This window comes from Arvicola amphibius, chromosome 9 (genome assembly GCF_903992535.2).
Source record: "Arvicola amphibius chromosome 9, mArvAmp1.2, whole genome shotgun sequence".
Taxonomy (NCBI): domain Eukaryota; kingdom Metazoa; phylum Chordata; class Mammalia; order Rodentia; family Cricetidae; genus Arvicola; species Arvicola amphibius.
Genome location: NC_052055.2, coordinates 55,502,174 through 55,646,352, shown reverse-complemented (window position 1 = coordinate 55,646,352; position 144,179 = coordinate 55,502,174). Strand labels below are relative to the sequence as shown.

Below are 144,179 nucleotides of genomic sequence, written 5' to 3'. Positions count from 1 at the left end.
AATTTAAGGTCAATTTTGTTATATGTATATGTATTTCTAATACTGATTAAGGTATTGTGATTGTGTAGTTCATTTAAAAATTAATGTATATTGGTTGTTAATGGATAGTCATCAATAATAGTCAAACTTGTAGTCATGTTAGATTTTCTAGGTGTGCATAGATATATTTTAGATAGACACTCTTCCTATCTTTCAAAGACTACAGAATATGACATTTAATGTTTTAATAACTTAGGGCTTTTCATGACAATGAGACATGTCTGCTCTTGGCAGCACCAATCTACTTCAAAAGGATGATGGGAAGCCAGGCAGTGGTGGTGCATGCCTTTAATCCCAGCACTCGGGAGGCAGAGGCAGGCAGATCTCTGAGTTCGAGGCCAGCCTGGTCTACAAGAGCTAGTTCCAGGACAGGCTCTAGAAACTACAGGGAAACCCTGTCTCGAAAAACCAAAAAAAAAAAAAAAAAAAAAAAAAAGGATGATGGGCATTGAAGAGGCTCCTTATGGAGTTTGATAGCCATTTGGGCAAGAAACTGCTCTTGCCTGGACTATTTCATAAACTGGACACAGAGAACCCTCAGAGAGAGGACTGCTAAACTTGCCTAAAGGTGAGATGAGTCTTTGGGGCCTGACTCATAAAAGAGTCTGCGAGACATTCCTCAGGACACAACAGATAGTGACTGAACTGCCTTTGAGATTTCCTGCTTCATGGAAAAGTCTCCTGAACACTATGGGCCTGAAGGCTTAAGATGGATGCCCCAACGGTACAGAGGAACTTTGGGTAACTGTCTAGGCAGTGAGATGTCTCTGTCATTTCTAGAGTTTGGAAGTTGCTTATTTCTTGTTTGCTTAGGTAATATTATATCCTTCTAGAGTCTTTGATGGAGTTGAAGAATGGTTAGTTATAGTTTTCCTTAGTTGTGATAAAAGATAAAATAGATATAAATATTGTAACTGTAATTCCTGCTTGATAACTGTTTTGTTATATGTAATTTTACTATGTTAAAGTTAAAGCCTTTCTTTTTTTGTTTAAACAGAAAAAGGCGAAATGATGTAGGAGTGCCTTATATCTATCTGTTGTTTCATTGGTTAATTAATAAAGAAACTGCTTGGCCTGATATATCAGAATATAGGTGGGTGGAGTGGACAAAACAGAATGCTGGGAAGAAGGGAAGTGAGGCAACCGCCATGAAGCAGACACCATGCCTCTCTTCTCTGAGACAGATGCCATGGAGCCAGCCGCCAGGTCAGACATGCTGAATCTTTCCCGGTAAGCCACCACCTCATGGTGTTACACAGATTACTAAATATAGGTTAAAGCAAGATGTGAGAGTTAGCCAGTAAGAGGCTGAAACTAATGGGCCAGGCAGTGTTTAAAAGAATACAATTTGTGTGTTGTTATTTCAGGGCATAAGCTAGCCAGGTGGCCGGGAGCTGGGTGGCAGGAACACAGCCCGCTGCTCCTCACTACACAAAGTTCAGGACAAGGGCAAAGGAAGGAATGGTTTGTTATTAGCACAAGAATGGGTCCTGATGACCAAGAAACAATGCTCAGGTTAACAGTAAGGGGAGGAAGGGTTTGTAACAAGCACAATAGCAAACTCTGTTGCAAAGTACTTGGGACTCTTCCATTGGGATGGGTTCTATTGACTGAGAAACAATGCACAAGATAAAGGGGATCCAGGAAAGGGCTGGCTCTGTAGAACAACAAAAGATCACTTGGTTACTAAACAACATCCACTCCAGTCGTCCAGGTGAACAGGTGTTGGTTTCTCCCATTGGAGAAGCAGCCTGCGTATTTAACAATTCTGGATTCTCTAGTACTTTGTATAATTGTGGACCTCATGCCTTCTACAGTCTTTGTCTTTCTGGGTCTGGCTTATTTTGATGAAATAAGTATTTCCAGTTCCATTCACTTTGCTGCAAACGTCATAATTTCATTTCCCTCTAGGCTAACACAATTCCATTGTGTCTATGCACCACATTTTCTTCACCCACCCATCCATCGATGGGCTTGTAAGATGGCCCCATTTCCTGGCTATTGTGAACAGTGCAGCAGTAGATGAGGATATGCAAGTATCTCTGTGGTGAGTGGCCTATAAAAGTCCTCCAGGCATACCCCAGTGCTGCACGGCTGGGCAATGCAGCAGTTCTATTGTAGATGCATACCCCAGTGTTGCATGGCTGGGCCACACAACAGTTCTATTGTAGATGCATACCCAGTGTTTCATGGCTGGGCCACACAGCAGTTCTATTGCAGTGTTTCTAGGAACCCCTCCTGATGTCCCTGATGACTATGTAAGTTTACATCCCCACCCAGGAGTGAGTAGGGTTCCTATTTCCCTACATCTTTACCAGCTTCTGTTACTTGTTTTCTAGATGACAACCATTCTGATTGGGATGAGATGGAATCTCGAAAAATTTAATTTGCATTTCCCATATTGTTAGAGATACTTTCCTAAGTATTATTGGTCAGTTTTATTCTTTACTCAAGAAAAGTCGCCTCAGTTCATTAGCCATTTATTGGTTTGTGTGCGTTTTGTATTTAACTTTTGAAGTTATTCACATATTTTAGATATTAATTCCAAGCCTGGTACATGGTCAGCAAAGATTTTCCCATCTTATAGACTGCAATGAATTTATAAGACTCTCCTGATATCTCCTTTTTTCCTGTCACCATCCTTGCCCCCAACCCAAACAAAAGAAGGAAATGCAATCTTCAGTTGATTGAGCCTTGGTCTGGATTTTTACCAATCACATCGCTAATATTTCATGGAATAATATAATCCCCCTGGGCTCCTCTTTGATTAAAAAGTACTTGGATTCTCTAGTACTTTGTATAATTGTGGACCTCATGCCTTCTACAGTCTTTGTCTTTCTGGGTTTTTTTTTTTTTTTTGATTTGATTCTCCTGAGTAAGGTATTTGATTCTAGAAATGTGAAGCCACTGGATTTTTCAAGCAAGAATACTCTGTGAGAGTTATTGTGCACTTCTTCCAGGAGAGTCTAGACAGCTCTGGTTGAAGAGTTTGCCTCCAGTGAGGATCGTGGTCAAGATACGCTCTTTCGGAGGCTGTACAGGACAATCGATCATCTACTCATTTAGTAGCTTGAATTCTCCACACAGGATCCTGCTCCCTACTTTGCTGAGGTGCACAAGGGCGAAGGATGAATGCTGCCAGCCACTGGACAGGGGTGGGAGGGTGGCAGCGCCAGCATTCTCCAGGGATTCCAGTGGCGGATGTCAGTTGTGACGGTCCTCCGCTTATCCAGTCACTTGGTTGCTGTTTTCTGAGCGAAGATGCTGAAGCCAGCTTGACTGGGACCGGAATTCTGGTTATATCTATTAACCAGTGACCAAGGGACTTTCAACGAGGCCTTTAACATTTTTGAGTCTCACCATGCTCATTTGGGAGTCAGCACTTTTAACGTTTCCTTTATCTGACAGCTTCTCTGAAGAGTAGGTGAAACTGTGTGTTTGTGAAGTTCTTGGTACGCAGTAAGTACAAGTTGGTGAGGAGACAGGACAAAGGGAAGCGGGACTAGTGGATAGCACAGGTTTTGTTCAGGGTAAACCCTGCGGAAGGGGATGCAGTATAAGAACCGGAACCCATCACCTGCCTATAGGATGGGGTAGTTATGGGACAAGAAGGGAGACGAGAAAAGGGGGCTGAAGTTTTGTTATTGTTTTGGCTTGTAGTCAGTCACTGATTGGGGTAACTAGGAAAGTAGGATGTATAGTTGATTCAGCTGGGTGTGGTAAGTCCATGCTACTCAGGGGCAGAGGCAGGCACATTTCCGTGTGTTTGAGGCCTGTCTGTTTCTACATGGTGAGTTCTAAGCCTGAGTTGCATCATGAGACCCTGTCACAAGAAAAGAGAAAAAGAAAGGAAGGAAGAAAAGAAGGGAGTGAGGACGGAGAGAAGGAGGGAGGAAAAAGAGAAGCAAGTAAGCAAGCAAGCCAGGCAACTGGTAGTTACTGGGGTTTGATAGGATGGGTGTGAGGATATCTACAAGTTAGAACCCAGATAATTTAGTTCTTGGAACTGTCATGGCATAACCAAACCAAAGGAGTGTTACAAACGGGCATGTCCAAGGCTAACAACAAGCCCAATGTGTTTGCCATCATTACTGTGTTTTAAAAGTTGACTTGAACGGGTTGTAGATAATGGCATAGTGCAAAAAACTCTCTAAGGAATTCTATCGTGGACCTGGGTGGGGATGCACAAGACTGTTATGACGTTTGAAGAGGTGATGCTTGTGACTGAATTACGCTTTCCTGGGATGGACTGAAGATACAGCTCAATTGGTAGGGGGCTTACTGGCTTGCAAGAAGTCCTGGATTCTAACCATAGCATAAACTGGCCGTGGTAGAGCAAGACTGCAACCTCAGCAATGGAAAGTGAAGGCAAGATGATCGCAAGCTCTGGGTTATCTTCAGCTAGGTCAGCCTGGGCTATACAGGATCCTGTCTCGAGAGAAGAAAAGATGGCCAGGGACCGAGCCCTTTTCCTTCCTCATCAACACTCTGAGCTTTGCCAAGAACACCAGTCTCTTAGGGCTCAGTTTCTCCATCAGAGCTGACTGATTATAGCGCACACTTCAAGCCGCTAGTGAGATCGCTGTTCGGCGCAATGCCTGGCACATAGTAGGTGATCAAATTTTAGTTGCATTGAAAATGACAGCACAGGTCAGTCTCATGTGCCTAACTGATAATCTTCTCTGCCTAGATTTTTCTGTCCTTATAACCAGAACTGTAAACATAGAAACTTGAGAAAACTGTATTTCACGCAAACATCTGTTTTAAAAAAGAAAAAAAGGCATATGTCTGTGTTTAGAGTGATAAACAACTGGGCAGAGGCATGCTCCAATAGTTCCCGATACATTTTAAATGATGTTTGGTGATCAAATAAATAAAAACCATTTGAAGAACTGCACCATGCCAGCACTGAGATGGGTTTTCTGGCCTCTTGCTTGTGTTTGAAACCACTTCTGTTCCATGCTGAGGCTTTTGCTTTTCTTATCTGCACATTATAAATTGGGGGTATTTCATCTAATATGCTGTGTGCTTCGAAGAGGCAGTATTTTGTTTTCCAGACATCCTGATTTGCCATCCATAAAAACAACAGACAAGATAGTCTTTCAAAGACAGATGCTATGGGATGAATTATTGATCAAAAACTATGAACAGGTTAGAAGATGAAATATGGTTACCAAATCTTTTAAAAAACATTTCCCACCTCCAACTCCAGAGATCTGTCAACAGTAGAGAAACGTGTGTACAGGAGAACACTGATAAGTCCCATGGGAATGGCCAAGGACCTTGTATTTTAGGCAGTGTTTCCCAATCTTTCCAATACTGAGTGTCTTAGTTGGGGTTTCTGTTGTTGTGAAGAGACACCATGACCACGGCAATGCTTATAAAGGAAAACATTTAATTGTGGCTAGCTTGGAATTTCTGAGGCTTAATCCATTATCATCATGGTGGGACATGGTGGTGTGCAGGCAGACATGGTGCTGGAGAAAGAGCTGAGAGTCTACATGTTGCACCACAGGCAGCAGGAAAGAGATTGTCACACTGGGCATGACTTGAGCATATACGAGACCTCAGAGCATATAAGTGGTAAAGGTAACTTTGGTCACTCTCAGACAAAGTAAACTGCCTAGGAGATTCTCAGACAAGCTGAGCTGCCTAAAAGAGGTTCAAACCAAGTATCCTGGCAGAACGAGAACCTTGGAAGACTCTCAGAGCAACTGAACTACCTGCGAAGAACATTCTCCAACCTGTTGATCTGCCTGCAGGCCATACAGTATGCTCCAGGCTTCCAAATTTTGTCACCCATGTGGGGGTGGCTTTGGTGATGGCAGCTGCCTGCTTTTGTCATTGTATTAGTGCATTATTTCTGTGAAGAGACATCATGATCAAGGCAATTCTTATAAAAGAATTCTTATAAAAACTCTTATAAAGGAAAGCATTTAATTGGGAGCATGGGCACAGTTTCAGAGGCTTAGTCCATTATCATCATGGCAGGGAGCACGGAAACATAGGCAAGCAGGGTGTTGGAGCAGTAACTGAGAGTTTTGCATCCTGCTCCTTAGACAGCAGACACACACACACACACACACACACACACACACACACAGATTGAGCATAGGTGTTTGAAACCTCACAGCCCATCCCAGCAATGCACCTCTTCCAACAAGGCCACTCCTCTTAATCCTTCCAGATAAGCATGTAATTCAAACTACCACAGTAGCCCTAATAAAACTCACCTGTTCACCAAGTTGGACTTTGATGGTATCGTCACTTTGGTGGGCTGTTGTTTCTCTGTTAGGGATGAGCAGATATCTGTTCAGACCTCCCCAAGAACATACTGGGAAAAGGCTGAGTGAGGCCTGGTGTAGCCAGAAGAAGAAATTTGCCTCCCAGGAAGAGATTTCATACAGCTGACAAAATGTCAGATCACCTGGGAGAGACATTGGTGGGCTAAACCACACCTTGGCCAGTTAGTGGGTCTCTTGCCCTCTATTAGTTTTTTAAATTTTTGCCCATGTATAAGTGCTTTGCATACATACCTGCGCACCAGAAGAGGGCACCAGATCTCATTATAGATGGTTGTGAGCCACCATGTAGTTACTGGGAATTGAACCCAGGACCTCTGGAAGAGCATCAAGTGCTCTTAACTATTGAGCCATCTCTCCAGCCCCTCTTGTTCTCTATTTTAACCTAAATCTTTAAGAGGACTCTGAGGGCAGAACGCCTGTCATGAGTTCATGAGTTCCCCTGGAACCTACAGACTCCTGAAGGGTGTTCTCTGACCTGCCCCCTCCACAAATAAGGAAAAACTTAAATCTCAGGTCAGTGTTCTAAAGGTAACCTTGGGCTGGGAAGGGAGTCACTAGACTTCTTTATTTGTTTATTATCCTCCTAACATGACCATATTAAATACATCTCCTTTCTCTGCTGTTGACTGTTGATTGCATATTTGTTGGACTATTGAGGACAAGTGACGGAGCCTAGCTTGGTAGGGCTGTCAGGGTCCAGGCTTCATGTAACATGAAGGGGCCAGGCCTGCTTGTTTGTTGGGGCTTCTGTCCTGCCCAGTACCCCACAGCCAGCAAGCCCCAAAGAAATAACAGAGATCTTTTTAAGTTATAAAGCTGATTGGCCCATTAGCTCTAACCTCTCACTGGCAACTTTCACATCTTAATTAACCCATTTTTCTGATCTATGTTAGCCATGTGGCTCAGTACCTTTTTTCAGTGGTTGCAGATCACATCCTGCTGCTTTGGTGATCTGGGCAGGAGTGGGAGTAATCAACTTCCTTCTTCCCAGAATTCTCCTGTTCTCATTACATCATTTCCACGTCCTGTCTGGCTTTCCCACCTATACTTTCTGCTTGGCCAATCAGCGTTTTATTTAAAACATGATTGACAGGTTACAGAAAATTCTCCCATACCAGCTTCAGGTCGAAATAGTCTGGTTACAGTATGAAACAGTCAGAGTTACTCCCCTGATGTATTAGAATTCCTGCTAAAACATATTTTAGTTGAAGGGTTTTTTTTTTTTTTTTATGAAACCATCTTTAGTTAGCAAAGATACAGTTGTCTCTATTGATGGAAAGATCGGGGTCTTGTGTGGGGTTCAGTGCCAGTGATGGCTAACTATTTGTGAAATTCTGGGTTTGATGCATAGCATCAAAAATGAATGGGAGTGGTAATTATGATCTTTTAAAACTTAGTTTCAACCCCTGGTTGGCAGAATAATGGCTTTTCAAAAAGATGCCTGTCTCTCCCTCCCTCCATATGTGTGTATGGGTGTTTTGCTTGCATGTATGTGTCTGTGTACTACAAGTGTGCTAGTATATATGAAGGTCAAAAGAAAGCATTGGATCTTCTGAAACTGAAATTACAGACAATTGTGAGCCACTGTGTGGGTGATAAGAACTAAACCCAGGTCTTCTGGTCTAGCAGCCTGTGCTTTTAATCACTAAGCCATCTCTTCAGATCCAAAGACATCTTTCTTAAGACAGAACCTGAGAGTAAAGGTTTCATAGCAAGAGGGGATAAAAATGGCAGGTGAGAGCCAGGTGTAGTGGCGCACGCCTTTAATGTCAGCACTCAGGAGGCAGAAGCAGGCAGATCTCTGTGAGTTTGAGGTCTGTCTGGTCTACACAGTGAGTCCCAGGACTGCTAGAGCTACTTTGTGAGAACTTGTCTTGAATGAATAAATAAATAAACAAATAAATAAATATAAAAATAAAAAATAAAAAGGAACTAGGGCTGCTGTCTGCTAGCTGCAGACTGGGTAGATTATCCAATACCATCAGGCAGCCCCAATGTCATTGCAATGTTCTTAAATGTGGCCATGGGAGGCAGAAGGTGTGGTGCAATGCATTAAAGATCTGCTTTGGCCACTGCTGGCTTAGAAGACAACAGGGTGCTACAAGGCAGGGAGTGGGAGCCGCTTCTAGCTGGAAAAGAAAGGTTGACAGCTTCCAGCTTCCGTAAGGGAGCACAGCCCTGCCAACACCTTGATTTGTGGTCTAGTGAGACTGGTTTCTTCCCACATTTCTGTTCTCTAGGACTGCAGCACAATAAATGTATGTTGTTTTGATCCATCCATCTAAAAGTGTGGGACAGGGGCTCCCAAAGCTAGAAAACTTCTTCACCTCCATGTCCCTTCTTGGGTCTGTACTTTGGTATGAGTGAGCGATCTCTTGGTCCGTGGGGCTATGCTTAAATGTCCCTTCAGGAAAAGTCACCTTGAAATGTGACCTCCACTGGGAGGTACTTTCTGGGAATGGTGGCACTTATTTTTAATGCCAGCACTTGAGAGCCAGAGGCAGGTGCATCTCCTGTAAGTTCGAGGCCTATCTATGCACTGAGTTCCAGGACAGCCAATCAGGGCAACACAATGAGACCATATCTCAGGGATGGATGGTGACAATAATTCATGTATCACACCTAGAAGCAGAGGGTGTTCAGGAGTCCATGAGGTCATCAGGGTGGTGCCTATGATTTAATCCTGTAAGATATGAGTACACACATGATTTAACTTTCCATGTGAAGCCTTGTGTCAGCTAAGGACACTGATAGCAAGAAGGTTATCACTGCATGTGATCCCTTGTCATTAAGCTAGAATCATGAGCCAGAACAAGCCAGTTGTCCTTGTCTGATTTCCAGACCTTGGTTATTCTGTAACATGCTTTTCTTTTCTGTCCTACATTTGAATTCTTGTTTATGTCACCCTGATTAGGAAAAGGCCACCTTCTGGCAGCAGAAGCTAGCCTTGTCTGTCTTTTATAAGGCAGGGCCACCACCGTGTGTGTCCTCCCTGTTCCTGTCCTTTCATGGTAGCTTTCCCTCCCTTCAGTCCCTGCACTTTCAAGGCTGTTTCTCCCAGGAGCACTGTCTTCTGGATTAAAGGTGGTTGAGTGTGCTGAATCTCCTCTACCATGGTGTGCGTGCGCGCGTGTGTGTGTGTGTGTGTGTGTGTGTGTGTGTGTGTGTGTGTGGCGCGCTGGAGACTGGACTTAGGGACTCACACATGTTGGGCAAGTGCCCTACCATGGAGTCATGCCCCGAGACCTCTAAAATATTTGAAAGTCCTGACGAGGATCATCTTCGACTGATCTCTAAATATACGGGGCTGAGACAATACATTTGTCCTATGAACATAACAGAAGGTCTCTTATATGTGTGTACATATATATGTAGATGTGTGTATGAGATATAAGTAACGCAGATATGCAAAGAACACTCTACAATAACCATATGCCTTCATAGGAAGGAATAAGGAAGAGAAAGAACCTGGAGTTGGTCCATCAATATCCCATCATCCTCTGGGAAGAGCCTGAGCATGGGAGCAATGGGTGAGATGACGGGGGAGGTCTCTCAGAACTGTGGAGCGCAGGCATCTCTTGGATCTGAGCAAGGGAACTGTGGAACAGCAGCACATAAGGGCTGACCTGCCATTCCCATTATTGTTTTGTCTGGGTTCTAGTCACCAAACATGGATGCAATATGCTCTTTTTTTCTATGCTGATGTTAGACAAACTCTAGAAACTGAATAAAGTTAGCCACAGCATCCAAATGTCTTTGTGTACACGTGGCTTGTATCCAAATGTCTCCATGTTTACTTCACTTGAATATTTCAATACAAGGCCATACTTTTTTTTAAAAAAAATCATGGGACATTTTGTCTTCAGGGTGAAGAGTTATCTTTGTAACGCTGTCCTTTCTAGGCTATGGAGATAAAGTCCATTAATGCAGCTTGCTATGGCAATTGCTCCAGCTGTCTTCCCTCTTTGTTCTTTCTAAAGTCAACATTTGACCTTAAAATAAACAATCCATAAAGAGTCTTCATAGTCCACCATGCATTTTGGTTGGCCCTTTCTTTTTAGGATCTAGAAATGATAAACCAGGGCTACATCTTAAATTGACTATATTTTAATTGAATGGACTAGTTACTATGTATGCAGACACTGCACTAAGTGCTTTCCAGCGACTGCACCATTTATAAGGCTGTGGGAACTGTTGGCTCAGATAGAGTTCTTTTATTAGTTTTCACATCGTGTGTCCTTGTCTGAGTATGCAGATCTCAGAGGAATCCAGAAGAGGGCACAGGCTCCCTGGAGCTGGAGTTAAAGGCAACTGTGAGGCTCCTGATGTAGGTGCTGGGAATCAAACTTGTCTTTTGCAAGATCAGTACTTGCTCTTATTGGCTGAGCCACCTCTCTAGCCCTGGTACTGTTATTTTGAAGTATAGATGTCTTTTCTGGGTCATTTTATGTGAGCCTGACACAAGCTAGAGTCATTGGAGGGGAGAAAAACCTACTTGAGAAAATGTCTCCAGAAAATCAGGCTGTAGGCAGCCTGTAGGGTATTTTCTTAATTAGTGATTGATATGGGGGGTGGGGCCCGGCCCATTGTGGGTGGAACCATCTCTGAGCTGGTGGTCCTGGGTTCTATAAGAAAGTAGGCTAAGTAGTCAAGGCTGGCTCTGAGCTTGTGATTCTTTCTTCCATCTCTTGAGTGCTATGATTTTTTTTTTTTTTTAAGCAGAGAAAATCTTGCTTGTAATCCAAGCCACCCTGGGAACTTAGCATGTAGTCCAAGTGGGTTCAAACTCACTCTGTACCTGATTCTTCCTCCGAAGTGCTAGGATTACAGGCCTGCAACACCATGCTCAGCTCTGCAGATGGTCACAGTATTGACTGTGTAGCAGTCACGCTCTGAGGGCTGTTATTTGGTCCTTGAAGCCTTTTGCATGCTGAGAAGCCTTGTTCCATGTACTATACCCGAGTCCCCAGAGCTTTACAGTACTGACTCAGAGTCCATACTCCCTGAAGACTGATTTATGAATGGAGACCTTGAATCCAGAAATAATTTAAAAAATATTTTTACTATTATGTTTTTGCACGGATGTGGGTGCGTGTGTGCCACAGTGCATGTGTGAGGTCACATGACCGTCAGTTCTCTACTCCCATGGAGGACCAGGGCTGAACTCATGTCCTCATGCTTTCAAGTCAAGGGCCTCCCCAGAGCCATCTCCCAGGTCCCCACTATATTTATGGAGTACTTACGTCATTCAGCATTTGGAAAGAGCATTATTATCATTATTTATAAAGCAAATGACATTATATGAAGTGAATACAGAATACAGTTAGTATTTTAATGCGGCTTAAATTTAATCCTTTGGTAGACCTTGGAGGTTTAGTATACTACATAGTCATTATATTATGAAAGTTAAGCCTCCCCATAATTTCCATACTAAGGTTTGAGACCCAAGTATTAAGTAATTACTTAGGAGCAGGGTCTGGTGGTTCCTTTTTGGTGGAGGTGGAGGCAGGAGGAACAGTTCAAAGCCATCCCCAGCTACCCAGCTACATGTTGAGCTTCAGGCTTGTCTGACTACATGAGTCTCTGCCTCAAAAACAACCCAAACCCAACCCAACCCAAAAGAAATCAAAAGAAAAATGAAGACATTTCTTAGTAAGGTATTATACTCCTTCCCCTACTAACGATTCCTTAAATACTCTTATATAATGTGGATTTCTTATCTAGACTTTGTAACTATGAGAATTTAATGTTTTTCTTGATACAAAATAATTTCTTTTAAAAATTAACAAATATGCATTTGCCAACAAACTAATAGAAGACGTGTGCACTAGGATAGTGTGTGTTAACTCGCAGACATGCTAATACCTTCAGTTGACTATGCAGATATTTGCTGGCTAGTTAGGAAAGATGCAGTCCCACAGTGAAGATGATGTCACATACAAAGAGATTTTTCCCCCACCCAACATCCATAGTAAGGGCTGGTTTTTATAAAGTCTTATCTAATGGCCAGCCATTGACTCCTTCTGACCCTCAAAACCAAGAGTACTCACCCTTTATTAGTATGTTCGTGTCTGTGGGACCTATATCTTTGCTGGGAGTTCAGTGCTTAGCTTACTTCAACCATGTCTATGTTAGCACTGGGGCCCCTGGGTTGCCTCAAAGCCCTAAATTTTATGGAGAACTCCATTTCATATGACCAGGGTCAGGCCTTTCTTCTGTGCTTGGCTCTTGTTGGTATAGGTCAAGCTAACTGGAATGAGGTGTCTGGCCTAATTCGTTGTCATACTTCAGTGGCAGGCAATTCTGGTTAATGGAGGGAAAATATGTCACCATTTTTCTACCCATAATGCAATCATTTTTTGACACATGAATCACCAGCAGATGAAAACATTGGAATATGAATAGGGCATCATAGTATCACCTCACAGGACCCTAACAGTTCTAGGAGAGGATTCCAGGTAGCATGGAAGATGTGATGATCAGTATTATCACCTAATGCTGAGAGGATGCTGCCATACAATGTGAGCTGTGCTTCCTCATCGATGAGGTATTCCACTTGACTCTGCTCCAGCCTCCCTGGATCTAACTCGGCTTTATAGGAAACACTGGCAAAAGTGAAATCACACAATAAAGAAACCAAGGTCGCTTATGGGGGCCAGGAAGTGGAATATGGTAGTTTGAATGTAATTGGCCCCCATAATCTCAAAGAAAACGGCACTATTATGAGGTGAGCTTTGTTAGAATGGGTATGGCCTTGTTGGAGGAAGCGTGTCACTGTGGGAGCAGGCTTTGAGGTTTCCTATGCTTGAGATACTGTCCAGTGTCTCAGTCAACTTCTTGTTGCCTGAAAGATGTACCATTCTCAGCTCTAGCATTACATCTGCCTACATGCCACCATGTTCTCCATTGTGATGATACTGGACTGAACCTCTGAACTGTAAGCCGCCAGCTTAATTAAATGCTTTCATAGCAGCAGAAACCCTAACTAGGACAATGTCTAGACCTGCATTATATTGGAGGAGTAGGAAAACATGCCATCACAACCCAGATTTAGGAGTTTTATACTTTTCATATTTTAGGGGGAGAAACCTTAATAGCAGTGGTTTTGAGCATGGTCCTCTTCTACGACCTGCCAAGATATTCAAATTCTAGGGTTTCACTCTGGACACACTGAATTGAAACCTCAGTTCCAGGAAAGGCCTTGCAACACACTAAATAACATTGAGAACGTTGTCATTAAACATGGTGCAGATAGGTTTAGAATGGCTGATGAGGCAAAATACATGATCAAAATTTACTTGGCAAAGAGCCGGAGAGATGGCTCAGTGGCTAAGAGCACTTGTTGCTCTTGCAGAGGACCTAGGTTCAATTTCCAGTACCACATGGTTCACAACCATTTGTATCTTCTCTTCCAGGGAGTTCAGTACTCTCCTCTGACCTCCACGGGCACCAAGCACTCAAGTGGTGCCCATATATACAGGCAGGCAAAAATACTCATACTAGCAAAATAAATAAATCTAAAAACAAACACCAACAAAAAACACTTACCCAGACTAGCCCATTTTATTTAGCCACGGGAGTAAGATGGGAAAATAATATGCCAAGTGCAAGAAGTACTATAGCAGCCAACGTACATGTTGATGACACTAGCGTGATGGCACCAGAGCCCAGCCTGGCACCCGAACTACAGGAGTTTGCCAGAGAAGCTCTGGGGTGCTCTTGACTTTTTAAGATGGGCCTTGCCTTGGAACTAGAGTCCCATGTTTAAAGAGGGCACTGCTACTGACAGCTGCTCAGCTTCAGAATATTGCTCCTTGTCACTCCCCAATTACCTTGTGACATTGTGATGCATTTGGGGATATTATGTGGACCTGATAGAGACATCAGATGCCAAGGATGGAATTCTTCCACTGCATGCCAACACTCTGCAGGCTGTTCTAGTACGGGCTGGCGCAAACTTAGTTGTGTTTGGATGGTGTAACATACAGCAAGGATTTTTTATCCTGGTATCATGGTATATTAGTCAGGATTCTCTAGAGGAACAGAACTGATCAAATGGATCTATATATTTAGAAGGGATTTAGTAGATTGGCTTACAGGCTGAGGGTCAGCTAGTTCAACAATGGCTATCTACCAACCAATGGAAGGTCCAAGAATGGGGTAGTTGTTCAGTCCATGAAGCTGGGTGTCTCAGCCGGTCTTCAGTATACATCAGAATCCTGAAGAAGTGGGCTCTAATGCCAGCGAAGGAGTAGACTTGCTATGAGAGTGAGAGCAAGCGGGCAAAGAGAGCAAGCTTCCTTCTTCCTCATATAGGCTGCCAGCAGAAGGTGCGGCCCAGGGTAAAGCAAAGATCTGGATTAAAGATGGGTCTTCCCATGTCCAATAATTTAAGCATGAAAAAATTCCCTCACAAGTGTACCCAGCCTCTTGAGTTGAAAACAATAACCAGGTCATGATTATGCCCAATATGATATAACTACCCCATGTACAATCACAAACACATTTTATATCTTACAATAGGTGGTAATGTCCCTTGAAGTACATTCTTTTAGTATCTCAAACTTTAATATAATACCCACTGATGTTCTCTTAATTGATGTTGCATTTCATGATAAAGAAAACACAAATGGACCAGCCGGGCGGTGGTGGCGCACGCCTTTAATCCCAGCACTCGGGAGGCAGAGGCAGGCGGATCTCTGTGAGTTCGAGACCAGCCTGGTCTACAAGAGATAGTTCCAGGACAGGCTCCAAAGCCACAGAGAAACCCTGTCTCGAAAAACCAAAAAAAAAAAAAGAAAACACAAATGTTTGCTCTTAACAAATATGACAGAAACACTCATATCGATCATAATCCTTGTTTCTGCACTGGTCATGTGACCTTAGCTGGAATTTATAATCACAGGACATAGCGTTATGGGGCAAAGATCCCAAGGACCACCCATCAAAACCAGAGTCTGAGAGTGTTTACTAAAATGGCCAGTGACTGCCATCTTAATATGGAAACCATCTTCACAGAGTCGTGATGCTTTGAAAGGCAAAAAACCATATCGTGGTTGGCAGCTGTGGAGGGAAGTCAAACAAGCAAGCAAAGAGGCAGCAGTTGGCTGGGGCATCTTGATCTCAAGCCCCTGGCACAGGGTTGGGTAATTTTCTAAGAGACTTCCCCACAGCAGTGTAAGTGGTTATGTGCAAGAGTCAGCTCCCAGCAAGACCTTAGATGGCTGCAAAAGGGAGAAGATGGAGGAATCTTGACCCCTTTACAAGGGTAGCACCAAGAGACACCCTGAAGAATCTCCTGCTCTCCACAGATAATGTTTCTTACCTCCAGTGTGGAGAAGCAATCCAATTTTCCCCTTGATAATCTGGATCAATTGCCCCTCCTAACACTGTTATTTCTTTCGTAGTTTGTTGGCTTATGAGCACCAAACTGGCCAGGGGAAAATCTGAGCTTCCAAAATGTATTGTGACTCCTAGCAGGGGCATGGATCACTCTGGAACCAAAACGTCTATGCCAACAGAATTTAAGGCGGCAAGACCTGGAGGCAGATATTTTCCTAGTGGGTCGCTAGGAGTGACAGTGGGTAGAACCAGTCCCTTTGACACCCCCAATGCCTGCACCCATGGATCCTGGAGATTGTATGTTGATTCAAAGTACAGACTGCCTTCTGAAGAACACCACCCTAGCCCTCCAGGTCACTACTACACTAGTCCTAGAACTGTATCTTCAAATGGCTATTCCACCTTTCTATCGGGCCACCTGCTTCAGGATGGTGAGAACAAGGTAAGGCCAGTGGATTCCACGATTGTGAACCCACTGTTACACTTCTCTGGCTGTGAAGTGAGTTCCTTGGTCAGAAGCAATACTGTGTGGACTACTATGATGGTGGATAAGGCATTCTGTAAGTCCACGGATGGTGGTTTTGGCAGAAGCATTACATGCAGGAAGAAACAAATCCATAACAGAGTAAGTATCTACCCCAATAAGAACAAATGTCCTTTCCATGAAGAAGTGGCCCAATGTCGTCAACCTGCCATCAGGTTGCTGTCTGCTGACCCTGGAAAAGGGTGCCATGCCAGCGACCAGTCCTAGCAATGGCCAGGTCCCAGAGAGTAGGTGAGGAGTCAGTGAGGGACGATTTAGTCAGGCAGCAAAGCTGGGAGAATCTCACAGCTCTTACCGACTAGCAGTCAGGTTGCTTCTTTATTAATACAGATTTCATAAGCAAAGACAAACTCAGGATTTTCCAAGAGATACAGATCATATTATTTTGTCCCAGACATGTGTTTGACTTTCTATTGCAAGCCCAGGGTCATAGATTCAGTTACATTTAGCAAGTACACATAGAACAGATTTTGCTTTCAACTATCAGACCCATAATCCAACTTTCAAGACTCTACAGAATATTTCTGCCAAAGCAAGCATCCTGAATATATGGCAGCCTAGTCTCAGGCTGGCATCATTTGAGGTTTCAAAGTGTTAAACAGAAAATAATAGAGTCAGTGCAGGTGAGTAGCCATGCTTTGATCAATGTATTATTAACCCTTGGTGGTCAAAGAGCTACTTACAAGTCAGCAGGAGCCTGAGAACTTCCTCAGACATAAAAGCTGCTGCAGTTGCTATTCAATCTCTGGTATAAATAAAATATTTGCACTTACAAGCTCTATAAAAATCTATACCTTTGTTTAAGAAAATACTTTTGTTCCTAGTTAAATGATATCACCATAGCCTGGTATGAGCCGGTCTTTTTATGAATGGCCAATCCTGATACCTGACCCTATTTTCTTATATCCTTATGTCATCTATACCTGTTATTATGTAGGGAAAAGGATATTTTAGCCAATCTAACTTTGCTACTGAGTTCTTTTCCTCTAGGGGCACACCATGTATGACCCCTATCTTGTAAGCTACTTTCAGGAAACTCTGAGCTCAGTGTGGAAGGAGGACTGTGATCTGCTGCCAATTCTCCTGGCCGGTTGAAGCCTGTCAGCTTCTGCTAAGTTTACACTGTTCTGACTGTTTTGTTCCTGAGTTCACTTAGGGGCAGATGTACCACAAAGATCCTAGAGCCATAGCCTCATAAAGAAATCTCTAGTGTCTTTGTGCTTACCACAATCTCCAGGGCATAAGGAAGAGTTCCAGAGCCAGATAAGGTTGTTTCCCTGCAAGGGGTAAGCTGTTTAGGACTTCCCTAAAGGTATTTAGACATAATTTTCCTGGGAAAAAAACATAAAATTAATCATAATGTGGAAAGTCCCCTGTGAATGCGACACCCAGAGACCAAAACCGAAAGTGAGAGACAGCATGACCACCATTGCAGCATTGGCTCAGCTGTGCTGGAACTGTGTCAAACAGCTGTGCTGGCTTCATGACCTTGCTGCTTCTAGCGGATATGGCTGTGCCCATGCCATATCTGGGGTTCAGTGTGGTCTCTATTGTTGGCAGATCTGGCAGTTGTAACCAGTTCGGCCTTGGTGAGTGAAAATCCATATTGTCTAGACCATGCAAAACCCCCATCGCTGCCACCATGACCATTTTGTCCATGGGCTCACTGAGCAATGACAGGAATGGCTGGGAAAAGAGGTTGACTGTGCACAGAACGGATCACCCCGTCTACTTGATTACTGAACTCCTTCTCAGCTGAGGTCACCTTTTGAGCATTTACATGGGACACAAGTATCTTTACATCCTTTGCCCATTTGGAGAGGTCTATCCACATACTTTCTCCCCAGATGTCTTTCTTACCAATTTTCCAATTACGTTCTCTCCAAGTCCTTGACCACCCAGTCAAAACAATGGCTCTAGCCAATCATGTGATCTAGTGAATAATTGTTCATCTGGCCATTTCTCTCTCCAAACAACATGACCATGTGTACTGCCCCAAGTTCTGCCCACTATGAAGGTTTCCCTTTGCCTGTGTCTTTCAGGGTTGTCCCAGAAAGGGGTTGTAATGCTCCTGTTGTCCGCTTGTGGAGTGGTGCCTGTATGATTTGCAGAGCCATCAGTAAACCAGGTCCTAGTCTTGTCTTACACAGTCAACGGGTCACAGGAACTCATGAGGCTACAGGTGAATGATTGGCAGCAGATGTCAGTGTTGTGGGAGAAGAAGCCATAGGCATTTGGGCAACTTCTTGACGTAACTTGCTTGTTACCATCAGGTCCTGCTTGGGCCCAATCACATAGATACCACTCCCATTTGATAATGATTGCTGCTGTGCACATCTTAGCTCAGGCTGCATGGTAACTTGGTGGCCCATTGTCAAATGTTCAGTTTCCACTGAGGCTCAGTTGTAGGCCAAGAGCCATCTCTCAAAGGGAGATTAGTTGTCTGCAGATGATGGTAGAGCCTTGCTCCAACATTCCAAAGGTCTCTTCTGTAATTCACCTATAAGTGCCTGCCAAGGCTCCAAAGAGCATTCCTATCTGCCACTGACACCTCAAGTACCATCGGGCCTGCATAGTAGTCTGGACCGATTGAAGAGTCTTTTCCTGTTCCAGGCCCCACTCAGACTAGCAGCTTTCTGAGTTACTTGGTATATGGGCTGAAGGAACACACCCAAGTGAGGAAGGTGCTATCTGCAGAATCCAAATAGACCTACTAACAGTTGGGATCTTTCTTGGTGGTGGGAGCAGCCAGGTACAATAACTTATCCTCCACCTTAGAAGTATCTCTTGCATTCCCCACACTACTGGGCCCCGAAAAGTTTCACTGAGGTAGTAGGCCCTTGAATTTCAATTGAATTTATTTCCCATCCTCTGATGTGCATACGTGTTACCAACAAGTCCAAAAGTGGTTGCTACCTCCTGCTCACTTGGTCCAATCAGCATAATGTTGTCAATACAGTGCATCAATGTCATATTTTATGTAAGAAACAGACAACCAAGGCCCCTTTAAACTAAGTTATGACACAGGACTGGAGAGCTAATATATCCTTAAGGTAAAACTATAAAGGTATATTGCTAGACTTGCCAACTGAAAGCAAATAGCTTCTTGTGGACAGGTACCAAGAAAAAGGCATTTGCTAGATCAACAGCTGCATACCATTTACCAGAGGTGTTAATCTGTTCAAGTAATGACACCACATCTGGTCCAGCAGCTGTAATCAGAGTCACTATTTGATTGAGTTTTCGATAGCCAACTGTCCTTCCCCATGACCCATCTGTCTTCTGCACTGGCCAGAAAGGAGAATGACAGGGACAGGCAGTGGGAACCGCCACGCGTGCATCTTTCAAGTCCTTGATGGTGGCGCTGATTTCTGCAGCTCCTCCAGGGATGCCATACTGGTTTGGATTCACTGTTTTCCTTGGCAGAGGCAACTCTAAAGGCTTCCATTTAGCCTTTCCAACCATGACAGCCTTGACTCCACAGGTCAGGGAACCAATGTGAGAATTCTGCCAACTTCTAAGTATATCTATCCCAATTATATTCTGGGACTGGGAAAATACCCCCGGGTGAGTTCAGGGACCCAATGGATCTACTGTAAGTCATACGTAAGCCAAAACTCTATTAAGAACTGACCTCTGTAAGTCCCAACTTTAACTGGAGGGCCACAGTGTTTCTTGGGGGTCTCCTGGAATCAGTGTCAACTCAGAACCAGCATCCAATAGACCCCTGGTTGTTTCCTTTCCCCCCAGTGTACAGATACCCTTGTAAAATGCTGTAAGTCCCTCTTAATTCATCCACCTGAGCAGTAGCATCTCCAACCCCAAGGTCTGGACCAAGGAAAAGGGTGACAACAAAGCTCTTCAAAGGTGCTGGTGCCCCTCACCATTTTGCATCTTACAGGATTAAGTTTTACGCAGCATACCCAATCCAGCGTTGCAATTTCCCCGAGCCTTAAAATCCCTTCATCAACACTAAGCCAAGGGATATTCGGCATCTCCAACTCCTTTTCAGTATGCCAGTTTTTGACAAATGCTTCAGTCAATCAAATAAACTTTTGACACCTTTTAAAAAATGTTTGAGCTTCCATATAGTGGGCCCGTGTAAATCAACTCAGCCCCATCCAGTTTTATATTCCTTCCACCATCATGCCACACCCTTAAAATCCATCCCCACACCTATTCCCCAGACTTCTGCTTGAATGAATTGGCAACTCACCAAGCTCTTTGGCAGTGCAGCACACCTACTCAGGGATTACACATTCTCCCTCCCCTCTAGGAGCCTGCTTAGCCTTGAATCTGGTTACAGGTCTAGAGACAACTATTGGTGAGCCCTGAGGGACATCAGTATTGTCTTGCCTGACATTTCATTCAGAGAAAATCCTGCTGGTTTAGCAGACAATGGAGGATTAATTTCCTCAGTCAGGCAGAAAAGGCGACCTTTCAAAGGGAGGGGGTGATAGTACATCTGCTGAGGGTAGAGAGACTACTTCCTCAGGTGATAACCCCTGAGAATCTGAGGTTCAGAGTTCTCAGCTTCAATAGGGTCCTTCCACACATTTCCATCCCAAGTTACAGGATCCCATTCTTGACTAATTGATGTCCTTACCATAACTGCCAACATTCTCTGAGTCTGGAACTGAATTCAGCCAATTTTTTTCTTTTGTTTCTGTCTTTTTCTTTTTTTTGGGGGGGGGGTGTTTTGTTTTTTGAGACAAGGTTTCTCTATAACTTTGGAGCCTGTCCTGGAACTCACTCTGTAGACCAGACCTTAAACTCATAGAATCTCGCCCGTGATCCATCTAGTCCAACAATGGCTGCCTATCCAGTTAACTGGGTCTTAGTTAATTCCAGACATAGTCAAGTTGACAACTAAGAATAACCATCACACATGGATTTCAGCTTTGTGACTTACCAAGCTGTAAGAGAATACATCTATATACGAAACAGTATCCCTGACCAAACCCTTCTGCTCCATCTCCCTGCAAAACTGTCATTGAATGGCTATCCCTGTTTAATCCATAACCCAGAAATTCATCACCAATTTACCATCTGGTCCTTGGCACTACATCTAAGAACTTGGCTCACCAGGCACAATGAGAGAGATAAAGATTAATGCTTACCAATCTGGGAGAGATAAAAGAATATCAGGCTTACTCCTGAAAGTATAAAAACTCAGTAAGACTCAGACGAGAAGTTGCGTGCTGTTTGGAAAATAAACTCAGAATTAACGTACAATGTGAGGATTGATAGTGCCAGGCCACAGCCAGACATTGCCCCCTCTGATTCTGTTTACATTCTGGCAAATTGTTTGCTTTGTTAAAACCACATTTCTAGGGTCCTCAAAGGTTATCACCATGCTGCTTCAACTATACACCATCAGATTGTTACACAGGTACTGGCCAGTTTACACAACCTCTCTAGGATCGGGGTGGAGCCATACCCATACCTTTGTAAAGAATCATCTCCACATTCAACACTGGGCAAAGAATATTTTCAGTCCCAGGACCTCAGCTTCTGGGATCTCTGAAGGACCTTTTTCTAGGAATATGTTCTCTTTGGTGGGGAGATGACTAAGAGCTGTGTATTTCTTCTGGAACCATCTGGTCTCAATTTTTTGTGATTTCATGAATGTCACTCTTGTAGAATAACGTTATCACCCTTTAGGGATGGACTATGAAGTAGCCCAATCCCTCAGTACAAAACTGCCATCACCCAGATTTAACAGGCATCTTAGTTGAATATTTTATCTGAGGAAGGGTCTAGCACTTAAACACATTTAATGACTTACAGAATACTGGTTGTAGCCATTTCTGAGTTGACCCCCAAAGGGCTGGTGACTGGGTGGTCCCTTCCAAACTGCAGCTTTAGTCTACAATGGTAATTCACATGGCCACCAGGTGTGGTTTATCTCTCCAGTTTCCCCACACCCACAAGCCAGGACTAGTCATGGGGTCACCAAGTCAAAGGTAAGCCTCCCGTCTAACCAACATGCGTAGCCTTTCATTGACCACACAATTCCGAGTGAGTGTCCCACCTCTGCTCTTCCCTTCTGGGGATGACAGCTGCTGCAACCTCAGGCCTGTGCTTGGAAAGCTAATGGAGGCAGGGGACATAGCTCATTTGGTAGTGCTTGCTTAGCATACGTGAAGCCCTGGAGTTTAATTCCCAGGACCCCATAAACCAGACACAGAAGTGTATGTGTGTAATCCCAGCACTCAGGAAGCAGAGGCAGGAGGTTAAGTTCAAAGTCATGTTCACCTTGTCTCTCTCCCTCCCTCCCTCACACACACACACACACACACACACACACACACACGTTAGCGTAAACTGTAACAAGTATAAAGTAGTAGTAAAAGACAGGCTGTCTGCGCGTACAGAAGCAGATGCCTGGTTACAGGGTTGTCATTGGTGGATTCAAATAGGGTGGTGGGTTCACCTTGGAGACATGCAGGGGACTCAGATAATAGCTGACTTGGCCCTATCTAGGGTGTGGAACGGGACCCAGGGACTTTCTTTTTTTTTGGTTTTTCGAGACAGGGTTTCCCTGTAGTTTCTAGAGCCTGTCCTGGAACTAGCTCTTGTAGACCAGGCTGGCCTCGAACTCAGAGATCCGCCTGCCTCTGCCTCCCGAGTGCTAGGATTAAAGGTGTGCACCACCACCACCCGGCTCCCAGGGACTTTCTATTCCCCGTTTGGGGCCAGATGGCTGACCACAGATATCTTTTTGGCGCCTAAGGGCCCTAACCTTTCATCTGCCCTGTTTGTGCAAGCCCTGCGAAATGGCGTTACTGCTGCTAGCTTATTGTCTTTGGGTAGAGGTCTCAGGGGTCTTTCAGTAGGAAAGGCTAGTCATCTTTTGCACTCAGTTTTCCCATTTGTAGATGTTAACTTTTATGTATTTAGCTTTTCTACTACTAAAAGTCACAAATTCTTTGAGAAATTCGAATCACAGAAAGTTCCATTTCTGCTGCTTCCTTGTGAAAACTCCAATCTATTTACTCTTGGAATTCCTTTAAACTGTTTTGAATAGTTTACTAAAGGGCTTTCAAAACTACAGTCCTTGCTTTAAGAGCCAATGGATTAACTGCAAGGAGAGGCAGCCATTAAACCCACACACCCACACACACCCACACGCCAGGCAGAACCACTTTTGGAAACAATTTCTGTATTTCAATTTTATTTTTACAAAAAGGCAACAAGAATAGCGATGGGGGGAGGTAGTAAGAATGCTTGCTTGGTCACTCAGGGAGAAGAGACCTCCTCAGGCAACAGGAGTGGGCCAGTGTGCTATTCCTGGTCTCTAACAGCAGTGAACACAGAGACATCCAAGATGGGACTAGCTGGGCTTAAGTAGCAAGGTCAGTGTGTGGAGACCGAGGCATGAAAGGGAAAGTCAACATCACATAGCCCCACATAGAGGTAAAGGGGTTTAAGTCAGACTACTGAGGCCTTGACTCTAGGCAGGCTGGGGCATGTCTTTGTGGTCGCCTGGGCCTCTCTCTCCAGGGCATATAGGGGCGGCGAGCAAGATGCCTTGGGAAACCCCTATGTACCACAGGGGCCTGGCGCTGGTAACAGGGTGGGCGGAAGTTGGGCACGGGTGGTTGGGGATAAAAACTAAAGTCACCCTCAAAGGTATATCCTGCGTGGGTAGGTGAGGGGTCATCTGAATGAATATAGAATTCATCTGACTGGAAAACATGGTCTGAGGAAAAATAGGAATCTTGTGGATAGTGTGGTAATGGGGGTGTCGCCTGAGGTGGGGGTAGGGAACATGCTAGGAGGGGTGGGGGCCTTACTGGCAAGCCAGGGGGTGGGAACAGTGGGCGTGGCCTGGGAATAGGCATGGGTGGAGACAAGGCAAAGGCCTGGGGACCTCTATTGACCTGGGGCTGCCATTCTTCTACCTGACTTGGACTTTCCCACATCATAGGACCAGGCTCCCATGGGTCTCGGTGGGGCAGATCTACCCCCCAAGCATCAGCCATGTGGGCAAGCAGCAGGTAGGAGAGTCGGCGGTGTGCATGCTCATTCCAGTGCACCCCATCTCCCTGCAGATGCCTCTTGGCCTGACGGAAGTGGAAATTTAAGTCCAGCACATCGAAGCAGCGCTTTGTTGCTTCCGCATGGCTGTAGAAATTGGCTTGGCTCACTCTTTTTTTCAGGGTGGCCACCGAGATCCGGTACTGGCCCTTACACTTTTGAGGGAGGAAGGCCGCCTTGATCTTGTCACCCAAAGGCATGGCAGTGTTCCACACTAGCAGGCATGACTTGGGCAGTACCTGGTCCATGCGCCCAAACAGGTTCTCCAGGTTCTGCTTGTAGCTACTTAAGGAATTACGCCCATACCTGGAGACGTCCCAGAGGCAAGAGTTCATAATGATCACATCAGGGGCATGCGTGCCCGACTGCAACTCCTCTAGGACGCTCTCCATGTACTCAGAATAGACGCGCGTGAGGAAGTAGAAGCGCACTAGATGATGGTCAGAGCAGAACTCGCGCACCTCGCGGTAGTCAGTGCGGTTGTGTAGGGTGTCCAGCTCACCTCCCTTCATCAGCTGATCCTTTTCAAATGTCAGCTCCCCTTTGGTTCTGAGCTGCTTGTGACTGAGCAGGCAATCCTTCTGCAGCAGGAGCACCAGGTCCTTGTACACCGCCCTATGTACAGAGTCCCCAAGGACGACCACATACTTGTTGTGGAGAAGCTGCTGAACTTCTGAGGCCAACAGGCGAACCATGATGCCCTGCGCGGTGCCTCTTAGCTCCCTCTTTTGCACAAGCTGGGTCTGGGAATTGCTAGAACAGAAGAGAGAGCGCTGGGAGGGGCTCACCCTTAGGCAGAACAGCAAGCTTAAGAAAGATAGGGGAAAAGTACAGTTTGGGGAACTGCTGCCTGAGGGTGTGTGCCCCCAAAAACCCCACATCGCTGGCTCCAGAAGGCTGAGCCTGATGTGTGTGTGTGTGTGGCGGAGTGGGGGGGGGCTGGGAAGAGGGAAGGGCGGAAACCCTCCTTGATCTGTTAGGCCTGCAATTTGTTCTCCATCTACCTGTTTACTTCCAACAATTACCGTTTCCTGAAGCTCAAACCATCTTCAATATGCCAAAAAAAAAAAATCCAACCACTGGGTTGGGCAGATGGTTGAGTGGGTAAAAAAAAAAAAAAAAAAAAAAGGCACTAACAGAGGATCTATGCTTAAATCCCAAGCACAGATGAGCAGACCCCAGGCTTTCCCGGCAGCTAGTCTAGCCAAAACAGCAGGCTTTAGGTTCAGTCAGAGAACCGCTCACTAAAAAAGAAGGCGGGCAGCTGTGCCTGGTGATGGCTGCCATTCATCCCAGCATTTGGGAGGCCGAGACGGGAAGAACTCTGGGAGTTCAAAAGGCTAGGTGGGTCTAATGAATTCCATATCAGCCAATACTACATAAGGAAAACCTGTCTCAAATAAATGGGGGGTAGGGGGTGGAAAATGGCAAGAGAGAGGAAGACACCTCTCAGACCCAGAAAGACAAATAAATATTGCTTGTTTTTTAAAAAAAGGAAAGCACGCATCACTGATTGCCAGTCTCCAGACTTGGGCGTGTATGTGTGCTTACACCCCACCCCCAAATGCCACCCACACACTTAAAAAAATAAAAAAGGTTCTGGGGATAGAGGCCTCACTTGTCAAAAGCTCTAGGTTCACTCTTCTGCATCTACAACCAGAGGCAAAATGCTAATGACTAACACTGTTTCCACTCTTCTTCCAAACCTTTCTTAGCCTGTAAATTCCCAAACTGCTTTTCTAGCCTCCCGTCAACGGTGAATTTGCATGTCCCCGGGGCTGAGTTAAGTAAACTTTGCCTTTTTAAACACTTTGATGAAATGCTGACAGATGTGGCGCTCATCTTCAAAACCTCAAATGAAACCCAGGCGGTGGTGCACCTCAAATCCCAGAGCTGCAGAGGCAGGAGGATCTATGAGAGTTGAAGGCCAGCCTAGTCTACATGGCTAGGTCAGCCTATGTTGTGGGACCCTGTCTCAAAACACAAAACTTCATGTGCGGTTTATTTCAGCCTGCCACTTAGGCCACATCCCCTGGGACAATTAAAAAAAGTAGACTCAAGCTGGGCAGTGGTGGTGCACGCCTTTAATCCCAGCACTCGGGAGGCAGAGGCAGGCCGATCTCTGTGAGTTCGAGACCAGCCTGGTCTACAAGAGCTAGTTCCAGGACAGGCTCTAAAGCTGCAGAGAAACCCTGTCTCGAGAAAAAAAAAAAAAAAAAGTAGACTCCCACTTCAATTCTCCAAACTTCAACCAGCAGGGGCATGGCATAGCAGCCACTCTGGCTGTGTGAAAGCCCTTGGGATCCACCACGCCCTGAGAGCTGTAAGGTAATATACACCGTAAACATTTTAATAGGCATGGGTGGATAACTGGCATTAAATTGTTAAAAAAAATTGGGCATTTTTTCCCCTTTGGTTTTTTGAGGCAGGGTTTCTCTGCATAGCCCTGGCTGTCCTGGAATTTTCTCTGTAGTCAGGCTGACTCTGAACTCACAGAGACCCATCTACCTTTGTCTCTCCAGTGCTGGGAGGATTGATGGTGTGCACGACCATTTATTATTTTTTTGAGAAAAGATTTTGCTTTATAATCGATGCTGGCCTCAATCTCCTGATCATTCCATTTTAGCCTCTGAGTTCTGGTTATTATAAGAATGGACCACGACACCTGAAACTGTCTTTGAAACTGGGTCTCACTATGTAGCCCCTCACTGTCCTAGAATTCACTAGGTAGACCAAGCTGGCCTTGAAGAACTCAGAGATCCGTTTGTCTCTGCTTTCCAGAGTGCCGGAATTAAAAGGAATGGGACACTAGGCCCAGCTAACAAATGTTAGGGCTGTACTACATGTGGTTTTAAGTGGTAACAAATATAAAAATAGGGAGCATACATACTGAGTTTTCACAGAACAGGTAAAAATATTGAGTTATCTTCCCCCAGTTTTTACTACTGCTCTGAGAAAAGAACTTTTACAGGGAGTGGTGGCACACCTTTAATCCCATCACTTGGGAGAGGCAAGTTATCTGTGCTTTAGAGGCCAGCCAGGTTTACTTACTGAGTTCCAGGGATAGCCAGGGCTACATTTGTGAGACCCCGTCAATAAAACCAAAGAGGAAAAAAAAAGTTTAACAATAATAGCTCATCACTGTGGTGCACCAAACCAGTGCATGAAGTAGAGCACACACAGGGCTGGAGATGTGGCTCACCTAGCCCACGGAGAGCCAGGAGTCGCATCCCCATCACCACACAACCAGGGAGTGGTGGCACAAACTGCAATATCAACCCTTGGGAGGATCAAAGTCATCTATGGTTACTTAGTGAGTTCGAGGCCAGCCAGGTATACACGAGACACTGTCTCAAAAAGAGAGGGGGAGAGAATGAGCTAACGTTGTCCTTTGAGCTTAGATTGATGAACTAGGCTTGGTAGGACCATAATGCTAACCCTTGGGAGCCAGAGTGCTGGGCCAGCCTGATCTACACAGTAAGAGCCTGTCTCAAAATATCAAAAGAAAAAAAATAAATAACAGGAAGGGGAAGGGGGAACCTCGGGGGTTAACTGTCAGGTGTGGTGCAAGCTTCTAATACCACACAGCATGACAGAAAAGGAGGATCAGGGATTCAAGGCCAGCCTGGGTCAAAAGCAAGAAAAACCACACTAGAGAAGAACACTACTTTGGATCCACAATGCTGGGATGGCCACCGGCTCTCCTTGCCAGCTCTTTGCCTGAAGCTAAGTTACTTGGCCTCTCTGAAACACAAGGCCTGTGTGTGGAACACTCAGATACTCTGTTTATTCTGCCATGAAGGCAGACACTCACGGGGGCCAGTAGAGACTGTCAGATTCCTTGCAGCTGGAGTTCAGGGCACTTGTGAGCAGCCTGAGTGGTTGCCTGGTTCTGAGCAGCAGTGCTCTTAACCTGAACCAAGGCTCCAGCAAAATATAAAGTACTTAGAACAAGGCCTGCCGAGCTCTTAGCACCAGTATGAGTTAGTGATTCTCAGTGAGCATGCTACCACCAGTTTAACCATCTGCAAAGGGGAGAACTGTTCACCTTTCATCCGGGTTCCACAAAAACCAAAGGAGACAACAACCAAAGGGGAGCTGATGTTTACAAAACGAGAGATCGTTCTCCTCATTCCTACGTGATAGAAAAGGTTAGGAATCACGGACTTACTCGTTTTTATTCATAGGCAATGACTGAAACCCAGGGTGGATGGCTGTGTGTGCTTGGGGGTAGGGGTAATGACTCTGAGACATCTCATCATTCAGTCTCAAGCAAGAGACACAAATATTAAGCCAGGTATTAGCATAGTCCAGGAAAACAAAATGCTGCAGACAATGACTTCCCTGAGTTAAGATGTGGCTCTCAGGATCTTAACCAGAGAACCTCGGACCACATGCTGCACCCCCACCCCCAGTCAAGGAGACCAGCAAGAATTCTCCATTGTCCTCCAGGGGAAGGTGCAGATAGCATCAAGGAGAAAGAGAGGGAGAGGGAACATTCCAGTAAGCAGCTGAAACTAAAACAAGGGGTGGGGGCGCACAACAAACAGATGGACAAAGTCACACACCCTCTGCCTGGTCCCCATGGGAAAGAATGGGCTGTGCTAGAAAGTCACTCAACACATGTCAAAACCAAATGACACTTTTAGTACAAACCCAGATCTTCTCGGACACTTAACAAAGGCCAGAAACATCCAGTTTCAGGTTCTTTTTATTTATAAAAACTGAGACAAAAAAGGGATTTTAATATAGTCAGGTTAGAGCAAATTGCTGAAGTCCCTCATTAGTTTTGGAAGCTATTTTATGGACTCATTTAATTAGGGAGGAAACAGAGTGTGTCAGCTGTTGTGCTCCAGAACCAGGTACAAAAGGGCAGTCTCAGCTGGGGTGATGTAAACACCTAAGATCCCAGCGCGAGGGTGGGGGGCAGGTGCTGGACAGCTCAAAAAGAAAACTCAAAATGAGTAGCTCCCTTCCCTCCAGGGGAGAGATAAGGCTGCCAAGGACAGATAAGAGGGGGCTGACTGGGCAAGAGGGCTGAGTGCAGAAGCACCCAAGGCTGTGTCTAAGGAGTAGGAAGGGCACAAGGCCTACAATTCCAGTCTTGTTTCGTGACTCTCCAAAGCTGTTGCCTGCAAGATCTGGGCCTCTAAAGTTGCTGGAGAGCTATGCATTAATAACGGCTACCGCTATATAGAAACAAGACTTTCAAGCCAATTTGCTTGTATTTCTCCACTTGGGGCTAATTAATTTTTCAGAAGCATCACAAGGCATGAATTATAAATCTTTGACTATTACTTTATAGCTATTGCAAACCAAACCCAGCGCATTTATTTTTCATTAATCAGTGTTTTGTGGTAATTAGGTTAGTTTTTGGAAGAGTGAAAACCAACGAGGCTGGCTGCTCGGGAGATGGGACAGAGATGCTTCTTAAAGCGTGATGACAGACCTGACAATTGGGATGCTGCTAGGCTTTCTAGCAGGAACCCTCATCACGAACAGTTCCCTGCACCTGACTAAATGCCCACTCTAACGTTACACTAGGCCTACAAACAGCTCCTTTCCCTTTCAAGGCATTTCGGGGGGACCTATTTATCTATCAATCATCTATCTATCTGTTCTGGGTTTTTTTTTTTGTTTGTTTGTTTTTGTTTTTCAAGACAGGGTTTCCCTGTAGTTTCTAGAGCCTGTCCTGGAACTAGCTCTTGTAGACCAGGCTGGCTTCGAACTCAGAGATCCGCCTGCCTCTGCCTCCCGAGTGCTGGGATTAAAGGCGTGCGCCACCACCGCCCGGCTTGTTTTGTTTTTGAGACAGGATTACACTACGTAGCCTGGTAGGCCTGGAACTTGATATGTAGACCAGGTTGGCCCTGAACATGAAGATCTGCCTGCCTCTGCATCCTGAGTGCTGAGATTTAAAAAACACCCAGCTCAAATAAATATTTTTTTTACTTTTCCAAGATCCCTTTCAATTTTAAGGCAATGTATGAAAATAATTATTTCTCAGGAAGTCACCTTTTGACTTCCTTGTTTTGGCAATTTTTTTAGTTTTCTAAGTTGAACTAGTCAGTCAAAAATTATATGGCCTGCAATGGGGCCTACTAGATTGGACTGGGCCTACCAACAGTCAATTATGGATCCCAGAGTGGCCCACAGGGCCTGCTAACTCCAGGATAGTGATAGCTTCTGGGGGAAGGGCAGTCACTGCATTCTGAACTCTGGCCTGGGAACTCACCACAAACTTTTCATATGGGGCAAGTAAGCTAATAGCTACTTTACACAGCACCAAAAGTGGGAGAAGTAGTATTTTAAAAATGGCTTTAGGACCACATCAAATATAGAAAGGCATTGTGAAATACTGTGGTTAAGTGTGGCACCAAGGAAACCACAGCCAGGTGGCCACTGGGAAGCCCAAGTCTCATCCTCCCAAGCCAGGTGGCATCACCTGCTTAACAGGCGTCAGGCCTGCAGTCTATTAGGAAAAATGTAGTTTTCAGTGCGTATCAGGGCCTTGACAGCGGTCACTCTGTTTATTTAACTTGGTTGAGGCCTGTGACCACAATGACATCCAGCCTTTAAAGTGGGTTTCCAGTGACTACAAATGGGTTTAGGCTGGCTTAGGCTGGCGTTGAGTTGGATACACACTGGGAACGTGGCTGTACCTGCTCTCCCCCACCAACATTCAATAACGCTGTGATTTGGCAGATAAATCACTGGAAGAACTTCAAACACTGTGAGTCTGAAAAGTTACGAAGCTTAAAATCTCTTTAAAGCTCGAAAAATCAAAAAACAAAACAAAAAACTCTTAAAGCATGCATGCTTTCCCATATTAATAATCTATTATAAATCTTAAGGGCTACAGAAAGAAATGCAAGGAGTAAATTTAAGGATGAAGTAGAAGACCCTGATACTCGCTATGCGCGGGTGGCATCACTTTTTAGGAAAAAGAAAACCCTTGAGGTTTTTTTTTTTTTTTTTTTTTTTTTTATCTCCGGCTGTACCGGAACTCACTCTACAGATTAGGCTGGCCTCGAACTCAGAGATTCGCCTGCTTGTCTCCCAAGAGCTGTGATTAAAGGCATGTGCCACCACCGCCAGGTTCCCATTTGGATCTTTTAAAAACCAGTTCCTAAACGCTTGATTTTGATCGTATACAGGTTTTCAAATTTTTAGCATTACCACCCCGATTCGTTATTTCAGTTTCCCCTATAATTTGTCTAATAGGGCAAGGAAAAATATCCTGAGTTGGAAACCTGGCTTTCACCTCCAAGACACAGTGCCATACTGGTCTCAGGCTGGAGGCCCATCTCTCCGAGCCTCGGTTTCCCCCAGCGAGGAAGAGAGGGCATCCGGCGTCTCAAAGGCCTAGCCACGCCAGCAGAACACCAGGCCGCCTTTTAAACTCCAGCAAAGCAAACTGGCCTCACTCAGGTTCTAAAGAAAACAGCCCGAGGACCCCAAGTCCCTGAGCCCCCCTACCCCGAGGTCCCCCTTCCCACCAATTGCAAAGGCGGACACGTACCTGCTTCTGGGGAAAGCCAACAGCCAAGTCGCGCGGGAGTTCTCTACATCCTCAAGCTATCTCTCCAGAGTGGACTAACCCTGCAGTCTGCATTTTCAGTCACTAGTCCTAAGGTTAGCGCCCACCCTCCTAATTTCTTGCTGTTAAAAAAAAGAAAAAAGAAAAAAAGAAAAAAAAAAGAAAAAAAAAAGAGGAAGAAAGGTAACTTTGCTGGCTCCACCTCCAGGCCTGTCCTACCGCCTGGCCTTCAAGGCCAGTTTTAAAGCGCTGTTTGCACTGCCTGTGTCCCGTCCTCTCCTCCCACTCACTCCTCCTCTGATTTTAACTTGGCTTCCAATCGCTTCAAACCCGAAGACATTTGTCAGTAAATCAGCACTGGCTTCTTGGCTTCCTTTCAAAGGCCGGTTCTTGACCTTCCCCGCGGCAGCGGACCACACTTCTGCAGCGCCCTCCGGGGTCCCTGTCACTGCGTTCTGTCTTGCCCTGGATCCTTTGCGGTGCTTCTCGTTCCTTCTCAGGGGTTCCCTCAAAGCTGGTCTTTCTCAAAGGCCTCTCACCAGTTCTCCAGCCTCCCGCAAGCTTGGTTTCAGTCACCCTCCGGCCTGCGAGCAATCCTACTTTTGCCCTATCTAGCTCAGGGTTTCGCCCGTTTTCCAAGTCAGAGTGTAAATGGCTCCTCTTCCCCAGATCCAGGAGGAAGACGAAGGACCACCCATCACCTTATCAATACTATTTGTATGCAGATGACTCAGAATTGAGGCAATAAAGCCACCAGGCTGAGTGGGAGGGCCCGGGATTCGGCCCTGGGGTAAGATCCAGCTGGAGATTTTTCCCCCCACCCGATCTGCACTCCCCCAGCTTCAGGCACTGAGGCCTGGAGGGGAGGAGAACCAGTAAGTTACTAGTGATTTCTTCATAGTTGATGGCTAGCCTTCCTCACCCCAGCCCCCCAGCGTCTCCTCAACTCCAGGCATTCAGGTGGGTAAAATTCTTTAGTGGGGGGAAGGGAGGAGTAACAATAGCCTTCCAAATCCTCCAGGGTTCTTTATCCTCTCACCAAATCGTGACAATTCCTGAGACAATTCCCTCCTGACCTTTGGACAGTCTTCCTCCAGGTAAATATTGGTTGTGGCCTGGAAGGACGGCAGCCTGCTGTATGTGTGTTCAGAACTTCAATTCTGGATGGAAATATATGGCCTGTGAAAATGAATTCCATCCAAAAAGCTGGGTCAAGTCGTTCTTACTTTTCATAAAATGGCTGTTTCCACTCTTCTTGAAACATTAAAATCCTTAACCTGAAATCCTGAATGTAGCTCAGCCCAACAACTGTTATTTATTTCCACTTTTTTGAGGGTGGGCACTGGGGATCCTACCCAGGGTCTGATAGATGTTAGGCAAGACATGTGCATCTATGTTATATAGCAAACTGTATGTTAATGTTAATTGTATATTTATATAGCAAACTGTATGTTAATGTTAATTGTATGTCATATAGAATATAATATATTGGTTATACACTCCATTGTTATATATGTAAGGTAGATAGATACACATGTATATTGAAAATATACTTTAGGATTTTTCAGCGTTCTCAGAAGTTGAGCAGTGTTCACTTTCACTGCTGTTTTTGCTTAGTTTGCGTGGCTAATATTTTTTTCATTTTCCACAAATCTCACCCCACCCCCAATCTGTGTGTGTGTGTGTGTGTGTGTGTGAGAGAGAGAGAGAGAGAGAGAGAGAGAGAGAGAGAGAGAGAGAGAGAGAGAGAGAGAGAGACGGGGGGGTGGGGAGAAGGAGAGGGAGAGAGGAGAGAAATCAGGAGCAAACACGGGATCTGTTTCTTAAGATCTACTCCTTGATTGGCCTCCCCTTCCTCCAAGGGCACTGCTCCTAAATGCTTGGTCTGCTATTGCAGATAACTGGCCCAGTACTGCAGCTCTTCTCAAACACAAGCTCCTCCCTCCACATCCCAACTGTTCCCTGAGTCTTGTGATCTTAGCGTCTTCCCGTGGTGTGCCCTCACTTGCCCATCCACTTCCGCCTTTTTCCAGTGGGCATTCAAGGAACACTGACCTTGCTGAATGAACTGTTTGAGTCTCTCACAACCCACTCTTTGGTTACCTCCACCTGCAGAGAAATCAACGCAGGCAGGCAGAGGTTACACAAAATCGCCCAAGGTTGCTCAGCAAAAGTCAGAACTGGCCTGGTATTGATAGCAACTTCTGATGGATTAGAGAAGCTTGGGGTGTCGGTTTCCTTTCTTTGGGTAGAAATATGGTTTCAGAACCTAAGCTTTTAACTCCAGCTATAAATATTTGCTGAAATGAAAAGAAGGAAGTAAAATTATCTAGAAAGAAAAATTTGCATGTTGTTTCCTCCTTGTTACTCTCTGCTGGAAAAACTATTTTATACAAAACCTATATTTTCCACAGGTGTGGAGTTTGTTTGGGTCCATTTCCACCACTCAGGATGTTAGCTAGCTTCATTACTAATTACTATTATTATTTGCAGTGAAGTGAAGTATTTAACTGACTGGGTAACATTATCTAGACTCCTCTGGTGATATTTAAGTGCTCCTCTTAAGAAACTTATGACCTAGGTATCTTCCATTTTACTCATTTACACATTCAAAAATCAAGACTGCAAGATGGACTGAGCTCCCTGCGATCACATGCTTATGAAAAGCAGGGCTGGGATGCCAAGCCTTTGTGGGCAACCGCAACAGACAAGATTGCACAGACAATAACTAGACGCTGCACATCCTCTTCCCTTCAGCACTGAATTGACTGTTTCCTTGCACCTTAAAAAAAAATTAATTGTTTACCAGACTAGACCACGTAACATCTGGTCCCTCGGTGCCACCAAGTCTGGTGGCTGGAGCCCCCATCCCCCCACTTGCCCAGCGACTTGTAACCAGAAGGGATCTGAGAAAAGACTGTCAGAAAATTTAAATATACATTTAAAAGAAAATGGTAGGCAGAGCCCTGTAATCTCTCAAGGTCTTTCTCAGAGCTTCACGGGGAGTAGGAGGGCAGCCTGGACTAAAAAGAGACTCATTAGCAAAAGAAAAAAGAAAGAAAGAAGCAAGCTGGGAGGTACTTACTCACTGAAACCCTTGGTGGTATTTTTTTTTAAAAAGGTGTCTCTCTGTTGATTCCAGATCTTGTCCCTAGAGAGAGTCCTTTTCTGGCTGTAGATCTGAATGGCCCAGCCTGTCTTCTGGGTAAATAAGTTCAACGCTGGGTGTTGGAACTTTCATAAGCCAGTGTCTGGGGAGCTGATGCCATTTCCGGTGGCCTCTGGGGCAAATGACAGGATACATACAAGCATTTGCTTTCTTGCTTTTGGAAGACTAATGACCGAAGCATAAGACTGTGTCACTGATGGTAGATGAAACATGAAGTAGAAATTTGGCTCCAAATTTGTGTTCCTTTTGCCTGTCTCCGTAATTTGAATGTAACTCTATCTTGACCCTTCCTGTTTCTTAATGGTTCAGTTCCTCGGCTTTTATTATTCAGGTGTGGCGAATACAATGTAGAAAGCTTTAGAAGTGGGGAGGAGGAATTGGAGAAAGAGAATTGGGGAGACTGTAAGAGAGATGTCTGGCTTCACTTTCTCTTATTTAGTAGCCATGATCCCATCTGTCTCGGGGTGAGAGGGGCCTTGTTTACAACCAGCCTCCCAGCTTCCGTCTTGATCTGCCCACGGCCCCGCTGTGGGAGGACAGACCCTCCAGTTAGGAGTGGGAATATGGGCCTACGGCTGCCCAGAAAAAGCCAGCCTTTGACTGCAGCACCAGGTAAATGAGGTAAAGGTCAGAACCAGCACTGGTCCCTTCTAGTCCCTCTCCCAGACTCCCACTAAAAACTGTCAACCCGGTTAGAAAGAAAAGGGCCTGTGATTTAACAGATAAGCACTGGCCTTGGGTTCTGGTTGGAATGATCTCATTTGTGGGAGGGGCTCTCACCTCCCCTACAAAAACCGAGATGAAAGAAGGAGGAAATGAATCAGAAAAGACTAGGAGGAGAAGCTTTTTTCAAAAAAAAAAAAGTTTTTTGTTTTTTTTTTTTCTGAAAATAGCGAACTTTTAATAGGTGCTTTAAGCACTTCAGAGCATTAGAATGGAGGTGTGTGTGTGTGTGTGTGTAATGAGCATGGAAATAGATCCCTCTGAATGAGTAAAAAAGGGGGAATCTACAGTGTAGGTAAAGTAGGAAATCTATAGTATAAGGTTAATATAGAAAATTAAGTCCGATCCTTCTGATAGCCAGATGTCCTAGGCTTTCTGTATCAGCTGGACACAGAGGGTGGGGTCCTCGTGTGGCAAGATTACTTTTGTTACTGGATGCAGCCTCTAAGTGGGAAGAAATGTTCTCTTAATATTGCACCTTAATAGTTTTCTACTTTACACAGTTTTCTTACTTTTCTATTTTCTGTATTATACTTATCCTTATACTATAGATTTCCTACTTTATCTACACTATAGATTCCCCTTTTTTTACTCATTCAGAGGGATCTATTTCCATGCTCGTGTGTGTGTGTGTGTGTGTGTGTGTGTGTGTGTGTGTATCTGTAACTTAGGTCCCGCCCTTTACCCTCTACCTCAAGCTACAGCCCCAGCTTCTAACTGCAGTGAGCCCAGCACTAAGAGGGCAGAGGCAGGATGATTGGTACCAAAAGCCCAGGTCAGCTTGGGCCACAGAGAACCTGTCTCAAGCACAAACTGTCCTGATCCCAGGACAGTCCTGAAGTCCCCAGCCTATGTACTTTGTTTGAGGTTTTGTTTTTTTCACTGTTACAGGTAAGCTGGTCTACAAAGTGAACTTCATTGTCGTCTCCTGAAAAATATTTTATGTCAACCACCGCACGTGTGCCTTAAAATTTAGCGGTATACTTTCTGCATGATCCGCCTATTTTTTTTTTTTCATCTTGACCAAATTGTTTTCTAGGCTTTAATGAACTGAAATACAATCATTACAGTGTCTCCAGACACGATTTTGGTCTAGAACCCAACTGATAACCCGATTGTTTTAAAATTTATTATATAACTCTGCACAAACTTGAATGACTTCCTGATACAGCAGGGAAGGATTTCAGAGCCAGTCCTTCCAACTAACTGCTCAGTGGTCGTCTTTGCTGCCAGGTGGGGGTGCACTGCCAGGGTTAAGCATAGTTAAATTATGTTGTTTAGTTTTGGAAAGGGTAGTGGCTGGGGATGTGGCTCACGTGCCTGCTGTGCATGAAGCCCTAGGCTCTATTTGTCACATAAACTGATGGGACATGAACGGTACTATGTGTGCTCACTTGCAGCAATAGGGAGGTGCAGGCAAGAGGATCAGAAATCCACAGTCATCCTTGACTACCTAGAGGGTTTGAAGTGAGCCTGAGCTACATAGGCTCTGCAGTGAGTCTTTGTGTTCCCAGATCTCAAAGCCGCTAGACTGTTTATCCTATCAGAAACACTCTGTACAGATATTCCATAGCTGAAGGGATTTCATATAGTAACAATTATTGTGTTGACTGTAGGAAGCTCTGGACCATCAATAAAGCCAAAGTTGAGTGCAGAGACAATGGATGTTTTCCTGAGACATCTCAGATAGGTATGTCAAAGACGATAAACAAAGCATGCTGACATACAGCTAAAATGATCTATTACCTTGAGTTATATATGTAAAACCTCGCTCTCATTCCTAAACCTGAACAATAACATATACTTTGCAATTTTGTTTATGAAAGGAAATTCTCTACCCTTTAAGCCTTCTTTTAAATTATACTCTCTGAGCAACGCAACATAGAAAGTCACAGATCGTAGACATAGTCACCGTAAAGACAATGAAGGTGCTGGAGGCATGGCTGGTTGGTAAAGTGTTTGCTGCACAAATATGAGGACCTGAGTTCAGGTCAGCAACACACAGATGAATACAAAGACGAGACGATGAGGTGGGCTGGAGTGGGCTCAGTGGCTGAGGGCACTTGTTGCTCTTGCAGAGAACTGTGTTTGATTCCAAGCACCCACATGTTGGCTTACAATAAACTCCAGTTCCAGAGGATCTGACACTGTCTTCTGACCTTCAAGTGTACCAGGCAGGCCCACGGTACACACACACACACACACACACACACACACACACACACACACACACACACACACACACACAAGAAAAACCACTCATATACATAAAATTAATCAAACCATACATAGAGTGCTCCTTTGAGAAGCCTACATCCACACATAGGTGTACCTGTTCTTCCCCTGAGCATCTCTTTGCATTACCCCTGTGCTAAAGATCCATGGTAAAAATGTCTTTTGCTGGGCTGGGTGGTGGTGGCGCACGCCTTTCATCCCAGTACTGTGGAGGGAAAGGCTTGGCAGATCTCTGTAAGTTCAAGGCCAGCCTAGTCTACAAGAGCTAGCTAGTTCCAGAGCTCCAAAGCTACAGAGAAACCCTGTCTTGAAAAACAAAGCAAAACAAAAAATGTCTTTCACCAAGTGGTGGTGGCTCATGCCTTTAATCCCAGCACTTGGGAGGCAGAGGCAGGGAGATCTCTGAATTTGAGGCCAGCCTGGTCTACAGAGTGAGTTCCAGGATAGCCAGGGCTACACAGAGAAACCCTACTTCGAAGAAAACAAACAAACAAGTCTTTTAATAAATTTCAACTCTACTTCATGCCATCTTGTCTTGAAATTTTTTTTCCATGGCAGAGTGAAAAAATTCTGGGTTTGCCTAAGTGTAGGCCCCTAAGGGTCAAAGGGACTTGTCAGGATGTATCATGTGGACTTTCCTGCCTCCACTGACACCTGTCTTCCTTCCTAAAGATCTAGAATCACTTTTTACTAAGACAATTGTCTGAGTTATAGACGAGGGCCAAACTAAACAAATATTAAACTGCAAAATTCATTTGGAAAAACTAATCATTCACATTGTTCCAAATGGTCAAATAATTGAAATGCTATTAAAAACCAAATAAACAAACAAAAAAACCCAACCTATTACTGGACTGACAATATCAGTAGTAGAGCCATTCAGACCAGCGACAATCTGGACCCCAGATGCAGACAAAGCTGTCCTTTGGAGATGCAGCCCATGAGTGACCATGGATTAGGGTCTGTGCAGTGATGTATTTTATAAATAAAGCTTGCCTGAAGTTCAGAGAGTAAAGCAGCTGCACTGGTTAGCCTTACAGGCCAGGCAGTGGTGACACACATATTTAAACACTAGTTTGCCATGGAAACCGGGCAGTAGGGGTGCACTAGAGAGGACTATAAAAGGGGAGGAGACAGCCCTCACACCGACTCCGTGGTAAACACAAGCCGCAGAAAGAAACACAACAGGGAAGAGGGTACAAGGACATCGGAGAGACTCCCTAGAGCCAAGTCCTTGCCTTGGCAAGGGGCAGATTATCAAGTTCACTTGTGACTGGGGGTTGGCCCTGGACAGGAACACGTCCGGGCCACCAGGAATGAGGGGATGGGAAGGTGGTATTAGAAACTGCAAGAGACAGAGGGTGGAACCCGTCTCCTGGGTGGGGGGAGGGGACGAGCTGTACCTGCAGAGCAACAAGAAGGGACCACACACTAAGGCTGCTGGCTGAGTTCTTTGGTTTTTCTCTGGTCTGTCTCAGCAAGGTGGGTGCAGGTTTAGAGCTGGCCTTGAACTCACTGTATCCACCTGCCTCTGCCTCCTGGGCATTAGGGTTAAAGGAGCACATTCCCACACACAGCCATTGGTGAGGGTTTATTTTTTATTTTTTATTTTATTTTTTTTTGTTTTGAGACAAAGTCTCACTATGTAACTCTAGCTTGCCATACCCCATATGTAGAGCTGGCTGGCCTCAGACTTTTGGAGATCCACCTGCCTCTGTTGGGATTCTAAAGGATAATGCTGTACCTGCAGAATCTACACAGGCTATCAGACCCCCTGGAGATGGGGTCCCGGTGCTTGTGAGCTGCATGACATGGGTGCTGGGAACCACATCAGGGTTCCTGCCACAGCAGTAGGTACTCTCAGCTTCTGAGTGGCCTTTCCAGCAAAGGGGCTCTGCCTTTTGGTTTCATTAATGTAGGCTGATGCTACAAATCCGTACTTTACTTAGAGTCATGGTTAACTTAAATCCAAGCACAGAAAAACAATTACATTAACCAATTACTGTAATTACAGAGTGGGACATATTTTAACGTGAGGGCAAAAATAATGGGCTTTTCTCCCCCCCCCACCTTTTTTTTTTTTGGTGGTGTTGGATATGGAACCCAGAGCCTCAGAGACATTTAGCAAACATTCTGCCCCTAGCCCAATAGCGCTTCTTCAACATCAAACCTTTATTAGTCCCAGACACAGAATAATTTAAGCTTACCTATTTCACCCACTTTCTCTAGTTGATGGAGCAGTGCTTCTCTTCTAGGAATGGGTACTACAAGTGGCCAGAAATCAGCCCATTCAATATTTACATAGAGATGCATTTTCTTCAGCTAACAGGTATTTGCATTCAAACCTATGCATGGTTACCTTTAAGTGATGGCCCAATTCAGCAAATCGAAACCCACATTTTTTTTTCTTTGCTTGTATGAATATAATAATCTACAATGGTTTTGGTTATTTCTCTTCAAGAATTGGCAATTTGTATCTCCCCTTCCTCCCCTCTGAGACAGAGTGTAGACAGGTTTCTGTCCCACCTGGTCCTGCAGTCATTCAGTCCCAAAGAAATACACAGAGTGGGGGCTGGAGAGATGGCTCAGTGGTTAAGAGCATTGCCTGCTCTTCCAAAGGTCTTGAGTTCAATTCCCAGCAACCACATGGTGGCTCACAACCATCTGTAATGAGGTCTGGTGCCCTCTTCTGGCCTTCAGGCATACACAGAGACAGAATATTGTATACATAATAAATAAATATTAAAAAATATACACAGAGGTCTACATTAATCATAAACTGGTTGGCCTAGTAGCTCAGGCTTCTTATTAATTCTTATAATTTATATTAGCCCATAATACTTGTCTGTGTTAGCCACGTGGCTTGGTATCTTTTTCAGCAAGGCAGTAACATCCTTTGTCCCCTGTGTCTGCCACTGCAGACTGAGCTTCCCTCTTCCCAGCATTCTCCTGTTTTCATTGCCCCACCTCTACTTCCTGCCTGGTCGCCCCACCTGTACTTCCTGCCTAGCTACCGGCCAATCAGCGTTTATTTAAAATACAAGTGATAGGGTATAGAACATTGTCCCACAGCAATAGAGTTTCTCTGTAGCTTTGGAGACTGTCCTGGAACTCACTTGGTAGACCAGGCTGTCCTTGAACTCATGGAGATCCACCTGTCTCTGCCTCCTGAGTGCACCACTACCACCTGGCTTTTTTTAAAACTTTTTTTTTTGTCAATTTGTACTTTTAAGTACATACAAATAATCAAGTGTCTGTAACCTCAGCACTGAGCAGAGGCAGGAGGATTACTCAAACTTTGAGGCCCGCCCAGTCTATATAATCTGTTTCGGGTCAGTCAAACCTACATGTTTAAATGCTGCCTCACAAAACAAAAAGTACATCTGAATAATTAATAATTAATATACAATAATGAATTGTCTCCTCTAGTAGCATATGAAGAACTGTACGGGGTTGGGGCTGTAGCTCAGTTGTAGAATATGTGCCTAGCGTGCACAAGGCCCTGGGTTCAATCCTCGGCACTGCAAAACGAACACCACCTTCCTTTACCTTTAAACCTAATCTGGCAGTGCACTAGGTGGGCAGTTCCAGAACATGGAGGACTGAGGAGGAAGGATCACCATGAGTCTGAGACTAGACTTGGCTACCTAGCAAGAGCCTATCTTAGAAAACCAAAACAATAACAAAAGACTTTGGAGAGGACAGGAAAGATGATGGATGGCTCAGTGGTTAACCTTGTGCGCTGCTGGCAGCTCACACTCCAGTTTCAAGGGAATCCTATGTCTCTGGCTGCCTATTGTGTGACACACACATTAAAATATTTTCTTTGTTTGGGTGGTGGTGGCACACGCCTTTAATCCCAACAGAGATAGGCAGATATCAGTGAGTTCAAGGTCAGCCTGTTATACAAAGAAAGAAACCCTGTCTTGAAGAACAAAACGCAACAACAACAACAAAAATTTGAGATAGGGTTTCAAGGTGTAGCCCTGGCTGTCCTGGAGCTCACAGAGATCCACCTGCTTCTGCCTCCTGGGTGCTGTGATTAAAAGACTTCTGCCACCACCGCCCGGCAAACAAATCTTGGAAAACAGAAGACTTTGGAAGCCAGGTGTTTAACACCTATAATCCTGGTACTTGAAGGCTGGGATCAGAAGATCATGAGTTCTAACTCAGCCAGGATTACGCGGTAAGAACCTTTTCTATACATAAATAAATCAAATTTTGAGATCTGAATTAAAACATCTCACAAGTCCAGCTTAGTAACAACTAAATTTTGTGCTAAATCAGCATATGTCAACTTCTCTTTGGTTGTTGCTAAGTGGGGTCTTAGGAGGTTTGAGAACGAATGAAATGAGAGACCCAACAATCTGTCTACAAGCTATCTTGGAATCCTTGTTTTATGCTCAGTCTTCTCTCTGTTCACGCATGGCTTCCTGGTTCAGAGCACCGGCTTTGCAGGCTGGGAAAGTGGAAAAGGTCTCAAGTCCTTAGCTCACGAGTCACGTGATTCTGGATGTTTGATTCCTGTGGACCCATTCCCAGTGTCAGCTATCAAATGTGTGGGTTGAGCGGCACGGATCTCAGTTTACTCTAGGAAGTAGTATGTGTGTGGTGGGGGTTGCGTTTTTGGGAGGTGGAGGGTGGTGCAGCTCAACATGCCTACAGTCATCTTGGCTCAGTGTGCCTACTGGGCAGTCCTGGCAGATATCCCAAGCTCTAAGATAGCAAACAAAGTTATTACGACAGTCAGTCGAGCATGGCGTGCCAACCACTGATGCCCTGATTGTTTTTGAGAAAGGGAGATCCAATCCTGTTGACTACAGCCCAGCTCAGCACGGAGGTGCCTTCCTCTTGTAGAGCTTAGGATCCTCTTGCCTTGGTGCTGCTTAAACCATTAAGTCTCCAATAAAATGCCATGTGACAATCTGGACCTAGCAGTCTCCTTGGTTTACAGGTCCCTTCTACCTCTGTCCTCTGGCTCTAGTCCACTGTGAATGGGGTTTCCAAACAATGTATGAATATCCATACTTTAATCATACATAATAATACTTTAAAATAATTAGTCACAGAGCCAGGCAGTGATAGCACATGCTTTTAATCTCAGCACTCAGGAGGCAGAGGCAAGTGGATCTCTGTGAGTTGGAGGCCAGCCTCATCTACAGAGTTAGTTCCAGGACTGTCAGGGCTACACCCAGAAACCCTGTCTTAAAACTATCAAACAAACAAAAACAAACAAAAAAACCCAAAAAATCCTGATTAGCCACAGGTAAAATGCAAATGCTGACAGGTACCCTGTGTGATAAACACAGCTCTGAGTGGTCATGAGAGCATCCTGTAGGAAGGAGCTCTGCAGGTGGACAAGGATAACACAGGCTGTCTCAAGGCTTGGAAGACCAAACAGCCTTTCCCATCGCAGTCAGGCTCAGCGTTGAGCTTGGATCATGCAGCAGGCTTGCATGGTCCCATGGGCACAGGTTTTCTTTTCTAAGCCTTTTCTCAAAAGATACCTAAGGACTGCATGAGACCAGAGGCCTTATATTATATTAGAAGTGTGTCTCTTCCCTGTAAACAATGTCAGGGGACTCCAAGTCACTGAGGCAGTGTGTTCTGATTCCATGCTGTGCTCACCCGCACTCCTTCACCAATCTGACCGCTTTTAGACGCACAGCTGAGAGGTCCGTTCGTGTTTGGGGTTGCACAGTTCTTTCATTCTGCAAATCGGAATCTATACATCTGATTCCCTCTCCTCCTGGACCCTCACTGTGCAGCTGCGTGTTCTCAGTACACCCTATGCTAGTAGCGCTCATATACTGCCTGTGACATGCTTTCTGTCCCCAAGTAACTTAGCTATTCCCTGGTTACCATGACGTCTGTTGCTCAGTCCACACTAGCGCCAACGTCAAAGCTTTATCCTAGTCAGGGATGGGGGTGCATGCCTTTCACCCCAGCACCCAGGAGATACAGACAGACAGGGAGTCAAGACCAGCCTGGTCCCAGGTAATCTAGAGCTACATAATAAGACCCTATGTCAAAAACTCAGAAACAAAAACGCTTCATCCTTAGGCCTAAAGGCACACCCAAAAAGATGTGGGCAGCAGAAGCTGATGGAGGGCATCCCTTTACTCTCTCGCCACAATTTGCACTGTAAACTTTTCTCTGAAAAACAAATGGCTTTACATTTTCATCTCCAACTTGTCCTATTCAAGCCCTCTACTGACAATTTTAAAAGTCTGGATATTGCTGGGTAGTGGTGGCGCACGCCTTTAATCCCAGCACTTGAGAGGCAGAGGCAGGCGGAGCTCTGCGAGTTCGAGGCCAGCCTGTTCTACAGAGTGAGTTCCAGGACAGGCTCCAAAGCTACACAGAGAAACCCTGTCCCAAAAATCAAAAACAAGCAAACAAGCAAAAAAGGTCTGGATATTTAAAAATTAATGCTTTAAAGTGGTATTATTAGTTAACTCTAACAGTGGCAACTTGGGTTTTCCTTGGTGAAAAACCTTGTTTTTCCCAAAACCAAAATGCTAAGCCTTAACTTACTGATCCCACAGAGTGGGATCACTGATACAGCCATTTTCTAACTCACTGGCGTCTGGTAGCTCTGCCTTTTCATAGAAAAAGTTCCAGCATTTTCAAGTGCTATTCACAGCTAAATTCTGGGACGAGGAACTGGTTTATTCAGGAAGGAGACAGCGCGGTGTTCTTTGGTGCGTGTCATTCTTCCTTTCCAGATAAACATCCCTCCGGGGCCTCTCTCCTGGCACAGTGCTTGGCACCAGGGTTATAAAACACATGAAAAAAACAGCAAAGGACAAAGACATGTTTCTTGTAAACTTTGTGATGCTATAAGCGTCTGACTTAAAATACATTCTGAAGGAAAGATCTTATTTTCTGGTTCTGAGGTCTGCAACCCCTGGGCTGTCTCCAGTCAAGAGTCACCCAGCAGGGGCAGAGACTTGTGACAAGCTCCCCTGGCCAGGCACTCCGCTGGCCTCTACCTCAGTTCACACAGGAATCACTTTGCGCCTGACTTTCCCTCTGTCGCCGGCTGCCGGGTGTTATCTGAGGACACCAGCCTTCCTGCCTTATCAAGGAGCCTCGGAGGGACTGCAGGTCTCAGCCCCCAACACAGGACCTGCGCATTCTTTTAATAGTAATATTAAATTCTGCGATAGTAATTCTGAACATTCTAGGTCCGGTGCCCCTGGTTTGCAGAATCAACAGGTGCAGCTGCCATTTCCTGAGAATCTCTTTTGCACACAGACATCTTACATCCATTGTTACCTTTAGTGCCACCTACAGATTCAGCAGCAGTGTCCCTGGAAGAAAAGACCTCTCAAATGGCCGCGCCAGATGAATCCACCTTCCACCCGGCCTACCCTGGCACTTAGCAGGAAATTGAACCCACACCTGTCCCATGCCTACAGGGTGACCTCTGCGACAACTGGAACACTGCAGCAGAGAGGCAGTTTTGACTTTTGATTTGGAGGGGAACAGAGCCTGCCACCAATCGACTATGCCGATTTCTGGTACGTCACCACCAGCATGTCTAGGGGCGGTGGGTTTAGAAATCTGTGAAGGAATTCTGGACTCCAAGAGTCAGGATCTTGGGGAAAACGTTTACCTCATTTATTTAAGGCTTTCTTATGATTACATTTTCCTGGGGGGAACCCTCCCAAGCCCTGGGGGCTTAGAGCGCCCTGGGAGCCAGCAAAGTCTGAAGGCGAAACTGTCACGTGGGGAGTTTGGCCGCAGACTGATATTTTAGGAAGAAGTGGGCTCAGAAAAATCCTGCAACCCTGGCCCGCTACGGTGTTTGTTAGCGAAAATGAGAGCAGGCGCTGATTATCACTCTGAATGGCAAGAGACGCCGCATGTTTTGTGTGAGTTTCATAGAGGCTATCACAGGCCCGAGCCCCTCTTTGTCGGTGGGGGCTCTTTGCCTCGTGTGTGTGTGTGTGTGTGTGTGTGTGTGTGTGTGTGCGCGCGCGTGTGCTGGGGGAGGGGTGCATACTTACGTGTCTGCGCAAGGAAGATCCTATTGTTCAGTCCCTCCATCGCTGGGCGCAGAGGAGGAAAGAGGAAGGAAAGCCAGAGGAGAAAAGGGTGAGGAGCTCCGCTTAGCTCTGTTCTCATTGCCGAGTCATCCTTGCCCTGTGGAGAGAGTCAGCACTTCCTTGAGTGGCAGTGGGTGGCGCAGCCTCTGGGGCTGCTGCAGGGCAGTGGTTGGGGCTTCCTCTTCGGTGGAGTTCATAAGGTGCAAACTTAGCTCATCTCTGGGCCACAGGGTGAACCCAGATGCCAGCTCCCCAGCTCACCTTGGCTAAGCCAAGAGACTAGCCATGCCAATACAGATCAGGACCCATCTGTTCTGCACATCTGGTCTAGAGACCTAAACTAACTCAACCCGACTATCACCTTCAGGCCAAGGCCACTTTCTTTTCTAGGGGCCTTGACCATGGGATCCGACAGGCTCCTACGGACCATCAGGGCTTTCCCACACATCTGCCCTAATGAGAAGCCAGAGCTGTCAGACTGTCTGTTGACAGCAGGTTCTGAAGCCTGCCAGAGCCCTCTGACACGGAAGGCTCTAGGTCCTCAGGACGAGTCTGTGGAGTCCCTGGTCACTATGAGCCAAGCTACTTCTGGGGTGAGCAGACTCTGTAGTCTGGGGACACTGGAGTTTGGAGGCACAGAGTGGAAGGGGGAAGTGAAGCATCACTCTGTCCACGTCAGATCGGTTTCCTCCCTTTCTTTTCAAGTGCACGGGATCAGTGTTTTAAATGCCTGCATTTTTTTTTTCTTTCTTTTGTTTTGTTTGATTTTTGAGACAGGGTCTTACTCTGTAGCCCTGGTTGGTCTGGAACTTTCTATGTAGACCAGACTGGCCTCAAACTCAGAAATCCATCTGCCTCTGCCTCCTGAAGATTAAAGGCTTGTGCCACTGTGCCTAATCTCTTTCCTTTTTTTTTTTTTTAAAGTGGGGTGTGTGTGTGGCAGGAGCTGGTGAGATGGCTCAGTAGTTGAGAACATCTTTTGCTCTTACAGAGGATCCTGGTTCAATTCCCAGGAACCACACGACAGCTCTCAACCATCCAAACTGCAGCTCTTCTTCTGCCTTCTTCTCACCTCCATGGGTACCAGGCACACACATGGTATACAGGCGTACAGGCGAACAAAACACTCATGCGTACAAAACAAATCTTCAAAAATCTAAAAGATCTATTTGTTTGTGTGTGTCATGTGTGACTGTGTGTGTGTGCGTCATATGTGTGTGCGTGTCATGTCTGTGTGACTGTCGTGTCTGTGTGCCGTGTGTGTTTGTTGTATGTGGTGTGCGTGTCGTGTGTGTGACTGTGTCATATGCGTGTGTGTCGTGTGTGTGCGTGTCTGTGTGTCGTGTGTGTGTTGTGTGTGTTTGTTGTGTGTGTATGTGGTGTGTGGTGTGTGTGTGTCTGGTGTGCATGTGTGTGTGTGTGTGTTCTGTGTCTCGTGTGTGTGTCTCATGTGTTTGCCACAGTGAACCTGTGGAGGTCGGAGGAAAACTTGTTGGAGTTAGTTCTCTTTCCATCATGTAATTTCTGAGGATCAAACTCAGGTCAAATTAGGTTTGGTGGCAAGTGCCCTTGCCCACTGAGACATCTTGATGGTCCCCAGCCGCAAAGCTTACAGTATTTATTCTACCGGGGATGCTTGATTCACACCTCTTGCCAAGCACTGTGGAGATGAAGACAAGAAGGTCATGAGTTCAGGGCTAGCCTGGGATACATAGGATAAGCTGCTGTCTTTTTTTGGCTGTCTATGGAACACAAGCTGTAAACCAGGCTGGCCTTGAACTCACAGAGATCCACCAGCCCCTACCTCCCTGAGTGCTAGAATTAAAGGCGTGGGCCACTGCCCGCCCGTCCAACTGCTGTCTCAAAACAACAACAAACTAACACTTGATTTCCTCCCCCTTCAGACAGTCACTTACCATCCCGGTCCCATGCAGAAGTCCCTATTTAGTCAAACCTTGAACTCCCAATCCTCCTGCCTCTGCTCTTTTTAGAGACAAGGGCTCAGGTACCTGATGCTGGCCTAGAACTCCTGATCCTCCTGCTTCCAGGCTTTTTATAGTCATGCACCAGTTCACCCAGCCCAAATCTCTTATTTTTTAAGTGATCAGTTCCGGTAAAGAGGCTGGAGAAAGTGAAAGAGAACTTTTGCCTCCTCTCGATCAGGTAAAGGAATTCCAGCAGAGAGGGGAGCAAAGCTGTGGGCCTGGTGCTAGGCACTGACTGAAAGGCTTCAAGATAACCAGCTGAAGACCATGGCCTTTCTTCTTTCTTTTCCTAAAGGTAATTGGCTAAATTATTTCATGGTTCTACTAGCTCTAAGGAGTATGGGATGGTGAGGGAGGAAGAGCCAGGCTGTTCTGATACGTTTATGTGAAGAATCACAGTGTACAGACAGCACTTACTATCGAATGAGAAACAAGCGTGACGGCCCATGTGTAGAAGAGAAATCAGGATGGTGGAGAGAATGAGGGAGGTCAGTTTGGAGGAGAGATTAAGCGTCACCGAGAACCTTAACTTCCAGATGCATGACAGGTCGATTAGAGGCAGCGAGCACACACTCCAAGAATACAGGTCCCTAGAGGCCAGACTTGGAGTTGCAAAGCTGCAGGGAGCAGAAATGAGGAAACGTCTAGGGAATGAGCAGGGTCCTGTCTCGGTAGCTGGCTTCCCGTTGCACACTCACTCCAAGACTGATCTTTTTCCCCTTTAATGAGTCTCATTATGTACACCTGGCTGGCCTGGTGTTCACTATGTAGGTCAGGTTAGCCTCGGACTCATAACAATTTTCTTCCCTTGGCCTCCTAAATGCTAAGATTTAATACCATGCTTGGCTTAATACAATATTCATCTACCTATCATCAATCAATCAATCAATCTATCTATCTATCTACTATCATCTATCTATCTATCTATCTATCTATCTATCTATCTATCCATCCATCCATCCTGGTTGTTTATCTGCTTTAGTGCTATGGATTGAACCCAGGACTTTGCACATGCCAGGTAAGCATTCCGCCACTGAGCTGTATACATAACCTGCTTTTCTACTTTTTGAGACAGTAAGTTGTCCAAGCTGGCCTTGAACTCATCATCCTCTGAGTGATGAAGATTATAGTCCTCCTGTGCAACAGAACATGGCTTTCATTAACTTGTTCATCGGCTGTCTGATTTCTCCACTTCTCATCCAGATGTGGGAAAAGAGACCACTTCCCACAGGAATGGGAGTGTCCTGCTGGTGAATGGAGATTAACGCTCCGTGTTGGGAAGAGCAGGGAATGTCCCTGCCTTGGTGCGGTAGGTGATGAGCAGTCTCAATGGAATCCTGTGCCCTGGCTAAGTGTCCAGCCGCTCTGCTCTGGCAGATTACCCTGTGAGGAGCTACAGCTTCAGTACTGCCAGGTACTTCAGGTTTTCAAAGGAACAGGCAGCGGATAAAGGCTTTATGAGCTATACCCTGATCTTTAAACATTGGCTCCAAATACATGCACAAAACACAAAGCAGCAAGCACAGATGAAAACCCAACACTCTGAGGCTCTGCCGATATTGCCTTGTGTGTGCCTGGGCAGTGGCCGGATACTGCAAATCCAGATCAAACTGGAGCAGGGGATAGAAGACAGGCAAGCAGGGAGGCCCCGCGGAGCTACAAAACAGCCCGTAATAAAGGATTCTGAAGCCGTTCTCCACTCACCCTTTTTCTTCTAGCTGGAGAAAAAAACAAATAATGGTTTCCTAGGTAACATGCAGAGTGGTCCAGACTGACTGGAATCCCACGTGCTTCTGCAAGAAGGTAATGATAGGTGAGTTGGAGGATGATTTCTCAGAGTCTGACCAGTGCCAGGACGGATGCTAACATGGTGTCACCTCCCAAACTGTGGCTAAAATCTACACTTCTATCCAATACTCAGAGTCCTTGATAAATTCTCATTTGTCTTTGTAACGCGCTGAAAGCAGGCTTCCCTAAACCCAACGACCTCCTAAGAATACTATGTGCTAACCGGCTTTATGTGCCGTAATTTTGGTGAATGTAGATAATTGAGTACTTGGAACACCCATAGAGGAATCTGGTCACTGATTTTGTGTCTTTTAATTTTCACAGCTAGGCAGAGCTTTGTGGTTTAGTTTCACTGCTATGGTTGGGTTTACACATATTACTCTTTGAAGACGAACTTAAAGACCTTTGCTTCCTGATGCTCAGACTGAGGGAGAGGATCACTTGAATTCAAGAGTTCTCGGCTAGCGGGACTGCAGAAAGAGATGGCTCAGTGGTTAAAGCACTTTTGCTCTTGCAGAGGACCAGAGTTTGAGTCCTAGTACCCACATGACAACCCACAACTGGCTATAACTCCACTTCTAAGGGATATGACTCCCTCTTCTGGCCTCCGTGGCCACCATGCAAACACATGTATAGACAGACATACACGCAGGTAAAACACTCATATAAAATAAATATAAAATAAAAGTAAATAAATTTTTCTTTTTTAAAAATTTTATTTATATATATTTTTAGATGAGTGTTCTGTCTGCATGTATGCCTACACACCAGAAGAGGGCATCAGATCTCACTGTAGATGGTTGGGAGCCACCATGTGGGTGCTGGGAATTGAACTCAGGACCTCTGGAAGAGCAACCAGTGCTCTTTAACTGCTGAGCCACCTCTCCAGCCTCCAAAAGTAAATAAAAATTAAACGAACAGAAAGAGTTCCTGGCTAGGTTGGATAATGTATTGTGACTCTGTCTCAATAAAACAAACAACAAGGTTTCTATCCTTTGTTAAGAACTAGGAACACGAGAACACCGTTAGGACTGTACCAATAACCCACACGCCCACAGCTTTAGATCCAGGTTGACATTACTATACTTGTGTTCAGCACAAGTGACATTTTACCACCAGGGTGACCCTGACATCCTGAAGCTTGTAGGACAAACTGCTATTGGCATTTTATTAATTGAAGTTTGGAGTTTACACTGGGACTCATGCTTTGTGCTAGAACGTTCCATGCATTTTGAGCTCACGTACTCACTGCCAAGCCTGACAATCCAAGTTCGTTCCCAGGACCCCACACAGTAGAGGGAGACCTGACTCTACGAGCCGACCCCCACATGCATGGTAAACAAATATAATTAAAACAATTTCAGTTCTGGGGATTTTAGTAATTGTTTAAATGCCTCCCACCAACAGTGCTGTAGAGCGGAATTTCATTCCCAGAAATCCCCCTGTGTTCTACCTCGACACCCACCTTTTCTCCCTGAGAAATCCAGGCAGTCATTCCTCCCACTCACTCCAGCCTGCCCTTCCTGGGTAAGTATCAATCTCCGGGTTGTATCAGCAAACACAGTTGCCTAGCTGTCTGGTAAGACTGCTTGGCTTCGAGGGGAACAACCGGTCTGTCTCCTGTGGTCCTCTTTTTCTCATTGTTGCTGCCTTTGAAGCTACTGCTCTCCTAACCAGCACTGGTTAAGCAGCAAGAATTGCAGCCTGAGGAAACTCTGCTCCTCGAAAGAACTCAGGATTTAAAGGTTGACGTAGAAGTCTGCTCCCCAGAGAGGCTGAATAGCAGGCAGCTCACCTCCTCGTGTTCCCCCAAGACGTTTTCCTGCTTCTCCCAGCTCCTCTTTAAAAACCTTTCTTCATCTGGCTCCTCCCTACAACTTCCTGTCAGCTCGTTGCTGATTCAGCCTCCTGACGGCAGGTGAATTTTATTTAATCAGACACATGTTTGCATCATTAAACAAATGTTCCTGAGCATAAACAAAAGTAACATACCTTAAAATAATATTCCACACCAGTCTTCTAGTTGTGCCCTTTGCGCCCACCGGCAAGGAAGGTGAGTTCTTGCTGCTCCACAGTCTCACCAGCATTTGGTTTTGTTACGGATTTTGATTTGAACCATTTTTAATAGCATTAGGTCTGTCGTTGTGACCTATGAGGCTGGGCCCCTTTTCATGTTCGTGTTTGCCATCTGTACATCTGGTTTTAGGGAGCTGTCAATTCTGGTCCCTTTTCTGTTTTAGAAATCAGTAAGGCAGGGGCTAGAGAGATGGTTCCGAGATTAAGAGCCCTGGCTGCTCTTCCAGAGGTCCTGAGTTCAATTCCCAGCACCTACATGGTGGCTCATAACCATCTATCATGAGATCTGGTGCCCTCTTCTGGCATGCAGGTACATATGTAGGCATTGTATACATATAAACAAACAAAATAGACAAACTAATCTTTAAGAAAAGAAAGGCAGATGTAGGCTGGTCAATAGAGAACTTGCCTCAAATACATAAAGTTCTGGAATTGATGCGCAGCACTGTATAAAGTGGGGATGTGTCTCATGTACCCCAAGGTAGTCTTTTTTTAAAAAATATTTATTTATTTATTATGTATACAATATTCTGTCTGTGTGTGTGCCAGAAGGCCAGAAGAGGGCACCAGACCTCATTACAGATGGTTGTGAGCCACCATGTGGTTGCCGGGAGTTGAACTCAGGACCTTTGGAAGAGCAGGTAGTGCTCTTAACCGCTGAGCCATTTCTCCAGCCCCTCCCCCCCAGGTAGTCTTGAACTCATAGCATAACTGTGACTGATCTCAAGATCAGTCTGGTTTTCCTGTCTCTTGCTTTCAAGTGCTGGGATTATAGGCACACACTTATCATAATATAATCAATAATCAACAAGTAATTGGGTCATTACTTTTGAGCAAACTGACCCTGCCTCGTGTGGCTGGAATCAAACCCGTGTGACCATGGTTATATGACTGTTTCATACACTGTCGGAACCAAGTTACCAATATTCTGAGGAAGATTCTGGTGTCTGTGCACAGAAGACACCACAGGTTCTTTTTCTTTCACTGCGGCTGGTCTCAGCATAAGTTAGGATGTGTCCTGTAGGCTTCTGGTTTGGGGAAAAGATGGGAAAATTGGCGAGATCTCCCTAAATGTGTAGATTCGACCCTTAAGCATATCTGGGCCTGGTGCTTTCTGTTTTGAAAGGTTGTCGATGACTAATTGCATTCATTTCCTAGATGACGGCTGACTCCAATTGCCATTTCTGCTTGTGTGCAGTAGCTCTATTGTTCAAGGCAAGCAACTCCTGTGTACAGATCTTCCTCACATTGCATGGCTATTCTTTTAATGTGCACCACGTAGGCCGCAATGCCGCTCCATCTGATATTAGTAATTTATAACTTTTTTCTTTCTGATATACTTTGTTTTATTATATTTTTATTATGTATGAGGGTAGATATGTTATCACATGCGCTATTGATTTATTTTACAGACTGTCAATTTGTGTACTTTTTATTATCAAATTTTGTTTTATTTTGTTTTTTGTTTTTCGAGGGTTTCTCTGTGGCTTTGGAGCCTATTCTGGAACTTGCTCCGTAGACCAGGCTGGCCTTGAACTCACAGAGAGGCACTTGCCTCTGCCTCCAAGTGCTGGGATTAAAGGCGTGCGCCACCACCGCCAGGCGGCTTACAAAATATTAAAGAGATTGATCAGCTGGCCATGCTGAGAACATTCTGCTCCTCCACTTTTCTTCTTTCTAACCTCATGCTTGCACTGTTTCCACTAGTAAAGCTATAATGTATCCCCCCTGTTGTAATATTTAGTATTTGTTGAGCACTGTGTATTGAGTAGTATTTGTAGAGGTCTGCTTGTATCCTATAGACTACATCGCAAGACACTTATCTCTGTTAAACTGATCTTACCGAACATTGGACAGACAGAATATTGGAAGATATGGAAGAATTATAAAGGGATAAAACAAAAGCTTAAGCAGACTTGAAACAATTTAAACTATATTTAATCATTTTATTTTATTTTTATGAGTGTTTTGCTGCGTGTATATCTGTGTATCACATGGTGCTTGTTACCTGAGGAGGGCAGAAGAGGGCATCAGATACCTGGAGTAAGAGTGACTGCTGGCTATAACTCAGCATGTGGGTGCTAGGAATTGAACCCTGCTCCTCTGAGAGAGCAATAAGGTGTTCTTAACCACTGAGCCATCTCTCCAGTCCCCTAAGCAGACAGTTGAAGGCCAATTCCTGATTATTTCTTGAGAACAGAGGGTGCTGAACTTTGGATTTTCCAAGTTTTGGAAAATTTACATGCTCACAATGAGATACGGAAGATGGGACTCAAGTATAAATAAGAAACTCATATGTGTTTTATATGCATGCTATAGCCATAGCCTGAAGGTAATTTTTTTCAATATTTTCAATGATTTTGTGCATGTAGCAAATTCTGCAGCATTGACTTGTCATCTTGGTACTCAAAAGAGTTCCAAAGTTTTGAATTAGTGATGCCTGATCTGCATCACCAACTTCCAGAAAAAAAAAAAAATGGCTTTAAAAAAATCTGACCAGGGGCTGGAGAGATGGCTCAGAGGTTAAGAGCATTGCCTGCTCTTCCAAAGGTCCTGAGTTCAATTCCCAGCAACCACATGGTGGCTCACAACCATCTGTAATGAGGTCTGGTGCCCTCTTCTGGCCTGCGGGCACACACACAGACAGAATATTGTATACATAGTAAATAAATATTTTATTAAAAAAAAAACTGACCATAATGGAACTTTCACGTTTGGCAGTTGCATGTAGTAAAGAGATGAGTGAACAGAGGACCTGGTGCATGATGCACGCCTATAATCCCTGTATATGGGAGGTGGAACCAGACCTTCAAGGTCATTTTTAGCGACGTAGCAGGTTTGAGGCCAGCCTGGGCTACATGAGACTCTGTCTCAAAATGAACAAAACATCCCAGTTGGCTCTAGTGGATGGACCAAGGTCTATTTTCTTAGACCTCCTGGCCTTGCCTCAGGATCTGATCCTAGATGATAGTCGGATAACTACAAACCTTGTGCTGGCTGGGCTGTCACAGTAGCCGGTCACCCATGGTAACTACACTTCCCAGATGGTCTACCTCTACCACACTAGCAGGCTCAGAAGGAGTCACTGCCTCTGGATGAGCAGAAGAGGGGAAAGGGATGGCAAGGGAAAAGAAGCAAATGCACAGCCGCCATGAGACCAAATGACCACAAAGATAACACAAGTGGAAAAGTTTCGGTTTCTTCACTGGGCCCCTTGGGACAATGCTCTAACTTTTAGAAATACGTCTCAAGACTATCTGCAATAGACTGAAACAGGCTTTCCCTTACAGGAACACATTCTTCATTTAACAAGTTAAATATAGAGCATTAATAAATAATTCACAGCACTCAAAATGAATTCAATAACTTTAAATGGAATTTCCAAACAGGGCAAATGGCCAGTGTTGTTTTGAACACAGCTTCATTTCCTGTCTGACTCTGCCACATGGCCACCCTCCTTGTCCTCAGTGAAAACCCTGGCCATCTCGCGCTGCTTCTCTTGTATAAGGTCCATTCTTTAAATAGTACACAGAACTCCCCTGCCAGGGAGCCCTTCTTCTTGGCAGCGCATCTGAGAATCTTCAGCAGAGAGTACTTTGTTCCAGGGTTCCCAGAAGAGCAGGAAATCTCAATATTCTGAGAAGCCCCATTGTTGGGTCTGTGCAGTCTGCCAAAAATAATTGCTTTTATTTGCTTTGAAGACATTTGTCTTGTGTCAGTAGGCATCCCACAGCCACGTGTGGCTCTCCACTGTTTCTAGAACTTGTGGAGACCCTCACACACCTGCACAGGCAGGCCCCAGGGAGACACACCTACATTAGCAGTGAGATGTGGAGGTTATAGAAAGGATGGGGTCAGCCTAATGGAAGCAGCTGACCCGGGGCCAGCGAGGTAGAGCCACAGACAAGGCTAGACACCCGGAGAGTCTCTGCCGGCTGTCAAGTGTGGTCGGTGGGGCTGTAGTAGTGTGTTCTCCTCAAACTGCAGTTTACATGAAAGGACAGAAACCCAACTCCCTAAAGGGCGGTGCACAAAGCTGCTGCAGGCCAGGTGTGCGAAGTCTGCCTGGATCGTTAAGGGAGGTCAGAGATACTGATACATAAAAATCATCCTTATTTTTAATCTTTGGTTTGGAGGGTCTGCCAATCTGTGGGTTTTCTAATGACTGCAATAGTAATACGTCTGAATAGTGGCAGTAATTGGCTCTGGGCTGGTGGCTTTGGGGTTGGGAAGGTGACAGTGATAGTGGCTGGAGAAGAGAGGCCCAGGGCAGAATTGCACGCAGGGAAGTACATGAGTTCCCTAGTGTCCTATTATGGACTGCATCAGGGCTGGCGAGAGGTGGATGCCTAGGTATAAAATATGGCTCCCTCTTTACTTTCTCTGGGAACTGAGCCAATTGCTTAACCTTTCTGAGCTTTTATCTATAAAACTGAGGAGAGTTCTACTTCCCAGAGTTGTTGTGAAGACGAAATGAGGACAAGTTTAAGGGGTCATAGCTTGACACGGACATGTTATCTACTGATCTCACACCCCTAGCGTAAGTACCAGAAATAACAGAGTAAATCAAAGAGCTCTGGGACAGTCTGTGGGCCAGGAGAGGCACGCAAAACCAAGAGACTGCAGAAGAAGCACTGAAGGGGGCCGTACCTCTCAGATGCCAGGGTGGCCCCAAAGCGTGGAAGCTCCTGGCAAAGATGGAGCCATGGAGAGGTGTGATGTAGACGTGGAGAAGAGGAACGGATGCTGGATGCTGAAGCTAGCTGAACTGGACCGCATCTGGCTATCTCTCTGAGCCTGTTTTCTCAGCTGGGGATGACGGCAGTCCCCATCTCAAGGAATGGAACCAAGGGTTAAACAGAATCCTGTAAGAAGAGTGTTGGGCACAGCACTGGGCATAGCTGTCCCCGTGGGGAACCCTGGGGTCCGGCAGCTCTGCAGGACTCAATGCTGAATCAGCAATGTTGCGGCTGGGTAGTAGCAGAGTCTAGATGGGTTAAGGGTGACAAACCTGTGCTACAAGATCAAAACTGAACTTCGTGTTTATCCAGCCTCGCCTTCCTGCTGGGACTTCTGCCGTGAAGGAGACACCGATGAGTTTTCCCGCAGGAAGTTGTGAGTGAGACTGAGTGTGGATCTAAGATACCCAGATCCACAGAGCCAAGCAGTCTGCACAGAAATCCACATCAGTGTCCTCGGGGTAGGCAGCGCAGCTTCCTCTCCCCAGCTAAGCGAATATTTCTTTCCATTTCACCCCGCAATAATTTCGTTTTACAAACCAATTATTACTCAGGTAAAAAACACAGAAGGATTGCAGCCTCAAAAATACACTGCTTTTAACAGTGTATTTAATTAAGTTTCATATCAAAGGAAAGTGAAAGCAAAAAAAAAAAAATCTAAGTTCTGGGACAGAAGAGATGGCTCAGCACTTCAGAGCACTGTACTGCTCTTCCAGAGAAGCCAAGTTCTGTTCCCAGCACCCACACAACGCAGCTCACAGCTGCCTGTAACTCCCACTCCAGGGCACCCAACACCTCTGGCTCTCAGGTTCTATACTCACATACACATGTGCACACACACACAGACTACACAGACATGAGGACACATACACACACTTAAAAATTTGAAAAAATCTTAAAAAACAAAGCAAAATTCTAAGTTCTTTTTGTTATCAACAAACCATTCCGTTCCTGTCTACTGCAGGCTAGACACTGTAAACATAAAGGGAACTGGATCTACGGGGAAACAGACGGCAGCCATTCATTCACAGTGAGCTGGAGTGATGGGGACCTCACAAAGGTTCTATCGAGTTCTCCAGGGATGACCTGAGGAGGATGAGGGGAGATGTTTTTCTGTTAAGCTTTGGGCTCAGCATTCCCTACAGCACCTTGGAAGTCAGCTTCAGGAAATGGCAATGTGTGAATTTGCAAAGAGAAAGGCAGGTGATGTTCTCATTAGTAACCCCAAACCTAAAACAAACACCCTAAAATTAAAACACCTATGCTCAGGCCCACATCCCAGGAATTCAGCTTCAGTCCAGATCCTGGGGTGGGAGTCAGGGATGGAACTTGATGAGGTTCCAAGTAACGTGTGCCCTAGCTGAGAATCTGCTTAGATGGTGGATCTTAGAAAGTCCTAGGAGGTGAGAGAGGCAGCCATGGGGGATAACTGTAAAGAAATGGTGGCTTGGTCTAGCTTGCCTACTGTAGGAATGTGAGTGAGCTCAGTTGTGGGTGTGTGACATGCCTGGGGAAGACCAAGATAAGGCTTGAGAAAGTCCTCTAAGATCCCACAGCAAATGAATCCAGAACTAAAAAGCAATCAGGAGATTTGGGGAGAAGCTGGATCTGAGGACTTTAACGAGATTACGGCACTGAAGAGCCGGCAGGGGCTGACAGGTAGACGGATGAAAGCAGTCGGTCCTGGGCTTTGGGGTCACTGGGTGGCATCTAGTGATGCTGTTTAGCTTTGGCTGCATAAGGAGGCACAGTACTCCTGCTGCCTCTGTGCCATGGAGATGCCAGCCCTGCCACAGGCAGAGCGGCGGGCGTGAGTTTACGTCACTCTCCACACTGGGGAAGGGTAATGTTCTGCATGACTAGAACATAGGTCTCTCAGACTGAGGTTTGGGTGGCTGCCTGACACCAAGGGGGAATTTTCCAGAAACTAACATAGGCACAATGGACCTGGGTATCTAGTACACAGAGCCTAGAATGTTCATTTCATCCTTAGTGGGCCGAAAGGCGGACCCGCCTCAAAGGGGACAAGAGGTGAAGTGTGGAAGCAAAAGGCTGGAGACCAGACAAAGAGGCCCACAGATGGGGATCTTGTTCCCTTGTGTGTGTGTGTGTGTGCACGTATGTTCATGAGAAAGCAGGCATGTACCACATATGTTCAGGTGCCCTCAGGGACCAGAAGAGAGCACTAGATCCTTGGAGACAGGTTCCGAAGTCCCTCTCCAGGCCCCTCCCTCCAAGGCTCCATCCTTCCCAGGCCCCGCCCCTCTCCAAGGCTCCATCCCTCCCAGGCCACGCCCCTCTCCAGGCCACGCCCCATGGGAACTGCCCTCTGGAGGAACAATGAGCACCTTCAACCACTGAACCATCTCTCCAGGCCTATAACTTGTTTTGTTTTACAAACCAATTATTACTCAGGTAAAAATACAGGTTTGGCAGCCTCAAGGATAATTGGATTTTACTAGCTTGAATTAATTCCCTTTTCCTATTCTTCCTATCCTCTCCCCCACCCCCCCAGCACCGGGGACTGAACTCAAGGCCATATGTGTGTTAGTCAAGCACTGTATCACTGAGTTACAACCTAATTTTTGTTTTTCAGATACAAGTTCCAACTCAGAATTACATGAGCTAATACATTCAGGAGCATTTTCTAAACTGTAAGGATGTGTACGGATAAAATAATGTTTTTTTTCTTTGTAGAGTTTAATAAATGTGCACTTCTTCAAATGACACTGGACTCTTTGCCCACACTGAACACAATGAACTGACGTGAGCGTGGGGCTTGCTGAGGACAGTGCCGGTGGTTCAGGGGAGCGACGGGCAGGCTTAGCTGGGAGAGCTGTGGGGAGCTATCCCCAGGGATGGCTGAATAGTCCGGGAACATGGAACATCTTGCCTGTGACCGTCAAGGATTCACTGCAGGGCCAGATGAAGTGAAAATGCCCAGCTGGAGAGAAACAAAACAGGATTCAAGAGTTTGGCTCCTAATCCATTTTTCAATAATTGTTTGCTGGAATACAAATCTGAGCGGATGACAGAGAACAACAAAGGGATGGCTTTGAAGATAAAGCCATGGTGTGTCGGATTTGAAGCTCTTGGCAGCGGCAAACCACTGCGTAGCATTATGTGGTCTTTAAGGACCTATAAGCCATTGAAAATGGAGGAAATAAATGTGTGTTCAAGACCACTTTTAAAAAGAACTTTTTTTGTGTGTGTGAGAATAATGTTTGCAGTAAGGATTTGATTAAGCGAGGCTATAGGCTCTTCTCTGAACAGGTCACCTTCTGGCCGGATGGGTTATCCATGGCACGAGGGCACAAGACAGTGACGCTGCAGTCGGCATTCCCTGTTTCCCAAGCCTGGCATGCCGGTGTGCGGCTGGACCCATCCAGCAGGATGTGCTCCTCCGTCTAGCTCACGCAAACCAGCCCCTGCACAGGTTGGTGGCAGGCCCCTTTCTGAGGCTCTACTAACACAATCCCTGCTCTTTTGCCTAGATTACTTCTTAGGGAGCTTTCCAGACTCTGGGGTGCGAAACCAAGCAATGGAAAAAATAACAAACAGAGGCACTGGAGGAACCGCACACGAGGAGCAACATGAGACAGATCACAGAGGAGGCTGAGAGAAGTGGAAGCTGCTTCTTATCTCTGGGGCTGGAGAGACGGTGCAGAGTACTGCTTCTGCGGGGGACCCGGAGTTGCTTCCCAGCACCCACTGCGGGTGGTTCTCGGTCTCCTGCAACTCCAGCTGCAGGGGATCTAATGCTCTCTTGAGGCTCTCACGCTCATGTGTACATATAACATAATTAAAAATAAATCTGTCTCTGTCTCTCTCCCCCTCGCTTTCAGTGAATTTGGAAAGAAGTGGACAGTGACCTCGTCTGCAGCAGAAATGAAAATGGAGAAACTGCAGTCTAGAAAGGTATCTGTGATAAAGGGCATCAGGAGCCCGGTGCTTACATACAACTGTCACATAACCAGAGGCGGGAAAGGTGGGCAGTCACAGCAACACAGTTGTTCTTAGGCACGCTGAACAGCAGAAAATGGACCTCTGAATTTCTATTCCTGACCATCCCAGCCCTCTTGGACCTCTGCCTGCTCCACTGCCTCCAGGCAACAGAGGCATGGATTGCTTTGCAATCCTACCCTCCGGATGAGAGTCACTTCCATGTGTCTGCATGACAGGCTCCACTCCTGCTCGCTTGTACCTTTCTGCCTCCAGAAGCATCCTCAGAGGTAGACGTCCTCAACTCCAGCAAGCACTTAGTCCTAAAACCTAGGACATGGCTCATATCTCAGCTACCCAGGGGGCTGAAGCAAAGGATTGCTGCCTTGAGTTTGAGGCCAACCTGGTCTGTGGGGTGGCTAAGCCTTAATGGGCCTGAGAGCCAGCTGGCTGAGACCGATATTAAGAATATGCACAGTAGAGCAAGCCTGGGTCTGCCAGAGGCCTTGATAACTGTAGCCAAGTTTGACGTGACATGGACCTATGAACAGCAACCACATCACCTTAGCAGATGCCAGCTCAGTGGACTCCCCCCCCCCCCCACACACACACAGAGGGAGATATATAAGGTTTACCTCTTCTTAAAAACAAACTGAGCTTGTTATTTCAACCTGTTCCCTGTGCCTGTGTCCTTGATTCCACACCTACTTTTCCCTCTCCCCCAAGGGACACCCGCTGGACCCTGCTACTCTGGAAACCAACAAATAAACAAATAAAACTCCAGAAGTGAATACTGAATGCTTTCCCCATTGTCTATGGCTTTGTTATCATGTTTAGTCCTCAGCTGTGAAATAAAATACATGTAAAAATATTAACATAAACTGATGTGATGGGGGCTGAGAAGTTTGTGAGTTCGAGGGCTGCCTAAGCTACAGCATGAGATGCATCCCTACCTCCTCCCCCCAAAAAAGATGGGGCTGGAGAGGCCGCAGCAGTTGGTGCTCTGGCTGCTCTTTCAGCAGGCAAAACACCCGTGCACACAAAATAAAAACAATGAAATTTAGAAAAATACGATGCATCTTTTTTTAAAGTCTTTTAAATTCACAGACTGAGGTCAGGAACACGTCTAGGTATACACACAGATGCCTGTAGTTAAGACACCCCTGTCTCTTTTTCTCACGCTATCTCTTTGGAAATTGGGCACATCCTTCCTTTGGAGTGGGGAAGGGAGGTTCTCTAACGCACCGGAGCATCTCCCGGGCCTTCCTCCTTCCTGTCTGCCGGCTAGTTTACTACTTTACCAATAGTTTCTGGGTCCCAGATGAAACCTACAGTCTTCTTCCGGTCTTCTGAAGCCACCTCAGAGACGCTCTGTGGTTCTACCTTCCTGACTGGGAGCCCTGACATTTGGAGTGAACTGTGTGAGCATGACGATGGGTCTGGGGGTGAGCATCCCACAGAGGAGCAGAACTGGCCCTCAAGTGCTCCTGCCCTGGTGTTTGGTGGCCACTGAGGCGCCAGAGACCAGGTATGGAGCTAAGCAGTCGTGGAGATCTTGATCTGTTGGCCTTTGGAGTTCTCAGGTGACCGACTCAGTTCTTGCCAATGAAGCATCAAGAGAAGCCGTTTAGGAGCAAAGTCAAGGTAAGATTCTGTGATGGCAAGACTGAAAGCCAGGGAAGTCTGAAGAAGCCCCCAAGACTCCCGCCCTGAAGACCCTGTTTTCAGTTGACCTTAGAAGTCACTGACTTCGGAGGCAACAAGCTGACAGGTCAACAGTCCCTTTCTGGCTGTGCTGTAGATAGCAACAGAGGTCACCGTGAAAATGGGGCCTGCTCAGGTCTTGAAAGCCATTTTTCTTTCTTTTTTCTTTTTTTTTTTTTTTTTTGGTTTTCCGAGACAGAAACGTTTCCCTGTAGTTTCTAGAGCCTGTCCTGGAACTAGCTCTTGTAGACCAGGCTGGCCTCGAACTCAGAGATCCGCCTGCCTCTGCCTCCCGAGTGCTGGGATTAAAGGCGTGCGCCACCACCGCCCGGCTTTTTCTTTTCTTCTCTCTCTTTCTCTCTCTTTCTCTTTCTTGAGACAGTGTTTCTCTGTAGCTTTGAATCCTGTCCTGGAACTTGCTTTGTACACCAGGCTGACCTCAAGCTCTTAGAGCTCCTCCTGTCTCTGCCTCTCGAGAGCTGGGATTAAAGGTGTGCACCACCACCCAGCTGAAAGCCATTTTTTTCTTAAAGCTACAAACTCTTTTTGGGGCTTGCAATGGTGCCCAAAGGGATGACTTTTTGACTCCTGGAAGTGAAAAACCTCTACCTCAAATTATGCAAATGCCACTGGTTTCTAGTCTGGAGCCAGGAAGCCTCTCCTTGTGAAGATGAGTGACCCAAGTTCCAGCCCCCTTTCCTGGTGCTCCAGCTCACTCAACCCCTTTCTTATACAGCCCAGGCAGGACCACCTGCCCAGGGTGGCAATACCACAGCAATTATCAGTCCAGAAAACACCCCCACAGACTAGCCTACGGGCCACTCTGAAGGAGGGACATTTTCAATGGAGCCTCCCTCTTCCCAGACGACTCTAGCTAGTGTCAAGGTGACGAAAACAGCAGTCTTGCTCAGGTCGGCCACCAACTCTAAGTCTTCCCGCCCTGGTCTCTGGACTGTTAGGATTGCAAGTCTACACCGCCATAGCAGCTAAAATAGCCTTTCTTTTATAAAAGGATGCTGGCTGTAGAATGTATTTTGTTCTATACAGGGAGGGAGCTTTTTCTCAGTTTGTGCAATTCAACGTTGTGCGTGGAGAAGAATGCAGCTGGGCTCACCTTGAAGGCCTAGAACCATGTGTGCGGGGGCTGCCGGCAGCTGCTCACAAGAGCAGATGGCTCCATTTCCAGGAAGTGACTGCGGTGGTTTGAAATCTGATGTGGCCTGGGTATTTGCATCACAGAACCCACAATGTTAACTATACCCCCTCTTCCAGCCTGTTGTTTACCTGGACTTTGCTGCCTTGAACCTGCTTCTGCCTGTCCTGTGGGGGAGGCATTCAGGAGCTCCTGCCACTCAGAGCCCACGCAGGACTAATGAGGACTTCATTCACCGACTTATCAACAAATGTATTCTAAAAAAAACATTCTCTCACTGCTGCTTATCCACTGGATGGTCCATTTCCCTCAGGAAAATGTCCACCCTGCCTCAACAGGAACTGGGCTTGCCTAGTGACGAGGTATCTCTACCATCCAGCACAACGCTGAGTGGGTGCAGGGTCCCTTTATTCTCCTAGGAGTCACTACCAGATATGCTGTAGTCATCACACTCGGGGACAGGAAAGATGTGAGAAGATGAAGTCCTTCCTCAGGGAAGGAAGCCAAGAGAGAGGTGAGACCCCATCCTGAGTGTTGTAAGGTGTCTGGGCAATAGAATATAACACCTAGTGGGCTTTGGTGGCTCGTGCAAGTAATCCCAGCATTTGGGAAGCAGAGGTAGGAAGTTAAATGTTCAAGGTCATCTTCTACACAGCAAGTTTGAAGCTAGCCTGGGCTACACGAGATCCTGTCTTAAAAAAGAAAAACAAAACAAAAACAACAAGACCCCCAATGCAATGAATAAAAACACTAACTTCAGAAGTAAAAAGCAGCAGATGTGAGCTTTTTGAGGAAGGACTCAATTAATTGTCTTCTTCCCACCATATGCGTCCCAGGGATTAAACTCAGGCTATCAAAATTAGTGAATAGCTTTACATGCTGAGCCATTGCTGGGCCCATGACATGAATCTTATTAGATGTTAAAGTCCGAACATGACACGTCCTCTCTCCCAAATCCATGTGTTTGGTCCTCAGCTGGTGGCATTATTGAGAGGTAATTGGATCATGAGGGCGTTAAGTTCATCCAAGATCGATAAATAGATTACAAGGCAGAGGGAAAAGGTCATATAACTCACACATGGACATCAAAATGGGAATCCACCCTCACTACACCCCTTAACTGCTGAACTCCATGGCCCTTGAGTGCTTGCTCACTCAGGTGGCTCTCTGCTTTTCTGGGCTGTGCACCCCAAATTTGTGCTTTCTCTTTGATCTTAGTAAAACTGCCTTGCTTCTTGGGTGTGTATCTTTTCAAACTTCTTGAAAAAAAGATGCCAAAGAGCTTGGGAGCATGTGCATGGTCCTGACACCGACCACCACTAACCCCTCTGAAGGGTATATCTTGTTCCAGGTTCCTTCCCGATTCTGCTTCCAGTTTCAATGAGGCAGTTGCTCTGCTTCACCATCTCTCCGTTGTCACGTCCTGTGTCACTTCAGGCTCAAGGCCATGGAACCACATGTTCTAATTTGCTTGTCGTTGCTACGATGAACACCATGGCCAACAGCAACTCAGGGAGGAGAGTGTTTCATTGGCTTACACTCTCTGAGCACTGAGTCATAATGAGGAGGAACTCATGCAAGAGCAGGGGTCGGAAGCATAGAGGAAGACCTTCACTGGCTCATTCTACAGCTCCTGTTCAGGGACCTTTCTCATGCAGCCCAGGCTCATCTGCCAGGGAGGGCATGGCCACAGTGGGATGGACCCTTCACTCACAATGGGCTGAGCCCTTCACTCAGTGGGCTGGGCCCCATTTATTAATTGGTAATAAAAATTAAAAGCAAACAAAACAAAACAAAAAACCTGCCCCACAGATACGCCTACAGGCCAATCAGATGGAGACAAGTCCTCAATGAAGGTCTTCTCTCCCCAGCTAAAAACCAAGATCAGTTCTCACACCAGCCAACCACGGAAAGAAATGTCTGAAACCCTGAGCCAAGGCAAACCTCCCTCCTCAGTTGTTCCCCTCGGGTATTTGCCGCTATGACCAGCAAGCGCACGTAAATCGTCGGAGAACCTGAATTGTAGTTATGTGTTCCCATTCGGCACGAGTGTCCACCCTAATTGGTATCAGCTCTTCCAGGTTATCTACTATGTTATCTAGCAGCTTGGCTGCGAGTGCTGTGAGTTTCCTTTGCGTCAACCATTCTCCAGATGGCTTAAGTGTCAAACTTATCCTTTTGATCAGTACCGGAAAGGGAGAGACCCCATCTGGGTCCTGGAATACATTTGAACTTTCCACCTTTGGGGTGGGGAGTAGCAGAATCTTATGTGTTCACATCTTCATTTTACAGATGCCTCTGCCGTAGCTGGTGTTTTTCTCTCCACTTACTGCCTTGCACACTTAGATTCAGCTTTACAGCCTTCTTTCCAACTAATTCCAATGAAGAAATCAGGCCCCTTCAGCATGTCCCTGCTAGGAGGGTGTACTGGTGATGCTGATCTTTCAATTTGGCTGACTGAGAAGCGCACAGTGAATTCCAGAACACTTCTGAGTTTGCCTGGGAAGGCACTTTCCAGATGGGGCTGCCTGAGCAGGTGGTCACATGGGGCTGTGACACGGGAGGGAATAGAAGCACAAGAGGAGGAGAGAGCTGGCTACCACAGTCCTGTCTGAGAGGCTCTAGCAGGTCTGAGCATGGCAAACATGGAGATTACAGGTTTTTACTTTCCTTCTCTCCCATTCCCTCTGCCTTGTTAAAAGCCATTAGATTATATTCCTGAAGCTAGCCACCAAGGTCTATTCCCTTATTAGGCCAATCTCTTCTCCTCCTGAAGCTGACTACCAAGATCCAACTATCAAAGTACTAAAGTTTAACAATCCAAAGCCCCCTTTGATCAGCTAATTTACATGCCCAATTATAATTAAATATCTCTTCCTAACATGGGGCTTCCCCCTTTTACCTTTTTAAATCATCATTTGCCTATGGGCCATGCCTGTCTTATCTCTATCCAGAGGTAGTCCTTTGTCCCCTACAGGAGAATAACCCTTCTCTCTCCCGTCTTCCTTCTTCCTTGTCCTCTTCTCCTGTCTTTGTCTCTTATCCTTGTCCTTTGTCCTTCTGGGGCAAATAAATCTCCTTTGGGCTGAGAACTTGATCTTAGGTATCCTGTCTTCATCCCCTGCCCTCTCCTTTCCCCTCCCCCTCTCCTCCAGCAATGTGAGCTGCCCTCCCCACTCTGACAGACTGAAGCCTCTGAAACTGTGAACAGCATGAATCCTTCCTCCCTGGTCTCATCACAGCAACCCGAGAAACCAAGGGACACAAAGGGCCACTGAGTTTTCTGTCACTCCAACTGGTCTTTTCCAATATCGTCACATTTCACTGGCTCTCTTTATGGATTTTTAACTGGGCCCAGTCCTCTAAAAGTTCCTTCCTGGAGGAGCGGAACTATTTGTGACTTCAGAATTACACCAATCTGTTCTTTGAAAAGGTTGGCGAAGCCTTCAACCCTTCCATTATTAGTGGGAGTGGACTGTTCTTAGCGTCTGCTTCTGAACCCATCTTGTTGTGTTCAGTTCTGATTTGGAAGGGGGAAATTACAGGATGTTTCCTGGGACAGAAGGGTCGCACTGATGACGTGGTGTCCTTGCTTAGAACTGACAGAAGCGAGGGACCGTCACTCGTTTCTTTCTTCAGGAGAAGGGGTAGATTAGGCTGAGGAAACGCAAGCTCTGGCTGGGCAGAAATGTGAAGATCCAGCATTCTTTCCACACCATGCGGTCTCTCTACCATTGCATTCAGTCAAGAAAACACAGTGGGAAACACCTCACTAAGCAGGACCCAGCTTCCTGGGAGCACTGGAAGGTCTAGACAGACATGCTTCTATGTACTGTACATCACATGTATGTTTCACAGTCTCACATGCCTATAGCACGTATGTGTCCACTGTAAGGGGGGAGAGAGGATAAACTGTGGTCACGGTGGACAACAGAATGCCACTTTGTGAGGCCATTACAGCAGCGCTTCCATTTCTGTCACATGTTGTCTAAGTACAACATCAGAAATAATTTTTACTTTTCAAAATTGATATCATAGCCACCTCCGGGTTCTTTTTTTTTTCTGAGACAGGGTTTCTCTGTGGCTTTGGAGCCTGTCCTAGAACTAGCTCTTGTAGACCAGGCTGGCCTCGAACTCACAGAGATCCGCCTGCCTCTGCCTCCCGAGTGCACCTCCAGGTTCTTGCACATCACGTGGATGTAGTCTTCTGTCACCCTTCAGTTCATCATATGTTGGAGGTGGTTTCAGTATTGTATGTTCCTCTGAGCCTTCAGTTTTCGCAACAGTGGCAAGAGGTCTCTAAACCATGTAACTGTGGCCTTTCTCGTCTGACTCTAACGTAAGCCTGATGTTATCTGGTGAGATTTCCTGTGGCAGCACCCGTCATCTTAAGCAGGAATTCAGGGACTCGCTGCTGCCCCCTGAGCATTTACACTGAGGCCAGTGCAGGCACTACAGATTCTGGGCAGAGCAAGGCCCTTTCTCCATTCTCTGCTCATTTCTGGAGCCCTTTCCAATCCAGCTGGCCTTTACTCTGTCCTAGGATCTTGAGGTCACACTACTAAACCTGTCAGTACTTATGAGCACTGTTCCCTGGCCAGAGCTTCCATGGGTTTTGTTTGTTTGCTTGTTTGGGTTTTGGTTTTTTAATATGCCCTCAGCCTTTCTTTCTCCCTCCAACCTTCTTTGGACTGGGCCAAGACACCAGTGGGGCACAGTGCCAATAATCCTTGCCCGTTTTCTCTCTGGCTCCATTCTCGGCAGGAAGCAGAAGGCTGCATGTGTATTCACATGCATACAAGTTCGGGGTGAGGATAACAGGAGGTACTGTGAGTTAACAGAAGTGAGCTCAGTCAGACACTCATCCTATTTTCTCCAGTGATGAAACCGATCCCCTTCCCAGTCTGGTCACCGTACAAAGCCTTGATGATTCTCTACTTACAAAGGGGGTTATAGCCAGGTAAACCCACGGAGAATTGAAATGAGGTCAAGTGAAAATGCAGCACCTGACACAGTGGCCTAGTGCACCAACACAACAGCCTAGCACACCTAGCACAGTGGCCTAGTGCACCAACACACCAGCCTAGCACACCTAGCACAGTGGCCTAGTGCACCAACACACCAGCCTAGCACACCTAGCACAGTGGCCTAGTGCACTGACACACCAGCCTAGCACACCTAGCACACTAGTGCACCAAGACACCAGCCTAGCACACCTAGCACACTAACCTACTGCACCCTACACACCAGCCTAGCACACCTATCTAGCACACCAACACACCAGCCTAGCACACCTATCTAGCGCACTAACCTACTGCACCCTACACACCAGCCTAGCACACCTATCTAGCACACTAGTCTAGTGCACCAACACACCAGCTAACATAGCACTTCCTCCCATGCCCCTAGATGACTATGTTGGTTGGCAACCTCGTAATCACGTAACATCCCAGAATTCCCTCTGACATCTGAACTTATCTGGTTGTTCAGGTTACACCAAAGGGACAGCCACCTCCACTTCTTTTTGGACCCAGCCACAACTTTGTCTTCTTGCTGTCACCACGGGACAGTGTGTGACCCTTGCTTAAGGAACAAAACAATCTGGTTTTCCACCTGTGCTCCTTGTTCTCCAGCTTCTGTGAACAGATGTGTGGCCTTCCCACTACCAGGTGGCTGGCCACACAGGGACAGGTGTAGGGACACTTGTAGTATCAATCTCAAGTAGAGGAGCCTCAGATCACCATGGCTTCTGTCCAGGTTGGCTCTCACTCTGAGGATTCCCCACAACCCCCTCCTCGGTTTCAGTAATTTCCCAGAGTGGCTCACAGGACACAGAGGGAGAGTTTGCTTTCAGCTGCAAATGTCTCCCCCCCACATTTTACATTTATTTTGTGCTTGCGAGTATGTGTGTGCAAGTGTGTGTGGGGCTGGTGTGTGTGCATGTGTCACAATGCATGTGTAGAGGTCAGAGGGCAACTTTTAGGGGTCAGCTGTCTGTCAGCGTGTGAGTCCTGAAGATTGAATTCAGTGGTCAGAGAGTGTCTTCATCTGCTGAGTCATCTCACCAGCCCTCGGGTGCCAATTTATAAAAAAGATTTTTTTTAAAAAAAATTTTTAATTACACGGATGTGTGTGGGGATATGTGTGCGTCGGTGCGGGTGTCTACAGAGACCTGAAAAAAGTGTCAGATCTCCTGTGAGCTACTTGATACTGGTGCTGGGAATCGAACCCTGGTCCTTTGGAAGAGCAGCCTGAAAGGCACATAGAAGAGAGAAGCACATAGCAAGGTATGGGATGGGGCATGGACCGTCCACCTCCTTACTGTCAGCTGCCCTCCCTCCAAGGCCTTCATGTGTGTAGCAACTGGAATGGCTAGTTTTCTGTCAGCTTGACACAAGCTAGGATCATCAGGGAAGAGTAGACCTCGATTAGGAAAATGTCTCCATCATTCCTGCCTTCCTTTAGCGATGGACCGCGGCCGGGGATGTGTAAGTCAAACAAACTGTTTCCTCCCCATGCTTCTTTTGTGTTGTGGTGTTTGTCACCTCAACAGAAAGCAAAGTGGGACAGACATCAAGATCTTTTCTAAACCCAGGCATTTATGGAGGCTTCATCATGTAAATATGATCGATCATTAACTCAGTTCCTGTCACTTCTCTCACTTAGAGCACAGGGTAGGGTTAGGAGCTCCAAGCTTCTACCTGTGTGATGTTTCTGGTGACCATCTGTGCTGAGTAGCCCACCAAGGGTTGCCTCATGAGAAGAGAGGCACTCCAATCACCCTGGAAATGCCAATGGATTAGGAAACCTGTGTCAGGATTCCCATCACCCTGGAAATGCCAATGGATTAGGAAACCTGTGTCAGGATTCACAACCAAAGGTCAAACAAGGGGCTCAAAGGAGATGTAGCACCTAGTGCTCAATGAGACACTCTGCGAAGGATTTGGGGGCGGTTTGCTGGAAAACGGAAAGGAAGATGAATACACACATTTCCTGTCCATCACAGCACCACACTCCACTTCCTTATGTATTTTTCTTTATGAAAAATTAGCTAGTCTGAAATCCAGCCACTTTTAAAAGATTTATTTCTATTATTATTGTGTGTGTGTGTGTGTGTGTGTGTGTGTGTGCACATGTGGGTATTGCATCAGAGTGCAGGAATCCATGTGGGTGTTAGAAACTGAATTTGGCACTTTTGGGTATATATCCAAAGGATGCTCAATCGTGCCACAAGGACATGTGCTCAACTATGTTCATAGCAGCTTTGTTTGTCATAGCCAGAACCTGGGAACAACCTAAATGCCCCTCGACTGAAGAGTGGGTAAGGAAAATGTGGTACATTTACTCAGTGGAGTACTACACAGCAGAAAAAAAATAACGGCATCTTGAATTTTGCAGGAAAATGGATGGAGCTAGAAAACATTATTTTGAGTGAGGTAACCCAGACACAGAAAGACAATTATCACACGTACTCACTCATGGGTAGGTTTTAAACATAAAGCAAAGAAAGCCAGCCTACAAACCACAATCCCAGAGAACTTAGACAACAATGTGGACACTAAGGGAGACTTACATTGATATGATTTACATGGGAAGTAGAAAGAAGAAAAAGACAAGATCTCCTGAGTAAATTGGGAGCATGGGGACTTTGGGGGAGGATTGAAGGGGGGAGGGGAGAGGCAGGGAGGGGAGTAGATCTCAATAAATATCAATAAAAAAATGTATTAAAAAAGAAACTAAATTTGGGTTATCTGGAAGTGCTCTTAACCACTGGGCCACAGCTACAGCCCCAAGTCTCTCTTTTTAATGAAGGAACTAAATTAGTAATATTAAAAGAGATATTAGTGAGGACATATAATGATACTGAAAGGAACAAACAGGTAAGTTTCTGAATTCCAGAATGGGATTCTTTACATCAGCAAGAACACATCTAGTTCCCCAGGCAGTGGATGAGTACTGGTTACAACTAGCCACTACATATTTTAGGGAAACCAAAGGCGCCAAAAAGAAAGCAGCGATGAGGAAGTTAACGCAAAAGCATGCTCACCTTTTCTTGTTTATTTTCTTGTAGTGCTTATGGCTAGACCCGCAGAGCCTAGGGTAGCCCAGGCAAGTTCTCTACCCACATCATCAGCACTAATTATCCTAATTTAATCAGTGCATGCTTTGCATGTGTTGAAATATCACAGTGAACTCCATAAACACAACAAAAATATTTTAGAAATTTCTGTGATGTGAATTTTTAAAAATAATCTATGTAATAATAGAATAAAATTAATGATGAGGTTTGACTCTTTTGGAAAAAGACCTGAACAAATTTAATCCATGAATAAATATGAAAATACTGTGCAAATTGATACTGATTTTCCAACCTGAATAAACACGAGAACCTGAGAGAGAACTTGTTTTTATCATCTGGATATAATGACACTTGGGCACTTCGTGTCTAGGATAATATATTTAAAAATTCTGTTGATATTTCTAATGTAAAGCTCATACCATATCTTAGCTGCAAATATTATACTGAGCCAGAAATTCAGTTTTCTATAATACAATTCAACTTCCATATACTAAATACCAAAAGTACAGAATTAGAGAAATTTGAGAATTGATTTCAAAAAGAATTTAAAAGTAGAATAGACATTAAAATTATGGGTTTTTTTGAGACAGGGTCTTGTACAGCCCAGGCTGGCTTTGAATTTACGGAGTAGCTAAAGAAGACCTTAGACAGAGTCTCCTGCCTCCACCCTGAGTACGTTGGATTACATGTACACAAAACCATGCCTGGCTTCTATAAGGACATTTAAAACAATTGTGGTGAGCTAGAGAGATGGCCGAATTGATGAAACACTTGACAAGTATGAAGATTAAGAGTTGAGATGCCCAGAACCCATGTAAAAGCTGTCTTATGTGGTGTCCCACCTGTAAACCAGTATTCAAGAGGTAGAAACAGGGTGTCTCTGGTGCCAACAAGCTGGCTAGCCAGACTATCTGAATCGGCACATTCTCGGTAAAGTAAGAGATCTTGTCACGGTAAATAATGTGGACAGAGATCAAGGAAGACACTGAATGTCAACCTCCAGTTCCCATACATACATGCACACACTTATCTATACATGTGTGCTGTACACAAGTGAGCACATGTACTACTCATGTCTATACACCACACAACCAAACATGCATACAAACATGCAAACCTAAGTGCGACATGTGTTGTACACAGAGCTATATGTGCTAGACGCAACAATAACTGTCACTTTGGGGGTTTATTATGCATCAGACACTTTGACAAATCATTACTTATATTACGCTGATTAAACAGGAAGTTAATATCTTAGTAGGAAAAGTTAATGGCTGATGGCATTAAGCAACCTGCTCCTGCAGGTTCACTGTGGTATCCTGCTCTCTGACATAACCAGGGTCAGTCTCAGTATTTCTCTGTGACTAGTCTTTATAGATTTCCTCCACCAGGACCCTTTCCAGAAGGGTCGTCTACAGCTTTTTTTCTTTTTTGTGCCTTTAGGGGAGTTACATCTACTTGCTTGGGACATCCTAACCTTTTCCTGTCCAAGTCTACCTATTCTTTTTAAAATTAATTAATGTGTGTGTGTGTGGGGGGGGGGTCCTGTGGAGGTCAGAGGACAACTTACAGGAGTTGGTACCCTCCTTCTACTATGTAGGACTGAGGGACCGAACCAGGTCATCAGGGTTGGTGGCAAGCGCCTTTCCCCACTGAGTTATGCCAGGTCTGACCATTCTTCAAAGCTCACCCTGCTTATCTTCTTCCCCAAGGGCCTTGCTGAGGCCAGGTCCCACTGTGTTCCTATGTACTTGATGGAAGAGTGCTCCTCGTCCCTCCTCTAGTAAGCCTTCTGTGCTTCCTCCTCCTAACATGGGTGCTCCCTAGCATGCCAGCCTGGAGGACTGGAGCATGCGTGGCCTTGGGCTGTGTTGGCTGGACCTAGAAATCTGGCAACTGGTGAGGGGATTTGGCTCTTCTGTCTGAATCATGGCTTACCATTAGATTTACCGATTTCTGGAAGAAGCAAACAGCACCTGCATATGTGGGTGTCCTAGGGAGGCATCTTGCTTTCCTTTTAACAGAAGACTGGTCAAGTGAGCCTTGGCCTTTGTGGTCAAGAGGACAATCAGGACAGGAAGAATCTTCCTATATAGGGTCTACGAGGAGACTGCAATTTGCTGACCTTCTTGGCCACTACCCACCTACCTGACAGAGTTAGCTGGGTTGGCTAGTATCTCCCTCTAAGGCAGTGGTCTCAAACTGTGGGTTGCGATGCCTTTGAGGTATCAGAAGGGTCACATATCAGATACCCTGCATACCAGATACATTACAATTCATAACAGCAAAATTACAGTATGAAGTAGCAACATTAATAATTTTATGGTTGGGGGTCACCACAACATGAGGAACTATATTAAAGGGTCATAGCATTAAGAAGATTGCAAACCACTGATCTTAAAGAGACACATTTATGCCCTTCCCTTTGGCTTGCGGACTATTTAGACAATGTTTCCCAAGAAACTGGAATTTCTCCCCGGAATCTCTTGCTGGAAGAGGGGAAAACCAGGAAACTGGTACCAGTAAGTGGGGAAGCTGATGCCCCAGGAAGGATTTCACACAGTTCTGACAACTTCTCAGACCACACTGTGGGAAGGCCTGGAGCTGAGATAATCACGGGTCAGTTAGGAGCAAGACCACACCCTGACCAAGACTATCGAGTTTCCCATACTTCTTCATCTTTATTTAAAGCTAACCCTATTGGCTCCCTGAAAATGGACTTGGAGTGGGGGTGGCAGGCCTGTTGCTCTCTCCACTGTGGCCGCACAGTGTCTCTGCTGTCTGCTTCCACTCTTACTTGCCCCTTCAGGTGGATTTCTAAGAATGGGGGGCCCAGCCTAGCTTGTTGGGGCTGCCAGGATGCAGTGACCCAGGTGTGCCTCACTGAGACTGGCTGGAAAATACCAAATGGCCTTCCATTCTGCCTTAGGAATCCGACTGGAAGAGCCGGCCACAACAACATCAAAGGCTGTGAGCTGTGCCGTGTGAGTAGATGCTCTTGGACCGGAGTAGAGGGCAGCTAATTAGGCAGTTCTTCAGCAACAGAAGTTTAGCCCCAGGAAATCCCATCAGAGTCTGAAACTGTACCAGCAAAAGCAAGAGATCTCCAAGTGAGATCTTTCTTACTCTACGAGTACAGTGACATTAAAGGAACAGAACAAAGTCTTCCAGAGGAACGATCTGGTCAGGAGGAAACAGTTACACAGTAGCTGTTAATGTTTGGATGCAGTTCACCCTCAAGAGTTCATTGCAGGAAGCTCAACCCCAGTGAGGTCATGTGACAAGTGACGTAGTGTTTAGGAGGTCAGGCTTGTGAAGGATTATTGGGGGGTTCCTGCTGTTTGGGCAAAGTGAGCGAGTTCTTGGGTGGGGATTGCCACATAAAGAGAAAGACTGCTCTCTGGATTCTTGTGTTAATATGGGACCTCTTGCTTTCTCCGCTGCCTCTACTGCAATGCCAGTTGCCATGCTGTGATGAAGGCAGAGGTCTTTACACCAGTGCCCAATCTTGGAATTCAACCTCCAGAATGGTAAATAAACTAACTTAATAAACGAACTTGCTTTCTTTCGTTATTTATTTATTTGTGTGTTTGTGTGGTGTGTACCACATGTGTAGAGGGCCCACGGGAGACAGAAAAGGGCATCGGATTTCTTTGGAGCTGAGTTACAGAAGGTTGTCAGACATCTAACATGGGTACTAGAAACAGAACTTGGGTCCTCTGCAAGAGCAACAAACCCTTTTCACCACTGAGCTATTTTTCCAGCCCCAGAAACTTAATTTCTTGGTAAGGCAAGAGAAAAATGGACCAACATTGTGGTTCAGAAGAAGCTAGTATGTAAAGAAAGACATCAGGTATTTGCGAGTGGAGTGAAGAGTTTGGCAGGACCCCCAGTTAACGAGGAAAGGAGAATGCAGAAAGAGGGCTCAACAAACTGGAAAAGTTAAAAAAAAACCATGAAAGAAGACTAAAAGTGACAAGATAGAATAAAGCAGCTAGGTCTTTGTGTTGAGAAATAGAGAGTGACACACTGTGCTAAGTAGCAAAAGTCATCAATATATGGCTTAGTCCTGTTTTTTAATACATCAAAGCAATTTTTAAGAGACTAAGAAATAAAAAACTATCACAAGAGGAAAGCAGCAGTGAATATTCATGCCGGATACAGCATAATTTAATTTTAAAATAGCGGTGTAGTTAACGATGAGCATGGTACAATAGTGAGAAAATCTAAGGTAAGCATGCTGATGCACCTACAAAGGCCACACTCGGGAGGCTGAAGTGGGAGAATCAAACGTTTAAGACCGGGCTGAGCTACACAGCAAACCACAGCTCTGTCTCAAAAACCAAAAAAAGTAAGACCTGCCCTAGTCATTACTCTGTGTGCACTGGAAACCATAGAAGCCGGCTGTATGGAGAACTGCGGTGTACACACAGGGTATCATAGAAACGCACCTAAAATCGATACTCTAGTCTATTGGGAACCATCTAGATCCCGCGGATGAAAGGCCAACTGTGGGTAAACAGACGCTAGTGAGGCTGAAGCCGTGTGGGCGGGGACACCGTCCCAGCCCGGAGCCCTGGCATGGCGACTGTTCTAACTGAGGAAATATGAGAGATGCTAGATGCAGGAGGGCCCCTTACCCGAAACAGTACAAAAGATCCTTCCCTGCCCAGGGGAAAGAATACCCTCTCTTCCTAGAGGGATGGCAGGGTAGGCCAAGGTAGGGTGAAAGGCAGGGTGGGCACTGGTGCGGTGGGTGGAAACAGATCCTGCCTCCTCTCTCCATGACAGTTCACTGTGCATCACACGTAGAAGGAAAATAACTGAGTTTAACTGTTTCCCTTGGTTTTCATGCTGGCGTCTGTGGCAGTATAATGGTATTAATAATTGTGGGCTCTTCTCTGGCCCATCTGTCTTTTGTTCTGAGGGCCTCAGCCAACAACTTAGAATGGTAGGAGGAAAAGATATCTTCTTCCCCCATCTTAAACCGCAAGCCCCTAGAAAGCGCCTAGGAGAAAATATCCGTGTTTGTACACTCAGGCAACATTATGATATTTGGTCTTTTCCCCCATTATGAAAAAGAATTTTTTTTTAAGTCAGATTTTTAAGTCAGATTTTGTGGACCACATTTGCTGATAGAAATGAGAAGGATGACAAAATTTCTAGATGTGTTAAGAGAAGGTATCAGGGGTTAGAGCGATGGCTCAATGGTTAAAAGCACCTATCCCTCTTGCAGAGGACGCATGTTCAGTTCCCAGCACTCACAGGGCAGCTCACAACCCTCTGTAACTCCAGGTCAGGTGATCTATTGCTCTCTTCTGACCTCTGCGGGCACCAGGCATGCGTATGGTGCAAACGTGCATACACACACACACACACACACACATACACACACACACACACACACACACACACACACACACACGTATGTATATCACATACTCAGATGTATGAAATAAAAGTAAAAACAAATTTGAACAAAAATTTGGTCCAACTATAATCAATTTTTGTTTTCCAATTTCCTTTAAATAGGTCAAAATTGAGATTGATGTGTTTATAGTATTAACTAATCAGTAACAATTCTCAATTTTTTAAGAAGAAAAAAGGGCCTGGAGAGATGGCTTAGAGGTTAAGAGCACTAGTTGCTCTTCTAGAAGACCTGAGTTCAATTCCTAGCAACCACATGGTGGCTCACAGTCATCTGTAATGAGATCTGGTGACCTCTTCCTGACTGTAGGCATACAAGCAGACAGAATATTGTAAACATAATAAATAAATAAATCTTTTAAAAAAAGAAGAAAAAGAAAACCAACACTGAAATGATAAAATACAAAGTTTATGAACAGAAAAGCAAAGAGGGAATAAAATGGTAGAAAGGTAAGCTAAGGCTAACAAGGAAACCACGGGAGACAGAGAGTGAGCAAGAGACAAGGCAGGCACCAGAAGTGTGCCAGCAGCTCAGTGCAATTAATAGCAACATCTATAAAACCCAGAAGACCTTGCTATTTCCTTGTGAGGGATAAACTATCAAAACGGACCAAAGAAGATATCGCGGTTACTGTTCTCATTTCTGTGAAGAGATCCATGACCAAGGCGCTTTATAAATAAAGCATTTGGTTGGGGGCTTACTACAGTTTCAGAGGGTGAGTCCATAACCATCATTGGCACAGAGCATGGTAACAGGCAGCCGTCTAGGCATGGTGCTGAAGTAGTAGCTGAGAGCTCGCATCTGATCCACAAGCAGGGGGGGATAAGGGCCCAGGCGGGGCCTGGTGGGGGACTGTGAAACCTCAATGTCCATTCCCCATAACACACCTCCTAACCCTTCCGAAACAGTTCGGCCAATGAGGGACCTATGAGGGTCATTCTCATTCAAACACAGAACAAAACTTGAACACATAAAATGCAACAGAAGGTACTGGGAGGGAGTTCAGGCTAATGATGAAAGCCGACCAGCTAGGTGATTCAAATATAGACATTTCCAGAACAGAACAATTGACTGTCCAGCCTAACTGTCGGCCTTTTACTCACCCATTCCACCCCACTGCACCCCCAACCCTAACACACACACACACACACACACACACACACACACACACACACACACACTCCCCCACCTCCACACCTACCACCAAATGCTGGCTGCTGGCTTCAAGATGGCTTTCCTCCCTCCAACAGTATGTCCCCCTCAGGGGGGGCTTCCTTGAGCTATGAGGTCCCTCTTTTCCTTTTTAGAGCATACACACCCCCTCATGGTGGACTCTGCTGTGCCTAGCAGAGACCTTGACAGAATCCCACGCAGTCCTTTCTCAATTGAAATGGTTTTGGCTTCCAGTCAGAATACTAATTCACAGTGCTGTGGGAATTCTGTACGCTGTGTAAAGATGTAGTCTGGGATTGGTGTAATAAAAAGCTGAAAGCCGGGCAGTGGTGGTGCAAGGCTTAATCCCAGCACTCAGGAGGCAGAGGCAGGCGGATCTCTGTGAGTTCGAGGCCAACCTGGCCTACAGAGCGAGTTCCAGGACAGGGTCCAAAAGCTACAGGAAAAACCTTGTCTCAGAAAAACAAAACAACAAAAAAAAACAAATAAACAAAAAACTGAATGGCCAATAGGTAGGCAGGAGGTATAAGTAGGACTTCCGGACAGAGAGAGAACTCTGGGAAGAAATGCGGAGTTGCCAGTCAGACACAAAAGAAGCAGAAGGTATAAGATGGGAAAGGGGTAACAAGACACATAGCACGAAGATTAATATAAACGAGTTCACTTAAGTTATAAGCGTAGTTGAGACAAGGCTAAGCTAAAGACCAAACTTTCATAATAGTAAGTCTCTGTGTCATTATTTGTGGTCTGGAGGTCTGCACAAAAAGTATCAAAAAGGCAAGAAATTTACCCCCTTATTGCTCCCAGTGGGGACAGACTGCGGGGTGAATGGTTCTGGGCCACCCTCCCTCTCTTCGCATTGCTGTTATGATGATTCGGGTCTCATCCTCAGGCTGGGTGTCCCTACTGTTCTCACAAGGCCACCAGCACAGTAGGGACACTTGTGTCCTCAGATGAAATGTCACTGACTTCCTCCTCAGACACCTCCAGCCACCACAGGAACGAGCACAGGTCCTCAGGCTTATGCCAGGTGAGGCACCTCGGGTGCTGACGAGTCCAGCAGAATCTCAGCGAGCAGCCTACAGATCTACATTTCAGTTCCCATCTCCCTTCTCACATTTCTCAGTGGAGAAAGCAGGAGTCTCCCTAGGATGCCCACAGAGAGGAAAGGGACCCTAACATGCGGCCGTCCCTCGTTGCACGTGACCTCTGGATGACCTCTGGATGACCTCTGGATGGAGAAGCAGCAGGAAGATCTCTCCCCATGAGACAAGCTAACCTCTCATAAAAGCAGCTCGTTTTTTTTTTTAAGGTTTTATTTATTTTTAAGGCATTGGTGTTTTGCCTGCACGCGTGTCTATGTGAGGATGCCAGATTCCCTGGAACTGGAGTCACAAGCAGTTCTGAGCTGCCCCGAGAATGCCGGGAATTGAGCCTGGGTCCTCTGGGAGAGCAGTCAGTGCTCTTAACCGCTGAGCCATCTCCCCGGTGCCTCACGGTTCCTTACAGCAGGCCTCTCCTCAGTCTTATCAGCGAAGAAGGCAGCTGACAGCCCTTATATCCCCATTTTCTTTCTCACCATCCTGGACCTGGCCTTTCCTACCTAGAAGTCACTCATTTTTGCTTGGTTTGGCTAAGATGGCACACTGGGTTCAACCAGGTGGCTGAATCCATAGGCCACATTTTCATCTTGGATTTATATGTTAGCATGTAAGTGTATGTAAAATTTAAATAATTCCTTTTTCCTTTTGTTAATCTTTTATCTCTTTGATCTTTGAGCTTCAGTAATGAAGTTAAGGTGATGTGAACTGGAGTTTCCAGAAGAATTCACACCGCCTTTAGACATCCTACAAGATTGTTTTTTTGGTTAAAATTTCAGTGATTGATCCTGGGGAGATGGCTCGGTGGTTAAATATGTGCATTGCTCTTGCAGATTTGGCTCCTAGCACAACACAATGCCCTCTTCTGGTCTCTGAGGATTCCAGATAGGCTCATGGCACACAGACATACATATAGGCAAAATATTCACACATAAAATAAATACATCTTTAAAAAAAGAATTTTTGTTTTAAAGTGGAGATTGACCTATCTCTGGTCTAGAGCCAGATTACCTTGGGCTGCTCAAGCCTCTAAATAGCCATTTATGCCCCTCTATGTGTGATCCAACATCCTTGTGACTACTTGGTTATGTGTGATCTAACACCTTTGCAACTGCTGGCTAAACCTAGCTTCCACCATCCCAAAGGCTAAACAGCATATGAGACCATTAGCAGAGATTTTCTGTAATCTGCTCGTCAACTGTTTCCAGCCCGTGTTTGAGAAGTACCTTGATTTATGACTGCCTTTTTTTTTTCACAGGGTTTCTCTGTAGCTTTGGAGCCTGTCCTGGAACTAGCTTTTGTAGACCAGGCTGACCTCAAACTCACAGAGATCTGCCTGCCTCTGCCTCCCGAGTGCTGGGATTAAAGGCGTGCGCCACAACTGCCTGGCTGATTTAAAGCTGTCTTTGTGTTGCTATGACACCGGGACACGGTATTCAGGTAAACTGCAGCTGCATTTCCAGGCCATGGCCATTTAGCTGCAATTCCTGACCACGGTCATTCACATTGGACTCCAGAACAAACCGTGTCTTCGTCCTCTGAAGTGACAGCTGGGTTTCTGTGTTGACGATGGGTAGGTGGGACGACAGCTGCCTTTTCTCTCATAGACCAGGAGAACAACCGCTCCTTTTGATAAGGGACGCTTTCATTTTGAGTACAGCTGACTAGTTCCTTGCTTGGCTCATTCATTTTGCAGCAGGAGTGGGTTAGATGGTGTTGGACAGGGCTATCCTCTGAGCTGAACTGCTGCCACCTTCAGGAGTTCAGCCGTACCTGCTCACTACAGATCACGGTTAGAAGCCATGCTGTAACCATGAAAGGCTGGGTAGGCCCTAGATCTAGGAACCCAAGGAGATCTCAAGGGGTGCATCTGGTGCCCTGAGATTCTGCTTTGCAAACAATCTTGCAATTCCGTTTGCTAACATACTAACAAATTAATACCACACACTGACGTTTTTAATTGAGTAGAGGCCCAGTTTGAACACTATGTTGTGGGAGCCCCTTAAGACTCCTCTTGTCCTTTCCTATCTCCTCCCCTCCCCCTTTCCCTGTTTCCTTTATTCCTCCCTTTTGCAGTACTGGGGACTGAGCCCAGGGCCTCATACATGATAGAAAAGCATGCTTTCTACCACTGAGCTACCCACCCCCCACCTAAGACACCGCTAAGTCACAGCACATATGCGCATGCACATAACTGACTCTGGGTGTCTCTGAGTGAACTGTCTGGGCTTTTTTTTTTTTTTTTAACATGGAGAAGCAAAGTTTTGTGAGTGTGTACCTCAAATAATTAACTTTCGTACAACTTCATGTATTGACTAAAAAAAAAAATCAAGAGGTTAGTCATAAAGGCCTGTGTACATCAACCCTTGGCAAGGCAGAGACTCTTCAGCCCTATAAGTCTCTTTCATTTTAGGAGAATCCAAACACCCACCAAGGGCTGATCTCTGTCCCCTCTGGAGCTGCCGAAAGGCTACATGTCAAACTAGCTGCAGAGCATCTTCCTGATGCGTGCACACTCTCTGGAAATATGCACACGGACATGTAAAAACCTCCATGAAGCTGACAAAGACAAAAAGCAATTTTGGTAAAAGTGCCTGTCGTTCACGCATTACTGACTACAATGGTCTCATCCCTGGGATCAAGAACAGTACCACAGGAACAACCAGTGGGGAAATGGGCTGTTTTTCTACATCAGATACTCCTCTGGTGAGGTCCAAGAGGAGAATAAAAAAAAATCACCAATTCTAAATCACATTTGTGCTGGGGAGATGCCAGCAGATTATGATAAAAATGGAATGTAACCCTGGTTGGAGATTTGCAGACTCACAACCAAATTTGTTCGGTCCCCGGCACACGGGAAACATTTGGATAATATATGTAGTTGGAATTTTAAAATGTATATTTTAGTCACATGCAAATAAAATGTTGGAGAAATTGAGCAATACTTATTTTTCAACTGGTCAGGCTGCCCTTGCATGAGTATTTTTTCAAAGGGATGGCAAAATGAAGGGCATTTAGATTGCTCAGTTACAAAGAAGCCACCATAATGCCTTCTCCCTCTCTCTCTCTCTCTCTCTCTCTCTCTCTCTCTCTCTCTCTCTCTCTCTCTCTCTCTCTCTCTCTCTCTCTCTCTCTCTCTCTGACAGAAGCACTTGATTGAATAGGATGCTTCCAACACCAAATCCCCTCTGTAAAAACAAAGCTGAGTCTAAGACAGTAGCTCAAAGATCAGTAGGGGTAACTCCTGCACGGTGGCCCTGGGTTCACAGCCCTCAAAGTCAAAGCTTATTTAAACCTCATTTAGCACAGTACTTAATTTTGTTTATTTGGTTTCTATGCCAACCAGCTAGCAGGACTCTACACAACACTAATTCCCTGGGGTAGAATCTTGAAACAACAGGGCTTCAGAAATGCTAGACCCTACGCTGGAACTCCGAGGCTGTTTGCTCTTCAGCCCAGTCCTATGGCCGTGCTTCGTCCTGGCCCCCAGGTAGACACATCTGTACGTCCTGGCCCCCAGGTAGACATATCTGCACTGTTGTTTACAGATCTCTTGCCTTTTCAGGGTAGGTGCTTACCACGTCTTATGAATATTTATATTTCTCCCTACTTCAAAATCTTTCTAACATCTTTGACGTCTAGGCACAGAGTAACGCTTGTTAAGCACAGTGAATCAAAAATAAGGAATTCAGAAGAGTCAGTGTTCCGTGGAGTAATATGGAGGCGGACAGTGTCGGGGGGAGACGGCCATCAAAGGCTCAGTACAGAGAAAGCCTGATCACTTGGGGCCACTCAGTGCAAGGACAAAGAGCTCCCCCCCCACACACACACAGAAAGACTACACTGAATCACCAGGAAAGTTTAAATGGGGTGCTGCATGATTGATTGGCTTACAGAGGGAGGGGGAAACCTATCATAATTCATCTACACAGATGGATAAAGATGTTTTCAAGCAGGTGTGTTCAGAAGCTATGGAAGCTCTGTTAACAATGCCAGACACTTAGGAACAAGACTCTAAGATGGCATCAGTCACACCAGAGAAGAACCTCCCAGATGGCAAACTTCAGAAGCAGCGAGGCTAGTACCAACGCAGGGTTTTACTTTTGAAGTTATGGCTGCAGAGCTTCAGGGAGGTTACAGGCCCGTGGTACAATAAACACATCAACATGAAGGAAGGAGGTGTCCTGCAGGCTAATACAGGCATGGCATCAAGCATGCTTTCCAATTCCTTCCTTATCACAAGGAACTCAAACTGGAGCAGCGTCACCAATGTCATTAAAGCAATGGCAGCCCAGAAAGTACGTTGAGCTCCCAACAACAGTCACCTCACCCAGCTCCCACCGTGACCAGATCTGACTCAGAAGTAATGCTCAACCAAAGGCGACGGCTAAAAAAGAGAGACAAAGATGTACGAAGCAAAGACGGCCATATTAGTGTTCATGTGCATTATGAAAATGACAAACAATTGGAAATGACCTTGCCTCAGTTTCCCAAGTGCTGCAATTATAAGCTTTTGGCATTACATTTGGCTCCAATATTTATTTTTCCATTATGTATATGCATGTGGATCTGTGTGGGTTTGAACCCTTGAATGTAGGTGCCAATGGTGACCAGAAGAGGACGTCAGGTTCCCCTGGAGCTGGAGTTACCGGTGGTTGTGTGTAGTGTGAAGCGGTACAGTTGTGAGTCTCCCGACACAGGTTCTAGGGAAAATGCAACAGCAATGTGTGCTCTTTACTGATGAGCCATCTCTCCAGCCCCCAACAAATATTTTTAAAAATTAAAGTAGAGAAAGGATTTTGGAAAGAAGGCAGAGCAGGAAGCACCAGAAACGCTACCCTTTGCCTAGATGCCAAGTTCACTGGCAGAACCTGCCTGATGAAGTGTTTTGCAATTCTGAGTTTGTAACTCCCAGGAGGAAGAACTGGAAAGTAAAAAGAGATGAACATCCATCAATTTCAGGTCTGACTACACAAAAAGCTCCCACACTCCACCTCGACCCCGTGCCAGGTAGATGACCATTGTTTCTCAAACAGTTAAAATGTAGTTAGTGAGAGCAAATGTAAGCGAAAAGCATTTCTTGATTCCAAAGGAAGGGAGACTGTAGACAGTGGAGCGGGCTTTTAATCCCAGCAGATGAGAGGTGGAAGCAGGGGTGGGGATGGAGGGGTCAGGAGGTCAAGGTTAGCCTCTGCTACACAGCAAGTTTGAGCTACTTAAGACCTCCTTTCCAAGTCCGTCAGTGGTGGCACACGCCTTTAACCCCAGCACTTGGGAGGCAGAGGCAGGAGAATCTCTGTGAGTTCAAGGCCAGCCTATTCTACAAAGAGAGTTTAAGGTGAGCCAAGACTACGCAGTGAGTCCCCGTCTCAAAAACAAACCAACCCAGCCGGGCAGTGGTGGCGCACGCCTTTAATCCCAGCACTCGGGAGGCAGAGGCAGGCGGATCTCTGTGAGTTTGAGACCAGCCTGGTCTACAAGAGCTAGTTCCAGGACAGGCTCCAAAGCCACAGATAAACCCAGTCTCGAAAAAACAAAAAACAAAAAAACAAACAAAAAAAAAAACCAAAAAAAAAAAAAAAACAAACCAACCCAAAAAACCCTCAAGTGTCCCAACTATATACTAGCTACAAAAAGCCACATTTGCTTCAGAAACACAAACATTGAAAATGAAAGGCTGAAAAAGGATAATCTATGCAAACAACCGCAAAGAAGAGAGCAGTGCTGGTTGGGTCTGCAAATATCAGATCAAAAAAGACTAAACTTTAAAAGTTTACACTCAATAAAGACAGCATATAGTAATACAAGGTTTAATCTGGCGGCAAAGCTGTAATTATAAACATCGGCTTACTTAATGGAAGACCACCAAAATACTACAGCAGGACCTCACAGGATTGAAGAGCCCAACAAACATTTCAGACTTCAATATCCCGCTCTCAAAAGTGGACAGAAAAAGTAACCATCAGGAGATAAAAGAACAGAGGACTTAGGCCCACAAACCTACCAGAGCAACAAACACACAGAACACCTTACCTGACAGCACAGCACACAGATTCTTCAAGTACACACAGCCCCACCCCACCCTGCCACCTTTTATTTTTAAGGATGAACCATAATGTTAGGCTACAAATTAAGTTTCAGTAATTTTTAATTTTTTTAAACAAGTCCTCACTATGTAGCCCTGGCTGGTCTAGAACTCACTTTATAGACCAGGCTGGCCCCAAACTCATAAAGACCTGCCTTGTCTCTGCCTCTGAGGTGCTCGGGTTAAAGACATGTGACACCATCCCCAACTAAGTTTCAGCAGAGTTTTAAAAAGACAGCACTTACAAAAAGTGTCTTCTCCCAGCACAACGGAACAAACTTAGAAATCAACATGGAGGAACTGGGAAGTGCACACGATGTCAGAGCCAATGCCAGGGCTACTATATTCAACAAAGCTGTCTTTTTAAACGATGGGAACACAGGATTAGTACAAATTAGAGCAACTCAGGGCCACTAACCCCGTGTTGCAGAAGATACTTAAAAGGAATGCTATGTATAGATGTGGGAAAAGGCAACCACAGTCATGACAGCCAGGGAAAGTAAGAGCCTCCTAGGAGGACAGGCAAACAGTGATTCGGAAAGACACCCGTCCAACTCAGCTAATCTGTCAAATGACTAAGGAAAGAAAATAAGAAAGAACAGAGTATAATTTAAAAAAAAACCCCAAACCAATTCAAGTGACACATAACAACGCTAAACGTAAATGAATTAAAATGCAAATGAATTAAAAGACACAGATTGGCAGGTTGAATTCAAATACAAGGCCCATCTGCTGTCAGCAACAAAAACACCTGTTCAGCAAAGCCATCACACAGACTGAAAGCGGAAGGGTAGAAAGCCACACTCCGGGCTGCGGAAGTTGTACTCATATTTGACAGAGCAGAACCCACGCCAGAATTAGTCACAGAGAAAAAGGAGGCTGCTGTGTACTAACAGAACAACTTCATCAAGAAGTCATAATCATGACTGCGGTGGTTTGAAAGAAAATGGTCCCCAAAGGTAATGGCACGATTAGGATGTGTGACCTTGTTGAAGTAGGTAGTATCTTGTGCAAGAATGTGTGTCCTTGTGGAGGCCAGCTTTGAGGTCTCACATGTGCTCCAGATACTGCCCAGTGACACAGCACTTCCTGTTGCCTGCAAGATGTAGGACTCTCAGCTTCTTCTCCAGCACCATGTCTGCCTGCATGCTGCCATATCTCGCCAGGATGATGGTAGACTAAACCTGTGAACTGTAAGTGAGCCACCCCAACTGAATGTTTTCCTTTACAAGAGTTGCTGTGGTCATGGTGTCTTTTCACAGTGATAGAAACCCTAGCTAAAACAGTCATAACTTTATGCTCATCAAATATTGAAAAAGTTAAGGTCCATCTTCCTAAAACAGAAATAAAGGTACAGATACTTTAACAATGGGAGAAGTTAATGCCACACATTCATCAATAAATGTATCATCCATACACAAACACACAGCAAAACTAACAAAGAAACTTCATAGTTAATCTCTACCATAAATCAAAAGCATTTAACAAACAACAGAATACTCCAGACAACCATGAAATTCATGTTCTTCTCTGTAGACCATGAAACTTTCTTCAAACCCTTACATTTTAGATCATAATACAGGTCTTTTATTTTGTTGGCTTTTTGTTTTGTTTTGTTTTGTTTTGTTTTGAGACAGTGTTTCTCTAGCTTTGGAGACTGTTCTGGAACTAGCTCTGTAGACCAGGCTGGCCTCGAATTCACAGAGATTCACCTGCCTCTGCCTCCCAAGTGCTGGGATAAAGGCGTGCACCACCATGGCCTGGTCAGGCCTTTTATTTAATTGAGACAGAGTCGCATACATCAGACTTGCTTTGAACCTGCTACATAGCTGAGAATGCCTGTGAACTTCTGGTCCTCTTGCCTCCCCTTATGTGGAATTACAGACATATTCTACAATACTTGAGTTTTTGCAGTGCTGGGGATAAACTGAGGGTTTCCTATGTACTAAGCAATTACTCTACCAACTGAGTTATGCCCGCAGTCCCATTCTAAAGTCAACAAATCAAAAAACAATTGTTTTGTATCATGTCAGATCATAAGAAAATGAAACTGAAACTCAAAAGCAAGAACAACTACAGAAAAATATACAAACAGAAAGATTCAATATGTATTTTGAATGACCAGTGGGTCTCTGAAAAAGTCAGGGGAGAAGTCTAAAAATTCCCAAAGTCACGTAAAAAAAAAAGAGTACCTACCAGGACCCCCAGGACACAGTAAAGACGACTCTAAGGAGAACTGTAATAATGAGTACCTACATTAAAAACTCAGTGAGTTCAAATAAATGACGTAGCTGTGTACCACAAGGTAACAGAAAAGCAAGATATGATGGTCAGTCTTGGCTGTAAGCTTGATTTGATCTGGAATCAACCTCGAGATGCTTCTTAGAAGCAGTTCTGTGAGGACATTCCCAAGAAGAATGGGAGAAGATACTCCTCCAAATGGAGCAGCACCTTCCAGCAGAGTCCAGATATGAAGAGGTCCCATGGAAAAGTTGTGCTGGTTTTACCTGTCTCCCTTCACTACTTGCCCGTGAGTGCATCTACTCCATTGCTGCTACTGCTACCAAACTTCACTGTTAACAGAACTCAGTTGATCAATTTCCTTGCTAAACAAAGAAATAAAAATCCTCATTAAAACCCTTGAAAATAGAATTCAATAACACATACCACTATATATATATATATATATGTATGTATATATACATGATATATGTGAGTCTGTATATACACACACACACACATATATATCAGACTAATAACCAGCATTATACTAAATGGGGAAAAGCTAAAAGCGTTTTCCCTAAAATCAAGAATGAGTATCCATTCTCATCATTCTCATTCAATATAGTGCTTGAAATCCTGGCCAATGCAATAAGGCAAGACAAAGAAATAAAAGAGATGCAAACAGCAATGGAAGAAGTCAAAGTACCTCTATTTACAGATGACACAATACGGAACTTAAAGGCCCTAAAATTTTACCAGAACACTCATAGATCTGATAAGCATGTTAAGCCAAGCCGCAGAGCACAAAATCAAAATACAAAAATCAACACCACGAGCGTGGTAAATAGGGAGCCAAGGAAACAATCTCATTCAAAATAGTCTCAAAACAATAGCCCCCAACAAAACCCAGAAACTCTCAGCATACACTTAAGCAAAACTGTGTTAAAGACATATGCACTGAAAACTATACATAAACTACCAGAGAAAGCAACTATAGAAGACAGTAGGTGACATGCATCAAAATACAGTATTAGGAGCTGGTGAGACGGCTCAGTGTTTAGTGGTTAACAGCACTTGATGCTCTTGTGGAAGGCCGAGGTTCAATTCCTTGCACCCCCATGAAGGCTTACAGCTGTCTATAACTCCAGTTCCAAGAGAGCTAACACTGTCTTCTGGCTTCTGTGGCCACCAGGCAGGCATGTGATATACGTGCAGGGAAAAACACACATAAAAACATTACAAAATATATAGTATTAACAGAGCAAAAACACACACTCCCCAGTATCACCAAACTGAACAGAACAGAGTGAGGGTGGGCAAGGACATGCAAAATGATGAGAATTTCCTCCCGCGGCACTCAGAATATGAAACTGTATAGTTGCCATGGAAAACATAGTGCGGGAAAATTAAATAGAGTGTCCATGTCATCCAACAATTCAGCTTCTGGAGAGACACTCAAAGGAATTCAAACCGGGCCATCAAAAACATGTCTGTCCACCCAGGTTCACACCAGGTCACTTCCAACAGCTCCAGCAGGGAAGAAACTCCAGGGTCCACGGGTAGACAAAATGCGGCACACATACCGTGTAAAACTGCTCGGCTTTTAAAGGAAGAATGGGGTGGTATGTTCTACTGATGTGTGAGGTGCTGTGCTACGTAAAGTAGGCCCATCACTGAAAGACAGACATCCTGTGATCCCACTCAGAGAGACGAAAATAGCGTGGAGATAGGTGGGGGTGGTGGTTATACACTGTGGATTTACCTATTGCCACTGATCTGCAAACCTCCAAATGGTTATCGTGGTCACTCTTGCACTAGGTACATTGCAATACAGAAAACAATCTGAAGAGTGGAATCAGAATATCTCGATAGTATATAAATGTATACATAAACACAGGTATGGATAAGGGGACACACACATGATATCACAAGTAGTTTTTGTTTCTATAATCTGTGAAATTTTTATCAAAGGCTATGAATTGATTTATAACGAAAAGCAAGAAAGGATTTTCTCTGTGTATGTGTTAAGGATAAGCATTATATATTGGAGAATTCATTTGTCTATAGACAAATTTCTCAACCATAGTGTGTTTGATACTCAGAAGGCATCCCCTGTATGTCTGATATCGGTCAGGATCCGAATATCCAAAAGTAAAAGACAAGGTCCTTGTCCTGAGGGAGTTTTGGTTTTACAAGGAGGTAGGCTTTCTGTAGTGTTTGCTGAGCACGCATGGGGCACATTTTAACGTGAGTGACCCCTTTAATCCGAAAGCCACTGGGCAGTGGATCCCATCATTCCACATGGGGCAAGCTGATGCTAACAGAACTCAGGGACTTCTCTAAGGTGATACTTCAACAGAAACAGAATAACATGCAAGCAGCCCGGTCCTTCACATCCTTCACCAAGAATGCCTCAGACAACAATAATCAAAGTGACATTTGCCAAGACAGAGGTGAATACAGGGTGCTGAGGCATGGCTTCAACACATGTGTGACCAGCTCTGTGGAAGGAGTCTCTATAGAATGAACATGGAGAGTTGAGAAAGGGTGTTGAGGCACAAGCAACTGTGTGTGTCTAGAGAAACACGAGACTGGGGGCACGCGCCAGTATGGTTGGCGGCTGGGTGACCCAAAGAGCCGGCACTAAAGTTGGGTTCTCATCCAGAAGACATTTGCCTTACCCAGCGGTATTGTGCATATGAAAACCTTCCCATCTCTTGGCTACCGTGTGGGTTGGAAAGGGTTAAGCCGGCCTTAAAGAGCCCATTCCAGTTTGACTGATTGCTGCCATGGTAACCGGCAGCAGCTTCCCTCATCAAGGCCTCTTCTTCCAGCACAGTAATAACCACTGATAAAACATTACCTCAGGCTTTATGTTTTTTTTTTTTTTTTTGCCATCAGTTAAAATCCTGTTCTTAGCTCTGGTGAAGACTTAAAAGAAAAAGCAAAGAGCTTCTTCCCTCAGAAAGGTAGGGGCTGGCGAGAGGAAGTGATGACTCTGCAGCGCCCAGCCCACAAAGCATTAGCCCCATGGCGGCTGTGGAGAGGGCAGCCGCCCCTCACTGCTTCCTTTCTGCGTGCTAGCTCGAGGAGACGAGCAGAGTCTCCCAATTACTGCGGTGTGACAGCTGTGTGATGGGTGGGAACTCGTTTCTAAAACAATCCACAAATATTTAGATTTAGTACCACTCTCAAAACCACGCTCAACACAGGCAGCTCCTTCAAAGAAAGCAATTTCTAGAGAAGCTTTGAAAGGAGATCTCAGTCCCATCCTCCAGCCCCGTCCCTCAGTTTTCCATCTTTCCCTCCCTCCCCCCCAACCTTCAGGAGCTCCGCTCTGCTTTGTAGATTGGGATTTACACCCTCTTCCTACAGCCAACCAGACAAGACTGGAGGTATGGAAGGCAAATAAGTCAGGCACCCACTGTGTGTTCAACAGCTGGTAACAAGTGCCATAGTTTACTCATGGCCGCAGACCCAAAGGGTAACGAAGATGGTAAAGCTATTGAATGGTTCAGGCAATGTGGAGGTTTGAATGAGAAATGTCCCTAGAGTCTTCAGTCTCCGGTTGAGGGTACAGTTTGGGGAGACTTAGCGGGAGTGGCTTTGCCGGAGGAAGTATGTCACTGGGGGCAAGCTCTGAAGTTTGAAGACCTCTGCCACCCCAGGCTTGTTCTCTCTGCCTTGTACTTTTGGTTCAAGACATGAGTTCTCAGCTGCTGCTCCAGCCGCCCAGTATGCAGCCATGCTGTTCCTGTCATCATGGACTCAGACCCTTTGCAACCATAAGCCCTAATAAACTCGGTTGTCCATAGTTGCTTCCGTCATGGTATTTTGTCACAGCACTAGGAAAGCAACGAATAAACACATCATCTCTCATCAATTCTAAGTCAGAGTGCCATGGTTTAGTATCTCTGAAACTGGGATATGTCTCGAACATATGCTTTTCCATCACTGAGTAGATGGCGTCTTTTCTTCCTTCATCAACCCGAAGGTAATGGAGCATCTTACAGTGGAGGCACTCACAGAGCAGAGGACCTGAGGTAACTATTCTTCCATCACCCAGAACACTGGGCTTTGGCTGCAGGCCGACATACAAAAGGAGGAGCCAAAATTCTATTCCTTAGTCAATAAATTTCCGACAGAAAAGATAAGGCTCATGACAGGTCCTCATCTCATCTTTCTGAACTGTCACAACTGGCAACACACCTGCTCCTAAGAGCCAGCAGGTCAGAATCCTCCATCTACCCAGCCTGGGCCGTCCACACCACCTGGCCTCACCGTGCCACAAGTCCTTAACTTTCCCTTGCTACATGGGTTCCTTCTAAAACAAGGAAAACAAAACAAAAAAAATACTCAAGATTTCCAGAGTTATTTCTAAAACAGAAACAGGAAAGAATGTAATGAATGTGATTCTTCAGGCCTGCAGAAACATGCTGATCGCAGCAGTCTTACTGCAGGAAGAAGGAAGAGGAGGATGCTGAGGGAATGGAAGGAGTTGTGACCCCAGAGTCGCGGGTACCCGTTGTTTGGGAACAGGCGGCACACACACACACACACACACACACACACACACACACACATCCACAAACACATTTAATCACACAGGCAGCAGAATCTGATTATAAGGCAGGGTAGGAGGCACTTGCCTGGGGACTCAATCTATAAGAACACTAAAATATCAAATCCATAAATCAGAAATACGACGCCAGCCATCGGGTTTCTGAAAGCACTTCTCTGTGGTGGCTGAGACACAGGCTGGTCTTGTTCCCATTAAAGGAGACACTGACCTTTTTGAAAAATACTTTAAAAGTAAACAAAATAAACCCCCAATTCCCTAAGCCTATTTCAAGTGAGTTTTCTGTAGTGCTTGTACGTATCTCATAGTGTACTTAGGGGACAGACCACGAGTCCTAAAACCCTGTATCTGAAACCGCCCGCCAGTCATGGTTGGAAAGGGGCTGCCAGCATCTGCCCAGGCTCTAAGCTTTACCTTGAAGTCAAGCTAACACTGGGAGTCTGGCTGAAGGCTGGGTAATGGCAGAAGACAGAAGTCCCTGGTAGATGGTTTGGAACAAGGCACCATGGGCACTTTGGTTACAGGATCTGCAGAAACGTGTGAGAGCCTGTGTTAGAGATAAAGCGGCTGCAATCCCTACACTAATGGAGCAGCACACGCTGGAATCATACAGAAAGAACACAGCACACGCAGACCTGTGCCAATCCGCAGCTCTGTTTATTCCTCTCTTGAGCATGACTTGAATGAAAAGCTCAACTCCAGGGAAGGAGATGGGGTAAAGAGACAAGGAATAGCTCTTTCCCCTTTGTTCAGTGAAACAGGTATTTTGTAATTCAGAGGTGGGAATACAACTGGGTGTTTAAGTGGAGTTGGAAAAATCTTTCCCTAAAGGCATTCCAAGAGTTCAAGATTTAGTTAGGGAGGGCTGTCCCCCGGCCCACCCACTTGTGCTTCTGCACAGAGACCCTCTATTTCTTTATTCAGCAGCTCATACTTCCTTCTCTTTATGTGTCAAAGACACCAACAAAGTTACCAGACTTCATATGAATAGAACCTGAGTCATTTTGAATTTAAACTGATTGAACATTTTGCATAATTTTTGTGTGTAATTCAGCTAACTTGAATTTCTCAAGCTCTAGATTCAAAATCGTCTCCTTTTGGCTTTTTACAATATTACGCTAAACTTCGTAGCTGTATTTATTGGCAGACTGCTTTTATTTTAGAAAGTAACATTAACATAATACTACTACCCGGTGGGTAGCTGTCATTCATATTTCATGACCTGTCTTCTACCTGGCTCAGCCCAGGGTCTCACATTGCCTGCAACTTCATGACTTCTTAGACTCCTCCATTAGAACCATTCCTTGGTGTTTATTTTTTACAACCTTAATATTTGAAAAAAAATCCTTTTATGTGGGTTTGTTTGTTATTTTCTTGTGATTAATACTGAGCATCTGTTGAATTAACCTGTTTCATATTTCCTTATGAAATATCTCAGATGTTTTAGACGTCAATGGGAAGTGTCGGCTGATAACACATTGCAGGCATGCGGACTGGCAATCTGGACTGTGCCTTGCTTCCGTACGTCGGCGACTGCAAGTACAGAGTGACTCAGTCTAGTCATTAGAGTGTTTGCCTTCAACACACACCCCCACACCCTCCCTAATGGCTGCAAGCCTTATCTATAGGACACATGTCTATACATACATACATGTCGCACGTCACATACATGTCCTCCTGAGCCCTCCACAATGTCTATTATTTTTATAATCAGAGAACAAGCAAAACTGTGAAGCAGCAAGTTCATATGTTACAGTATAACTGGGCGCCCACTGTGAGTTACTAGGATACTGATCCCATACCTTGCCCTCTTGAGGGAGTTTCCACATCAACAGGCTCCAGAATCAGCTTTTAAAGCATCTACTTGAAAAATAATTCAAAGCACATTTGTACCCACAAATAGGCCATGTGTTATTACATAAGTCAGTCTAAAAAGGCAGTTATCCCAATTCCCTGAATAGGGAAAGGCAGATGATGAAAACTGGGAACAGCAAAGAGCGCTGGTTCTTCAGAGATGTTGACAAAGAGAGCAAAAGGGGGAGAAGAGGAAGCTGTTCCATCAGGGGTGAGGATGGCAAAGCTCATCCTGCGTTTAAATGCAAGGAGAGAGTGAAGGACAGGAAGGAAGCACTTAAATATGTGAAATGCACTGGCTACAGGTTAGAGATGGAGGACAGATGCAAAACACGAAACCACAAGAGCAACTGAATGAGGTCTAAACTGAGAGATAATAGCCAGAACGTTGCTTTTCCCAGAGTGTAGTGGACTTATTCCTGCAAATAGAAAAGAGAATAGCCAAAGGGCTTTTTAGATGAATGGAATATCCCACTGAGCCGACTGGGGAGAAGCCTGGGCAGACCTAAGGAACATTACAGTGGAGGAGGAAATGAACCTGGGTAGGGATGAGGAGGGTGCGGAGAATACAGGACAGACTTAAGGGTAACACGTTAGAAACAGCAGCAGTTCCGCTGAAAACAGAGTTTGTCTGAGATTAAAGAGACTTGGCTTAGGAGCATCAAAATCTGGACCGAGGAATAGACATCTCTGCACTCAAGACGGATGCATTTGTGAAGTAAAAGGTGGGCTTCTGTCTCAGAACAGGGCTTACATTTGCGAAGAGCGTCTAGACAAAACGTGGAGGGATCAAACTTCTGTCAACAGCAAACATCACTCTCCAGGCCTTTGTTTTTGTGTCCCAATGATGTGGGAGTTCCCTCTGTGTGCTGTGATTACCAGTGGTGAATAAAGAAACCGCCTTGGCCTGTTGATAGGGCAGGACTTAGGTATGCGGGGAAACCTAAACTGAAGCTGGGAGAAAGGAGGCCGAGTCAGAGAGAAGCCATGTAGCCCCACCAGAGATGGAGGCCAGAACTTTAACCAGTAAGCCACAGCCACGTGGCGATACACAGATTAATGGAGATGGGTTAAATTAATATGTAAGAGCTAACTAATAAGAAGTTAGAGCTAATAGGCAAGCAGTGATTTAAATAATATAGTTTCTCTTTGATTATTTTGGGTCTGAGCTGCCAAGTGGCCGGAATGACCAAGCGGCCTCCTTCCTACAACCCAGGAATCATTTACTCCAGCACACTCTAGCCTGAACAGCCCTGGGCACCCTGAGGCCTGGAGGTTTCGCAGAACGGTGGTGAATTTGCATGTATGTGTATCCGTTGGCATCCTGGTTCCCACTTAGTCTCTTCTGAAGAATTGGGCATTGTTTTTAGTATCATTCCAGGGTTTTCTAGAAACCACAGACCTTTAGGAAGCCCTTCCCACTGCCATTTCTGGTGGTGAACTTTCCTTCCTTGTGATGATCTTGACAAGAACAGTTCCGGCCAGCAGGACAGGAGGGAAACTCCCAGGGGAGGGTTCTGGGAAAGGTGTCCCTGCTACTTAAAACAGAAGAATGGGAAAAACTATTTTTTAAATGTCTTTGCTCTCTGTTTAGGAGACAGTGAAGATTTCTGGACCTGCTACAGCCATTTCTTAATCACAGGGAAAGCTGCCATCCTTGGGGCCTTGATCAGAATGGCTGTGCCCCTCCTCTCCACTCCGGATCTCACAGCTGAGACACAGTCCTCTCAGATGATGATAACAGGTGGGTTATCTGGGGTGTGCTTAGGTCATGGCCCTCCTGGATGGGATTACTGTCACAGAGATCTTTGTCATGTCAACGTTGCAAGGACATAGCAAGAAGGCCCCACTTCACCTGTGAAGCAGACAGGGGCAGAATCAGCCAAAGCCTCTGCCCCATGCCTCCTAGCTTCCGGAACTGTGAGAAATCAGTTTCTACTATTCATATGCAAGCCATGGTGTTCGTGGTGTCTTGTGACAGCGGCTGTAAGAGACTAAGACTTTCAATGGAGAAGAACAAAGGAATGGCTTTTAGTTCTCCGTATCAGGATGAACAAGCCTGTGGCCACCCCTATCTTGGAACTTCTTGTTATGCTGAGATAATGAATCTAGTTTGGTTCCGGCCATTCTGGGTTCGTCTGTTGCTCAAATCCTACCTCCTTAATTTTCCTGCACTTAAAATGGCAATTTCAACACAACAGCGATAAAACACTTTGGATTAATGATGATAATAAAGGTTCTCTGCCTTTTAATCTGTGTTGATTTCTCAGAGTAGAGAGTCTCTCAGACATACTAACATATCCAAAGTGGAGGCAGGGACTGGAAGTGGGGTCTGGCTGAGATATCGGTCACTTCTCTGGTGGCCAGGGTTCATTTGGCTGACCCCGCTGGCTAGACAGCCATCCTCTTCCTCCTCATTGTTTCATGTGTGTCCATCTTAAAGCTGTGTGCACGGTGGTAGAGGACAACCTTCCCCAAACAGAGGAGTACCAGTCTTGGGGTGAAAAGGTATGAGTATTTGTACTTCCTGGTTAGAACCCCCAAACAAGCTCTCAAGGTCCAGGGTAGAGAGAGCACCCTGCAAACATAAACAGGATGGAAGGCTACGCTAACAGTAGCACACTGAGAAGACTCACGGTCTCAGAGGAGTAACACAGGAACCAATCTAGAATTTAGTTCCCAGGCTCAGTTCATGCCTGTGCAGTAAAGGGTTAGAACACCTAGGTGCTTAAACCTTGTACATTCCAAAGAAAGTTCTGGCACTTGAATGAATCCCAGGAGACAACCTCTGAATGTACTGACACCTCAGGTCAGAGCAGATATAGTAGCTAATAATGTGATTCATGGTGGATATTATTTAACTGACCACTCCCTGAGTATCCTGCTACATTACTGAAGGTGTTTATGAGTTGTGGGAGTTCCTTGGCAGAATTTTTGGGGTCACTTATGTAAACTATCATATTATCAGCAAATAGCAAAAGTTTGACTTCTTCTTTTCCAATTTGTATTCCCTTGATCTTCTTTGGTTGTCTTATCGCTCTAGCTAGAACCTAAGTACTATATTGAATAGATATGGAGAGAGTGGACAGCTTTGTCTTGTTCCTGATTTCAGTGGGATTGCTTTGAGTTTCTCTCCATTTAGTTTGATGTTGGATGTTTGTTTGCTGTATACTGCCTTTATTATGCTTATGTATGTTCCTTGTATTCCTGCTTTCTCCAAGACTTTTATCATGAAGGGGTCTTGAATTTTGTCGAAGACTTTTTCAGGATCTAATGAGATAATCATGACTCTTCCAGCTTGTTTATATGGTATATACTACATTGAAGAATTTTCATATGTTGAACCATCCCTATACTCTGGGATGAAGCCTACTTGGTCATGGTGGACGATTTTTCTAATGTGTTCTTGGATTCAGTTTGCCAGTATTTTATTATTGATATTTTTGCATCAATGTTCATGAGAGCAACTAGTCTGTAATTCTCATTCTTAGCTGTGTCTTTGTGTGGTTTGGGTATCAGGGTAACTGTAGACTCATAAAAAGAGTTTGACAGTGTTCCTTCTGTTTCTCTTGTGTGAAACAATTTGAGGAGTATTGGTATTAGCGCTTTGAAAATCTGGTAGAATTTTGTGCTGAAACCATCTGGTCCTGAGCTTTTATTGGTTGGGAGATGTTTGAAGACTGTTTCTATTTCCTTAACGGTTACAGTTCTATTTAATTTGTTTATCTGGTCTTGATTTAATTTTGGTATGTGATACTTATACTAAAAACTGTTTATTTCCTTTAAGTTTTCCAATTTTGTGGAGTTCAGGTTTTTGAAGTATGACCTGATGATTCTCTGGATTTCCTCTGTGTCTGTTGTTATGTGCCCCTTTGCATTTCTGATTTTTTTGTTTTGTTTTAAATTTGGATGTTCTCTCTGCCCTTTGGTTAGTTTACATAAAGGTTTGTCTATTTTGTTGATTTTCTCAAAGAACCAACACTTTGTCTCACTGATTCTTTGTATTGTTTTCTTTGTTTCTATTTTGTTGATTTCAGCTCTCAATTTGATTATTTCCTGCCGTCTAGTTCTCTTAGGTGAGTTTGCTTCTTTTTGCTCTAGGGCTTTCAGGAGTTCTGTTATTTCTAGTTGGAATTTTTCTACTTCTTTATGTAGGCATTTAGTGCTATGAGCTTTCCTCGTAGCACTGCTTTCATTGTGTCCATTAGTTTGGATATGTTGTGTGGTCAGTATCATTGAATTTTAGAAAGTCTTTAATTTCTTAGTTTATTTCTTCCTTGACCTAGTAGTGATTCAGTTGAGTATTGTTCAGTCTCCACGAGTTTGTGGGCTTTCTGAAATTAGTGTTGTTGTTGAATTCTATCTTTAAGCTATGGCAGTCTATAAGACATAGGGAATTATTCCAATTTTTTTGTGTCTGTTGAGATTTGCTTTGTTACTGAGTATATGGTCAGTTTTGAGAAGAATTCATGAGGTGCTGAGAAGAAGGTATATATTTTTTTGTGTTTGGGTGAAATGTTCTATAGATGTCTGTTAAGCCTAAGCCCATTTGAGTCATACCATCTGTTAGCTCTTTTATTTTTCTGTTAAGTTTCTGTTTGGTAGACCTGTCTAGAGATGAGAATGGAGTATTGAAGTCTCCCACTATTAGTGTGTGGGTTTGATGTGTGATTTAAGCTTTAGTAATGTTTCTTTCACAAATGAGGGTGTCCTTGTATTTGGAGCACAGATGTTCAGAATTGATATTTAATTTTGATGTTTTTTCCTGTGATGAATAGAAAATGATCTTTTTCATCTTTTTTGACTAATTTTAGGTTGAAGTCTATTTTATTAGATATTAGGGTAGCTACACTAGCTTGTTTCTTTGGTCTATTTGATTGGAAAATCTTTTCCCAACCCTTTACTCTGAGGAAATGTCTGCCTTTGTAGTTGAGATGTGTTTCTTGTATGCACCAGAAGGATGGATTCTGTTTTCCTATCCAATCTGTTAGCCTGTGTCTTTTTATAGGCTAACTGAGTCTAATGATATTAATGACCAGTGATTGCTAGTTACTGTTATTTTTGTTTTTGTTGATGGTGTTGTGTGCGTGTTTCTCTTCTTTGGGATTTGTTGGTGTGGGATTTTCTATTGCCTGTGTTTTTGTAGGTATAGCTAACTTCCTTGGGTTGGAGTTTTCTAGTGCTGGATTAAAGGCGTGTGATCCTAAGTGCTGGGATCACGTTTGTGTGAGCTCTGTTTCTCTTTTAGACAGATTCAATCAATGTAAGGTGACATTGAACTCACAGAGATCTGTCTGCCTCTGTCTCCTGAGTCCTGGGATTTAAGGTGTGTGCCACCACTACCTGGCCTCTATGTCTAACTAGTGGCTTAGCTCTGCACTCTGATCTTCAGACAAGCTTTATTTGTTAGACCACAAACAAAATATCACGACAGCGAGGACTCAGTCTTCCGATGTCAAGCTCCAGTAATCAGACACTACCATCTTTTTTTATGACTTTTGTGAATTTGGTATCTTAAGTGTGACACACCTGAGATGTGTGTTCTGTCATCTGAAAGTGTCAAGGACATCTTCATAACTGACCTCCACTTGAGGCCCTTCAGGAAATATACATCTTATCTAAGGGCCTATTTTTGTTTTTGCTCAGGATATTTAGGGACAAAGCAGTCAACAACACTGAATCCTTGCTGGGTTCCTCTGTTTCTGCATTTTATAGATTTCCTTTTTTCTGTTCCAACACAGACAGAATGTCTAGAGAAAAATCTGTTATAGCCTTTCCTTCCTTCTGAGACAATGAAACCTTAGACGAAGCTAAGTATTTCAACCTTGGCTACTTTTCTATGTGGGTCAGTGTGGAGATGGCGTGTCATCTCACGTCACCGACTGAACCAAGACAGAGGGCTTATGCACAGATATTAATGCATGAAATAAGGGTACAAGTGACAGCATATTTTTCTGTCCCTGACACTTTGATATACATTTCTTGGCAGCTTCATGTGCCAGGGGCGTAAGAGGCTTAAAAAGAAAAATAGGTCAAGAATCCTCAGGCTTCCAAAACCACACAGATCTTAAAGCGTACTTCTTTAAAAATGTGATTTAGATTGGTTTCAGCATCTACACATTGTTGCATTATATTTCACACTGATGAAAGACACTAGATTCCATGGTGACGACGCGGGGTGGAAGTGAAGAAAGGCAATGGTGTTTTTCAGAAAGTATCAATCCGTTATTAAAACCCTAGAGCAGCCAATAGCAAAATCCCTTGTTAGAATACAGCAACGCACACAAGGTGGCCTTTAAATTTGAGAAGACTGTTCTGAAGAAGACTGTCACAAATTGAATATTTCTCTCCCCCACCCCACCCCAAGTTAGAGTTTTCGGTCATTCACTCACCGAGTCTACTTGGATTCTGTGCACAAAGAACTAGTTCCGACTTTAGAGCCCCTTCTTAAAAGGCAGCCCTGCATGCTGTCTAGAGTGAGCTTAAATCTTGGAACACCAAGTTCTCTGGGAAAGTAATAAGTGATCTCAAACTGAGGGCCAGGCCACTGAAACTTGTTTCTGAAGTCAGAAGTTCAGCACAAGGCATGGCGGGAGTCAGATCCCGGCTGCAAATGTCCACACTGCACGTACTCAGTCCCCAAACACAAAAGTCTATGGTCACATGGGGAGATGAAGGTAAACAGGAATGGCCACCAGAAGCAGACATGATCCGAAGGAAAAAGAGATGCCATGAAACATCCCCTGAGGAAACAGTCTACCGGGCCAATGAGAAAAGGCCCCAGAATCTTTTTGTTTGACGTTTTGTCCAGGAAGCAGGCATCAAACCAAAGTCTGTCTATCTGTCACTTGCTCTTTTAACAGGCATATTGTAGAGTCTCGGACTGTTACATTATGTAAAACTCCAGAATGTGAGCACTTTTTCTAACCACTGAGCTAACTCACAGGCAATTCCACCAAAAGGGACCATCAAACTTAACTCATAAGGCCCTCTTCTTTGTCAAGGTCAAATGTCTTTAAATCAAGTTTCAACCCTTTTCAATGCTTCAGACCACTCTAGAGTCAATATAAACACCTCTGGGGGAACTGGGTTTAGAGATCCCACAATCCCTATAGATTGTAAAACTTCAGACTATTTGTTCTGTTGGGGGAAGGCAACAACAACAACAACAGAAAGCAAACAAAGTTCTGTTGCTAAATGTCTTGGGACACATTACAAATAATACAAACAATCATGTGAGGAATCTAACGAAGCTTCTAGATCTTACTTAATATTTTTTAAATACAGTTTTCTATGTGTGTTCACATATGTGCTGAATGTACAAGTGTGTGAACAGATAGATGCACATGCACTTGGAGACCGGATGTTGAGACAGGGTCTCTCAATGAACCGGGAGCTCATGATTTCACCTAGGCTGGTTGGTCAGTGAGTTCCATGGACCCCTCTGTCTCTGCACCCATCCACAACAGTGGGGTTACAGGAACCTGGGGCTATACTTGGCTTTTCCGGGGGTGATGGGGATTTGAATTCAGGTACCCTGTTCTCACTACAAGCTCTCTTACCCACTCAGCCCAAAGATCTGACTTTACAGTATTTTCATACTTTAATTCCCATAACAGAAATCATTTTTGTCAAGGCTTGCTTTGGATCTGTGGAGGATTCCAATTTTGTTCATTATTACATTTGAAAATACACACTAAACACAATCAAAAAAGACAAATATGCACATTTAATCAAAATAGCTTATTAATTATTCAAATATTCAAGAAATAAAGTAAACTCAAAACTATTATAGTATCCACCTCATGGAAAGCTTTACATTCAATTTTGTTATCATCATTAAAATCTTTCCACAAGTTGGAGAACACAGAGACATCAAGCCATTGCTGAGAGTAATCGGCAGACATCTTGGCTCTCAGCTACTAAAGTAAGTGGGAGAGCATCAGTAGTTTGCAAAATGCCTTACAGTGAATCTTTTAACAAGAAAACAACCCATTTAATGGGTAGAAAGTTAGCCCTAGGCGTAATCCAGTAGCCCTAAACATAATCCAGTAGCCCTAGGTATAATCCAGTAGCCCTAGGTGTAATCCAGTAGCCCTAGACATAATCCAGTATCCCCAGGTATAATCCAGTAGCCCTAGGTATAATCCAGTAGCCCTAGGTATAATCCAGTAGCCCTAGACATAATCCAGTAGCTCTAGGTATAATCCAGTAGCCCGAGGTGTAATCCAGTAGCCCTAAATGTAATCCAGTAGCCCTAAGCATAATCTAGTAGCCCTAGGCATAATCCAGTAGCACTAGGTGTAATCCAGAAGCCCTAAATGAAATCCAGTAGCCCTAAGGGTAGACCCGTAGCCCTAGTTGCAAAGGCCTTTCCTTAGCACTCTTCTCTTGCTGGCCACGACATCCTGGTATACGCTGGTACCCTTTAAAGACTCCATTTCTATTATTTCACAGTGATGTGAGATGCTCAAAATGAACTAAAAAAATTGTCAGCAGCATCACTTCAAATTTGGAAGACTCAGAATTTTTGAAAGCTGTTCAAGACTTACACAAGAGGCCAGCCTTTCTGAGTTCTGATGTGCACGTTCCTGCAGATCATGAGGCATGGACACTTGGTCTCTTTCCTCACTGTGCTCCTTCCCATTTTGCTTGGGTACATCATGTTGCCTTCTTTCTAGTCACTTGCCTTCTAAAGTAGGGGGTAGTTTGGCTCTTACTATCTCCTGCATCTCATTTTTAAATAGAATCAGTCTGAAATTCTTTGTACAAAAGGTCTTAACAATTCCATCTGTTGAGATGAAGGGAAGGAAAGAATTGATTTCAACCATCACAAACCTTTGACAGATGGACATCTCATTTTTTTTAATTTACAAAGAGCTCACTCAAATCACTTAAAAGTGAGCAAATCAATGGAAAAATGGACTAGAGATATGATTAGCGACTTATTGTACAAAGCAATAATAGCCAATAAATAGATGAAAGATTCCTGTACTAAAAAAAAATCGATAGGAAAGCAAGAAGTACCTGTCAGCTTGGCAAGAATGAGGAAGAAAAAGAGAAGGAGGATCATGGTCAGAGGAGGAGGAGCATGGTTGGAGGAGGAGGAGCTTGGTAGGAGGAGAAGGAGGAGCATGGTAGGAGGAGAAGGAGGCTCATGGTAGGAGGAGATGTGGAGGAATGGTAGTTAGTATTGGTGAAGTTATGAGGAGATTATACCCTACTGGTGGACATGGAGACCAATCTGTCACTGCCTATAAAATCTTAATTGTGTGTATCCCTTGAAGAATCCTGCCTATTGTATGGAACTTACAATGTAAATAAACTTCACCCAGATCTATGGATATGATCACCAAATTCACTAACAACTTTATTATTGGTAATGGCAACCAACTGTGGTCGGCTAATTCTGACCAGTGGGAACTGGCAAAATAAAATAAGGAAAACCATAAATGGAGAATATAGCAGCAGCATTTGCTCCTTAGTAGCGAGGTCACTGCACATCTGTATTAAGAGAGGGTAAGTCTCCAGTCTCAGAAACCTGTGGCTTACTTTACAGCGAATTGCAAAGATCTGGGCTGAGCCATGTATAGAGCCTCTTCTATCTCCCTTCTAGCCCAAAGCATGGTGTCTAGAGCAGTTGTGGAAGGTAAGGGGTCTTAACTTGGTCCCAGTACAATGACTGACCCAGCTTCGCTATCTGATGGGACCACATATCTTCACAGAGCCCATGTGCTGGGTGATGAATCGCCTTCCTGACAGAATGAAGACTGCATTCAAGCTCTGAATTATAAGTCTCACTTCAAACCATTTTATTCTTCCACAGACTTGGCAGACTTATTTATTTTAGAGGAACGATCCCTATTAAGATGATATTATTAGGGCTTCATTTTCATTTGAATAAACAAGATCAAAGCTCCAGACTGTTAGGTAAATGTGAATAAAAATTAATAATGTTGTGTAGGGGCTACTTCTCCCATAATTATTCTCATGCATATCTATATTAATAAATCAAGGGCCTGTCTTAAGCACCTTGTTTAGAAGTCACAAACAGGAAAGAAGGGGTTTACCAACTATTTGTATGGGTCCTGGCAGGCAGGCAGAATTTATTCTGTGTCATAACTTTTAAGAATTTAGGACTTAAGTGTTTTGTTTACTCCCCTTCCCTGTTCAACTATTCCCATGACCCCCCAGTCCTTCTCAAAGTCATGACCTCCTTTTTCATTTGTGTGTGTGTAACCTACTGAGTCCACCACGTGTTGCCTGTATGTACGCGTGTTTAGGACTGCTTGAGACTGGGTAACCTATCAGGGAGCTTCTTTCCAGGTGTATTTGAAAGGTAACAAGGAAGGTGTAGTCTCTCCATGGTTGGCTGACCGGATGCTGATGGCTTCCTGGGTAAAGTGCAATGTTTCTCAGATCATCTACTCACTCAACCCAGTCACTACCATTTTCCCCCCAAGATAAGGTCTTATTGTGACCCAGCCCTTCAGGTTGCTACACACCACACACACATTCATATTCTCTCTCTCTGTCTCTCTCTCTCTGTCTCTCTGTCCCTCTCTGTGTCTCTCTGTGTCTCTGTCTCTCTGTCTGTCTGTCTCTCTGTCTGTCTCTCTCTGTGTCTCTGTCTGTCTGTCTCTGTCTCTCTCTCTCTCTGTCTCTCTCTCTCTCTCTCTCTCTCTCTCCCAGTTTCTGGGTTACAGGTGTGTGTCACCAATTAAGTACGAACTCAAACATAGCAATTGTGGAAAGAACCCTTGGAGAAATCCTCCCACGCCCTCACTGCTCCCTCCAGCCGCCCTTTCCCTGCTGTGCTCTGGGGCTATCTCAGACTTATGACAGACAACAGGGTGCACATCTGGAGCCTCTGTTCCTTTCGCTCAGTGATTCACAGACTCCGTGAGTAGTATAATGTTATCTTCAAGTGGCATTTCATGTACACATCTAACGCACAGAAGTGAATAATATGACATTGCTTTGGCTGGAAAAGGGCAGAGAGAGTGCAGAGTCTGCCTGCGGGGCTCCTCTCTATGCCAGGCATGGCTAGCACAGATACCCTGCTGTCGACTTCATGGCTCTCCGCTTTTCTTCACTGCCTTTCTATGTGATACTAGGCAAGTCCAACAAATGCCAGCTATACCACGTGTGCTGGCTAGTTCTATGTCCCCTTGACACAAGCTAGAGTCATTTGAGAAGAGGGAGACTCAAATGAGAAAATGCCTCCTTCTGATCAGGCTGTAGGCAAGCCTGTACGGCATCTTCTTTATTAGTGATCAATGAATGGGGGAGGGCGGTGCCATCTCTCGGCTGAGTTCTGTAAGAGAGCAGACTGAGCAAGCCATGGGGAACAAGCCACTAAGGTGCTCTCCTCCATAGCCTCTCATTAACTCCTGCCTCCAGGTTCCTTCCTGCTTGTGTTTCTATCATGACTTCTTCCAATCATGAACAGTGATGTGGAAGTCAAATGAACCCTTCTTTCTCCAATTTGCTTTTGGTCACGGTGTTTCATCACAGCCATGGAAACCCTAACCAGGACACTGTTATACTGTTGAAGATATCTATGGAGACAGACCATGTTCCACGCCTGCAGGGCACACTGCCCCACACTGACAGGTTGACTGGACCAAGATGGCCATCTGATCTTCTGGAGCTCTCTATAAATGATTAAGCTGTGTTCTGGAAACACGGCAGGCAAATCCCTTCCAGAGGCGGACATTCTGGGAGGTTGAGTTCCTCGGTGGGAAATGTAGTCTTGAAATACACAGAGAGAAGATAAACAGGGAGATGGGCAGAAAGAAGACAGAGGGTGAAAGCCTTGGGTGAAGACATTAGGATTAGTCATGGCATAGACAGTGAAAAAAGGCGGAGAGCCATGGAGTAGAAACGACAGCAGGGCATCTGTGAAAGGAGCGGGGAGGGGCTGCTCCAGTGCCCCTGCCTGGACCACAGACTACAGACACAGCTTGGGGAAAACTCCAAGATGGCGCCCCGTGCTTCCTCGGCTCCTTACACAAGTCTCCACCAACACAATTTACCCAGCATTCTCAGTCAGCTTTATTCCGGACAAGCCTCACTAGCTCCGCTGCCTAGTTTTCCTGATTCTCCAGACACGCAATTCAACTCAGCAGTCAGCACGTGAACTTTTTGAATACTGAATTGTTCTGTTATTTCAAGACCGGACAGACATAAGCAACTGAACATCCTCTTTCATTCAGCTAATAAGACCAGAATCAACGTCAGGAAAAGAATATCAAACTGTTCTCTAGGCGGTTTGTGGAGCCATATTGTTGATACAGGGTTGACAGTGAGGATCTGGAACTGGGTCATCTTTCTCCTCACATTTGGTGGACTACTTGAGTAAATCTCATGTTTCCAGTGCCCTGCAGGGTATATTAAGTCTTTGGCTGAGATGTGACAGATATTGCCTTTGGGAGGAAAATGAGGCTCAAATTGAGGCTGAACAAGCAGAGACCAGATAAAGACGGCTCTGCCTCAATCTTTGTGTTTTAAGTACTTTTAGATATTTAAAACACTCTTATCTGTTACATGTACTAGAGTAAATCTGGTCAAATTTAATTTAGCAAATACTCCCAAAACTACACAGAAAGTAAGTAGGAGTCACTAACATCATAGCGTTTGGAACACTGCACTCAGAACTCTTGACCATTTCAAGATGGCTCTGACTCCTCATTTCAAGATCCAAATCCACGGGCCGATGTTTCCAAGCACCGTTTTACATCATCATCACTGATGGAGGATGTGCTTATGCATCAATAATTCATCTTCCTGATGACATTCACATTTTTCTCCTCCCCTGAGCTAATGAAGCAAAAATATATGTACTTTCCCTTAATAACTGAACCAGATAGGCAGAAAAGCAGCAAGTATATGGAGGCCTTGGATGATACTCTCAGCTAAATTGATTCATGCTACTTACCTAACACCAGCAAAATACACATTATTTTCAGACATTTAACCAGGTACACAATATTCTAAGCCATAACATTTATCACATTTTTGAAAGGATTTAAGTCATGAAATATGTTCCTTAACCATCACAGAGTTCAACTACAAAGCAATATCAGGAGGATAAGTACAAAGTCCTCAAATACTTAAAAACTAAATAGTTTGAATTTATACCTGGTAACCAAAGAAATAACAGAGAAATTAAAATATAAAGTATCCTAAACTAGATGCAAGCAAAGCATAATAATTGATGGGCCATGGCTAATGCAGTTCTTAAAATCCTCCTCTATGCACTGAAGTTCAAGCACAAATGACTTCTCTGGTAACTCTAACCAAATATGAATTCCAAGAAATTCTTCTAAGGAAATTACAGAGGTGGAAAAAGTTCCCAACTCAGGCTAGCGTTATCCCAATAATGAAATTGAAGGTATTACAAGAAAAGAAAATCCTCTCACCAATCAATGCAAGCTCATGTAGATGGAATCTAGCACCCATCAATAGAATAATGCTTCAGAACAAACTGGGTTTATCCCATGAACTCAGGGTTGTCGTAACACTAGAAAACTAATCAACATTAACTCTCCTTAGTATCAAACTCAAGCTAGAACCTTGTCATCTTCCTAGCGAGTGGAGAGAGTAAAGCCCACATACCTTCCTGATAAAAATTCACAGTAAATTAGGAACAGAAGGGAAAGCATGTCACATGGAAAGGGGTCTTAAAGAAAACGTTACAATAGCCGTCCCTTCCGAGATGAACGCACACCGCATTATCCCGTAAGACTGGAAACAAGCAAGACTGTCCACTCTCACTTGCTCTATTAAACATCATACTAGAGCTTCAACTACGCAGTAATAAAAGATAAAAAGAGCTCATTTTCCCAAAAGATTGTGTGGAAAGACTGGAAAAGAAAAACGAATCTACGTGAAGATGAGAGGATTGCCTACACTGAAAGTTCTAGGGAATTTACTTTTAAAAGTTATCAGAACTAGCAAACGACTATAGATAGGTGGAATGTAACACCAGCATGCAAAGGCCAATTACATTTCTGCACACTAGCTAGCAACGAGCTATCGGAATATGAAAGAGAAATACCATTTATGACAGCATTAAAAATGAAATGGGTAAAATGGTAAAAAAAAATCACTGAAAATTCCCCAAAATGGAAAACATAAACTAAAATTTAAAAAATGGTGGTGAAAAAGTAAAGAGTTAAGTAAGAAAAAAATAAGCTATATACACACATCAGAATATATCACAGTATCAATCACAATCTTAGTAGTTCCTCCCCCGCCACATACGGAAAACCAAAAGACCTAGAATAACTCCAAACAGCAAAAGAACTAAAGGGAAGGCTAATGCTCCTTGATGCTAAGAAATAGCAAAAAAAAAAAAAAAAAAAAAAAAAAAAAAAAAAAAAAAAAAGGTCTTATTCCCAGTTACGTAGTAGTGGATCACACATACCTTCTCCAACCTCCCTTTCCTCAGTCCCCAACTCCAGCAAGCAGGCATTCCCTGGGAACCTGCAGACTGGTCCAGCCAGGGAAGCAGGTAGCCTAACTGTAGATCTTTACCTGTCCCTTTTCTCCTCTACATCCAAACTCCCAGCCTCACCCCAGGTCGGCAGCAGATAATCTGCTAGGGCTTGGAGCTTCATGTGCGCGCACACACACACACACACACACACACACACACAGACCTCCAGCAGATCACACAGATCTTCTCCAACCTCCCTCCCCACTCATCCTGCTATCCCAGCCGCCAACTCCAGCAGGCATTCCCTGGAACTCACCAGCCAACCCTGTTAGAGAAGCAAGTAGGCCAGCATGCAGGCAAGCTTCAGATCTTCACCTTCCACCTCTCCTCCAAATCCGATCCCCCAGTCTCATTCCCAGCTCTGCAGTATACTACCTGTCGGGGCTCTCCCCACTCTCTGATTCCATTCCCAGGGGACTAAGAAGGTCCTGGTGGAAAGCCCTGCTTTCCTCCCTCCTTTGGAACCCCTCAGAATGCCCACTCCTAGTCCATTTCCACTCCTAAATGTGAGCATCCAATACCTAGAAACACAATTTACCCAGAACCACCTATCAGGATCCCAGAAGAATCAGGCAACACACAGCCACACACTCTCCTAGAACCAGAGAGGGCAACAGAAACAAAGGAACAAAATATCCACCCAACAAACACAAGACCAGATATCAGCACCTAGAATCACACAATCTTTCCAAACCCAGATGTCTAGATTCCAGAATAAAAACACAGTCAATGACAACCAGGACAATGACTCCACCAGAGCCCAGCAACCCTACTACAGCAGGCGCTGAGTATTGCAACATCACTGAAGCACAAGACAAGATCTTAGGAGAGCCTTTATGAATATGATAGAGGTCCTTAAAGAGGGAATGAATAAATCCCTTAAAGAATCAGTGAAGACACAAACAGTTGAAAGAAATGAATAAAATAGTTCCAGAACTGAAAGTGAAAATAGAATCAACAAAGAAAACCCAAATTGAGAAAAAGCTGAGAAAGAAACATTTAGGAACTTGAACAGGAAACTCAGAGGCAAGCCTCACCAACAGAATACAAGAGATGGAGGAAAAAACCTCAGGAATTGCGGACACAATTGGAGAAGGGGACACCCCTGTTAAATCTAAAAAACTCCTAGCACAAAACATCTAGGAAATCTAGAACATTATGAAAAGAACAAATCTAAGAATAATAGGAATAGAGGACGGAGAAGAAACCCAGGTCAAAGGTACAGAAAATATATTCAATAAAATCGTAGAAGAAAATTTCCTTAATCTAAAGGAGATGCTTATCAACATACAAGAAACATATAGAAAACCAAATAGACTGGAATAGAAAAGAACTTCTCCTAGGCACATAATAATCAAAACAGTAAATACACAGAACAAAGAAAGATTAAATGCTGCAAGGGGAAAAGACCCAGAAACATATATTAGAATAACACCTGACTTCTCAATGGAGATACTAAAAGACTTGAACAGATTGCTACAGACTCTAAGCGCAAGATGTGAGCTCAGACTACTATAACCAGCAAAACTTTCAATTAGAATAGATGAAGAAAACAAGACATCCCATAATAAAACCAAATTCAAGCAATATCTATCTATAAATTCAGCTTTACAAAATGCAGTAAAAAGAAAACTCCAACCTAAACAGTTTAGCCACACCCAAGAAAACAAAAGGAATAAATAATCCCAGACCAACGAATCAAAAGATGGAAAGCAAATACACACACTACCACCACCGCCACCACCACCACCGCTACTACCACCACCACCACCACCACCACCAACAACAACAACAACAACAATAAAATAAGAGGAATCAACAAATACTGCTCATTTATCTCTCCCAACATCAATGGACTTAATCACCTAATAAAAAGACAGGCTAACAAAATGAATGTGAAAACATGATCCATCTTGCTGCTGCATAAACACCTTAACCTCAAGAAAAGACAGGGTAAAAGGATAGAAAGAGATATTTCAAGCAAATGGACCGAGAAGCAAGCTGGTGTAGCCATTTTAATATCTGACAAAAGAGACCTCAAACTAAAACTAATCAGAAGAGATAGGCTAGGACACTCCATACTCAAAGGAAAAACCCAACAAGAGGACAGAGAGTGCAACTCTTAGCATGTATGCACCAAACACAGGACAGTCAAGTTCATAAAGAAACACCACATCACATACAGACCCGCACACACTGATAGTGGAAGACTTCTATACCTGACTCAGACCAATAGACAGGTCATCCAGACAAAAATTAAACAGAAATGCTGGACAGAAATGACATTATAAACCAAATGGATCTAACAAATAATTATAGGACAGTTCACCCAAACGCAAAAGAAAATACCTTCTTCTCTGCACCTCACGTATCTCTCTCCAAAACTGATCACATACCTGTACACAAAGAAAGTCTCAACAAATACAAGAAAATAGGAATAACCCCCAGCATCCTACCTGAGCACCATGGGTTAAAGCTGCACACCATCAACAAAAGAAACAATAGAAAGCTTACAGACTCATGGAAACTGAACAGCTCGCTACTGAATGAAAAATGGGTCAAGGCAGAAAATAAGACAGAAAGGGCTGGAGAGATGGCTCAGCAGTTAAGAGCACTGGCTGCTCTTCCAGAGGACCTGAGTTAAATTCCCTGCACCCACACATGGTGGTTCACAGCCATCTGTAATGAGATCTGGTGCCCTCTTCTGGCCTGCAGGCAGACATACAGTCAGAACACTATATAATAAATAAATAAATCTTTATAAACATTCTATAATAAATAAATCTTTTAAAAACTAGATAGGAAGAAATAAAATACTTTCTAGAACTGAATAAAAATGCATACACAACATACCCAAATTTATGGAACACAATGAAGGCAGGTCTAAGAGGCAAGTTCATAGCACTAAGTGCCAACATAAAAAAGGGGGGGGGCTAGAGAGATGGCTCAGCAGTTAAGAGCATCGCCTGCTCTTCCAAAGGTCCTGAGTTCAATTCCCAGCAACTACATGGTGGCTCACAACCATCTGTAATGGGGTCTGGTGCCCTCTTCTGGCCTGCAGGCATACACACAGGCAGAATATTGCATACATAATAAATAAATAAAATATAAAAAAAGTAGAGAGATCTCATAGTAGAAACTCAGCAGCACACCTGAAAGCTCCGAAATAGAAAGAAGTCACCACCCAAAAACAGGAGACAGCAAGAAATAACCAAACTCAAGGCTCAAATCAATAAAATACAAACAAACAACAAGAATTACAGAGTCAGGGAAACAAAGAGTTTGTTCTTTGAGAAAATTAGTAAGACTGACAAACCCTTATCCAAATTAACTAAAAGACGGAGAGAATATCCAAATAAAAGCAAAAATAGAGATGAAAAGGATGACGTAACATCAGACCCTGAGGAATCTAGAGACTCAAAAAGACATACTTTAAAAATCTGTACTCCATAAAACTAGAACTCTTTTTTAAAAAATTGGATACTTTTTTCAATACATACTACTTACCAAAGTTAAATCAAGATCAGATAAGCAATTTAAACAGATCTGTAAGCCCTTGTGAAACAGAAGTAGCCATTAAAAGTCTACCAACCAAAATAAGACCAGGCTCAGACGGTTTTAGCACAGAATTCTACCCGACTTTCAAAGAAGGGTTAATCCCAATACTCCTCAAAATATTCCACAAAATAGAAACAGAAGGCACATTGTCCAATTCATTTCACAAAGCCGCAGTTACCCTGATACCCAAGCCACATAAAAACTCAGCAAGGAAAGAGAATTACGGACCAGTTTCCCTTACAAACATAGTTTCAAAGACTCTCACAAAATACTTGCAAACCAAATCCAAGAACACATCAAAATAAAATAAAATAAAATAAATAAAATAAAATCATCCACCATGATCAAGAAGACCATATTCCAGAGATGCAGGGATGGTTCAACATACATAAACTGATAACTGTAATCCATGATACAAAACACACTGAAATTTCAAAACCATGTCTCCACGGATTAGACACAGTAAAGCCCCTTGACAAACACTCTTCCATTGCTGGTGGGGGTGCAAACTGATACAGCCTCTTTGGATATCAGTATGCCAATTTCTCAGAAAACTATGAAACAACCTACCTCAAGACCCAGGAATACCATTTTTGGGTATAGACCCAAAGGATGCTTAAATGTACCACAAGGACATGTGTTTAACTATGTTCATAGCAGCATTGTTTGTTATAGCCAGAACCTAGAAACAACCTAAATGCCCCTCAACTGAAGAATGGATAAGGAAAATGTGGTACATTTATACAGTGGAGTACTACACAGAAGAAAAAAACAATGACATTTGAAATTTGCAGGCAAATGGATGGCTCTAGAAAACATTATATTGAGTAAAGTAACCCAGTCACCACTCATAAGTGGCTTTTAGACATAAAGCAAAATAAATAAAGAAAGAAAGAAAAAGAAAGAAAAAGAAAAGCCCCTTGACAAAAATCGAACAACCCTTCATGATAAAAGTCCTGGATATATTAGTGATACAAAGCACGTGCCTCAACTAGTTTACAGCAAGCTCATAGCCAATACCAACTTAAATGGAGAGACTCTCAAAGCGGCTCCACTAAAATCAGGAACAAGACAAGGCTGTCCATTCTGTCCATACCTATTCAACATAGTACTTGAAGTCTTAGAGCAATGAGACAACTGAGAGAGGCCAACAGGACACACACTGGAAAGGAAGAAGTCAAAGTATCTTTATTTGAAGATTATAGGATAGTACATATAAGTAGCCCCAAAACTTCAGGACACCAAGAAAACAAGGTGCTCTAAATCAACAGGATCCAAACTCATATAAGCTCAGAGAGATGGAGGCAACATGCACGGGGCCTGCACCACATGGGGCTCTGGAGGAGAAAGAAGTGGGCACAGCACCCATCCCCAACCCAGAAGCTATCTCTAATTGATATCCACTTGCAAATGAAAACTTAGTTTTCTCCAACAAAGTCTCACTGGAGAACCAAACTGCCCTTAAGGGTAGGCTGCATGCCCAGCATAAATGGTCAACAGAAAGCGAACTCAATGGCATCTTTGGAGGTTCCTTTACTCATAATATTATTTCAGGGCCTTTCCTTTTATTTATGTAGAGATATGCTTACTATTTATATTTTATATATTTCTTACTTTGTATTACATCATTTACATATCATACTAATTATATAATTGTATATTAATTAATTATATAGCATTTAAATATATACTTATTTTATATTTTACATGTTATATATGATTATGTATTATAATATTCATATAATTAAAATATTGAATATATTAATTTATTGTGTCAATATATGTTGCAATAAGTATATATTATATTATATTATTCTCTTTTTACCCTATAGTCCTCTGTGTATATATTATGGCTTCCAGTTTAGTGTTAGAAGATTCATGCAAGTCTGTAAATCACTTTTTCAAGGTCCAAGCACTATGTCTGTCTCTAAACTCTTATATTTCAGATCTGAAGGACTCTGAAGAGAAGTTTCTCGAAGCTGCGTAAGAAATGTTTATACTTCAGAGAGGAACGGTAGGTCCTGAGAGCAGAGGTTATGGAGGAATGAGCCCCATCACTCCAGTCTCCCCTGCTAGTCCTTGGCTAAAAGATGAAGTCACTGAAAATGTTTATTTCTTTACTACTTTTCATACATAAAAATTATGCATCAGAAACATCAAGATGATGTGAAGTGGCCAAACTTTAAAGTGTAGTGCATGTGTGGATCCAATGATTTCTACCCAGCTATGGAGGAATTTAATGCTGTGTGCAATCAAAACTAAGGCGGCCTTTCGGTAGTGTGAGCACGTAAGTCAACAGCAAATCTCTTACGACTTAACTGAAAAGGAGACACCAGAGTAAGTGCCTTGGGAGTGCACTCATTTGGCCATGGGATGAATGCCTAAAGCAAGGATGATGCTAAGCCCTTAAGAGTGATTACTCACTAAACGTGCAGTCCCTCTTGCTATCCCTGCTAATGCTTTCTGACGCTTCCTGGGGACAGACCTATGCATATGTCCATTGACAGGTGAAGAAAGGACACATTAAACAGGCTTTCTTGTTCATACACCCCAGAGAAAAGCTGACAAGATTCCTTTCTTCTAATAAAAAGTGACCGGAGCTGGGAAAATGGTTCTGTAGATAAAGATCTTGGTGTGAAAGCACGAGGGCTAGCACTCAGCTCCCCAGCATGCTGAGGGATAATGCTCTGTACACTGTAAAAATTAGCCACTCATATTTAATAGAACTCTCACTGGCCAGTAGTCAGGCAAGAAGTATAGGTGGTGCAACCAGACTAAGAGAATTCTGGGAAGAGGAAAGTCAGAGATGCAGTCATCATCCAGACTCAGAGGAAGCAAGATAAGAATGCCTTACTAAGAAAAGGTAACAAGCCACATGGCTAAACAAAGATAAGATTTATGGGTTAATTTAAGTTGTAAGAGCTAGTTAATAATAAGCCTGAGTGATTAGCCAAACACTTTATAATTAATATAAGCCTCTGCATGTTTATTTGGGACTGAACAGCTGTGGAACCAGGCAGGACAGAAATTTCTGTCTATACCAGCACCCATATACATGCCAGGTGGACGTGGCAGCCCCTGAGCTCAGAGCTTCAAATACAGACACAGGGGATTCCTAGAACAAAGTGGTCAGCTAGACTAGAGATATTAGTGAACTCAACTGAGTGACTCTGCCTCAAAGAATAAGGTGAAGATTAACTGAGGAAAACTTCTGATGTCAATCTTGGGTCTACATGTCCCCCCCATAAACACTCACAGACACATGTGAACATGCATGCACATATGTACACCACACATACAAAGCATAGGTAAGAAGAAACATACACACACACATGCAGATGCACACACACATACACACATGCACCTGGACACACATGTGTGACCACAAACATGTAGACACTCATATACATGTGTACAACAATACACTCACAAAAAAAATATAAGTCATGTGTGGTGCTGCAAAACTGTAATTCCAGAATTCTGGAGCCTTAGAGAGGAAGAGCACGCGTTTGAGGCTAGCCTGAGCTACATAATATGACATTGCCTCAAAAAATCAACAAATATCCTTTACAAATACTCATGGTTGATATAGCCTGAGATCTCCCTGTATTTGTATTGTCAGTAAATGACTATTAGCATTTAGATGTTCAAATAAACAATTTCTTCAAATTATCTAGCTACCCATTAATATCTTGCATTATCCCAGTAGCAAACTATTATAAAGGGGTTGCAACCTCTTATGTAAAGCATAGAACTTTCAATTTAGGAACTGGAAAAATACTTAATATAAATCAACCAATTCCTTTTTTACACAAACCAAAAATAGCCTTTTACTCTTTTAATAATAAAGATGACCCTTCCTGTCAAACTGTGGCCCACATAACATTGGCACCACTAGATTGATATTTGGAGACTACAAAGATTCATGTGTTTTGGCAGGCTTGGCGCTCCTTGACAGGACAAATGATGACTAGAGTGGACAGAGATCATCAACACCTCCTCCACGGTCATCACTCTGAGGGCGTGTCTGTGAATATTCACATCCTAAGACACAGTGCTTGTGTTCCAGACACGTGGCACCGGCTAGAGGCCACAGAGAAACTTAGTAATAAAGGTCACTTTAGAAAGAAACATGGGAAAATAACTGATGCTTTGAAACAAAATACCACAGAAACTTATGGACAGAAACCATAACATTTGGGGTGTTCCTCAGTTGCAGAAGAGCCTGTCTATCATGCATGAGGTCCCAGACCCAAGCCCCAGATACTGGTCATGATGGACAAATATATAATTCCAGACTGGGAAGGTGCACGAGGATCAGAAGTTCAAGGACATCTTCGGCTACATAATGAGTTTGAGGCCAGTCTAGGCTATGCGAGACCCTTTCTCAAAACCATTATAATGATTGATTGATTCTTGGATATTTTCTTTTTTGTGCATTCTTTGTATATTTTAGTTTTTATTCTTCTTAATGAACATGGACTTTTAGTAAACTGATCGAAAGGAACAAAGGCTAACTGATGTGAAGCCAAAAGCTCTTCTGCTGTCAGAGGCCAAAAGTCAACCCACTCAACTTCACAGGGTTGGTCGGGGCCTCCCTCGTACAGTGCCTCACACTGCTGTACACAAGTGCTTTGTACGTGCACATGAGAGGGTCTGCATACGAAAGGACTGCATGGAGATCTAAGAGAGAGATCTAAAGGGGGATTCCAGCGATCGCTGTTGTCACACCATGTAGAGGATGCATGGCCGACAATCAGGTAAAGGCACCTTGGCCTCTAAGATGGACTAAGGAGAGACAATCTATGCCATATTTTTAAAGGCAAAGGAAACAATTCTTTTCTAACTTAAAATGTTTCTAGAAGGAGAAGAAGGAAGACTCGGGAAACAGCTTTTTGTCTTTCTGAGTGGCTACAGGCTTCTAGTCCCCATGAGCATGCCTGTAGCTTTACATCAAAACATCCTCTGCTTGTCTTTGAAAACGTAAAAGTGGAAGGCTAGGAGAGTCTGGAAACACCGTGGGAGGGGCAGGAAGACAGGAAAGTATCCACCTGTAGGAACCATGCAAAGAAGATGGTGACAACTGTTCTCTTTTTAGGCCTGAAGCTCCCCATCACTATTGCGATGGTCTGAAATCAGGGCCAACTCTTGGTTTAAGCAAGGCCTTAAGACCATTCATTTACCCTTTATGAAGCATTTGTTCATAACTTATGTGTCATACTTTGATGAAAACTTTCCAGTGCATTTAGGTAACACTGTGCTTAATCAGACCATAGTGAAGTAGACTGGAGCTTAATAGTGTTGCTACAAGGGCTAGAGACAAGGCCCAGTGGTTAAGAGCACTGACTGTTCTTCCGGGGGGATTAGGATTCAATTCAACCCCCATGGCAGCTCACAACTCTCTGTAACTCCAGGACCAGAGAATCTGAAACCTTCACACAGACACTAATGCACATAAATAAATAAATAAATTATCTAAAAAATTACATTGCTGTACTTTCTCATTGATACGTCCAAAGAAGCTCAACTAACATGCACATAGTTTACCTTCCCAGCCCACCTTCCCACCTCTATGTCCATCACTAAGCCATGGTTAGCAGGAAGCATGACAACAGGTTTTCCTGAAAAGTGCTGCATCGAGGAGTAAGACAGCCTGATGAAAGCCAGATGCTCGCCCTGGCTCATTCTATGAGGCTTATCCTAAGGTCTGTGTGTTGGTGGCAGTGTAGGTGGCAGAGATCTCTATTCCCTGTGCAGCTGGAGGATGTGGTGTCAGCAACCTTCAGCTTCTGGAATAGGAACACAAAGCTTATTCTAAAGAACGTGCTACAGACAGGGCAAGCAAGAGCAAGAATGACAGGGAGGTGGCCTTGAATAAGCCCGGGCAACAGACTTGTGCCCTAGCACTGAGGTGTGCTGCAACAAGCTTACGGGGGGCAGTCCCAGGCCTGTCCCCAGGGCCGTGTTCTCTGCTTCCTTCCCAGGATGTCAAAGTGACAGACCAAAGCGTGAGAAAGCAGGGCTTCCGGAATGGGAAGACACATTTTAATAAACCGAAATGCCTTTTCTCAGGTGCCAAACGAGCTAGACTCAGAGGCAGGGGGCCTGGGCGAGACTCCAAACTCCTGCATTTACAATCTTTCTGCGTCTCAGCTTTCGCATCTAGTGGGAGATGTCAGCAGCACCCAGCTCTTTCTGTGCAGGCTGGACAGTCAAAGGTGGGTGTGAGCTGTGGTGTGTACAATGTGCACACAGGGTCTGAATTTTGACAGCAGCAGCTCTCTCTGCACACATGTGCCTCTGGTATGCTGCACATCTGTCCCTAGCCCCCCCCTCCCCCGCCCAAAATCTAGAACACATCTCCCAAGACTCAAACTCTGGTGTTTATTTTTTCTTTCCCAATGGGAATCTCAGAATGGAAAAAGAATCATGAAAATATACAAAAGGCCTTTTCCAGTGGGTACCTCTGTATATATTATGTGATTCTCCAAATTACAGTCTTTCAAAATACATACTGAGCATAATATTTCTCTATACACATGTCCCACAAACTTTGAGTATATACTTAAAGGCAGCTCAAATCTGGTAAAAGTGGGCTGTCTGGAACCTTCCCATCTGTCTTTCTTTGGGGAGTGGGTGTGGGGTAGAGCAAGGGAATGGGACAGAAAGCAGTAGAGCTCAGCGGTGTGGAATAGAGTATGAAAGTCGAACGAAGAGACCTGGAAAAGCTCCTTCTCATCTCCACATAAAGAGGAAAAGCACCTAACAATGCCCCTGGGTGTTGACCTAGACCATGTCTGTGAGCTGCTGACATAGTGCCCATGCCGTGTGTGTGTGTGTGTGTGTGTGTGTGTGTGTGTGTGTGTGTGTGCAAGAAAAGCTGGACACTTTGATTCATCTGTGATTTCTAAATCCAGAGTTCTGTCCACCCTGCGACTTCCCACAGCCGTCTCTCAACCATGCATTTATATCATGGAGTGTGAGGCTACCCCCCCTCCTCCACAGGGACCCCCTGGTGTGCCTCGGCACATCTGTGAGTCCCAATCCAGTACCCTACACTCTTTTACGGATTGGAAGAGACATTCCAAATAACTGGGAGGACAGGGCATGTTCTTAAAGAAAACTAACACCCAGTGTTAGATAACCGACTAAGAGTGCAGCGGCCTCTGTGAGGGCCCGGTAAGCAGCATCTCCCACACAAAGCTCTTCCTGTGCCCGAGGGACTGAGTAGCTCTGCAGCTGAAGGACACCTTGGTCTCCGGCTGAAGGGAGAAGAACCTTAGCAACACCCACACTTCCCAGAGCTCAGCAGAAAAAAGAGGAGCCTTTCAGAGGGCACAAGAGTAAAGCAAGGGTTACAGCGACAACTAGCATGACTTCACGCATCTCTATTACAGGATCATGACTTTAGAAGGCTGTGCTGCTGGTGGTATTTGTCAACTGGACACAAATCTGGGAAGGGGGGATCTTAGCTGAGAAAATGTCTCCATAAGACTGGCCTGTAGGTTTGTCCACAGGACATTTTCTTGATTAATGATTGATGCCCGAGGGTTCAGACAACTGTGAGAGGCGGCACCCCTGGGCAGGTGGTACTGAGGGTTTATAAGAAACAAACTGGACAAGCCATGAAGAGTAAGCCAGTAACCCTCTGTGGGCTCTGTTTCTGTTCCTGTCTCCAGGTTCCTGCCCTCAGTTCCTGCCTTGGCTCCTCTAGATGGACTGCATCAGCCAAAGAAACCATTTCTTCCCCAAGCTGCTTCTTGCCCTGCTGTCCTATCATAGTAATAGAAACCAAGCTAAGAAAAAGGCATTCTGGTGAAACACTGTACCTTGGAGGCTTCCTGTGAAAAACACCCCAATTCAGTGTCTTCGGGTCCGATACACAGACTGTGACAGAAATCATAAACAAATCCAGCTAAAATTATTTTCTCATGAATAGAGATACAGAGATATACATTTTGTCCAAAACAAAAATTTAATGAAATACACAGAAATTTGCCTAAAGACTCCTAGGGAAATGACAATTACTTAAAATAAGAAAACTCCATTGAGAAGCTTTTAAACAATGGAGATGCCTCTGAAAGGCTTTAGGAAAGAAAGCTACCCTTAGGTGACCAGGGAGGGATGCCCTGAAGCCAGTTTGTCAGAGGCATCACTTGAACAGTCAGGGAGCAGATCAAATAATGCCAGGTCTGGTGTTGTACTGGTGCAGCTCTGGCCGTGTGACGAGTCTTAAATAAAATAATACCAACATGTGACACAGGGAGTCTGAGTCTTCCTTCTTACCACTATTACCCACATACCAGATGGCAACAGACACTCATAATCAAGCAGAGAGCCCCTGTGGGCTGGGGGCTGGCGAAAGCTGAGTCAGTCTGGCTCCTTCTCCGCTGGCCTCTGTGGAGGAGGAGTTGATCCACCTCCACGAATGGTGTTTTAGACCCTGTGGATGTATGCGCTCTCTCTCTCTCTCTCTCTCTCTCTCTCTCTCTCTCTCTCTCTCTCCCTCCCTCTCTCTCTCTCTCTCTCCCTCCCTCCCCTCCCTCCTTCCTCTCTCTTTCTCTCTCTCTCTCTCTCTCTCTCTCTCTCTCTCTCCCTCTCTCTCTCCCTCTTTCTCTTCTTCTTCCTCCTCCTCCTCCTCCTCCTCCTCCTCCTCCTCCTCCTCCTCCTCCTCCTCCTCCTCCTTCTTTTGATAGGATCTCACTACGTAGACCAGGCTAGTCTTAAGTTTACAATCCCATGCCTCAGCCTCTTGACTCTGCCCAGGTGACAGTACTCCTGAGGGCCCACGGTGCCATGGAGGGGTTCAGAGCATCTGTAAATGAAGCTTCCTCACCACTACATGCAAAATTACATCCGGTTAGAGCTCAGAAGCTGTGCAAACACACTGAGACAGCTTGGGTCAAACAGGCACAGCTGGCTGCATAGGAGACTTGGCAGTATTAGCTCTTTAAACGGCTCCTTTGAGGCTAGCTTGCTGAGTGACTGAAGCCAGTCTCTACAGACAGGCGCTGAATGATTCTACTTTTCCTAAAGAGGTCAATTCAGAGGCAGGAAGTAGAATGGAGTTGTCAGGAGTTGGGGGAGGGGAACGGAAAGTTTCTTTTCGGTGCGTGTAGCATCCCAGTTTTACAAGATGAAATGAGTCCTGTAGATGATAGTGGCAATGGCAACACAACATTGGAAAGGCAGCTAAGATCCCTACACTTAAGATTAAGATGCGTGGGCTAAAGAGATGGCTCAGTGGTTAAGACCATTGCCTGCTCTTCCAAAGGTCCTGAGTTCAATTCCTGGCAACCACATGGTGGCTCACAACCATCTGTAATGAGGTCTGGTGCCCTCTTCTGGCCTGCAGACATGCACACAGACAGAATATTGTATACATAATAGGAAAATAAATAAATAAATAAATAAAGTTTAAGATGCGTGCTGAGGTCAGAGGTAAAAGTGTCGGGGAGTTCAAGGCCACCCTGGACTATATGAGACTCTGTCTCAAACACAGTATATACATTTGCCTTTGTTATTCAATTACAATTCTAAAATACACACTCGGGAGGCAGAGGCAGGCGGATCTCTGTGAGTTCGAGGCCAGCCTGGTCTACAAGAGCTAGGTCCAGGACAGGCTCTAAAAAAAAGCTGCAGAGAAACCCTGTCTTGAAAAACCAAAAAAAAAAAAAAAATACACAGATGAAAAAATACATAGAAACATTCAACATGCATTTATTTAATCTGAGGTGAGAAAAGCCTATGATCACAGAGGCTGTCCCAGAGACAGGTCTTCCACAACTGTCTTCTGTGAAGATGCAGATTCCCTTGAAGGCAAGGTGATGCCATCTTTCCGTGTCTTTGTAAGGGACTTTGAAACAGGAGGATCCCAGCACGGCTTGAACCTCTATTATTAACACAACTGAAATGTTAAGTAGACTTTTCAGTTATACCAAAAATCAGTTGTTTTTTTAAATTTTTTTAAAATCAGCCTTCTAAAGAAACTGAAGTCTGTAGGAGGAGGAATGCATTTCTTTTTGAAATTTGAAGTTATATAAATCAAACTTCAAAGAATCCCAGCACATTCCTTTATGCTGCATGTGGCTTTTGAACTGAAGAGCTCAAAACTTTGGTGCTGTGACCTCATATTTTTCTGTACCTGTGGCCTAGGAAATCAAACCTCAAATGGCCAACCTCTGCCCGTGGGTGTCTGTTATTGACTCAACAGAGAAGGGCCTGACGGGAAGTGGGAAACCATCTGCAAGAACAGACTGATTAGATCTATAACACAAAACCCATGCTTTCATGATCAAAGCAGCTTCATCAGGGAACCTCAGGGACTAGGTCTCCCAACAGAGAGCCAGAGGGGTCTCCATCAGTTCACACTGAAACTCAAGATGAGGCTGCATCTCTGCACTTGAAGCCTGCATCCTGCACATACGGGAAATATGAAGCATCTTTGCCCTTTAGGAATTTTGCCTACCCAGTAGTAAATCCTTTCTTCAGCAGAAACACTACATTTTATTAATAAACTTAGGACGTACCTTATGCTGGATACATTGCTCTTGCCAACCACAAACTAACTGTCATTGAACATCTCCTAGGGAACTATGCTGGTTTTAAATTTTGCAGGATTACTTATTTTATGTGTAAGAAGGTTTTGCTTGCATGTGTGGATATGAGGAGGGCATTGGACCACCTGGAACTGGAGCTATGTATAGTTGTGAGCTGTCATGTGGGTGATGACCACCAAACCCAGGTACTCTTTAAGAACAACTGCCCTTAACAACGGCCATCTCTCACAGCCCCAAGTTTGCCTGTTTAATAACTGCTTATTTATTGTGAGCTTAGGGGAGTGTATGTTTCTTGGCATATATGTGCAGTTAACTTGCAACTTGCAGAAGTCTATTCTCTCCTACCATGTGGGTCCAGGAATCTAACTCAAAAGACCACACTCGGGTTGTCAGGCTTGGCAGTAGGCATCTTGACTCACTGAGCCATTGCAGCCAGCCGGAACTATTTTCAATCAGCTGATTGCATAGTTGCTAATCGAGTAAACAGTTATCCATTGAAGCGGGTCTTACTGAAACCCTATTGTGCTTGCTTCTTCATTGACGACACATTCTGCAAAGCTTCCTTGACACCCTAAATACATTTTAGTGTTAGCCCTAAAGTGGAGATGGGAGAAGTGGCTGCTGGCTGTCTTTGGGATTAGTAGGTCATGTGACTAACCGCCCATGATTAATCCACTCTGCTCTGACCATCTATTTTTTAGTTCAATCAAAAGTTCATAATGATGCTTCATCTAGAGGCTATCATAAGAGGGGAAAAAGCAGGAAGGTCTATAAATGATTTCAACCTCTGCCAAGCACTGGCAGGCCAAGCATCGAGCCCAGCTATAAATTCTATTATACCATGTCCAAGCATGGAGCTCAGTTATAAATTCTATTATACCATGTGGGTGAACGTCAACTCTGCTTTAGAGGCTAGAGGTCACTAAAGATGTTGTTACACTGTCCCAATTGAACATAGCTTAGAGTCTGAGTGAAGACTGCCAGAAGGAATATCAAAGACCACCATGCTCGGCAAGGCCCATTCTTGCTGCACACGAAGACCCCCGAAGTCATCTTAGTGCAGCATCAATGCACAGATCCCACTCACAGAGACCTTGATTTTGCAGATTTGAGATTTCTTTTTTCTAAAAAAAAATTTTTTTAATTATTTTTGAAAAGTTTTTGAAGTATTTCCAGTGTGTCACTAGGGCTGAAGGAACTTCACTGAGAAGGCCCAGTCCTTCCCCTATACCCATTCACAGAGGATGGAAGACAGATCACTGGCGGGCAGGGACAGGGAGGTCCGTGGAAGCATGCAGCAGCGGGGATTCTAAAAATCCTAAACTGAACATTCATATATATATATATATATATATATATATATATATATATATATATACATATATACATATATATGTATATATGTGTGTATATATACACATATATATGTATATATATGTGTGTATATATATATATATAATGTATACAATATTCTGTCTACATGTATGCCTGCAGGCCAGAAGATGGCACCAGACCTTATTACAGATGGTTGTGAGCCATCATGTGGTTGCTGGGAATTGAACTCAGGACCTTTGGCAGAGCAGGCAATGCTCTTAACAGCTGAGCCATCTCTCCAGCCCCTAAACGGAACATTCTCAACATCGTGAAACTTCCCTCTCCAAAAGCCTGCCGCCCATACTGTTCTTTAGGCTGAACAAAAACATGCTGAGTGCAATCGAATGGGTGGTTTCACTCAAGTCCGAGTAAGCTCAAACTGAGATGAACGGGAAAATATAAAGTTTACTTTTGTTTCTATTTCTAGATTTGAGCCACAATGAGTCCAAATGATGGAAGAATTCTATCTAATGTAAGAAATCTTCCAAGACAAAGCAGACAAAAACTGGTGTGTGCTCCCGAAACGCTGCACGGCTGTAAAATTAAACAGACAAGCTGATGTCATAAAGGTTTAAGGAAACTGAATGAAATGTAGAATGACCACAACGAATGCTCGAACTAACCCCTAAAATGATTCTGTTTTGTGAAGTAACAGAAGCCTAAGAGAACATGCAAATGGTTGATAAACACAGGAAGAGGCTTAATCTCATCAGAGATCGGGAAAATGGGAAGTAAATTTTAATTTCCTTTATTGGATAAACAAAAAGCAAAATACTGATCATCCAGATGAATGAAGACTGAGGAAGAAGGAAATATGGGGTGTATCTTGGAATTGTGTTGCTTCAAGAGCTGAGCGTCAGGAACGTGTATGTACAAAGGATACTAGGAGAGAAAGTTGATAGAAAGTGCTCCTCTCCTTCACTGACCCTACAACGGGCTTTCCCTTGAGTCTGCTGAGTCAGCAGAGCTAGGTCCTTGTTTAGTGCATGCACATTTCACATGTACATCAGCTCTGGGGAGCTATGCTCCCTGCTATTTGTCCAGGCTCTTCCCCAGAGCCCACTTCAACAGCAGACCACAGTTCTCAAACTGGACAACCTAAAGATTCTACTCACCCACCGCCATTCAACGCCCCCCTAGCGAGGTCTGGGCCAGCTTGGTTGCTAGACACTGCTATATTCTGAGTGAGAACTGTCTAAACAGCTTTTCACTTTCTTATAATGATTGTCACCAAAAAAATCTTAGAAGGTAATTATTATTTCTGTTTTAATTTTCCATACCAGTTCCTGAGATTTGGAAAAGTTAAATGGCTTTCCTGAGGACACTCCACTTGTAATTGGCAAACAGGGTCCTGATTTTTCTGGTTTGGGAGTATCACCTGTATTTAAAAGCAAAGGTCTTCAGAGAGAAAACACAGGTTTCCAGCAGTTTCCTCTCCCACAAGGTAAACTCTAAACAGATGTCTGAAAAACTGGTAAAGAGCTGGAGGCTAAACCAGGTGAGGGACCTCTGGGCCTGGGCTGAATCTCAAGGCCTTGCCCCTTTCCTTTCTGAGGCATTGCATCCTGCCCTGCGAGAGTCACTATCTGCATGTTGGGCCCTGTGCCACCCCTGGTACTCATCAGTGGAGGGAGAAGGCCCTGCTCCCACTGATACCTTCTGTCTTGAAGTTTCTAGTGCTGTGAAGAGACACCATGACCACAGCAACTCCTATAAAGGAAAACACTTAATGGGTGGCTGATAGTTCAGAGGTTCAGTCCATTATCATCATGGTGGAACACGGTGCCATGCAGGTAGACGTGGTGCGGGGGGGGGGGGTAGCTAAGAGTTCTACATCTTGCACAGGCAACAGGAAGTAGTCTGAGACACTGAGCATGGCTTGAGCATACATGAGCCTGCCTCCACAGTAACACACTTCCTCCAACAAGGCCAATACCTACTCCAGAAAACCATACCTCCTTATTAATAATGCCACTCCCCATGAGCTTATGTGGGCCAATTACAAACTGCCACACCTTCTACTAGGATCCTGCAGATCTTGAATTGTGTCAGGGCCCCTGCCCTAGTCCTCTGTAATAGTGAATACCGACAGGATCTAGAATCATGTAAGAAAGAAGCCATGTCAATGGAAGAGCTGATAGATCATGTTAACTGAGGTGGCAAGATTCATCTTAACTATGGGCAGCACCATTTGTGGGCTGGAGTCTTAGACTGAATAACAAGAGGAAAGCCAGCAGAGCACCAGCCCCGCCCCTTCCTGAGTGTGGATACAATGTGACCAACTAAGCACCAACCCTGCCCCTTCCTGAGTGTAGATGCAATGTGACTAGCTGAGCACCAGCCCCACCCCTTCCTAAATATGGATACAATGTGACCAGCTAAGCATCAAGCCCGCCCATTCCTGAGATACAATGTGACCAGCTGCTTCAAAGCTCCTCTCATGACTTTCCCCGCCATGATGGCTGTCCCCTCCAGCTGTGGATGGAAATAAACCCCTTTTCTTCCTCTAAGCTGCTTTTGTCAGGTATTTTTGTTCCCTTCCCTCACCCTCTGAATTTGGCTCAGTGTCTTTTGATTCCTCCGAGAAGTTGATAAAACCCTGAACCAGTGCACCTCAGTTTGCCCTCTTAAATTTGGGCCCTTTGGGCTGCTTTCTATCAGAGGACCCAGAGAAGGGGAAAGAAGAGCCTCCTTTCCTTGCTTCTGGCAGAGTGTATCATGGCCCTGACCCAGAGACCAGCCTGGAAGAACAACACAGTCATCCTTAGAGATGGGTAAGACTGATCCCCACCAAAATCCCAGTCTGTGGATACAATCACTGCATCTTGACAGATGACATAGGACCTGAGCATTCACCAACCAGAATGTTAGATCTTTCATTAACATGAATTGATAATGAAATCTATGAAGGCAGTCACTTTCTGTAACTGTGAACAAGGAATCAGGGCACCGGGTATAACCAAGAATTGCCTCAAGGAAATTAACCAGGGAACCCCAAACCTCAGTGGATTCGGTTTAAGAATTTTCCAAGCAGCGCCACCACAGGTAAGTAAGTACTCTACCATGAGAAGCACTTAATATTCACATGATTGACTTCTGTGACAATGTGGAGTTATTAGCAAATAATGGTAATTAATGACTCAAAGTCATTTAAGTAGGTATAAAAATTTAAAATCTCCTATACCCCATCCATAGGAAAAGCCACAGAGGACTGGTCCAGGGCTTCCTGAGGACGGAACTGCTGCTTTGGAATTCTGTTTAATGATCTCTCATCTGTGCTTCTCTTTGCCTATTGCTTTGTTCTGTCTGAGTTCAGGAGTCCTAGTGAGAAGCTGGGGAAAGAGGACAATAGCAGGCTAGCCTTCCCATAACCCACAGCCTTTCAGCTGACCTGGGAGGAAAATTCTGGAGGAGGATTCGAACTAGCTGGCCTCTTTCAAACCATGTGACCTTCTCTGATAACTGAAGTGGGCTTTGTTACCATGGATACCAGGGAGACCCAGGGCTAGGGATGTAGCTCTCTGTTAGAGAGCCTGTCTGGCATGTACAGAGCTGTGGTTTCTCTCCTCAGCACTGCATAAAACAGGTGGCTGGCCCATGCCTGGAATCCTCACACTCAAGAGGTAGAGGCAGGAGGATTGGAAGTTCAAGGCCATACTCATATATATATATATATATATATATATATATATATACATATATATATATATATATATATATATATATATATATATATATATATATATATGAGACCCAGTCTTAAAAGAAGGTGTGTGTCAGGGGGTGGTAGTGGTAGGGAGTAGAATTTGAGCAAAAAAAACATCATTTTATTTCCCATGATTTGTTCCACATCTAACACAACGTTGGAACAAACAACTAAAGAAAGAAGTACCTTTGTCTTGATGCAAAATCCAATAAAAGTCAGCCCTAGAATACTGTGAAGTTAGAATCATAAATTAAGAAACACTGGGGGAGAGAAAAATGAAATAAGAAGATCCTACTGGCTCCGTTGCTAACGGCCGCCCAGGGAATACACAGCAGAGATCTGGTGATGTCAAAGGATGGCCAAAGCATTAAAAACTGAAGTTGTCATAAAATGAACTGAATCTAACTAATTCTAAAATGCTAAATGTCTGCAGGAAGAGTTGACATGAATATTACATGAAGGGCAGAACCAAACTTGGGAAACTTACTACCTATCGCCGTGTCTGATCTAATTTCAAAACGGAAGTCTCATCAAGCTGGACCTCCAGACAGATCTCTTAAGTGGTCTTTGCTTAATGAAACAAGAGTCCCATGAAAATCACACTGCTTGAGTACTTTATTGGCTTGTGCTAAAACTTTACAGCCTTCCAGAGACCCTCAGTGGCACATGTCCTCGCTTTATGCACATTTTACAGGCATCTGTCAGCCTTCTCCAAATTAAGTCCCACAGTGTCTCCTAATGACTTCCTGTGTCCTCACTGGGCCAGGCCACTGAAGTGGGAGTGGGGATCTGCAGGAGAATGGGTGGGTTTGGGGGCATCCCTTCTCAGAATGGGAGAGAAATAACATGTCTATCTTCAGGAGAATAGGTGGCTTTGGGGGCATCAGAATGGGGGGAGAAGTATCCCTTCTCAGTACTGGGAGAGAGATGCTATGGAGAGAAGGCTGCAGTCCAGGGGCACAGGAAGCAGTACCTAGCATTCCTCTGCCTGAAGTGGAGAGAAACAATTTCTCGTGGGTGAAAGGCGGTGACTGAGAAAGGACAAGAGTGGGGAGAGAAGGAAGGGACTGTGTCTTGACAGGATGAATTCTTTTCTCTTACAGCTTTATGCAGAGATGGAGAAGCATGAAGAAGGGTGTGTTCTGCAGCCTTTTGTTGTTATGCAAATACCAGAGAGAAACTAGTTAAAGGAGAAAATATTTATTTGGGTTCATGGTCTTAGTCCAGGGCAGGAAGTCACAGCAGAAGGGTGTGCTAAATCAGAGTTGTTCACCTAATGGTAGCCAGGGGGAGTGGGAGGGGGAGAGAAAAACAGAGACAGAGACAGAGAGACAAGGCAGCAAGGCAAGCTACAACCCCAGTGACCAATTTCCTACAGCTAGGACCCACCTCTTAGGCTTCCATAACCTACCCAAGTAACCCTAGCCAGGGAGCCAGGCCTTCAATACAGGAAACCATGGTAACAGGGAGAACAGAATTGAAGCTTCTGAGGGGGAGGGGGGCTCCCTCAAAGGTGGAGAAGGGGTTCCTAGGGGGCAGGGAGTGCTGGACTCCCTGGATGTAGGCTCACTGTCTCCACATGACGGACCAGAGAACAACATTTGCTGATCCTTCTGCAAGGGATTCGCCCAACCTTTACACTACTGGGGCTGTCTGAAGACTGTGCTTTCCCAGAGGTACCTCCTTTCCTTCCAACTCACACTCTGAGTGAAGAGGTCATGGACATAAGGCTTACTTCACAGCTAGTTCCACAGAGAAATGTAATGCTTGCAATACGGATTGTGTGAGAACCTGTGGATTCCATCCAGACTAATGTGGTTTGGTCAGAATAAGACACCCTGAAACAATGGCCCAGATGATTCAACATTTATGACAGCTTCAGGACTGCTGGCTGAGATGGACCTACCATACAGGATACCCCATGACAGACCTGTTTAACAGCGCCCCCAATCAGCAGAAACTGGTCTAGACAACAATGCCCCCCATTCCCTAAATGATTTTTATAGGTGTTTGTTTACATTTAAAGGGGATATGCTATAGATATCAATACTTTGCATTGGTACGGATCTTGGTCTACTGATACAAATTTTAGATCAACTTTGTTTTATATATATATTCTGGTCTTAATTAAGGTATTGTGTTTGTGTAGCTCATTTAAAATGTAATGTATAATTAAGAAATACAGGTTAATAGATAGTCATCAATAATAGTCAAGCTTGTAGTCATGTTATGTTTTCTAGATATACAGAGATATATTTCAGTTAGATATTCTTCAAAACTTTCAGAGACCTTCAGAATATGACATTTCAAATGTTTTAAGAACTTAGAACTTTTCATGACAATGAGACACATCTGTTCCTGACAGCACCAATCTACTTCAAGAGATGGTGGGCACAGAAGAGGCTCCTTAAGAAGTTTGTTAGCCATTTGGGTAAGAAACTGCTCTTGCCTGGACTGCTTGATGTTATGCTGTATGAACTGGACATGCAGAACCCATAGAGAAATGACTGCTGAACTTGTTTAAAGGTGATACGGTCCTTCAGGGTTCCTGCTTCATGAAAGAATATGTCAGACATTCTGCAGGACACAGAAGAAAGTGACTGACAAACTGCCAATATAGGTGAAATAGTCTTCGAAATTTCCTCCTTCATGGAAAAGTCTGCCAGATACTATGGGCCTGTAGGCTGAAGATGGGTGCCTGCAACATTACAGAATAACTTTGGGTGACTGTCAGGCAGTAAGATGTCTCCATCAATTCTGGAGTTTTGGAAGTTGCTTACAATGCACTTCCTGTTTACTTAGATAATATTATATCCTTCTGGAGTCTTTGATGGACTCTTTAAAGAAAAAGAGCTATAATTATAAAAGATAGTTTAGATATGAAATTTTAGACTCACAAAGATTAAATAAATGATAAGGGTATTTTCCTTAATTTGCCAAATGTAAATGGACTAAATAATGTAACTATAATTCTTGCTTGTTACCTGTTTTGTTGTATGTAATTTCACTGTGTTGAAGTTAAAATCTTCCTTTCTATTTAAACAGGAAAGGGGAAACAGTGTAGGAAGTCCTTCTGTCTATGTGTTGCTTTTATTGGCTAATGAATAAAGCTGCTTTCAGCCAATGGTTGAACAGAGTAAAGCCAGGTAAGAAATCTAAACAGAGATGTAGAGAGAGAGAGAGCATGTAGGGAGAGTCAGAGAGAAGCCATGTAGCTGCTACAGGAGACAGATGCCTTCACCAAAGCCAAAACTTTGCTAGAAGGCCACAACCTTGTGCTGATGCACAGATTAATGGAGATGGGTTAATTTAAGATATAAGAGCTAGCTAGCAATACACTTAAGCTATTGGCCAAGCAGTATTGCAAATAATATAGTTTCTGTGTGATTATTTTGAGTCAAGGTGGCTTGAATGAACAGTCTCCGATTACACAAGGAGGAATGCAACGCTTGTATCCAGCCAAACAGTTCCTGACATCACCACTCCTGTTTTGGTCATCAAACAGTCATCCAGGACTCTTGTGAGTCCAAGCCCTACCTTCTAGCAGTGACTAAATCACATTTGGTTCTGGGTGGAGGCTTTATTTTTCTGTCCTGTTCATTCCTCCAGAACATGACACAATGAGATAGAAACTGTCCAGGTTTGGTTTTCTAACAGTGCTATGTATCATCATTCAATTGAAAATCATACAATTTTCCCATTCTGTCATCCAATGCCCTTCAAAGACTAGAAAATGTTTCCATCCATAGATGAAATGAGGTTGCCACGAGACTGCTTGTGTGGCTGAGCACCCGTCCATGTCCCTGCTCCTCTAACAGGCACGCTCCCACGCTCTTCCCCCATGACACACATTCTTGCAGGAGCAGTTTAGAGACACTGTTTCCTAGACCCTCATGTAAAGGAACAACATATTCTCCCTACAAGAGTCTAACTAAGGTTGACCACTTAAAGTAAAATAATGAACGATACAGCAAATTTTAAGATTCATTTATGAGCAGTAACTGCCACCCCTTTTTCATACAATCAATGATCCGGTCGAATGCATCTTATTTCCCTTTTCATTCTGGGGCTGCATCACCACAGGCTTTGTCCCCCTCGCCTTCCTGTCAAATTATCTAACCACTCCTACAACCATAGCAATGCACACTTACATTACTGACATCAGGATAAATCCCAGAACCTTGGTCCAGCTCCTAGACCTTTTCCTGCTGGCCAGTCTGAGCCCTCCTAGCCAGCATCACTCCCTTAGGGGGCTAGCTTCTGTACCATATTTCAGACTCTACACTGCTTCCTTACTTAAAGCACCCACTGCTTGTCTTTGTCAGTCAAATATTGAATCTTCTAGACTCAGCTGAGACTTGTTTTTCCTTTAGGGAACTTTCTGTGTCTTGAGTAAACAAATCAAAGGATCCAATAAGACACCTCGATGTTTCCTAATAGGACCAGGGCATCCTCAGCAGGGCTGAGAATACTCTTAGTTGGGATGAGCTTAAGAACCCTCAAAGAAAACCAATGAGAGGAGACAGGAGGCAGAGGCAGTGCACTGGGGTGGTCTGGGCTGAGTGAACTTCCATAACAACAACAAGCAACGGAAGGGCTGAGGTGATGGGTGATGTCTGGCAGTGTGGCAGGAATTCAGATTGTACCCTGGAGGCTGTTGTGGATGGCTTTGCCTCCCCTCCACAGCTGTGGCCTTGTGGGTCACATCTACCATCTTTCTATTTTCTATAGCTTCAACCTTCCAAAAGATCCTCTGATCATAACTGAAAGCTTTAGTTGAAGTTGGATTTCCTCACACCCTAGAGATGTGGGTTATTATCCAGGGCCTAAAACCATTCACCCTTACTTGGCCCAGCGAATCAAAGGGGACTTGTACACTCTAAGTGGATGCTTGGTGGAGGCTGATACCACTCAGTCCCTTCGTCTGTGTCACCACGAAGCTCTTCTATGGCTAGACAGCAGGCACTGTCACAGCATGTGCTGTTCACTCATTCTGTACTTAATGCTTGAGACACCTCTGGATATAGTTATCACACCCCCACCTGAGAGAACCTGTATGTCGAAGGTTCACTGCTGTTGTGGTTTGAATACAAAATGACCCCCGCCCAAAGCTCATATTTTCAGTACTTGGTACCCAGATGTGGGTACTATTTGCGCCTTTAGGACAGTGGTTTTCAACCTTCCTAATGTTGCAACCCTTGAATACAGTTCCAACTATAAACATTATTTTGTTGCTACTTCATAACTGTCATTTTTGCTACTGTTAGGAATCGTAATGTAAATATCTGATATGCAGGATATCTGATCCCCAAGGGGATCATAACACGTAAGTAGAGAACCACTGCTTTAGGAGATGGGCTGTATTCACCTCTGGTTCTGGTCTAGTTGCCTCTGCTTCCTCATCTATCACAGTGTGAACATCCGCTTTACACTCCTGCCCCCACACCTTCTCCAGCAAGACAGATGGAGGTCTCTCTGAAACTACAAATGCAAGTGTAGCTTCCCACTGAGTTCTGTCTGTTGGGTGTTTTGGTCACAGCATTCTATGAGATTCAGAGCCCAGCCCTGTAAGTACTATTTTCATCTGGCTTCACTTTAGGGGAAGTACATTAGCAGAAGCTTTTCCACCATAATTGGATTGAGACTCACATGGTTGCTGGAGACAGGGTCTTCCACACTTTCTTGACTTCTCCTCTTGTGGTGTCCTCTGGGATCTGAGGGCCTCTCATTACCTGAAATATGAAAATAGCACATATTTAATTATTCATTTTCTATCACTCTTAATGAGGAGATTAACTTCAGAATGAAACAAAAGGTAATAGTCTGACTTTCAGGCGCTCAGGAAGGGATAATTAACTAAGACCTCAAGTCCCTCTAAATGGACAGATGAAAGGGTTTTACTGATCGCGATACAAATGAATCAGCAGGGTCACTAATTGAAGCCACATAATGGAGCGAAGACAATGGGACAATAAACGTGGGCTAAAGATACGCTTTTTAATACGCACGCAGGGGCTCTGTCCTCGGACGTTTTGTTGCTTATCTGATGTTTTATGTGGAGGGGATATAATGCAGGTGTAGCATGGAGGACAGGGAAGGGAGAGGCTGCATGGCAGGGTGTGGGAGTCAGTTTACCCTCAGAAGCGGGAAGCCGGCAAGGTAGAGCTAACTTGGAGAGTTGTTAATCACAGCACTGACACTGACTGCTTGGATTTCCCTGACTTGGTTGATAAGTTTGACCGAATGTTACCGTGGGAATGATTCACGGACACGTCCTGCTGCACAGCATGTAAACACAGCCTTCTAATATAGACCTTCACTGTTACAGTGGTCATAAATAGCTCCGAGCCACTACCGCTGCACAACTCGTGACTTCATCACGGTTCCTGGCCAAGCGGATGAAGCCATGTTCCAGGGACTGCAGCAGTGCCCATCATCCCCGGAGCATTTGCTGAGTGCATCCTGGTAGGTTTGTCACAGAGGACAGAGTGACACCTCCCTGTTCTCTCCCAGGATTACATGGTTTTCCAAAGACCATCAAGCCTTGGATGTCTCCACATGCCAATACCGCACGGCAACATACAAATATATATCGACTTAAAATACGGCAAAAAGAGTCACTATTAATAACTCAAAGAATCATGGGGATCCAGTCAGTCCAATACCTCTGCCAAAAGTCCAGAATGTTTTTACTCTGGGCCTTGATTTTTTTAAACTCTGTTCCTGGTTTGCTTCAGTACATTTTCTATTTAGATCCTCTACTGAATCTATCAAATGTTATCTGTGACCTTACTAGGACATACCAGAGCATACGGGATTGGAAGGCCTTTAAAGCTTTGGGTTTTTAAAATAATGCTTGCCAAACAAACATTTCCCATTTCTCTCTACCATAGCAACCATCATCTTTGCCATATATGCAGAAATTGCCAGAGGAAAAGCAAAGAAACTCTCTATGTTATTTTAGGTTGGTAACAGCAGTCTATTATTAACTATTTCTTGAATGTTTAATACTTACAGACCCAGTATTTCTTTCTTTCTTTTTGTTTGTTTGTTTGTTTTGAGACAGAGTTTCCTTGTGTAGCTTTGGCTTTCCTGGAACTTGTTCTGTAAAGCAGGCTGGCCTCAAACTCACAGACATCTGTCCACCTCTGCCTCCAAAGTGTTGGGATTAAAGGCATGCACCACCACCACCAGGCCAGACCCAGTATTTCTATATGTTACTGCTAACCATCACATCAATTCCACACAGCATGTGTTATTCTGATTTGGCAAACTGAGGCTCGGCCGTTAAGGAATTGGCCTCACCGTTACTCGCCAATCCGTAATTGTGCGATTCAGGCTGGAGGTCAAGCCCGAAGCTCTTTAGACTGAGCCATGGGAAACTGCCAGGAGTCAATTATTTCTTACCAACCTAACATTGTGATATGTTGACCCTGAAGGGAAACACAGTCTCCTGACTTCACAGAGTCCTTCCTGTTGGCAGCAGGCTGATTGGAGAACCACCCAATGCAGTGTCGGGGTGGGTTGGTGGGAATGGTAATAAAATTCACCATCTCTGCACTAAAAATGGCAAAGCACATCTAAAACTCTGAAACCCTCTATCTGAACCTCCACATGGAATCACACTCAGTTTTCCAAGCATTGAATTGATTTCAAGAATTGAAAGCCAATGATGCACAAATATTTTGGTAGCCACTGAGCTAGTGGTTTATGAGCAGGGGCACAGTCAAACGATAGCTTAGATTTATCTCCCCAGAAACTATGTGGGAGTCAATACTAGTGCACTTTAAATGGAGAAGACAAATTATTTCTATGAGTTCTCCTTTTGGGAATAATGAGCAATACACCTAGATTTCTACTCAGCCCATGGTTCCCTGTATTGACATAGGCAGGATGGGAGAAACGAAGGGATTCATGATGATTGCATTGGATGGTCAGTAGCTCCCGAGCAATGGCTGTTAAATGCATAATGACTGGGACGCTTTGTGATGCAAGGCTTGCATCAAATAATAAGCCATAGGATCAGCCAATGGGAATTAAAGTGAGCCATGAGGCCTTGGAGGAATCTTCTACTCAAAGGGAAGCTGAATCACAAGAGAGCCTCCTCAGTCAACACACCAGCGCCATCACAGTGACCAGCGTCAGTTCTTGAGTCTAGAGTCAATGCCCCTGCCTAGGTAGCAACCCCAGCCCAATCGTAGTTCAGCTAAAAGGAGTGTTTTTTCTCTACTACTGACATTTATTCACCTTGAAAAGAATACAAAGAATAAACAATTGTGTCCCCAAATTAACATAATAAATAAAATATCTTAGCTATTTAAGAGCCTCCATATTTGAAGAACAACTTTTAAAGTCGGCATTTACTGCAACACCAAGCAAAGAGGAAACAGATTCATCAGCACAGCCAGCATGCATTCTCTCCTACCTTTCCTTCCTAAACTGATCCTATTTGGAAGGTACCTGGCTGATGCAGTGGGAGGCTGTACACGACTCAAGTCTCCAGATGAATGTTTTTCACAGAATCTGAGCCACGACGAGGTTAATAGCAACTGCACCTTATTACTTATGATCCAAATAACATAACTGAAGCGAAGGTGCTTTAAATAGAAGAACACCTAGTGTCCCTTTTAGTATGATGATCGGTGTGCGAAAGAAAGATGAAATCAAGGACAATGGCTGAAGGAAGGAAGGGAGGGAGGGATGATGGATGGATGACTCATCTGGTCCCCAACATCCACAGTGATTCATTCTGCAAAGCAGGAATGTTTAGAAAATAAATCCTACTATTGTACCAGAAAAGACAAGGACATAATACAGTAGAGAACAAAGCATGCCAAAACCATCATTTTCTCTCACTTCTGCGTGACTTCCCAGTGTTCGAAATATTATTCTTGCTTCTAACGACACAGAAAAGAGCAACGAAATGGTAATGATAGGCCTGTCAGGAGAAGCAGTTTTTTTTTTATGAATGAAGGCATTTCTAAACAGCGCTTTAAACATTTTTATTATATTTATTTACGTGTGCGCGCACACATGTCTGTGCCGCAGCACGCGTGTGGAGGTCAGAGGGAAATCTGCCTAAGTCAGTTCTCTCCTACCAGGTCGATTGAGGGTTAGCATCAGGTTGTCAGACTCGAAGGGCAGTGAGTCAACCCACTGAGCCGTCTTGTCCTTAACGCGGTGTGTTTGGATCGTTGTCAGTTTCTATCCATGCCCTCTGCAGAGGCCTTTTAAAATTTACTTCTCCTTGCTGGTCTGAGGTATGATTTGTGGGACTGGCCCTTTCCCAGTGAATGCTACCCCTGAGCAGGACGGGCCTTCAGGAGCCCCGCGTTAATGCGCTTAAATCTTCACTAATTTGAATGTACTGCTCTGCTGGTTTTCCCCCGGAGAGCCTCTTCGTGACAGTCTGGGAGTGGATTCTGGCCCGAAGCACGGCAGTTAGGAGTAACCAGATGGCAGGTCGTGCCAGCTCAGGAAGCCCTTTACAATCGTCACCATTTTGTGAAAGAGGCAGAACCAAGTTCGGGTTTTTTCTTTCTTCCCTCCCTCTTTTCCTTCAATTCTTTCTTTTGTCCAAGGAAACACTAATGATTTGCTGTCCCCGATACACTTCAAACAATTCTAGCTGGATCCAAGGGCATATGAAAGCACAGCAAGTGTGGCAAAGGGCACAGGCATGTTTCTGAACATTGGGCTCGGAGGCACGAGGTGTTCAGATCACACTGTGTGCATGGCAGGCATCAACCAAAGAATGCTGGGACTTGTAGGCACCATGTGAAGGTGCAAAGTAAATGGCAGACAGTGGCCCTCATCAGTGTTTCCATGGCATTCACATCACTGGAGTGTTTGTATGATATGCGCAGTGTGCACAGTGGAGAAGAGAGGGTTCTGCTGAGGCCGCAAGCAGTACGGAGTGAGCCCTTACCCTGCCTGTCAAAAGCACTCAGTGACTTGCCAGTTCCTGGTGCTGCGGGTGGTCCTCATGCCATCCTGCTTCTCTACAATGCTCCTGGAAGGCCAGCAAGCAGCAGCAGGACGAGAGAGCAGCGCTGAGCCGAAAGCAATGGTGGCCAGGAGACTGTCCCTGAACCAGAGACAGCTGGTTGCTAGGAATCAAACCTGGCTCCAAGTAACTGAAATTAAAACAACAAGCAGACTGTAAAGATAAAGCCAGTGAGTCCACAGACCTCTACAAGCAAGAAGCAAAGTCTAGCTGGGCTTCCCGGCACCAGGGTTGGGAAAGAATGGTCTTTCACACCACGGCTGCATTCTAATTCATTCATTTTCATCTTTGTCTTTTTGATCCGACTAATTTTGTCCTTTAAAAGCATGCCTAATGTCTTCTCCCTGAAAACTCTGACCTCTCTAGCTATAGCTAAGAAACTCTACAAAGCAATGCTGTTGTAGCTGACTCTGGTTTGCTCTGATGCTTGCCTTAGCTCTCCCTGAGCCTGGGGCTGTCGCTGCAGTCCACAGCCTGGCCTGGCCTTTATATCTTGCCCCCAAATCATCAGAGAATCTGAGGGTTGGTGTCTGTGGGTTCACTCCCAATATAATGGGGTGGGTCAGGGCTGCTGAGTCTGTCCCTTCTGGCAGAGACTGTGAAAGGCAGGGATTCTCACAGAAGGAAGCTGCAAAGGTGACATAAACGTCTCAGTACACATTAACCACTGTTGCAGACCAAGCACCCCCTCCACACTACATGGCATGGGACTAGGCTTGGAGAGAGCTACACTATGTTTGCTATGGTGTGTTAATGTAGAAGGATGTTTGGAATATGCAGAAATATTCAGGACCTGAGGCTGCCTGCATCCATTCATTAATTACTGTAGAGAGAGCACTGTATCACTGCCTGCCTCACAACCTTGTGCAAGGACAGCGCTGTACCCTCAAAGCCTTCTCTACCAATCACGGTAGTGACGGTTCAGAAGCTTTCCACCCAACCACATTTTAAATGTCACTTTGTAGAAGTTCCCCAAATATTACTGAAATCTAATGTACCCCAAAATTCCTAAAAGCAGAGTCTTAATAAATTTGGATAAGCAAAGATAACTCCTGGCCCTAGTTCAGTGCCTAGAAACAAACCCTAAGCAAGAAGGCTAAAACAAACAGTATCACCAGCCTCGCCTTCTCTTCCCCACGCTGCGTGGCTTCCAGGTGAGGTCGTAGGAAGCTCACTGTTTGCCCACAGCAGATGTCCACCTGCTCAGTTCTTTAAAATCTAGAGATCTGAAACTGGACAGGAAAGGGAGAGAGCACTGACGTAGGGGACGGTCGTTAAGCTGTGCACTTTGAGGCTGTGCGGACGATACGTATGTACACTCATCTTGACAGGCACACAGGTTCTTTTAGGCATTTTTTGTGGATACAAATAGGCCACGAAACCGCAGCACAGGACTTGACTTTGACAACCAAAGGTGTATAAATGTTAGCTGGCTCCTTCTTTTTACCCATCCACCGAGTTATTAAGGGAATTAACCAAGAGAATAAAAAGTAACATTTTAGACACTGCAAAATACCACTGTCCTTGTTAGTGGTTTTGTTTTTGTTTTTGTTTTTGTTTTTTTGTCTAGCTAGGGAATGTCGACTAAGAAAATGCCATCAGAACAGCCTAGGGGCAAGCCTGTGAGCTATTTTTTTTCTGGATTGGTGATTGATATAGGAAAGCCCAGCCTACTGTGGGCTGTGTCACTCCCCGGGCAGGTGGTCTTCGAGGTCTAAGAAAGCAGGCTGAGCAAGCCATGGAGAGCATGCCAGTACACAGCACTCCTCCACAGTCACTACTTCAGTTCCTGTCTCGGGGCTCCCACCCTGTTTGAATTCCTATCTTGGCTTTCCTCGGTGATGGACCATAATGGGGATGTGTAAGCCCAATGAACCCTTTCCTCACCAAGGCGTGGTGCCTTTAGCATAGCAATAGAAAGGAGACTATGACAACTACTTAGCAAATGTTGTGGTTGATCGAGTAAATCCACTATTTTATCAAAGAATGACTAGTGTTGCCTACCCTCACTACTAGAACTATTTTGCACGAATACACACATTTTTAGTAGTATTTAAGCAAATTCTACCTCATACTTTTAAACGTTCTGTTCTAAGTACCGGGCATGGGTGTGTATCTGTGTTCAAGTGCCCTAGGAAGCTGAGGTGTGTGATCCATTGGAGCTGGAGTTCTAGGTGTTTGTGAGCCACCTGATGTGGGTGCTGGGAACTGAACGTGAGTCCAGTGCTCTTAACTGATGAGCCACCTCTCCAGCTCCATCTCACATTTTAAATGAGCTCAGTTACACAGTAGGTGGACTTCAAGTTTATGAAGGGCTTTACACATCTAAAAAGTCTCTAAAATGAAGAAACGGACCAGCACAGAACTACTAGCAGAGAATGCTGGGTTGGAAAGCTGGGATTCCGGCAGCAGAAAGCACGTGGAAGCAGAAAGAAACCAAAGAACAGAAACAGCATTCATATGTGCCTGGAGTTCCAAGCACCAGAGCTAATACACAAGGCAAGGGCATCTGCACATAGATTCATAGAGTAAGATAAACACTCAGATAAACACAAGCAACCACATTATAGTCAGAACAATGCAAACCAAAGATTTGTAAAAGTCCTAAAGTTAGCCAAATGAATAAAGAAGACATTATCTTCAAAGAAGCAACATTAAGATCTACAGTTACGAACAGAAATAACAAGTTCCAGAAGACAATGTTGTCAACTTTAATGGCTCAAGGAAAGTAGTTGCTGACCTAGATTATATCTTGAAAAACCAATCTTTCATAACTGAAAGGAATAAAAATATTTTTGGAGAAACTGAAAGATGTTCTTCAAAGCAGCAGAAAAAAAATAACCTCAAAGGAAAATGCAAGAAGATATAGAAAAGTCTTGGAAAGCACATAGATATATAGATATTTATATCTTACTGTTGTCCAAACAAAATGGTAATTGTTATGTCCTTGGAAGTATACAGTATTATGTGGAAGCAAGCAACATTCCAAAAAGACGGTGCTCCCGAGGGTGAGGAAAGATCTTATATTAGATCAGAGGCAAAAATGAATGCATAGTTCTGGGTTAGGTCTGAATGCTTATGCATTCTCTAAATCATTTGCAGAAACCATGACCCCTGTGGTGATGGTAATAAGAGCTGCAGTATTCCATAGGTGATGGTGTGATTGCATAGGTGATGGTGTGATTGTTGTAATTGTCAATGTGACAAAATCTAGAATACCTGGGAAGAGACTGAGGAATTATCTAGATTAGGTTTACCTGTGTGCATGCTTGTAAGAAAGTTTTTTCTTTCTTTCTCTCTGATGTGGGAGAGTCTTCTGTTTGAGTTGATTTCATTGGCTAATAAAGAAACTGCCTGGCCCATTTGATAGACCACCCCTTAGGTGGGTGGAGTAGGCAGAACAGGAAGAGGAAGTGAGGTAGAAGGATCAGTAAGATGCCACACCTCTCCTAAGTGAGACAGACCACTGTGCCTCTCCTGAGAGAGAGGCCAGACACAATGAAGCTCCAGCCCAAGATGGATGTACGCTAGAAACTTCCTGGTAAGGCACCACTTTGTGGTGCTACACAGATTATTAGATATGGGTTAGTCAAGACGTGAGTAAGAGGCTGGAATTAATGGGCCAGGCAGTGTTTAAAAGAATACAATTTGTGTGTTGTTATTTCAGGGCATAAGCTAGCCGGTGGCCGGGAGCCGGGAAGGATGAAAAGCAGGCCTGCCCGCAGCCCCTCACTACATCTCTCTCTCTTCCTTTTTTCTTCCTTCTTTCCTTCTTTCCTTCCTTCCTTCCTTCCTTCCTTCCTTTTCTCCCTTCCTCCCTCCCTCCCTCCCTCCCTCCCTCCCTTCCTCCCTCCCTCCCTTCCTTCCTTTCGAGACAGGGTTTCTCTGTGGAACAGCCCTAGCTATCCTGGAACTAGTTCTGTAGACTAGGCTGACCTCGAAATCATAGAGATCCGCCTGCCTCTGCCTCTCGAGTGCTGGGATTAATGGTGTGTGCCACCACCGCCCTGCAAGAGTTTCTTAATTGGGTTAACTGAGGTGGAAGACCAATCCCGAATGCAGGTGACACTGTTTCACGGGCTGGACTATGAAGCGTGGTAGGTGAGCTGAGCATTGGCAAGCCTGCTGGTCTGTTGTGACTGTGGCTATGACTAGCTGCCGCAGGGCCCCACCACCCATGACTTCCCTGATACTGATGATAACCTAGAGTTGTGGGCTAAATAAACACTTTCTGTTCTAAGTTTCTTACGTCAGGCTATGTTGCCACAGCAAAGGGAAATAAAACCAGGACCTTAGATTATGAGGCTAGACCTCTCACGGATGACAGGACAACCAGAGAAGCCTCTTTTGCTCAGTGACAGGCAGCAGTGTGAGGAAGGGGCTGGATCTGCTACCCTGTGACTAGGAACTCCCCAACCTCTTAACTGTGAGAAACTGTTTCTGTTCTTTGTAAGCTATGTAGTTTAGGGAATTTTGTTATAGCATACTCAACAGACTAAGACATTGTGCGGCAAGTCAAGGATGCACAGTACAGCTTCTAGAATAATTGTGTCAGAATAACAAGATCATATACAACTTGCAGGTAACCAGAATAAATACAAAAAATAATACCTTTAGTATTCCAAACGAGGCAAGAAAAGATGACCAAAGAAACCAAGAAAGGAAGGAAGAAAATAAAACGAGAGAAAATGAAAAGGGTCTGCTACAAACCCAATATGTCAGCTATTACGTGGGATATAATAGATCCAATTTGAAATAAAAGATGAAGACTGTCAGACCATTTTTAAAAATCCAATTATATGCCATAAATATAACAAATGTTTGATATGAAAGGAAAGAGAAACATACCCTGCCAAAAGTAATCAAAAAGAAAAGAAAGCGGGAACTACACTATTAGCAGTGTGAACCATAAGCAGGCTGATATTACAGACCTAAATATCTATCTACGTACCTAGTAGCAGAAAGGAAAGCATCTTTAAAACATATAAAATGATGATCACATTGAAAAGAATGAACACATCTTCAGTAACGGGAAGACAAAGCCAAAACAAAAAAATCAGCAAGTATATAGAAGATATAAACAGCACAATTATAATATGTGATCTTATTCAAAGTTGTAGCTACTAGTTACCATTTCACATTCATTTCACATGCATATGAACATATTAAAATCCGTATCTTATAAACAAAGTCTCAACAGTTTCAAAATATTATAATAAATTTGAGTCTATCTTCTTGTACCGGCCCTACTTAGATTAGAGAAACCTGACTCCTTGACCCAGCTGTATGTCATAAACCCTGCCTCCTTGCTTACCTGTATGCAATAACCCGCTTCCTTCTTTATCAGTATGTAATAACCCCACCTCCTTGTTCAGCTGATTGCAATAACCTTGACTCTGTGTTTAACTGTGTATAATAAATACAGTGCCTCCAGGGTGCTGAGGCGTCTCCATTAGAGAGCCTGTTCTATCTGACCCCAGATTGTTTTTCTATGTCTGTCTGTTTTTATTTCATTCCCTCACACCTCCTAGCGAGGCCAAATACCTGGAAGCCCTGTTAAGGAAATCTGTCAAGGACTTGGCAGCCACCTATTCTAAAATATATAATGCGTTTACAATTGTCGTGTGGGTAGTTTTGTTAGGCAATTATGACCTGGTTACTGTTTTCATTTGGAAATGAAGCATGTTGTTAAGATGTCATTGGGTGTCAGGTTGACAAAGGGTGGACTTGTAATGGCTACCCTTGGCTGTCAATGTGACTACATCCAGAATCCACTGAAACCCAAGCAGCTGGGCATGTCTGGGAGGGATTTTCTTGGTTGGATCATTCAAAGTGGGAAGACCCACCCTAAATCTGGGCCTCGCACCTTTGGGTAGCTCCTCACATATAAAAGGCCATGGAAGAAGGGAGCTTTCGGTTTTCCTCTGCTTGCCCTCACCATCACCGGCAAGTTCATTTATCCTACCACTGATGCATTCCTTTGAACCTACTTCACCGTGAAGACCAAAGACCAGCAGCTCTCTAGGAATTCCCTGGGACTCCAGCACCAGATCTGCTGAGACGTTCAGACCAAACAACTACTAGATCCTTGGCATTTTTGTCGGGAGACAGCCATGTTGGACGATGCAGACCACAACTTGTAAGCTACTCCAATAAATTCCATGTATTTCATTCATATGTACATTCATTTTATATATATTATATATAAAAAATGAATAATATTTTATTCGTTCTATCAGTTCTGATTAATACAGAGGAATGAAAAAGAGTCTCCCTGTGGCTCACACAATACAAAGAAGATAATGAAAAGCTAAAAATAACTTTATGCCAAGGAATTTGATAATGTGGACAAAATGGCCAATTCAAAAGATAAAATTTACCAAGGCTGACAGAAGCTGACAGAAAATATGACTGTTTCAATAATGTCTTATAAATGAGTCCTAGGGCCAGTGTGATGGTTCTGTGGGAGAAGGCACTGGCCACCAAGCCTGAAGACCATCGTGGGAGGAGAGAATTGACTCTTCCAAGGTGTCCGCAGACTCCACCTACGTGCTGGGCACACACATGTGT

At 44.5% G+C, this 144,179-nt stretch overlaps 1 protein-coding gene and 1 pseudogene across 4 annotated transcripts; both read right to left on the bottom strand.

Moving 5' to 3' along the window:
* Nucleotides 1-15,833: 15,833 nt before the first annotated feature.
* Nucleotides 15,834-22,343, bottom strand: LOC121677310 (annotated as a pseudogene).
* Nucleotides 22,344-23,430: 1,087 nt separating this feature from the next.
* On the bottom strand, nt 23,431-133,329 carry Pced1b (PC-esterase domain containing 1B). Of its 4 annotated transcripts, none has more exons than XM_038343901.1 (7): nt 133,253-133,329; nt 45,956-46,091; nt 34,899-35,337; nt 33,869-33,922; nt 32,890-32,992; nt 31,796-31,935; nt 23,431-25,026 (listed from the first exon to the last, which is right to left on the bottom strand). In XM_038343901.1, the coding sequence occupies exon 7, from the start codon at nt 24,966-24,968 to the stop codon at nt 23,670-23,672; it is 1,299 nt and encodes a 432-aa protein (XP_038199829.1). In that variant the 5' UTR covers nt 24,969-25,026; nt 31,796-31,935; nt 32,890-32,992; nt 33,869-33,922; nt 34,899-35,337; nt 45,956-46,091; nt 133,253-133,329; the 3' UTR covers nt 23,431-23,669. The 4 variants fall into 4 exon arrangements, with proteins under 4 accessions (XP_038199829.1, XP_038199830.1, XP_038199831.1 ...); XM_038343902.1 differs by having other exon boundaries at nt 32,853-32,973; XM_038343903.1 differs by lacking the exons at nt 31,796-31,935; nt 32,890-32,992; nt 33,869-33,922; nt 34,899-35,337.
* Nucleotides 133,330-144,179: the final 10,850 nt, after the last annotated feature.

What these genes read in the sequence shown, in the direction of transcription:
- Pced1b (XM_038343901.1), bottom strand. Translation starts at nt 24,968, where the DNA reads ATGGTTCGCCTGTTGGCCTCAGAAGTTCAGCAGCTTCTCCACAACAAG.